Below are 144,179 nucleotides of genomic sequence, written 5' to 3' on the forward strand. Positions count from 1 at the left end.
TCTGAACAACTGTAAAAGATCCAGTAAGGCAGAAAGGAAGTGCAGCTATAATGTTTCTGTTTGAAACTCCAGAATCCTGTGTTCTGGGTTTCTACTTCATGATCTGACTCCAGAACATGTAGAAACAAACAGGTGATAGTGGGGACCAGCTGAGAACAGAGTAGGAGTTGCACAGTGAGGAAAGAATCTAGTTATAATCTTTGCTAGGAAGGAGTTTTTAAAAGTGTGTGTGTGTGTGTGACGCGCGTGTGTTTGGGGGCATGAGATCAGTTTCAACTTGTAAATAAAATCAGAATTCTGTCTTTGAAATCTTGATTGTTAAATGAATACTTTTATGCGGTGGACTGTTTTATTCTGATGAGATAAAAAGTTCCTAAGCAAAACCTTAGTGAGTTCATTTTCCCACTGGAAGTCAAGCCGGAGCACGAAGAGGTGAATATGAAATATGAATTATGAAATATGAAATGAATGAGACCATACAGAATGCATGGGGACTTGCGTCTAGAAAGACGAAGACAAATTTATTTTTTGAGCTGTGTAGCTTTTAAGGTTGAGGTTTGGAATGCAGGGTGTAATTTGACATCAAAGAGAGTGGGAGATAGTTAGGGAAACAGAATGAAAGACCATGGATAAAATTTGCACATTAAAGAACCGATACTGAAGTTGAAAAGAAGTTTTGTTTTGGGTTAGCTTTGTTTTGGGTAAGCAGGGGAAAACAGGTAATTTTCAGGCAAGTGGGAAGAGAGAGGAGTGTTTTAGAGTTTTTGGGGAAAACTGAAAATTGTTTTACTATGAGCTAAGTTTTGGAAAAAACATGATCTTGGCACCAAGGTAGCAAAGATCACAAGAGCTGGTTAGTGGGAGACTTTTGGTGGGATTTGTACTGTCCTCCTTTGTTAGAAAGAACTTACTAAGGCCTGATTTTTAATATTGGTTAAAAATAAAGAGAGAAATAGTTACAGCCACATATTAGAATTATGGCCAAACAATTCACGCAAAGGGTCAACTGATTTTGACTGCTCTAAGCGGGCCTTTTTGGCAAATAATTCTCTTTCAGGAGTGCAACACTTTTTTGATGTGTGCCCTTCCTGAGTGGGGTGCAACACTTTTAGTATTTCAGACTTACAAGGACAGTGGGAAAGCATTCACTGTCTTTAGAATTCTCAAGACAAAAAAAAAATCATACAGTATTCTTTTTACAGAATCTAAGTAATGTTAAAATTAACCTTGGGTTTTTATTTAATTTGAAATCTACACTCTACTTTTCTTTTTGTTCCTTGCCTATAATGATCCATTAAATAAATCCTACAAAAAGGTGAAGAGTTTATGTTATTTTCTTGCTTCTTTCAGTCATTGGATTTATTTTTATCTAAAACTGCATAACTCACTGACAAAGAATCTAGGATCGTAGCAGAAGGAGAGACAAACATGATATGGACAGCAGAGAAGTATGTTCAAGTTTTGTTGTGTTTATTTGGGGAGGGGGTTGGACCACACCCAGCAGGGCTCGGGTTACTTCTGGCTCTGCACTCAGAAATCACTCCTGGCAGGCTCTGGGGACAATATAGAATGTTGGGGACAGCTACCTACAAGGTAAATGCCCTACCCACTTGTGCTATCGCTCAGAGTATTCTTGTTTGCCTCACTCCCAAGGAGCAATAAGTTGTGTTCCTTGTGCAATAATGACATCACTGCTCAATGAATTGACGAACTTTTAGAAATGCTATAAATATAATATTTATATAGAAATAAAACTTTAAGGAAGCAGAATCTCTGCTTTGCTAACCTAGAGAGCTTTCTAAATTCACAAGCATTGGGGTGGAGAAAGAATTGAATGACTGAAGCACATGCTTGGCATGCCAGAGGCCTAGCATTGATTCTCCAATACTACATGGTCTCCCAGAAATGCAGGCGGTTCATATAAGCACAGAATGAGGAATAGCTCCAGAGCACTCTAAGGTATGCCTCCTTGCTGCAGACCCTTTATCCTAATGGAATAAAAAGTCCCTAAGCATAACCTTAGTGAGTTCATTTTCCCACTGAGAGTCAAGCGGGAGCACGAAGAGGTGAATATAAAATATGAATTATGAAATGTGAAATAAATGAGACCACACAGAATGCATGGGGACTTGCATCTAGAAAGACGAAGACAAATTTATTTTTTAAGCTGGGTAACTTTTAAGGGTTGAGCTCTGGAATGTGGGGTGTAATTTTGGAGATCAAAGAAAGTGGGAGATGGTCAGGGAAACAGAATGAAAGGCCATGGCTAAAATCTGCATATTAAAGAACCGATACTGAAGGTGAAAAGAAGTTTTGTTGTGGGTTTGCTTTGTTTTGGGTAAGCAGGAGAAACCAGGTAATTTTTAGGGAAGTGGGAAGAGAGAGAAATGTTTTAGAATTTTGGGGAAAACTGAAAATTGCTTTACTCCTGAGCTAAGTTTTGGAAAAAACATGATCTTGGCGCCAAGGTAGCAGAGATCACAGAGAACTGGTTAGTGGGAGACTTTTGGCGGGATTTTCACTGTCCTCCTTTGTTAGAATTACTGAGGCCTGATTTCTAATAATGGTCAAAAATAAAGAGAGAGATAGTTACAGCCACGTTTTAGAATTATGGCCAAACAATCCATGCAAAGGGTCAACTGATTTGACTGCTCTAAGTGGGCCTTTTTGGCAAATAATTCTTTTTTCAGGAGTGCAACAGTTCTGATGTGTGCCCTTCCTGAGTGGGGTGTAACACCTCCCAAACAAGTTATAGAATACATAAGGAGCTATCATCCATAGGGTTTCATAACTCTACGAAAATCTATAATATTTTCTATTAATATTTTTTTCACAACATGCTACAAAAGAAAAGATCATCTTTTAAGCCTTAATCTCTCTTGTATTCTGCAATATTAAAAGCAGATTAGAATTAGGATCATTATTTCCTACTGTTAGGTAACAAAACTTAAATAAAATTTGATTCCAATTTGGTGTGATTTTTTTTGGTATTTTAATGCAACTCTATTGGAATAACTCCTCATAATTTTAGGTTGTGTTTTATGTAATAGATATTTCTGCATTTCACATTATTCCTACTATGAGGGAAAAACAGCTATTAGGGATTGTTCGTTTTCATTTTCAAGGCAAAATTGCTAAGTGAAAAAATGGAAGAGTGAAAATGCAAGGAAATATAACTGAACATACAACTATATAATTATTTTATTTAATCATTAAAAAAATCCCACACTGAGTGCAAATACCAGTGTTCATATACCAGCAATACAGATGAAAATCGAGTAAATGCAGAACACTTTCCTAGGGAGGTTTAGAGTCTAGTGAGGTGAGAAAATACAGAAAATGGTAAATGAAATACAATAAGGACAATGGAGAAAGATGAAACTGGGAAGAAGGGATTGGATCTGAGATGCACTAGAGTCCTTGATGAGTGTCTCAGGATGCAGAGGCAGAAATCCTTAGACATACTGTAAGATACATAATGAAGGGATTTGCAGTAAAACCATTAGAACACAATGTCAATGTTCCCATTTTGTTAGAGATTTTGAAGGTAATCTAGGAGTTGTAAAAGTTTTCCCTAAAGTAACTTTATTTAGGGGAGTAAGATGCTTCCTAGTTGTGCCCAGGGAGCTCAAAGGCCACAAGCACTAATTTCTGACCAAATGGGTTGCCAGTTCCATGTGAGAATCTGAGCATTAGGATCAGGATTTAGGACTGCTGACCACTAGGGCCTCTCACTAATGCTTGGGGTCTTCCAGGGCTATACCTGACCATGAAGTAAGTGGTGTATGCAGTAGACACAACCCTTGTACTATCTCCTCAGCTCCTTTGAACTAGGTTTAGTGATCATTTGTCAAACTTACTTTCTCAGAGCTCTTTTCTAACTGTAATGTGAATTCTACTTGTAAAAATTAGAAGATACAACCTATTATTGCAAATCATGTGATTATTTTTGGATGCCAGTAAAAACAAAACAAAACAAAACAAAACAAAATGCTGAAGGCCAGAGAGATGCACAGTGGATTGAGAACTTCTGTACTCAGTCCACCTGGTTTCAATCTCTGATATTCATATTGTCATCTAAGAACTGCCAGGAGTGATTCCTGAGTGTAAAGCCAGGGGTAAGCCCTGAACTGTTTCGCCAAAACAAAAATAAAACAAAATTTTAACAATATGTCTTATATTAAAAATACATTAAATAGTGTTTGCCAGGTATAAACTTCAGAAGTTGTATTTCCTCCCATATACCAAAATTAAAATACATGTTCTAGAAATGAAATATAAAAAAACATTTCAAATGTGACCATTTTGTTCACTTTACTGATTTCAGTTGTGGCTAACAGATGATCACATATGTTTTCTAAGCCTAGAGGGAGCCTTTTGAGTTCTGAGTCGCAGCAGTGTGTTTAATTGCATGCTGCAGGCCAGAAAGCACATTTTTTAAAATCATCATTATAACTTCATACTTCACTGTGCCTGTGAGCAATCTGTGATCTTCTAAGCATAAATTCTAGACCTCCAGGCCTTACAGTGAGGAGAAGGCACTTTAAAGAAAACTTGCGCTGACAGGAACACACATGTATGCTCCCAATGACCCCAATATACCTCATTAAAGAAATGTTCCTTTAGTTCTCCTTGTGCTGTTTTCAAGAGTGAGTTCCCTACTAGCTTCTAACTACTCCTGAAGCTTTTTAACAGGTAGGAGTTTGTATCTTTAGTTTTCTGTATCTCCTACTGGCTCTGCTATTTTATAGGGCAGTAACACCCAAAGTAACATTTACAAATAAGAACGTATTTCCCACTGTAATAACTACCCAGTTATAAACTTCTCTCTTTGCCCAAATTCATATGATATTACCAAGGTAGTCAGCCAGATACCACCTTCAATTTCTTATTGGTATATATTTTGTTTGGGGGCCACATCTGGCGATGCTCAGGGGTTACACTTGGCTCTGCTCTTAGAAATCACTCCTGGCAGTGCGTGGGAAACCATATGGGATGCCGAGATTAAACTCTATTGGCTGTGTGCAAGTCAAGTGCCCTACCTGCTATATTATCACTCTGGCCCAGCTTACTTGTGAAGATGAAGATTGAATTGATGAATTTTTATTTAAATATTAGATCAAACAGGTGAATCCCAGAGATCAGTGGCAAAGGTTCCGGGGCACAGCTGTGCTCCATATGCCACATGAGCAGGGAAGTCCTACTGAGACTGCTTTTGGGGATCCTTGGTGCCTCAACAAAAGAGTCCATTTTCGGCGACCATATAATAACTGATCATTGCATCAGTGACAATGATCATGACAACACAGCAAATGCTACAGTAACAAGGGAATCAGAAGGGGAAACAAAGAAAAACACAATCCTACTTGTTTGTGCCACAAATCATATTAAAAATTAAGGTTTATAAATAAGGTATTTATAATAGAAACAAGAAAGTTATCTTTCAATTCTGTATAAACACTGAATTTTCAAATTACTTTAGGAAATATATTTATCTTATTACATTCAAAACATAATGGTTCTACTCTCCCCCCGAAAGATCTTTTGATCTTCTCTAAAGTCATACAGCATGGCAGTAATATGTAGTGTTACAGAGCTTGGTAATTCACAGGCCACAAAATTAATCTCTTTTGAGTGTGTAGAAAATAAAAATAAAAATTTTAAAGTCATTTATTTGCCTTTTCATAAAGAGGATTTTTTTCTGTAAAAATAAATTAGGTACTTTGTGCTGAAATGCCATTCTATGAAAGTCTTAGTCTTTAGAAAACAGCTACATTCATGTGTTGGCAATGTGCTCAAATATTCTTCTTTTGCCAATCCCTGATTCATGATGAAACAAGGTGGAAGTTCTTCACTCACATATGAGAGAAGAACAACTTGTTTTCTCAGAAAAGGAGATAAGAGGTGAATTGGAATTCATTTTCAAGCACCAAACCATCTCATGATAGAGACACAAAATGAACCTTATTGTTGTTTAAAGCGACTCATTCAAGCTTCCCAGGCCTTATTAGTGACCCAACCTTAGGTCAAACTAAACCCAAGTCCCTTTGTTCTCCCTCTGAGTCACCCCTCAAGGACATGTTTCTCCACAGAAGCTTGTGCCCCTAACGGGATTCAGAGCAGACGTACCCCATCAACTGAAGCACCACAGCAGGCCTTGTGGTCCAGAATAGAAAGAGATGACTGTTTTCCAGTTTCTAGTGACACATCATGAGGGAGTGGAATTGCTCTCCTGGAATGGCCACAATACAGGCAAAGAAGTGCTTTGCTCAAAGCAACTGAGTTGCCAGACCAAATCTGCTGAGTTAAAAAGAACACAGACAACTGAGCATCAGTAGAAGCATCACCAGACAGAATGAACCTTGGCCTAACCAGCCCCTCCTGCATGACAATCTGGAAAGAAACCTGCTCTAGGCCTCTGCTTTCTCGACTTGTTCTTCCTCTGCTTTTTCCCAGCTTTCTCATGTGCTTTCTTTTTCTTGGTTTCCTCTTTATACCACGGTCCCCACACACCCCCATTGAGCCGAGGGTTGCTCCTGGGGTCCGTGGGCGGGTACCTGACTGGCACTGCAGTTCTGTTGAACTGGGAGAGCCTTCGCAGCAGCTGCTTCACCACACCTGGGTACCTGGCTGACAGGTCCACCCTCTCATAAGGGTCTGCAGTGATGTTGAAGAGCCACACACTCTTGCCAGTAGCCATGGTGATCCGCTCGCTGTGCCACCGTTTGAGACCCAGGTTGCTGAAGGACTGAGGGGGAACCCAGTCACTATAGCCTGGGTTTCCTGTGAGCAGTTTCCAGTGCTGCACGCGGATGGCCGACTGGATGGCTGTGTTCCAGATGCCATAACCTGCGGCCAAGGAGCCGCTTTTGGCCTTGGTGTAAATGGGGTCAATGTTGTGCAGAATATCCACCCGGGGTGAGCGAAGGCCTTCACTGATGGTTTCCCAGATGTCATAGCCATCCAGCTGAGTGTCTTCATCAATCTGTCCTTCGGCCAGTGAGATCAGAGTAGGGTACCAGTCCGTGATGTGCACCAGCTCCTTACACACTGTGCCCTTGTTTCTCAGGAGCGGGCTATGCACAAAACCAACGGCCCGGATCCCCCCTTCCCAGTATGTTCCCTTGCTCCCCCGGAGAGGCCAGTTACTTCCTCCCGCTGTGGGCTGGCCACCGTTGTCCGAGGAGTAAATAAGAATGCTGTTGTTGTAGAACCCGTGTGTCTTGAGAGCCACAGTCACGTTGTGGATAGCCTCGTCTAAGCAGGACAACATGGCAGCATACCTGCGCCTGTTGGTGTTGATGATGGACCTATAGTGCTCAAAGTACCTTCCAGGAGCTTGCAGGGGTGAGTGCACCGCTTGATAGGCGATATATAAGAAAAGAGGCTTCCTGGGGTCATGGGAGGCCAAGATTTGCTGTACCCGCTGAGTATACATATGTGTGGAGTAGATGCCATGGTCCGAGTCCCATGCAGCTCTGTCGTTTTCATACAAGTCGTAGCCACACATGCCGGGACGGTCACATTTGTAATGTGTATAGTAATCACCACTTCCCAAGAGGGAGCCGAAAAAGGTGTCAAATCCTCTTCTGGTGGGCATGCATTCTTTTCTGTAGAAACCCAAATGCCACTTGCCAACCATGTGTGTGGAATAGCCAACCTCTTTCAGCTTCTGAGGTAGGGTTGTGTTGTCCAGAGGTATGCAGTTGGGTTGGGTAGGCCTTATGATAGAATGTTGGAGTCCTGTGTGTATTTGATACCTTGAAAGAAAGATCAAGATTTTTTTGTCAGCAGACATGAAAGAGATATTTGACTCAAAGCAATCATTCTTAACGAAATCATCTTTAATTAAGGTCTGTAATTAAAAGTCCTCAAACTAAAGACCTTTTTTATTTCTTATTTTCTTTTATTGGGGGGGTCCACACCCGGTGGCTCAGGGGTTACTCATGGCTATGCGCTCAGAAATCGCTCCTAGCTCGGGGGATCATATGGGATGCTGGGGATTGAACTCAGGTCTAACCTAGGTCAGCCATGTGCAAGGCAAACACCCTACTGCTGCGCCAATGCTCCAGCCCTTCATTTCTTACTTTCAATGAGTTATTTCAGTGATGACAAACTTTACCCTAAATAAAACAAGACTGTGTCAGTATTTATACATTGACTCAAAAGTCTTCCCCTTATTTCATGTCCAACATTGGAAACACATTGAATTCTAAATAATTACTACTGAATTTAAGATTTTACGATTTATCTGTTTTTAAAAGTTCATAGTAGAATTAATTAAAATAAAGCTTGTCTTTTAATTAGGTACATGGCACAGGAAATAAGATAAAGAAAATGATATATAATTCAGATCATTGTGACTCTTATCATCTTTAGTGAAAAGGTTTCATATTAACTTCTAAGTCATTTTCTAAGGATTTATTTCTTAGACCTGCAGTATCAAAATACATAAAAGTCATACTGAGGAAATAATATTTGATTATCAAACACTATCCTTATCCTCTTACATTTCTATAAAGAGAAAGAGATTATTTCTTATTTGCAATATATTGTTGGGTAAAAGCCATTGTAAATGTTTTATCAAGAGCTAAGGACTCCATTTTTCTCAATAAGAGCAGGAAATGAGTTCTCTACTTTTTCCAAAAGTATTTCCTTAAACTCCCCCCCCCACAAATAGTCACAATTAGATTAACCAACCCTTCTTAGACATTACAATTAAAGTAAATGTTCATTTTTGCATTATTCTTTTTCCAAAGGTATTATGTTATTATCTCATAATTATATGCATTTCCAATTAATTCAAAGTTCATAAAAATTTAAATGTGACTGATTTTCTAATTTTGTGTAAGGTTTGAAAGACTATTGAAATAAAAAAATTATAAAAATTTTGAGAAAATATACGTCGTTCTCTGTGTTAGTATAAATGGAAAATTACTTCTTGGAATCAAATTTCAAAGAGTAGTATTGAGATTCAAGTCTTTTTTTTTTTTTTTTTTTTGGGGCCACACCCAGTGACGCTCAGGGGTTACTCCTGGCTATGCGCTCAGAAGTTGCTCCTGGCTTGGGGGACCATATGGGACGCCGGGGGATCGAACCGTGGTCCATCCAAGGCTAGCGCAGGCAAGGCAGGCACTTTACCTCTAGCGCCACCGCCCGGCCCCGAGATTCAAGTCTTCTCCCCAACACACACACATTGATTTAACCTGGAAGGACAACATATCTTGTGTAAATAGTTCTGATACAATGGGAGTGGCCAAAGGGGGGAGCACTAGGTGAACTGGATAATTTGGTTCTTTTAAATATCACCCACCCGGGGGGCCGGGCGGTGGCGCTGGAGGTAAGGTGCCTGCCTTGCCTGCGCTAGCCTAGGACGGACCGCGGTTCGATCCCCCGGCGTCCCATATGGTCCCCCAAGAAGCCAGGAGCAACTTCTGAGTGCATAGCCAGAAGTAACCCCTGAGCATCACAGGGTGTGGCCCAAAAACAAAAAAAAAAAAAATCACCCACCCAAGAGGTAATCAAGATAAATAATTGGATGATGGGATGGGAGATAATAGCAAAAAGGAAGCTCCCAGAAACTTCCACATTCTAGCACTCTGCCTACCCAGATTCAATTCCCACCATCACATATGATCTCCAGAGCTGTCAGGAGTAATTTCTGAGTGCAGAGCCAGGAATAACCCCTGAGTGCTGCCAGATATGGCCCAAAAACAAACTAATAAATAAACAAATAAAATAGGAAGACTTTAATCTCTCTCTCTCTCTCTCTCTCTCTCTCTCTTTCATTTACCTATATCCATAAAGTGGCAAAATGAGGTAGATCTCATGTACCCAGATAGATAGTAGACTCAGGCAGGATTGATATATGCCAGACAAACTGTAGAATTAGGCAAGGCTGATATACCCAGACAGGCAACAGGACAGCAGGCATCTCATCCACATCATATGGACAGAGACTAAGGAAATGAAGGACATCAGGGACCTGCTGTTTAGTCATAGGGAGCCATAAAGAGACCCAGCTTCAAGATTCTGGACTAGGAGAGAGTACACTGGATAAAGAACAAAGACTAGACCATTATATGTTGGAGGTGAGCAGATGGCAAGAGACAGGACTTTGGTCATTTGTAGAACATTGGTCTGGGCTTATGGAGCAGGATGAGTGACATCTTACCTGGGTAAATGGAGAGGAACACTGAGAAGGGACCCAAATTAATCTACTTGAATTTGAATTGTACAATAAATTCTAATTTCTTAAGTTCTGAGTTTTATAAGCCAATAATTCATACAATTATCAAGAACCACCAGTGCAGAAAAAATCTTCCTTTGCATTAACAGTTTGATCTATATAAAAACTTTTCAATAAGAATTTAATACAACTCTGAGGTCTTCCAAAGTGCCAAGTGAACATACTTGTCAATGTTACTATAGATGATGTTATGATGTATGGTTACTATGATGTCAAATAGCATCATCCTGGGTCCTGTCCACTGTAAGAGTAATATCTAGCTGTCACTGTTTCCCAACAGTGTTTCCAATTTTTTCCCATTGTTGTGGCAAATTGAAACATTTTTAACTCCCAAAGAAATAAAGATTTGATTTGATTTGCAAATCAAAACAACAATGAGGTACCATCTCATGCTACAGAGACTGGCATACATAGAAAAGAACAAGAACAATAAGTACTGGCAAGGATGTTAAGAGAAAAGAACTCCCATTCACTGCTGGTGGGAGTGCCATCTAGTCTAGCCTTTATGGAAAACAATAAGGAGATTCCTCAAAAAAACTGGAAATTGGGCTCCCATATCATCCAGCTATAACATTCCTAGGGACATACCCTAGGAACATAAAAACACAATTCAAAATTACCTTTCTCACACCTATATTCATTGCAGCACTATTTGAAATAGTCATAATCTGGAAACAACCCAGATGCCTGACAACAGATGAATGGCTAGAGACATATACACAATGGAATATTATGTAGCCATCAGGAAAGTTGAAGGCATGAAATTTTCTTATACATGGATGAACATGGAAACTATTATGCTGAAAGAAATAAGCCAGAAGGGGAGAGATAGACACAGAATAGTCTCACTCATCTATGGGTTTTAAGAAAAACCAAAGACATTATTGTAATAATGCCCAGAGACAACAGAGATGAGGGCTGGAAGGACTGGCTCTTGATGTGAAACTCACCACAAAGAGTGGTGAGTGTAGTTAGAGAGATGACTACACTAACTATCATGACAATGTTAATGAGCTAGAGAAGTAGAATACCTGTCTCGAATATAGGCAGGGGGTGGGAAAGAAAAAAGACGAGGGTCACTGGAGATAGGAATGTTGCAGTGGTGAAGGGGGGTGTGCTTGTTATGACTGAAACCCAACTACAATCATGTATGTAATCATGGTGCTTAAAGAAAAATAAAAATAAAAATAAAAATAAATAAACATTTAAGGGGATCAGAGTCAGAAAGTGTGGTTACTTTCCTGAATAATTTTTGAACCTGTTCAAATGCAAAACATTCACTTGGGAAACAATTGATTTGGTATAAGAACTTGACAAATAGTAGTGTAGACAATGAGGACATTCGAAATATGAGAAAGCCATAGAGTTAAAAAATTTGGAAAGAGGGGCCGGAGTGGTAGCACAAACGTTAGGGCATTTGCCTTGCACGCAGTTAACCTAGTATGAACTGCTGTTGGGTCCCCTGGCATCCCATATGGTCCTCCAAGCCAGGAACGATTTCTGAGCACATAGCAAGAAATAACTTCTGAGGGTCACCAGTTGTGGCCCAAAAACCAAAAAAAAAAAAAAAAAAAAAAAAGAAAATGGAAAGAGACTCATGGGCCAGGCTATTAATTAATTAAGTCATTTGCTTATGCAGAACATGCATTTGGCCTTTGTTTCTATTCAATTCATTGCATGAACAAACAATTCCAGTTTTTCTAACTTAACTGTATATTTTTCATACCTAGTACGAAAGGCAAAGGGATAAAGGATTGACAAAGTGTGAAATTCTGGACATATTCACACAAGAGAAAGTAGGAGGCCCCTGCTTGTGTGAAAATGTCCAGAATTGGTCTTGATACACAAGAGTTCAGAACTACTAATAGCAATAGAATAGCTTCACATGTAAAATTTTAGTCAGCAGTAACTTACAACAGAAAAGCAATTTCTATGAGAGCAGCTCCTGTGTCAGAGTTTATACCAAACAGGAAGTAGCTCAGAATAGACGTGACCGATAAGGATTTATGTTTGGGGCTCAAATAGACTTGAGTCTTAATTTGCTGCTCTGAAACCAAACTATGTACCTTTGGGTAGTTCTTAAGCGCTTTGATCCCCCCCCCCCCACATACACACACAACATAGGGCCAATAACTCCCACTGGAAATGCTATTGCACTGCGAGAGAGCCATGTCTACTCAGGAAGAGACACCCAGCATCAGACAGTTTTTACTATCAGCTAGGAATTGATACTACTGATAACAAGCATGTTAAAAAGCTTTACAATTTATAAGCCTTCTTTGATACAATAAGACATAGAGTTCTCACTGTAGCAAAGAGAAGTTGAATTTCTTCTGTTTAGGAAGATGAAATAAAGGCTAAAGAAGATCCACATTACCCTTTTCTACCTCTCCAGGTGTCTTCTGGCAGTGATTGGGTGCTATTCCCAGTTTCTAGCACTGCTCCAAGGACAATGGAATGCTGGAGAAAGAATTAGGTATCTCACATATGCACTGGCACCGTGAGGCCTCTCCCTGACTGCTGAAACCAAGGGCTGAATGATAAGGGCTAAGTTTGATTCTCTATTATTGGTAAGAATTAACATCAGCACTTTGGGAAAGGTCAAGAAACAGAAAAAAATTACAGTCTTCAATTGTCAATCTGTTCTCACTTTCTACCAAACTTAAAAGGACTTGAAAGCCAAATAGGTTGCTATGGATCCCAGAAAAATTGGGTGACATTTTGGGGAAAGGTGAGTGGGGCGGACACAATTGTGCTTAGGGCTGATTTCTGGCTCTGTGCCCAGGGATCACTCCTAGTAGTGCTAGGGATTGAACCCAGGATGGCTGTGTGCAAGGCCAATTCCTCCCTCACTATATTCTCTGGTCCTGAAATATACATTATTCATGAAAAGAAAAAGAGGAGAGAGAATACTAATAAGAGCTTATGTTATTTAAAAGTATCTTGCAAATTCTGATAAGCAAATATCGGATGTGCTAACCAAAACCTATCTAGAATAGAATTTTCAATTAAGCAAATTTCCCCAGTAACTGTGCATTTATTTATAAAACATGCACATGCACAACTAGACTAATTTTTCTGCATATTATAAACATAAGAGAGGAATGAAATAAAAATAAACATAAGTAGAATTTCTGTTGTTTATCTTGCATCCTGATCATTCACTGTGGTCCTGTTGTCCTGGCTTGCATGTTTCCAGTTTGGAGACATCCCTGGCACTGAAAGAAGATTATAGATCTAGCTGTCAAGTAAAGCACAGTTGTCTTAGAAAACTGTAATGGTAGGATAGGTCAAAGATCATAGTGGCTTGGACTACCATCTAGTGGCAGTAGAAATGGAAACAAGTGGATGGACCAGAAGTATACATAGGACATCGATTGGGGAAAGAAAGATCAGAGAGAGAAGTGAGAAAGTGAGAATGGCTCTTTGATATGTGGCTTTCCTAATTTGGTGATTGGTGGATAGATCAATTGATATTTTTTTTTCATTTTAAATTACACAAATAAGACAAATGAGTAGCATTCTGAGGCGGCAGAGTTGAAGTCTTTACTTAATACTAAAAGATGAAAACATAAAAAATTCTGAAAAAGAAATATAAAGGAGAAAATTAGGAATGCTGGATGCTCATTTGACAGAGATTATGTTAAGGATATATATGAATTAAAGAAGCATTACAGGCTAGAGTGCTAGAACAGTAGGTAGGGTACTCATTTTGCATTCAGCCAATCCAGATTCTATCCCCAACATCCCATATTGTTCTCCAAGGCTTCCACTAGTGATTCTTGAGTGTAGAGTCAGTAGTAAGACCTGAGGATCATCAGGTGTGGCCAAAAAATAAAGAACTTTATGCAACCACAAAACAGTTTATAAAACCAAGTTTATAATATCATGTTCAGGTATTTGAGAGTTCCTATAATACATTGATATTTAGCTATCAATTTAAACTTAATTGACATGTAAACTTACTATGACTAATATATGTTTAAAATATAATCCAAATGCCTCAGTCCCACTGGTTGAAAATAAACTAATTTTTGGTTACCATCTGGCTACAATGAGATGATCATTTTATATGAACAATAGTTAAAATTTTATGCCAAATTTATGCTAATAAGTAGTCATCATTCTCACTTTCCTGCCAACTTTAAAACTTAAGTGTATCTTTCAGCTTGGCATTAAAGACTGTGAAGAGTTTTGCTACGTTTTAAAATATTTATTTAAACCAGTGGTGCTAGTAGTGAAGCTGTTTCTGAATTTCCTTTTGTCTAAGAATACCAAATGCAGTACGGTTACTTTAATCCAATTTTATATTTAATGCTCCCCTATAAATAAAACTATTAATAAAGGTGAAATGTGATTCCTATGAGTTTCATGCAGACTTTAAATTCCTGGATGGTTAGATAAAGAAAATCAGTGAATAACACAGCAAGCCTGATATTCTAAAGGGAACAGAGATAAGGGAGTGAAATTTATGAGTGATATCTTCAGCTATTTATTTATAATTTAAAAATATTCTTAATTTTCCATATTTTGAATGGTGCTACTTCTCCATTTTCTTCTCTAAGCCTTTTTGGGACTTTCTCTTGTAGTAAGTCCTGAATACCACTGGTGTAACTCCCCCCAAACAAAACAAAACAAAAGATAAATAAATCATGCATAAAGTACAGTCTGAAATTAATAAAATTAATACTGTGTTGCATATTTGAAAGAAACTAACACAGACTATAGAATAAACCCAAAGTCCCAGACTTAGTAGTCAAGTGAAAAGATTGTATTTTGCACAAATAAATTTAGGAAGATAATAGGTTTGATATATAGAAATATATATGTATATTATATATAGAATTATTTATAGAAATATAATAAAACCTGCTCTGTGTTTAATGTGGGTGAGGTGTAAAATAGACATCTAGAATAGTATAGGAGGAAGTCAAAGATTTAAACGTCACTAATGACATAAGACAGAAGGATAAATATAGGATATCATTTATGTGTGGTATTTAGAATAACAGAAGAAGGAATGCAATAGTTTAAATGGGGGTTGTTGAGAATACTTTTGGCCCCAGAGTACAGAGGAGAAGGAAAGAAATTGAATGGGGGAAGAGAAGATAAATGTAAAATAACAGTGGACAGGGGCCAAGAGAACTCAGGCACATAAGTGGTGTTAAAAAAGGACAGAACTAAATATTCAAGCCACAGAATCAAAAACAATAAAATCATAAGGGGCCGGAGAGATAGCATGGAGGTAAGGCGTTTGCCTTTCATGCAGGAGGTCATCGGTTCGAATCCCGGCGCCCCATATGGTCCCCTGTGCCTGCCAGGAGCAATTTCTGAGCCTGGAGCCAGGAATAACCCCTGAGCACTGCCAGGTGTGACCCAAAAACCAAATAAATAAATAAATAAATAAATAAAATCATAAGACCAAAACAAGGAATGGGATGGATTCTGGGAATATTAGTGGAGGGAAGTTGAATGTAGAGGCTCCATTTGCCCTAATCAAACCCTGGGAGAATGGTTTTGAAGCAGGGTCACTACAAGGATTAAGAAAAACAAGACAATACCTCCCATATTCCTTTCCCCAATAGCTTTAGCTATTCATGGTTGTTTATTGTTCCAAATGAATTTCAGAAGTGTTTGATCCACTTCTTTGAAAAATGTCATGGGTATCTTTAGAGGGATCGCATTAAATCTGTACAATGCTTTGGGGAGTATTGTCAGTTTAATGATATTAATTCTGCCAATCCAAGAGCAGGGTATGGATTTCCATTTTCGTGTGTCTTCTCTTATTTCTTGTAACAGGGTTTTATAGTTTTCTTTGTGTAGGTCCTTCACATCCTTAGTCAAGTAGACTCCAAGGTATTTGAGTTTATGTGAGACTAATGTGAATGGGGTTGTTTTCTTAATATCCATTTATTCCTTATCATTATTGGTGTATAAAAAGGCCATTAATTTCTTTTTCTCTCTCTCTTTTTTTTAATTTTTTGGATTTTGGTTTTTGGGCCACACCCAGCGGTGCTAAGGGGTTACTCCTGGCTACCTGCTCAGAAATCGCTCCTGGCAGGCATGGGGGACCATATGGGATGCTGCGATTTGAACCAACCACCTTAGGTCCTGGGTCGGCTGTTTGCAAGGCAAACACCGCTGTGCTATCTCTTCGGCCCCAAGGCCATTGATTTCTTTGTGTTAATTTTATAGCCTGCTACATTGCTATATGCATCTATTGTTTCTAAAAGTTTTTTATAGAATCTTTAGGGTTTTCTAAGTATAGTATCATGTCATCTGACAACAGTGAGAGCTTGACTTCTTCCTTTCCTATCTGGATTCCCTTGTTATCTTTTTCTTGCCTAATTGCTATAGCAAGTACTTCTAGTACTATGTTAAATAGGAGTGGTGAGAGGGGGTAACCTTGTCTTGTACCAGAGTTTAGAGGGAAGGCTTTCAGTTTCTCTCCATTGAGGATAATATTTGTCATTGGCTTGTGATAAATGGCCTTGACTAGATTGAGAATGGTTCCTTTCATTTCCATCTTGCTGAGAGTTTTTATCAAGAATGGGTGTTAATGGGGCCAGAGAGATAGCATGGAGGTAAGGCGTTTGCCTTTCATGCAGGAGGTCATCGGTTCAAATCCCGGTGCCCCATATGGTCCCCTGTGCCTGCCAGGAGCAATTTCTGAGCCTGGAGCCAGGAATAACCCCCTGAGCACTGCCGGGTGTGACCCAAAAACCACAAAAAAAAAAAAAAAAAAAAAAGAATGGGTGTTAAATCTTATTGAATGCTTTCTCTGTGTCTATTGATATGATCATGCGATTTTTATTTTTCTTCTTGTTTATATTGTGTATTATGTTGATGGATTTACGAATGTTAAACCATTCTTGCATTCCTGGGATGAAACCTACTTGATCATAGTGAATGCTCTTCTTGATAAGGCATTGAATTCTATTTGCCAGAATTTTATTGAGGTCTTTGCATCTGTATGCATCAAGGATATTGGTCTGTAATTTTCTTTTTTGGCTGTATCTCTGTCTGGTTTTATCAAGGTGATATTAGCTTCATAGAAGCTGTCTGGAAATGTTCCCGTTTTTTCAATTTCATGAAAGAGCCTGGATAGGATGGGTAGTAGTTCCTCTTGAAAAGTTTGAAAGAATTCATTAGTGAATCCATCTGGACCTGGGCTTTTCTTTTTGGGGAGACATTTGATTACTGCTTTAATTTCAATAGGAAACTTTAAATTGTATTACAAAGCAATAGTTATTAAAACAGCATGGTATTGGAATAAAGACAGACCCTCAGATCAGTAGAACAGGCTTGAGTACTCAGAGAATGTTCCCCAGCTATACCATCACCTAAATTTTGATAAAGGTGCAAGAAATCCTAAATGGAACAGGGAAGGCCTCTTCAATAAGTGGTGTTGGCACAACTGGCTAGCCACTTGTAAAAAAGCAAATTTAGACCTCCAGTTAACATCATGTACACAGGTAAAATTCAAATGGATTAAAGACCTAGATATCAGACTTGAAACCATAAAGTATATAGAACAACATGTAGGTCAAACACTCCATGACATTGAGACTAAAGGTATCTTTAAAGAGAAACCATACTCTCCAAACAAGTGAAAGCAGAAATAAATAAATGAAACTATATTAAGCTGAGAAGCTTTTGCACCTCAAAGAAAATAGTGCCCATAATACAAGAGCCACCCACTGAGTGGGAGAAACTATTCACCCAATACCCATCACATAAGGGGTTAATATCCAAAATATACAAGGCACTGGCATCTAACCCCATCAAAAAATGGGGAGAAGAAATAAACAGACACTTTAAAAAAAAAAAAGAATTACAAATGGCTAAATGGCACATGAAAAAATGCTCCACATCACTAATCGTCAGGGAGATGCAAATCAAAACAACTAGGAGGTACCATCTCATGCCACAGAGATTGGCACACATCAGGAAAAATGAGAACAAGCAGTGCTGGTGGGTATGTGGAGAAAAAGGAACTCTTATTTACTGCTGGTGGGAATGCCGCCTGGTCCAACCTTTGTGGAAAGCGATATGGAGTTATTTCCAAAAGCTGGAAGTTGAGCTCCTATATGATCCAGCTATAGCACTCCTACGGATATATCCTAGGAACACAAAATTACAATACAAAAATCCCTTTCTCACACCTATATTCATAGCAGCATTATTTACAATAGCCAGACTCTGAAAACAGCCTAGATGCCCCTCAATAGATAAATGGTTAAAGAAACTATGATACATATACACAATGGAATATTATGCAGCCATCAGAAAAGATAAAGTCATGAAATTTTCCTATAAATGGATGTATATGGAATCTATTATACTGAGTGAAATAAGTCAGAGGGAGAGAGATAAACACAGAATGGTCTCCCTCATCTATGGGTTTTGAGAAAAATGAAAAACATTTGTGTAATGATTCTCAGAGACAAAATAGAGGAGGACTGGAGGGTCCAGCTCCCAACATGAAGCTCACCACAGGGATTGTTTAGTGCAGTCACAGAAATAATTACACTGAGAACTATCATAACAAAATCTGATTGAATGGGGGAAGTAGAATGCCTGTCTAGAGTACAGGCTGGTGTGGGGTGAAGAGGAAGGACACGAGATATTGGTCATGGAATGTTGCACTGGTAAAGGATATTATATATATATATAAATTATCTTATATATATATAAATCAAAAAAAAAAAAAAAAAAGAAAAACAAGACAGGGGCCGGAGATATAGTATGGAGGTAAGGTGTTTGCCTTTCATGCAGAAGGTCATTGGTTCGAATCCTGGCATCCCATATGGTCCCTGAGCCTGCCAGGAGCGATTTCTGAGCACAGAGCCAGGAGTAACCTCTGAGTGCTGCCAGGTGTTACCAAAAATAACTCCCCCTACCCCCCAGAAAAGAAAAACAAGACAGAAAAAAACAAGGGAGAAAAGTGTGGGGTCAGGGGGCTTCCAGCCTCATGGACTGAGAAAGTCAATGTCCTCCCTATACAATCTTTTTTACTGACCAAACTCTATCCACTGGGGGAAAGGCCAATGTAGTTAATAGGCAAAATTACTTAGTGCTAATAAAGCCTAGGTTGGTCACTGATCAAGCCTAGATAGGTCTTTACATTTTCAAAAGGGATTGGTGAAGGGAGGAGGAAGCTAGGCCAAAGTCTCTGTTTTAGGGAAAGAAGGATGTGGGCTTTGTGCATATAACAATAGCTGATCCTGGTAGTAGGATTGATCTTAAAACACGTATGTCTGAATATCAACTATGAATAACTTTGTAAATCACAATGCTTTAAATAAAATTCATTTATAAACATTAACAATTCACTAGTATATATAGGCAATAGGTGAATTCTTGGAAGCAAATGATCCCAGGTAAAGATTGAGTAGAGACAGGAAGGTAGGAGTCCAGAAAATCGCCTTATCTGGTGTTTTTCAGCCTCTCCACCCCTGTGACCTGGCACTGTCTTTGGCACTGGTCCTTATAGAATCAAGAAGTTATAAGCAAGGTGATAAATTTGTGGCTTTTAGCATTTTTACACCTAGGTTTTAGCACTAATCTAGTAGAACCATGGATGAAGACCACAGATGTATAAGAAAAAAAGTAGTGTCATGAGGTGACATGAGTGGTTACGTGAGTCATTGCCAAGTAACAGTGGTTACATGAGTCATTGTCAAGTAAGAGAAATTAAAGAATGAAAAAATTAGCTAGACTCAGCAGCAAACCTGTGTGGCCTGATTAAATATATTTGAGTAAAACTGGGTGGGACACAGCCTGAACTTTCAGGAATGACGTTATGAATGGAGAGTGGAAAAGTTCAGACGCCCATCTCAAGATGTAAGTGCTTGTGTGTGTGTGTGTGTGTGTGTTGTACAGGTGTGTGTGGAGAGATAGTGAACCTTCTAAAACAATCCCTGATGCAGAGCAGCCAAAATGTCAACCATACACCCAATTGTCAGATATGATTCTTTAATTTCAAGTAGATTCACCTGCCTTGGGAGAAATAGCAGCTTTCACTTAATATTAATTTTGCATTAAATAAAATAATAATAAAATTAATTAATCATGCAATTAACAATTATATTAATAATTTTAATCCAATATTAATATAGTTCATAATTATTATGGTTATATACCATAAGAAACAATGATAAACATACTTGACTATATAATAATATAACATAGATTAATTTATCAAAAATTTAAATGACTATTCTTTATTAATATTTATTCCTAATTTAATAATGTCTTATTCTTTAATTTAATTCAATATAATAATAAATAAAATTAAAAGTCAAATGAATACAAATACTTCTGTATCTCATTTAAAAATGAATGTTTTGGGGCCGGAGAGATAGCATGGAGGTAAGGTGTTTGCCTTTCATGCAGAAGGTCATTGGTTCTAATCCTGGCATTCCATATGGTCCCCTAGCCTGCCAGGAGCAATTTCTGAGCATAGAGCCAGGAGTAACCCCTGAGCATTGCAGGGTGTGACCCAACCCCCCCCCCCCCAAATGAATGTTTTTCCTGAGACCAGAGAGTCTGTATACTATACAGGTCTAGGCAGGCCAGACCTAACACTTATTTCCCTCAGATAATCTACAGCCCATAAAAGAAAACAGCAAAACAATGAAGTAACTTGTAATACCTCTGCCATACTTTGACAAGTTCACTCAACTAGAAAAAATAAACTCAAAATCAAATATACCTCTAATCATCTCTAACACAGTAAGTTAAGCAGACCTCTTTATTAAGCAACTGAAAACTTCAACATTCTAAGCTAACAAATGCAAAGAAATATGGGTAAACTAAGGAAAACACTAGCAGCTGAGAATACAGAGAGAAATCCTAGCAAGTTTCCTGGTCCATTAAAATGCAAGAGCCAATAGATGTGGACCTAAAAGTGGCAATAAATGTAACAACAGAAATCAAGGAATCACTAGCCTTTGAAATTAAGAAATCCATCAATGAGCAATTAAACAAACTCAAAGAAGAAATTTTACAGAAGATGAGAGAATCCTTACAAGTGGATAAGAAAAATAAAAAGAATCTTAGCAAGCCATAATAGCAGAATTACATTGTTGGAGAATCACATAGAGAAACTTGATGAAAAACTACAAACTAACAATGACAAAGAAGTCAATAAAAACAAAAGGTAAAATATTGAAGAAAAATGTTAGGTTCTTAAGGAGCAAAGACAAAATAAATAATCTAGGGATTATAGGAATACCAGAAAGAGAAGAAAAAGGGAAAGGAGAAGAACAAGTAGTGTGGAAAATAATAGCAGAAATTTTCCCCACACCACTGGAAAGAGACACCAGTACAAAACTGAGAGGCCAAAAGGGTCCCTAATAAAAAAGGCCCTAATAAACCAACACTGAGACATATAGTAATCCAAATGGCAAAAACAAAGCAAAGCAAAGCAAAGCAAAACAAAACAAAACAAACAAACAAAAAAAAAACAAAGAGAAAGAGAAATTCCTTAAAGCAATAAGGGATAAAAAAAAAACCCTCAAGTACAAGGAAAGGAACATAAGAATCAAACCAGATTTTCCATTTGAAACCATTCAAGCAAGAAGACAGTGGAATAACATATTAAAACTATTGTTAAAGAAACTTCCAACGTTGAGTCCACTAAGAGGCAAAACTCTCATTCATATGGGAGGGAGAACTAAAAACATTCTCAGATAAAAAGAAGTTGTACTCTTTGTGCTAACCAAACCAACTCTAAATAAACTACTCAGAGATGAATTACACAATTCAAATACCCAATTGTAACAACAAACACCCTACACAATACAATAACACAACAACCTTCTATGTCAATAATCTCCTTAAATGTCATTGTACTAAACTCCCCCATTAAAAGACACATAGTAGAGGATTGGATCAGAAAACAAAAACCAAATATCTGATGCTTGCAAGAAACATACCTAAAAGAACAGCATAGACACAGCCTTAGAATAAAAAGATGGAAATAAATTATTCAAGCCAATGGAAAACAAAAAAAGCTGGGACAGTCATTCTTATAGCAGACCAAATTGCATGCAACCTCAAAAAAGTGCTCAGAGATAAAGTGGGTCACTTTACTGATCAGGGGAACACTAGATCAAGAAATACTAACTCTGACAAACATTTATAGACCAAATACAGAGCCAGAAAAATATGCAAGACATGTGCTTGCAAATCTGGAGAAACATAATGAAGTAAATGTGATAGTAATAGAAGACTTCAACACACCACTATCATCACTAGACAGATTCACCAGACAGAAGATTAGCAAAGACATAAGAGCCCTAAATGAGAAACTAGAATAACTAGGACAAATGAACCTGTACAGGGCCTTCCACCCCAGAAAGTAGAATACATATTCTTCTCAAGGGCACATGGAACTTTCTCTAGAATAGACAATGCCTTAGGATATAAATCTCACTTGCACAAAAGCACAAATATAAGGATTATTAGAAGCACCCTATCAAATCATTATGCAACAGAGTTCAAGATTGTTTGTGAAAAGAAGTTGTGGATAAAAAACCCAACACCTGGAGATTAAACAACATGCTGCTCAACAACAGCTATATCAAAGAGAAAATCAAGGAAGAAAAAAAAAAAAGATTCCGTGAGACGAATGATAATGAAGAAGCAAAACAAAAAATGATAATGAAGAAACAAATTTTCTAAATTTGTGGGATACAGCAAAAATTAGGGGGAAATTCATAGCAATGCAGGCATGAAAAAGGAAAATGACAAAATCATCAGTTTAAAGGGACACCTTAAGAATTTGGAACAATGGGGCCGGGAAGGTGGCGCTAGAGGTAAGGTGTCTGCCTTACAAGCGCTAGTGTAGGACGGACCGCGGTTCAATCCCCCGGCGTCCCATATGGTCTCCCCAAGCCAGGGGCGATTTCTGAGCTCATAGCCAGGAGTAACCCCTGAGCGTCAATCGGGTGTGGCCCAAAAACCAAAAAAAAAAAAAAAAAAAAAGAATTTGGAACAAAAGCAGCAAAGAAACCCAAACACAGTCAGAAGACAAGGAATAATGAAAGCCAGAGCAGAAATAAACAACATAGTAACAAAGAAAACAATACAAAATATTAATGAGAACAGGAATTGGTTTTTCGAAAGAATAAACAAGATAGACAAATGTCTGGCAAGACTCACCAAGAAAATAAGGGAAAACACCCAAATAAATAAGATCACTAATGAATGGAGCGAGATAACAACAAAACCACAAGAAAGCCAAGACATCATGAGGGCTTATTGTGAATAACTGTACTCTGTTAATTTAGAGAACCCAGAAGAATTTGATAGGTTTCTGGAAAAATATCATCTTCTGAGACGTAATAAGGAGGATGTAGAAAGCCTAAATAAGTCAATCACATCTAAAGAAATTGAAACAGTAATTAAGAAACTCCATGAACAGACATTAAGATCTAGATTTTTTGCGATTTTTTCTTAGTAATGCGATTTTTTATTGCGACTATTTGGTAAGTGAACTATTGCGAATACTTTGCGCCTAGCGTAGACATAATTTCCGCTGCTCCTTTGTGTGTGTGTGTGTGTGTGTGTGTGTGTGTGTGTGTGTGTGTGAAATCCCTTATGCGGCCCTGCCTCACCCTGACTTTGCCTCCTGCGGCTCCCAGGTAAAGTGAGTTTGAGACCCCTGCTCTAAACCTTAAAAAAAAAACCCACTTAGGGCCCGGAGAGATAGCACAGCGGTGTTTGCCTTGCAAGCAGTTGATCCAGAACCAAAGGTGGTTGGTTCGAATCCCGGTGTCCCATATGGTCCCCCATGTCTGCCAGGAGCTATTTCTGAGCAGACAGCCAGGAGTAACCCCTGAGCAAAGCTGGGTGTGGCCCAAAAACCAAAAAAAAAAACAAAAAAGAACAAAAAACAAAACAAAAAAAAACCCCACTTAAACTTTTGAGGTTAACTTAAACTAATATGCATATGCATGGAAATGTAAAAAAAAATACTATGCCTTCAAGTTTAAGGAGTTACATACATTTTATGGCTTTAGATTGCTTTGTGTACCACTAAGAAATGTTATAATGTGCTAAAATCTGGGGTCTTGAGGGACAAAGTAATCGTACATGGGGTCTGTTTTATTTTTCTTAATGTTCTTTGTAAGTTCAAAATGAATGTGTCAGCAGGGGGATTTCTTCTGAGAACTCTGTTTTTGGGTGATTGTCCTACTGTAACTTTACCTTGTCCTCTTTCTTTGCATCATTGTTCACATAATTGAAAAAAATTAAAAGCAAAAAAAAAAAATTCATATGGAACCACAAAAGATCCAGGTTAGCCAAATCCATCCTGAAAAACAAGAAGCTGCAGTCTGGGCAGAGGTGTCTTGTCTGGGTCCTTTTTTTCCTCAGACCTGAAGGCTCCTACTGAAGTTCCTGGGACTGCTGCTCATGAGTCCACATGCTCCGAAGACTGGGTGGGAAGTTACCAAAACTGAAAGTTCTGGAATAATTTTTTTTATAAAAGAACCATACCTTCTACATTCCATTTAAAAATAGTTATACTCCAAAAAGACTACCAAACATCTAAAAATAGACTCCTTATGTATACACATTATCCACAGAATAAAATTACAAAGGTATATTTAAAATTAGTTACATTTAAAAATTATTTGTTGGGGCCCGAGCAATGGCGCTAGAGGTAAGGCATCTGCCTTGCAAGTGTTAGCCTAGGACAGACCATGGTTCTTTTTTTTTTTTTTTTTTTTTAATGCATAATTTTTTTTATTTAAACACCTTGATTACATACATGATTGTGTTTGGGTTTCAGTCATAAAAGGAACACCACCCATCACCAGTGCAACATTCCCATCACCCAAGTCCCAAATCTCCCTCCTCCCCACCCAACCCCCGCCTGTACCCTAAACAGGCTCTACATTTCCCTCATACATTCTCAATATTAGGACAGTTCAAAATGTAGTTATTTCTCTAACTAAACTCATCACTCTTTGTGGTGAGCTTCCTGAGGTGAGCTGGAACTTCCAGCTCTTTTCTCTTTTGTGTCTGAAAATTATTATTACAAGGGTGTCTTTCATTTTTCTTAAAACCCATAGATGAGTGAGACCATTCTGCGTTTTTCTCTCTCTCTCTGACTTATTTCACTCAGCATAATAGATTCCATGTACATCCATGTATAGGAAAATTTCATGACTTCATCTCTCCTGACAGCTGCATAATATTCCATTGTGTATATGTACCACAGTTTCTTTAGCCATTCGTCTGTTGAAGGGCATCTTGGTTGTTTCCAGAGTCTTGCTATGGTAAATAGAGCTGCAATGAATATAGGTGTAAGGAAGGGGTTTTTGTATTGTATTTTTGTGTTCCTAGGGTATATTCCTAGGAGTGGTATAGCTGGATCGTATGGGAGCTCGATTTCCAGTTTTTGGAGGAATCTCCATATCGCTTTCCATAAAGGTTGAACTAGACAGCATTCCCACCAGCAGTGGATAAGAGTTCCTTTCTCTCCACATCCCCGCCAACACTGTTTATTCTCATTCTTTGTGATGTGTGCCATTCTCTGGGGTGTGAGGTGGTATCTCATCGTTGTTTTGATTTGCATCTCCCTGATGATTAGTGATGTGGAACATTTTTTCATGTGTCTTTTGGCCATGCGTATTTCTTCTTTGTCAAAGTGTCTGTTCATTTCTTCTCCCCATTTTTTGATGGGGTTAGATGTTTTTTTCTTGTAAAGTTCTGTCAGTGCCTTGTATATTTTGGAGATTAGCCCCTTATCTGATGGGTATTGGGTGAATAGTTTCTCCCACTCAGTGGGTGGCTCTTGTATCCTGGGCACTATTTCCTTTGAGGTGCAGAAGCTTCTCAGCTTAATATATTCCCATCTGTTAATCTCTGCTTTCACTTGCTTGGAGAGTGCAGTTTCCTCCTTGAAGATGCCTGTAATGTCCTGTAGTGTTTTGCCTATGTGCTGTTCTATATATCTTATGGTTTTGGGGCTGATATCGAGGTCTCTAATCCATTTGGATTTTACCTTTGTACATGATGTTAGCTGGGGGTCTAAGTTTAATTTTTTGCAAGTGGCTATCCAATTGTGCCAACACCACTTGTTGAAGAGGCTTTCCCTGCTCCATTTAGGATTTCCTGCTCCTTTATCAAAAATTAGATGGTTGTATCTCTGGGGAACATTTTCTGAGTATTCAAGCCTATTCCACTGATCTGAGGACCTATCCTTATTCCAATACCATGCTGTTTTGATAACTGTTGCTTTGTAGTACAGTTTAAAGTTGGGAAAAGTAATTCCTCCCATATTCTTTTTCCCAATGATTGCTTTAGCTATTCGAGGGTGTTTATTGTTCCAAATGAATTTCAAAAGTGTCTGATCCACTTCTTTGAAGAATGTCATGGGTATCTTTAGAGGGATGGCATTAAATCTGTATAATGCCTTGGGGAGTATTGACATTTTGATGATGTTAATCCTGCCAATCCATGAGCAGGGTATGTGTTTCCATTTCCGTGTGTCCTCTCTTATTTCTTGGAGCAGAGTTTTATAGTTTTCTTTGTATAGGTCCTTCACATATTTAGTCAAGTTGATTCCAAGATATTTGAGTTTGTGTGGTACTATTGTGAATGGGGTTGTTTTCTTAATGTCCATTTCATCCTTATTACTATTGGTATATAGAAAGGCCATTGATTTTTGTGTGTTAATTTTGTAGCCTGCCACCTTGCTATATGAGTCTATTGTTTCTAGAAGCTTTTTGATAGAGTCTTTAGGGTTTTCTAAGTAGAGTATCATGTCATCTGCAAACAGTGAGAGCTTGACTTCTTCCTTTCCTATCTGGATTCCCTTGATATCCTTTTCTTGCCTAATCGCTATAGCAAGTACTTCCAGTGCTATGTTGAATAGGAGTGGTGAGAGAGGACAGCCTTGTCTTGTGCCAGAATTTAGAGGGAAGGCTTTCAGTTTTTCTCCATTGAGGATAATATTTGCCACTGGCTTGTGGTAGATGGCCTTCACTATATTGAGAAAGGTTCCCTCCATTCCCATCTTGCTGAGAGTTTTGATCAAGAATGGGTGTTGGACCTTATCAAATGCTTTCTCTGCATCTATTGATATGATCATGTGGTTTTTATTTTTCTTGTTATTGATGTTGTGTATTATGTTGATAGATTTACGGATGTTAAACCAGCCTTGCATTCCTGGGATGAAACCTACTTGATCGTAGTGGATGATCTTCTTAACGAGGCATTGAATCCTATTTGCCAGGATTTTGTTGAGGATCTTTGCATCTGCATTCATCAGTGATATTGGTCTGTAATTTTCTTTTTTGGTAGCGTCTCTGTCTGGTTTAGGTATCAAGGTGATGTTGGCTTCATAAAAGCTATTTGGAAGTGTTTCTGTTTGTTCAATTTTATGAAAGAGTCTTGCCAAGATTGGCAGTAGTTCCTCTTGGAAAGTTTGATAGAATTCATTAGTGAATCCATCTGGACCTGGGCTTTTGTTTTTCGGCAGACATTTGATTACTGTTTTAATTTCATCAATGGTGATGGGGGTGTTTAGATATGCTACATCCTCTTCCTTCAACCGTGGAAGATTATAAGAGTCCAAGAATTTATCCATTTCTTCCAGGTTCTCATTTTTAGTGGCGTAGAGTTTTTCAAAGTAGTTTCTGATTACCCTTTGAATCTCTGTCATATCAGTAGTGATCTCTCCTTTTTCATTCCTGATACGAGTTATCAAGTTTCTCTCTCTCTCTTTCTTTGTTAGGTTTGCCAGTGGTCTATCAATCTTGTTTATTTTTTCAAAGAACCAACTTCTGCTTTCGTTGATCTTTCGGATTGTTTTTTGAGTTTCCACTTCGTTGATTTCTGCTCTCAGCTTTGTTATTTCCTTCTGTCTTCCTATTCTTGGGTCCTTTTGTTGAGCATTTTCTAGTTCTATTAGCTGTGTCATTAAGCTACTCAGGTAAGCTCCTTCTTCCTTCCTGATGTGTGCTTGCAAAGCTATAAATTTTCCTCTCAGTACTGCTTTTGCTGTGTCCCATAGGTTCTGAGAGTTTGTGTCTTTATTGTCATTTGTTTCCAGGAACCTTTTTATTTCCTCCTTGATTTCATCTCGGACCCACTGGTTATTGAGCATGAGGCTGTTTAACTTCCAGGTGTTAAAGTGTTTCTTCTGAGTCCCTTTGGAGTTCACAAATAATTTCAGAGCCTTGTGGTCAGCGAAGGTAGTCTGCAAAATTTCTATCCTCTTGATCTTATGGAGGTATGTTTTATGTGCCAGCATGTAGTCTATCCTGGAGAATGTCCCATGTACATTGGAGAAGAATGTGTATCCAGGTTTCTGGGGATGGAGTGTCCTATATATATCCACTAGGCCTCTTTCTTCCATTTCTCTCCTCAGGTCTAGTATATTCTTGTTGGGTTTCAGTCTGGTTGACCTGTCCAGTGTTGACAAAGCCGTGTTAAGGTCCCCCACAATTATTGTGTTGTTGTTGATATTATTTTTCAGATTTGTCAACAGTTGTATTAAATATTTTGCTGGCCCCTCATTCGGTGCATATATGTTTAGGAGAGTGAATTCTTCCTGCTCTACGTACCCCTTGATTAATATAAAATGTCCATCTTTGTCCCTTACAACCTTCCTGAGTATAAAGTTTGCATTATCTGATATTAGTATGGCCACTCCAGCTTTTTTATGGGTGTTGTTTGCTTGGATAACTTTTCTCCAGCCTTTTATTTTGAGTCTATGTTTGTTCTGACTATTCAGGTGCGTTTCTTGTAGGCAGCAGAAGGTTGGATTGAGTTTTTTGATCCATTTAGCCACTCTGTGTCTCTTAACTGGTGCATTTAGTCCATTGACATTGAGAGAAAGAATTGTCCTGGGATTTAACGCCATCTTTATTTCAAAATTTGGTGTGTCTTTTGGGTAGTCTTGTCTTAGATTAGGTTTTCAGTTTCTCTCTTAAGACTGGTTTTGTGTCTGTGAAGTTTCTGAGCTGTTTTTTGTCTGTGAAACCATGTATTCTTCCATCAAACCGGAAAGTGAGTTTTGCTGGGTATAGTATTCTGGGTGAAGCATTCATTTCATTCAGTCTTGTCACAATATCCCACCACTGCTTTCTGGCATTGAGCATTTCTGGTGACAGGTCTGCTGTAAATCTCAGGGAAGCTTGCTTGAACATGATTTCCCCTTTTGATCTTGCTGTTTTCAGAATTCTGTCTCTATCTGTGGGATTTGTCATTGTGACTAGGATGTGTCTTGGGGTGGTTTTTCTGGGGTCTCTTTTGGTTGGTACTCTTCGGGCATGCAGGATTTGATCACATATATTCTTTAGCTCTGGAAGTTTCTCTTTAATGATGTTCTTGACCATTGATTCTTCCTGGAAATTTTCTTCCTGGGTCTCTGGGACTCCAATGATTCTTAAGTTGTTTCTGTTGATCTTATCATAGACTTCTATTTTCGTCTGTTCCCATTCTTTGACTAATTTTTCCATTGTCTGCTCATTTGCTTTAAGTTTTTTGTCCAATCTCTCCTGCTGTATGGAATTGTTATGTATCTCATCTTCCACAGCACCAAGTCTATTCTCAGCTTCTGATACCCTGTCCCAGAGCTTATCCATTTTGTCATTCACTTCGTTTACTGACTTTTTCAGTCCTGTTAGTTGACATGTTATTTCAGTTTGGAGTTTTGTCATTTCTGCCTTCATATTTTCTTGGTTCTTATTAGTGTTCTGTTCAACTCGATCCATGGTTTCTTGGAGTCTGTTGAGCACCTTCCATATTGCTAGTCTAAAGTCCTTATCTGAGAGGTTGATTAGTTGTTCAGTCATTATCTGGTCCTCAGAATTGTCATCTTCATTCTCTATGTCTGATGCTGGCCTGCATTGTTTCCCCATTGTCACACTTGTATTGTGGGTTTTTCTACGTGTTGTGGTGGTATTCATTGTCTATATGATTTAGGCAGCACACTCCTCTGGCTCCTCCCTTTCTGGATGGGCTGACTTGCCTCTAAGGGAGGGGAGTCCTCCGTGGATGAAGCCTCACACTGGGTCAAATCTTAGGCCCGAGCATGCAACAGAGAAGACAGTCCAGAGAGAAATGTTTGCTTCTGTGATATAGCGCCGTTCTTAGTGTGATTTTTCCTTCTTGTTGCAATGGAGTTCTTTCCTTAGAAAGAGTGCACGGCCGCGTAGCGAAGCGGATTTTCCCCGCCTGGTGTCACACACAGGGAGCCAGCTTTTGCAAAGGTTAGCCGGTTTTTATGCTCTGAAGTCCCTCCCTGAAAATGGCGTCTGGGCGAGCGAGGTTTCTGGAGGCTCTTTTTGCCCCACTCGCAAGAGTTTCACGCAAGAGGACAGTAGACAGACATAGACAGGTCACACTCACAGTCTTTCACAGCTGAGCCCCACTGGGCCGGTGTACTTTCGCGGATTTTCCCCGCCTGGTGTCACACACAGGGAGCCAGCTTTTGCAAAGGTTAGCCGGTTTTTATGCTCTGAAGTCCCTCCCTCAGACCATGGTTCAATGTCCCAGCGTCCCATATGGTCCCCCAAGCCAGGAGTGATTTTTGAGAGCATAGCCAGGAGTAACTCCTGAGCATCAATGGGTTGTATCAATTGGTTGGTGCCCCCCCAAAAAGAAAACAAACAAAAAAAAACCAGAAAACAAAAACAAAAAATAAAGATTATTTGTGAGGAAATTAACATTGTAGAAAGCCGAATACTCCCATAAAATGAAAATAAAATTTCTAATTTTTCTCCTTGGCTCACTACTATTCTAGAGTGATACATTTCTTGTTTTAAAAAAAACTTTCAAGCTTTAAACTTTTCTATCCTAATTTTCTCTAAAATGCACTTGGAGGCCAAGTAGTTTAAATATTCAACTATATTTCATGTTACCGATTTTGCTCTAGAGTTAGGAAGCCTTAAGGAAATCACTTTTTAACAAGTATTCTATTGTTGCTAGTGAGAACTTTCAAAAAGAATATGATTCCTTAAGGAAAAATGTATAATCTTTCAATTATTTTTAAAATATGACCTTTCACTGTCCCATATATATGTGTTTATACTTGTCTCTCATTGTTTGTTTCTCCCTCCCTATAACTAGAACCTGTTATATTTCAAAAGTTCAAGATACTCTTTGTATTTTTGACTTTAAAATAAAGAAAACATGAAATCACGATATCTATGTGTACCAGGTGACTTCTTTAAGAGTTTATCCCCACAAAAAGGGGTCATATAATGTGCAACCTGATTCAGAATCACTTCTTCTTAGGAATTATCTTGCAAAAAAGCTGAGTAGAGCTGCAATGAGCTCACCCATGTTTTTCATGTAAAACTTTTGTGTGGTACACAGGAAACTTTTTTGTGGGTCACAGGAAAACTCATTTCTGCTCTAACTGATTTAAGAGAGGAAATGATGGCATTCTCCATAAAGATGCACAAATTCAACTTAAATTTTTTTTTTTTTTTTTTTTTTTTTGGTTTTTGGGCCACACCCGGCGATGCTCAGGGGTTACTTCTGGCTGTCTGCTCAGAAATAGCTCCTGACAGGCACGGGGGACTATATGGGATACCGGGATTCGAATCAATCACCTTTGGTCCTGGATTGGCTGCTTGCAGTGCAAACGCCTCTGTGCTATCTCTACGGGCCCCGCCGCCTCAACTTAATTTTAAAAAAATACGTAAATGGTGCTAGGAAGAGAACAAAAAGCTTAACGTATGTACTTTGAACATGTGAGAACATGTGAGAACAGTGCTGCAGACCCTCAGCACTGATTGATGGGTGCAGGACAAAGAAACAAAATCGAAAACTTACACTTATTAAGAACCTACTCTAATATTGGAACACCTAAGGGATAGTGAAAGTTTATTGCAAATAAATGTTGAATGTGGCTTAGTGATATACTTAGTAGAAACATTGAGAACAATTCTTTGGCTAAAGGAAAAGCCTAGAAAAAAATAGACTTGTTTCTTCCCCAAGACAACTCAGCTGGGTACATACACTTTCATTTAATTAGCTTTATTTTTAGATGTCGCTTAGAATCCAATATTATAAAGCATTCTCATCTAAGGATAATAAGAAATTATTGGGTAAAAACCTGCACTAATTGGTTAAGTTCTTCAGACTAAAACTATGCTTTCACATGCAGGTTTATTAGAAATGGAATATAGCACCTATTGCTAACACTATGACACTATTTCCCACTGACAAAAGGCAGATTCATGGCTCTGCCCATCTCTGGACATCTTTCCTAAATTCTAAGAGTGATAACTTTCTTTTGAAGATGGCAATTATACTCCTTTACACAATTTAGATTGATGACTGCAACGGTTTTAGTAAAAGTCATTACATACTGACCTAGGGAGGCAGGGAAATTGCTCTCAAACATTCTGGAGTGTTGAATTTGAGAGTGAGGGGAGTGAGGAAAATCAGTAAATTAAATGCCCATTCTCTTCATTTTAGATAAGAATTCTTTCTATTCAACTCTCTTCAATACACAAATTAATACCCAGATTATTTGTTATGCAATTTTCCAAATGTTTTTAGTACATTAGAAGTATTCTAGAACAGTAGAAAATAATTATGCAGAGCATTTTCAGAGGTTTCAAAACTGGAGAAGAAAAAAAAAAGAGAGAAAAATCAGCATCCCCTAAAGAATGCCCATAAATTTTATAGTTTTTCAATGTCCTGGGGAAGAAGTTCTCTGATATGGCCCCATCAGTAACCACCAGTGATGATGATCAGTAAGTAATGGGTCATAATCACCTTTAAGCCAAAAAACCTTCCATCTCTCCTGCAACAAAGAAAGTCCTTTCCACCTTCCTGTCTTCCCTGAGAGCAACAACAGCCAGTCAGCATTTTCTGTTAATAGAAATCATTTTCCCCCCAGAAAAATTATCCAAAAATCACTAGCGAAGTGCAAAAAAAAATCAGAAGGACAGATTCTTGTCCTCAGGAGAGGGCTCACTGCCTGTGTAGTCAAGGACACAGCTAGAGAGCAGGCAAGACTTATTTCTCCTACTCTTGGGCAACTCTCTGCTGCATTTTCTGCAAAAGATCTTGCCCTTGTGGCCCCATGGTTCAAGGAAGGCGACTTCCCTTTCTAGAGCTGTGTGTGAGGACTAGGATTTCTGTGTGTGAGAAACCAGAGAAGGATGGGTATATGTGAATACAAGGATGGATGGTATAGGATTTGGGGGGGATTTTCTTTCTGGATATTCTGCCTCACTATTTGCATTATATACGTCATCTGGTATGTATTGTGCTGAGAACAATCCAACCTTCCTGGTAGTATTGCGAAAAGCCCACGATTTTAGGAAACCACAACTGAGAAAAGCCCACAATTTTAGGAACCTGAATCTGGTTCCTGGTGCCCATGTAAACCCAGAACAAATGATTTTTTTTTTGACCCTCAGCTTCTACCAATGGAAAGAAAGAGATTATTCATTGCAGTGCAGCAACTCTGCAGGATGCTTTTTCATTGTCTGTGGAAATTCGAATGACAAGTCATAGAGACAAATTTTAATGTGTTGTTGCAGATGCTGCAATTCGGATTCATTAAGCCACAGTAAAGTATGAGCCACCGAGGGACTTGTAGGCATCTAGGGGTTCAACTGTGAATGGGGCCAGTTTCAGAAAATGGTGAGCTCAAATTTGCTTGAGCCCTTCGCACCCACGATTCTTGATTACCCATCTCCAACTACTCCACTATGTCTAAAGCAACCCAAACTAGCCAAGTCAAACTGGCTACTTTGCTTAGGAATTGTAAACCAATATTTTCCCTCTGTTCTTTTTCTCTCTCTCTTCCTCCATTTATCCCTCTTCCCCTCCTAACCTTGGCCTCTCTGTTTACTAAAGATGTGCTCTGTCATTGAGCCACATCTTTCCCTGACACTTCCTATTTTTACCCCCTACCCCCATATTCTTCTTGTAGTCAAATTGGAATTTCCAATTATTTAACTGAGGTTTCACTCCTGGAGTTCCTTTTCCTTCCCTTTTATTGGACTGATTTGTCAGTTCTTTTCCATGTCAATGAGGAATGCAAATGATTCATATCTGCACTACAGAGATACTGGTTTCTTGCCAATTACTCAGCTTGATTTTCACCACATAGATATTTCCAAGAGGAAACAGTTTGCAGAGATAAATTGAGGTGTTGGATCTATAAAAAGGGCTTACGTTAGGCTGGATTTGAATGATGTAAACAATACTTGATGTCTCAGAGGCCAGAAAGAGTCACACTTTCCAGTACTCATTTGCTAAATGCATCCACCCAGTAATGGACTGCAGAAGTGGAGACTGGCTTGTTCCTCCAAATTCTATTTAGAGTATTTTAATATTATTAAATAATGTTTGTTTCACCTACCATAGGGAAGATTTAATAGCTAAATCTTAATGAGATTTTCTATTAAGCTTTTGTCTAATTCTTTAAGTGCTCAATATATTTTATACATAGTGCATCAGTAACCCGGGGGGGGGGCATTCCATTATTCATAACAGGTTTTAAGTTGACTGTAACCTGGATTCCTCCCAAAAGTTCCAATAAATTTGTATTTAGCAGAAATGTATGTAGTTTTCAGATGCCATATACATAGGGGGTAGGGGGTATTACAATAGAAACAAGTTCAAAAGAAAATGTCATTTATGCCAATATAATTAGAAGCATAGTAAGAGAATAAGAAATTAGTTTTGACTTCCAAAGAAAGTTTTGTCCTTTGTCAAATTTTCCCCTATAGCTTTAGGGTGTATAATATGTCACATGCCTACAATAACTCAGAAACTCCATTCCTTTTCCTGGGCATTAAGGTCTATTTTACTTTTCATTTATTATCCTATAAAATAATTCAAGTGAGTACTAAAGCAGAAAATTCATTTCAGAGAATTTTTCTATCTCCCTTTCCTCATTCATACAAAATGAAGGTAAGAAGAGCCCTTTCTCTAGCTAAATAGGATCTAAATAACTTATTTGTTAAGAGTGATGTGCACAATACTGTGTCAGGCCCATAGATATATACTATAAAAAATACAGATTTCATTAGTATTCTTAGTATTCAGGAGGAATTAACATGCTCTCCATCCTTCTGCTCTCATTTAATGATAATAACCAGGAATCCTTGAGAAAATTTTATTTGCCAAATTCTGGTCTGGTATTAAGGAAAACTAAACATATCTAAAAACAGAGCTGAAATATACTTCTTTTCCATTAATATGCTTTATGGGGAATTTTATTTATATCCTTCAACAACAACATCTATAACAATGAAAAGCCAACTCTGCTACTAAGAAGCTTAGAAAATGAGCAAAATCAAAATAATCCTATTCTTCTGATCATTTTATATTGGATGATATTCTTATATTCACAAAATATTTATTCTTGGGGAAGGACTGACAGTACAGTGAGTAGGGCATTTGCCTTGATGCAGTCACCCCACATTTGATTCTGGCACCCCATATGGTCCCACAACCATGCCAGGAGTAAGCCCTGAGCACCACTATATGTGACCAAAAAATGAACAAAAAATGGCAAAGGGATTCTAAGACTAAATACTTTTTGAATCACTCAAGTGTTAATGTTTCCTAGTAGTCTTTATTTAATAGGGGCCATCTTGGTGTTATTGAGACCACCAGGGTTACCTCCAATAATGCCCATGGTGCAGAGGATCTGGTGCAGGCTAGTGTGCATATATCTACATATGTCTTCTACCATTTAAGTTTTCTTCCCAGTCATGCAATATTTCTAAATTCACTCTGATCAAATTTTTCTGAATGTATTAAATATGACCAAATCTAAATAACTAATAAATTATTAAAACTTTATAAAAGCACAAGTACCCCATAAAATAATAGTTGCCATTTTAATAACATATTCATTATTAACTCAGCAGCATAATAAAATATTATCATTATTACTGTATTTTCCAGTGTATAAGACGACTGGGCATATAAGATGACTCCCCTACTTTTCCAGTTAAAATATAGGGTTTGGGCTATATTCGCCTATCAGACTACCTCTCTTTTAATGCACACCAAATGGAAATTAGAAAACGTAAGAGAAAAAGAGTAGAACCCTCAAAGGTTAACAGTATATGTTTAATAAAGCTAGACTTTGGAGTGCCAACAATTATTTTACATATGTCATTTGTAGTGAGTGACTGTGATTTTTTAATTGTGATCTACATTGAGAGCAGGGAGAGGGGGCTCCTCCAAGAGCAGCTGGCTGGGATGCAGTGGTTAATAAGACAATGAGAGAGAAACAGAGTGCCTCCTTTGTCCCATAAAAGCTGAACAGAGGACTGAGCACTGGATAGGGCATACCAGCTATGAAACCCAGAGGCTGGATGGAATGCTGTCTTTATTTTTTATATGTTCAGGAGATGCACATGGTAATGTTAAGGGCTTACTCAGCTTACCCCAGGCTTTTTGCTCAGCTATTGCTGCTGGTGAGGTTCAGGGCCCATATGGATTCTGGGCATCAAACAAGACAGATGTCTTACCTCCTGTGCTCTCTCCCAGCTCCAGGAATGTGACTTTTTGTTTTGTTTTGTTTTTGTTTTTGGGTCACACCCTGCAGCGCTCAGGGGTTACTCCTGGCTCCATGCTCAGAAATCGCTCCTGACAGGCTCCGGGGATTCAAACCACCGTCCTTCTGCATGCAAGGCAAACGTCTTACCTCCATGCTATCTCTCCAGCCCCAGGAATGTAACTTTTAATGAAGTGGCTTGATTAAAACAAAACTTCTTCAAGCAACATGCTTCTCTTAACTAGCAATGAAGCCACCAGTTTAGTGAACTTCAACCTACATCTCTAGGAAGTTTCTGACCTGTTGGTGTTACTTAAATTTAACACAGGGCACAACTTTCTTTTATTATTACGATACAATACAGATGAGGGCATAGAGGGGAAGTCCATGGCAGGAAGCTTGCCACAATGGGTGGGGGAGTGCAGCTAGGGTAGAGAAGGGACCATTATGGCAATAAGAGTTGGGAATGCTCACTTTGCACAAGAACTGGGTGCTGAAAAGAGGGAAAGTGATAGGCACGATACCTTTCAGAAACAATATTGTAAACCCCAGTATTTATAATAATAATAATCCCTGGTGATGCTCAGGGATTATTCCTGGCTCTGTACACAGGAATCACTCCTCACAGTGCTTGAGGAACTAACTATATGGGATGCTGAGAATAGAACCCGGTTGGCAGCATGCAAGAGAGAGAGAGAGAGAGAGAGAGAGAGAGAGAGAGAGAGAGAGAGAGAGAGAGAGAGAGAGAATCTGTCACAGAGTCAGGCAGTGGGAAGAGTGAACTGAAACTGAGGACATCGGTGGTAGAAAATGTGCACTGGCGAAGGGTGTTGGACAGTGTATGACTAAAACTCAATCATAAACAACTCAGTAACTATGTATTTCATGATGATTCAATTAAATGATTTATTTAAAAAAAGAAAAAGAAACTGCAGTCAACTTAAATCCAGCTTTGTTGTTTGCATGCTACCAAGAATCACCATTACCTACATGGTTTTTAATCCAAAGACAACACAAACCCCCTGTCTCAGCCATGTTCAGTCTGATGAAACACAACAGCTGAAAATAGCAGGTGAGCACCGCCCTTAACCACACACCAAATCCAACCCTGTCCTCCATTTTAAGGAGCTTCCACCACTGAGTCTGCAATCATTGAAGAAATGTGATTTGACATATATTTTTCATATGTGAAATGTAAAAAAGGGTGATTATTAACATAATAATTCTATTACCTAATATTTAATTGTGGCACACGGAACACAGAAGCTTCCTGTCTATTTTTTTTATCATGATGCTGTTTGTTTAATCATTTGCTATACAAGATATGTTCTGCATATATAATGTAATGTGGTAGATATAATGCCTATAAATTACTGTTTTGGTTTTCTTGTAAGAAAAACAATATTTCAAGCAATCTTCATTTTCCTGCTCATGCATTATAGAAAAGCAGTATTTGAAAATACTGTATTTGCCAGCATATAAGATGACTGGGTGTATAAGACGACCCCCCTAATTTTGCAGTTAAAACATAGTTTTAGGCCTATATTCACTGTATCAGACAGAACGTTCCTGTGCTGCATGTGCTGCATGTGTTCCTGTGCTCATGTACCATAGTGAGCCAATCACAACAAGCAAATGTTCAAAGGTTATACTGTAATAGACTTCTTCTCTGACTCTGGCCAATCTGAGCAGGCTTTTTACAGTGTAGATTCGGGTCCAGAACATTGTCTAATTTGTATGCATAAAAAGCCTGCTTGGATTGGCTGAGTTAGAGAGGCGGTCCGAGCAGCCTTGCAGCGATTGGTGCAGGGTCGAGTTGATAAATTCGTTTTGTGGCAATAGTCAGACAATTTTTGTTTAGCGTCATAATGAAACATTTTTTGGGATATACTCGACGTATAAGATGACCCCCGATTTTTCTTTTTTTAAAATATATTTTTTATTTAAACACCTTGATTACATACATGATTGTGTTGTTTGGGTTTTAGTCATGTAAAGAACACCCCCCATCACCAGTGCAACATTCCCATCACCAATGTCCCAAATCTCCCTCCTCCCCACCCGACCCCCACCTGTACTCTAGACAGGCTTTCCATTTCCCTCATACATTCTCATTATTAGAACAGTTCAAAATGTAGTTATTTCTCTAACTAAACGCATCATTCTTTGTGGTGAGCTTCCTGAGGTGAGCTGTAACTTCCAGCTCTTTTCTCTTTTGTGTCTGAAAATTATTATTGCAAGAATGTCTTTCATTTTTCTTAAAACCCATAGATGAGTGAGACCATTCTGCGTTTTTCTCTCTCTCCCTGACTTATTTCACTCAGCATAATAGATTCCATGTAAATCCATGTATAGGAAAATTTCATGACTTCATCTCTCCTGACAGCTGCATAATATTCCATTGTGTATATGTTATACAGTTTCTTTAGCCATTCTTCTGTTGAAAGGGCATCTTGGTTGTTTCCAGAGTCTTGCTATGGTAAATAGTGTTGCAATGAATATAGGTGTAAGGAAGGGATTTTTTGTATTGTATTTTTGTGTTCCTAGGGTATATTCCTAGAAGTGGTATAGCTGGATCGTATGGGAGCTCAATTTCCAGTTTTTGGAGGAATCTCCATATTGCTTTTCATAAAGGTTGAACTAGACGGCATTCCCACCAGCAGTAGATAAGAGTTCCTTTCTCACCACATCCCCGCCAACACTGCTTGTTCTCATTCTTTGTGATGTGTGCCAATATCTGTGGTGTGAGGTGGTACCTCATAGTTGTTTTGATTTGCATCTCCCTGATGATTAGTGATGTGGAGCATTTTTTCATGTGCCTTTTGGTCATTTGTATTTCTTCTTTGTCAAAGTGTCTGTTCATTTCTTCTCCCCATTTTTTGATGGGATTAGATGTTTTTTTTTCTTGTAAAGTTCTGTCAGTGCCTTGTATATTTTGGAGATTAGCCCCTTATCTGATGGGTATTGGGTGAATAGTTTCTCCCACTCAGTGGGTGGCTCTGTATCCTGGGCACTATTTCCTTTGAAGAGCAGAAGCTTCTCAGCTTAATATATTCCCATCTGTTAATCTCTGCTTTCACTTGCTTATAGAGTGCAGTTTCCTCCTTGAAGATGCCTATAGTCTCAATGTCCTGGAGTGTTTTGCCTATGTGTTGTTCTATATATCTTATGGTTTTGGGTCTGATATAGAGGTCTTTAATCCATTTGGATTTTACCTTCTTACATGAGGTTAACTGGGGGTCTAAGTTCAATTTTTTTGCAAGTGGCCTGCCAGTTGTGCCAACACCACTTGTTAAAGAGGCTTTCTTTGCTCCATTTAGGATTTCTTGCTCCTTTATCAAAAATTAGGTGATTGTATGTCTGTGGAACATTCTCAGAGTATTCAAGCCTATTTCACTGATCTGAGGTCCTGTCTTTATTCCAATACCATGCTGTTTTGATAACTATCACTTTGTAGTAATGTTTAAAGTTGGGGAAAGTAATTCCTCCCATATTCTTTTCCCCAATGATTGCTTTAGCTATTCTAGGGTGTTTATTGTTCTAAATAAATTTCAAAAGTGCCTGATCCACTTCTTTGAAGAATGTTATGGGTATCTTTAGAGGGATCACATTAAATCTGTACAATGCTTTGGGACCCCCAATTTTTTGGTTGACTTTTTTTTTTTTTGTTTCAAAAGTCGTCTTATACGCCGGAAAATATGGTAACTGTGGGGCATTAAAGAGCTTTAGAAGACCATGAGACAACATTAAACTGTAATGTTCTATCTGGTGATTTATTACAAGTTTTGTTTGAGTATTTGAGAGTAATTTAGCCTAGTTTCTTTCCAGTGTACTCTATTGAATAATAATGTTTTATAATGCATATAGACACTGAATTACTAAGTGATATTTAATTATGGGGCTGGGGGGCTGGAGCTAAACCCAACATATTGTGAAGTTTCTCCTGGATATGTGTTAAGGTGTCACTCCTGTTAGTTGTAGGGGATTGTGTGAACTGACCCAGAGTAAGACATGTAAGACAAGTACCTTCACCCTGCACATACTTGCTCGCTCTCTCCCCTTTCTCTTTCTCTCTCTCCTTTAGGAAACATGTGATGATGAATTTTATATATGTCAACTTGGTGCAAACATTATTTCAGATGCTTCTGTGAAAATACTATTTTAGGGGCCGGGTGGTGGCGCTAAAGGTAAGGTGCCTGCCTTGCCTGCGCTAGCCTTGGATGAACCGTGGTTCAATCTCCCGGTGTCCCATATGGTCCCCCAAGCCAGGAGCAACTTCTGAGCACATAGCCAGGAGTAACCCTTGAGCATTACCGGGTGTGGCCCAAAAACAAAACAAAAAAAAGAAAATACTATTTTAGATGAGATAATCATTTATATCAGCTCACCAATGCATCAGATAACCTTTCAGAATGGGTGTGGGTGCATTGCAAACAGTGGAAGGTCTTAGTAGAAGATCTTCTTGAAGAAGAAGGAAATCTAGCAGATGATTTCAGACTTGCAATGTAGTTCTGATGCTTCTCTGTGTTTCTACATTGGTGGTCTACAGGAAGATTTTGGATCTGCCAAACTCCATGATCATGAATCACAGGATAGCCTCTCTCTCTCTCTCTCTCTCTCTCTCTCTCTCTCTCTCTCTCTCTCTCTCTCCCTTTATGTAAACTCACACATATGACACACGCATAGCATATACATACACAACCTACTATTGGTTCAATTTTTCTAAAAAAAAAAAAAAAGACAATAAAAAGAAACTGTAGGGCCCGGAGAGATAGCACAGCGGTGTTTGCCTGGCAAGCAGCCAATCCAGGACCAAAGGTGGTTGGTTTGAATCCCGGTGTCCCATATGGTCCCCCGTGCCTGCCAGGAGCTATTTCTGAGCAGACAGCCAGGAGTAACCCCTGAGCACTGCCGGGTGTGGCCAAAAAAGCAAAAAAAAAAAGAAACTGTAACTTGGAATAATGCAAGATATATTTAAATGAATCTTAGAACCATATTTTCTTGAATGGTACTGGTATTTCTTAAAATATGATTGAATGACAGTAATATAAACACTAAATTTTAGATAAAGTATATCTCAGATCTTCAATCTTCTGTTGATTTATGTAAATAGTATTTGACTTTTTTAATGAAAATATATGAATACAAACTCAGAGTTAGAAAATTTCATTTTAGAATGAAAACTATAAACAAGATGATTTCATTCATGCTAAGTTCTCTCTACTGTTTAATAAAGAACAAAGACATTTTTGTGTTTGGGTTTTTTTGTTATTGTTTTGTTGTTCATTTTGGGACCACTCTTGGCCATGCTCAGAGCTTATTCTGAAAGGGAATCTTATTCACTACTGATGGGAGGACTGACTAGTTCAGTCTTTTTGGAATACAATATGGATATTTCTCAAAAAAATAGAAATCGAGTCCCCAAATTATCTAGCATAATCACTCCTAGGAATATAACCTAGGAATACAAAAAACATCCTGCAGAATTTCTGTATTTCTATGTTCATCACAGCACTATTTACAATAGCCAAATCTGGAAACAATCCAAATGCCTGAGATCAGATGAGTGGTTAAATAAACTGTGACACATGTACACAATGAAATACTATGCAGCCATTAGGAAAAATGAAATTTTCTTATACATGGAAATTATTATGCTGAGTGAAATGAGTCAGAGGAAGAGACAGAATAATCTCAGTTGAGAGAGAGAGAGTGGGGGGGAGGCAAAATGTCTGTTCTAGAGGCAGGCAGGAGTGAGGTGGGGGATGGAAGGAAAACTGAGGACACTGGTGAAGGGTGGTATACATTTTATGACATAAACTTAATCACGACCAATTGTGTAATCACAGTGCTTAAATAATGTAATTTAATTATATGTATATTTGTTTTTGAGCCACACCCAGTGACACTCAGGGGTTACACCTGATTATGTGCTCAGAAATCACTCCTGGCTTGGGGGACAATGTGGGACTTGGGGGGATCAAAATGCAGTTTGTCCTAGGCTAGCACACACAAGGTGGAAGCCTTATGCCCTGCACCACTGCTCTGGCCCCTAAATATTGTAATTTAAAGAGAAAAAGATTATGTCTATCTAGTTTGCAGAGCAAATAGCATCTAAAAAGTATGGTATAGAATCCTATCATCCTAAACATTTGCTCATGTGGTTCCTACTTAAAAGCAGGAGAGGTCCACGCAGGCACCCCTGGTCTGCCCCCGCCAACTTCCTTCTGCCTCCCACAGGTAGGGAAACCCCGCCCAACCACGCAGCCCACTCGAGCACCCCTGGCCCGCCCTCGCCAGCTTCCACTTCTGCCTCCCACAGGTAGGGAAACCCCGCCCAACCACGCCGCCCGCGTGAATATAGCTTAACACAACTTAAAGGTATAGCCAGCTCAGACCTAACACCGAAATTTCTTAAATAATCAAGAGCCCATAAAATTGGAAACAAAAGGTGAGCACTCGGAGACCTCCGCACCCACCAGTCTTCATGCCTCTCCCTAGAGTGAGTGCAGTGCCCAGAGGCCGATCCACCGGGGTCATAGGACCCCCGTGTCCACGACCCCCCCCCCCGCGCCAGTGCCCAGGGTGAGTGCATTCCCCTGGGACCCTTCCACTTGGGTGCTCGGAGACCTTCACACACGCCAGCCTGCATGCACAGAGACCCCATTACCCGACACCTCACTTTCCGGGCCCCAGAGATCACCCCACCTGACCCGAGCTTAGACAGAGGAGGGCAGTTCCCTAGTACTTAGCCGGCCAGAGTCACCTGCGCCACTGGGACAGGCTGGGACCAATAGACTGGGTGAGCTTGGGCCTGTCACCTGGACCTGTGGGTAACCTAGAGCAACCTAGTCCCCTGAGCCCCAGAGTGGACTAGAGACCCCCCAAGGGCTGAGGGCAGCTACCGAGTGGGTTTGACTGGGGGAATTCCTTCTGCAAAAACTCAGAGGGGGCGGAACTTCGTTGACTCCCAGAGAGGGGAGGGAACAAAGAGCTAGGGTCAACAGCGCCCGCAACCATCGTGGCCAGGAGCAGAACTGCACCGGCTGACAAGAATAAAGAGAAGGAAATTGACCAGACCCACTGAAGGAAGGCTGAATTCCAGGTAGTAGAGGGGGGGAGAAAGAGCTAGACTCAACAGCGCCCTCCACCATTGTGATCAGAAGAGGACCAGAACTAGCTGACAACAAAAGGGCAAAGCAACGAATCAGGCCATCTAAAAGCACAGGAGGAGCCAAACCTCAGCAAGCTCACCCAAAGTCCACCCTAGAACCACCCTTAGGGAAGGGACCCATTCCCACATCACAGGTGATAAAAACAGGCTGAAATTAGGAGGCACAGCGCTAAAAGCACACCAATAAATGCAAAGAAATATGGGTAAATCAAGGAGAACCCTAACATCTGAAGATACGGAGACAAACTCTAACAAGTTTCCAAGTCCGCCAAAATGCACAGATCCGTGGGAAGGTGACCTAAAAGCAGCATTGAGGATGGAAATGCAACAATTGATAAAAAGAAATGAAAGAAACATTAGCTACCGAGTACAAGAAATCTATGGATGAAAGAATCAGCCTAATTAAAGAAGAAATGTTAAAGAACATGAGAGATTCCATACAAAAAGAAATGAAGGAATTAAAAGACAAAGTAACAAGCCTTACAAGCAGAAACACAGAGTTGGAGAAACACATTGAAGAACTCGAAGGAAAACTGCAAACAAAACAAAAAATGATCAAGAAACCAACAAAGAAATAAAAGGCAAATCACTGGAAAGAAAAGTCCAGTATCTAATGAACAAGGACAAAAGAAACAATCTAAGAATTGTGGGTATACCAGAAGGGGAGGAAATAGGGGAAGGGGAAGAATAAGTAGTCAGAGAGATAATAGCAGAGAACTTCCCAACCCTCTGGAAAGAAACTTCAATGCTAATCCAGGAAGTGAAAAGAGTCCCTAATAAAATAGACCCTAATAAACCAACACCAAGACATATAGCAATCCAAATGGCAAAAAACGAAGAGAAAGAGGAACTCCTTAAAGCAATAAGAGAGAAAAAAACCCTCAAGTACAAAGGTAGGGACATAAGAATCAAACCAGATCTCCCATTCGAAATAATTCAAGCAAGAAGACAGTGGAATGACATATTTAAAAGACTGAATGAAAGAAATTTCCAACGTAGGGTCCAATACCCAGCAAAACTATCATTCATATGGGAGGACAGACTAAAACAAGAATGAACTTGAACTATTTGTGCAAACAAAACCAATCCTAAAAGACCTGCTCAGAGATGAATTACACATTCTAAACCCCTGATTGTAACAAAAACCACCCTTATACAACACAACTGCACAACAGTCCTCTCTCTCTCAATAATCTCCCTAAATATTAACGGACTAAACTCTCCAATTAAAAGACACATAGTAGAGAACTGGATTAGGAAAAATAAACCGGACTTCTGCTGTCTGCAAGAAACACACCTACAACTACAGGATAAGCACAGGCTTAGAATAAAAGGATGGAAAGTAATTATTCAGGCCAATGAAAAACAAAAAGGAGCAGGGACAGCCATTCTTATATCAGACCAAATTGCATTCAACCTCAAGAAAGTGATCAGAGACAAAGAGGGTCACTACTTACTGATCAGGGGAACATTAGATCAAGAAACACTAACCCTGGTCAATATCTATGCACCTATTGTAGAGTCAGCAAAATATGTGAGGCAAATGCTCGTAAACCTGGAGAAACGCAGGAAGGGAAATGTGATAATAGTAGGGGACCTCAATACTCCATTATCACCACTGGACAGATCCACCAAACAGAAAAATAACAAAGAAATAAGAGCTCTAAATGAAAAATTAGAAGATTTGGGGCTAATAGACTTATATAGAGCCCTCCATACCCAGAAAGCAGAATACACATTCTTCTCAAACCCACATGGAACCTTCTCCAGAATAGACCGTGTCTTAGGATACAAAGCCAACCTATATAAGACCACAAAGGTAAGGATCATTAGAAGTACCCTTTCAGATCCCTATGCAACAGAGTTCAAAATCGACGTCAAGAAGAAGCAATGGAGAAAAACTAATACCTGGAGATTAAACAACATGCTGCTCAACAACAGCTGGATCAAAGAACAACTCAAGGAAGAAATAAAAAGATTCCTTGAGACAAATGACAATGAAGAGACAACATGTCAAAATTTGTGGGACACCACAAAAGCAGTAATTAGGGGGAAACTCATAGCAATACAGGCCTATGTCAAGAAACAGGAAAATAACAAAACAAACAGTTTAAAAGATCACCTCAAAGAATTGGAACAACAGCAACAGAGAAATCCAACCACAACCAGAAGGCAAGAAATAATAAAAACCAGAGCAGAAATAAACAACATAGAAACTAAGAGAACAATGCAAAAAATCAATGAGACCAGGAGTTGGTTTTTCGGAAAAATAAACAAGATAGACAAACCGCTGACAAAACTCACCAAAAAAAAAAAAAAAAAAAAAAAAAAAGAGGGAAAACAACCAAATCAGTAGGATCACAAATGAAAGGGGAGAGATTACAACAGAATCCCAAGAAATACAACATATCATGAGATCATATTATGAACATCTATACTCAGCTAGGCTAGAGAACCCAGAAGAAATCGACAGATTCTTGGAAAAACATCAAGACTGGAAAAGGAAGATCTAGAAAGCCTAAACAGACCAATCACCTCAGAGGAAATTGAAGATGTAATTAAAAAACTCCCTAAGAACGAAAGCCCAGGCCCAGATGGATTTACAGGTGAATTCAAGCATTCTAAGAAGACTTACTACCACTTTTCCATAGGCTCTTCCAAACCATAGACAAAACAGGAATCCTCCCTAACTCCTTTTATGAGGCAAATATCACACTCATTCCCAAAGATGGCAAAGACACCACCAAGAAAGAAAACTAGAGACCAATATCACTAATGAACATAGATGCAAAGATACTCAACAAAAACTTAGCAAACTGAATACAGCACTTTATCAAAAAGATCATACATCATGACCAGGTGGGATTTATACCAGGAATGCAAGGTTGGTTCAACATACTCAAATCAATCAACATTATACATCACATCAACAAGAAAGACAAAAACCACATGATCATATCAATCGATGCAGAGAAGGTGTTTGACAAAATCCAACACCATTTCATGTTAAAGACACTCAGCAAAATAGGCTTAGAAGGATCCTTCCTCAAGATAGTTACAGCTATCTATGAAAAGCCTACAGCCAACATTATACTTAATGGTGAGAAACTAGAAGCATTCCCACTAAGGTCAGGAACTAGGCAAGGCTGTCCACTCTCTCCACTCTTATTCAATATAACCTTAGAAGTCCTAGCAATAGCAATCCGACAAGAGAAGGGAATCAAAGGAATCCAAATTGGGAAAGAGGAACACAAACTATCTCTATTTGCAGACGATATGCTGATATACATCGAAAACCCTAAAGAGTCCACAGTAAAACTCCTAGAAACAATTAACCGATACAGCAAAGTGGCTGATACAAATTCAATACACAAAAGACAGTAGCGTTTCTATATACAAACAATGAAGTCAAGGAGAGAGAGATTAAAAATACAATTCCATTTAAAATAGTATCAAAAAAGATCAGGTACCTAGGAATCAACCTTACAAGGGAAGTGAAAGACCTATACCAGGGAAACTTCAAAACACTTCAGAAAGAAATTGAAGACGATCTAAAGAAATGGAAGAATATCCCATGCTCATGGATAGGTAGAATTAACATAGTCAAAATGACTATCCTACCCAAACTACTATATAGATTTAATGCAATCCCTATCCAAATCCAGACACCATTCTTTAAAGAAATAGAACAATCAATCACAAAATTCATCTGGAACCACAAAATACCCAGGATATCCAAACACATACTGAAAAACAAGAAGCTGGGTGGCATCTCCTTATCTAACTTGAAACTATACTATAAAGCCATAGTAATCAAAACAGTATGGTACTGGAACAGAGACAGGACCTCAGACCAGTGGGTCAGAACAGAATTCCAAGACATAAACCCCAAGATATACAGCCAACTAATATTTGATAAAAGAGGCAAGAACCTAAAATGGAACAAAGAAAGCCTATTCAAAAAATGGTGTTGGTACAACTGGAAAACCACATGTATGAAAGTAAAGATTGACCCATACCTCACTCCTTATACAAAAGTCAACTCAAAATGGATCAAAGACCTTGAAATCAGACCCGAATCTATAAAGTTTATCGATAATAAAATAGGCAGAACACTCAAAGACCTATATATCAAAAAGGTCTTCGAGAATGGAGCACCAATGGCAAGAACTTTAGCATCAAACATAAAGAAATGGGACTAAATCAAACTAAAAAGCTTCTGCATGGCGAAAGAAACCCTACTTAATGCAAGAAGACAGTTAACAGAATGGGAAAAAATCTTTTCACTCGACATATCAGATAAAGGGCTGATATCTAGAACATACAAAGCACTCAGCAGGCTGAGCCCCCCAAAACCAATAAAGTCATAAAAAAATGGGGAGATGAAATGAATAGACACTTCTCTGAGGAAGACAAAAGGATGGCCAACAAACACATGAAAACATGCTCACCTTCACTCATCATCAGAGAGATCCAAATCAAGACAACAATGAGATACCACCTTACACCAGTGAGGATGGCTCACATCAAAAATAATGGGAACAATTTTTGTTGGCGGGTATGTGGTATGAAAGGAACTCTCATCCACTGCTGGTGGGAATGCCTCCTAGTCCAACACCTATGGAGAACAGTCTGGAGAGTGCTCAAAGAAATCAGAATTGAGCTGCCATTTGACCCAGCAATTGCTCTCCTAGGTATTTCCCCCAAGTGGGAAGGACATTCATTCCAAAATATGTGTGCACCCCACTATTTATCACAGCACTCAGTATAATAGCCAAATCTTGGAACAAACCTCGATGTCCAACAACAGATGAATGGATCATTAAGATGTGGTATCTATACACAATGGAATATTACATGGCAGTCAGAAATGATACAATCACAGACTTTGCAGCAACATGGATGGACCTAGATCATATTATAATAAACGAAGTAAGTCAGAAGACAAAAGATAAACACAGAATGGTAGCACTATTCTGAAGCAACCAGAACATACATCTTATACACAACTAATACTTAACAATCAAATAACAGGGTTTAACAGTGTAGAAACTCCAAACACTGCAATAGTCAACATATACTTGAGAGCAGTGCCCAAAATACTTGAAAAAGGAACAACGCAAACTCTTGACTACACATTATACCACAAAGAAAACAGCAACACCAGAAACAGCAGCATAGAGAGAACAGATATGTAATCAGCCTTCCACAACAAAGGCCCACAATAATCTCTTAGAGATCGTATACAGGAACACAGGTAAAGAACACTACGGGAAATTCACTGCCTCCAATGGAAACATCCCATAAAACTATGTTTTAATGCCTTTATCTTACTATATTTAAAATAACGTCTCAGCTTTTATGTCCACAGGCATCCTTGGATACAAATGGCGGACAAACTAAGATGGCAGCTCGGGATACCACATGAGATACCATATCTAGCTTGCACTACGAGATGGCCCCAAGAAAACTCTTTAACATACACTTTATCTCTAGGTTATACCTTCTTTTAGGAATTGAAGCACGTGACCAGTCACACCACCGAAGCAGTAACTGCGACGTACAGACTTAAACTACAGGCTCTATTCTTCGAACACATTCAAGCAAACTAGCATTCCCTTGCTATTCTCTCCTCTCTTCTCACTACTTTCTTTTTTATTTTTTTCTTTTCTATTCTTCTCTTTACTTTTTTCCTTTTATCTTCTCCCTTTCTTTCTAATGTATTTTCTCTTTTCTCAAAGAAAAGTCTTCATACCCTTTCCATATACCTTCTCCTTCCCCCCTTTGGAAATCCAACTATCCCTTCACCCCTCAATCCCATCCAGACCTCCCACCATATTAAAACTCTCCACCCTCAGTCCTTAATCTATTAGGCATCAAGATTGACCTCCTACCCCAACGAACCAGTACCCAGCACCCAGGCGAGGGGACACCCAGTCAAACCCACACCTCGTCTTCTGCAAGAAAAGGCAGCCAACTCCCCTGCAGATTCATGCTGCACGACCCTCCCTACCAACTCCCCCTAACGTGGACTGTTACTTGAAACCGGACTTAGGTCCAAAAGTATCCCCAATGCAAGAAATCTTCCAAGACCTCCCTGCCACAAATCTTTTGCCAATCTGAAGATGATCAGGGGATGTAATGGAAAGATGCCTGGGAACCCACACACCACAAGAAAAACCCAAAAGACAATGGGAAAACCTGTACTTGCAACATAAGCATAAGACCTGTATTACACCACCTCTTTACCTGCTTTTCCCCAAATGTAAGATAGTCTTTAGCATCACTTTGATTCTTTATATACTTTGCTAACATTTTTTTTAAATGTCTGTCCTTTTTTATTCCCTATTTTTCTCTTTTTTTTTTCTTTTTTCTTCTTTTATTATTTTATTTTTTTTTATCTTTTTTGGGTATGTAATCTGCTTCTGTTTTCCCCTTCGACCACCCCCAAATGTATCGACAATATAATGTAGCACCATTTCCCCCTGCAATGGCACACTAAATAAGGGGAAATCTTACATATAAAAAAGAGCTCTTTTTTAAAAAAAAAAAAAAAAAAGCAATACAATCCAACTATTACTTTTGTTTCTTTCTTTCTTTCTTTCTGTTTCTTTCTTTCTTTTTTCTTTGTCTTTTTCTTTCTTTTTCTTTCTTTCTTTCTTTTCTTTCTTTCTTTCTTCTTCTTTCTTTCTTTCTTTCTTTCTTTCTTTTTTCTTTCTTTCTTTCTTTTCTTTTCTCTTTCTTTCTTCTTTCTTTCTTTCTTTCTTTCTTTCTTTTAACACCACCCATCACCAGTGCAACATTCCCATCACCAATGTCCCAAGTCTCCCTCCTCCCCACCCGACCCCCGCCTGTAATCTAAACAGGTTCTCAATTTCCCTCATACATTCTCATTATTAGGACAGTTCAAAATGTAGTTATTTATCCAACTAAACTCATCACTCTTTGTGATGAGCTTCCTTAGGTGAGCTGGAACTTCCAGCTCATTTCTCTTTTGTGTCTGAAAGTTATTATTGCAAGAATGTCTTTCATTTTTTATTAAAACCCATAAATGTGTGAGACCAATCTGCGTTTTTCTCTCTCTCTCTGAACTTATTTCACTCAGCATAATAGATTCCGTGTACATCCATGTAAAGGAAAATTTCATGACTTCATCTCTCCTGACAGCTGCATAATATTCCATTGTGTATATGTACCACAGTTTCTTTAGCCATTCGTCTGTTGAAGGGCATCATGGTTGTTTCCAGAGTCTTGCTATGGTAAATAGTGATGCAATGAATATAGGTGTAAGGAAGGTGTTTTTGTATTGTATTTTTGTGTTCCTAGGGTATATTCCTAGGAGTGGTATAGCTGGATCGTATGGGAGCTCGATTTCCAGTTTTTGGAGGAATCTCCATATCGCTTTCCATAAAGGTTGAACTAGACGGCATTCCCACCAGCAGTGGATAAGAGTTCCTTTCTCCCCACATCCCCTCCAACACTGTTTATTCTCATTCTTTGTGATGTGTGCCATTCTCTGTGGTGTGAGGTGGTATCTCATCGTTGTTTTGATTTGCATCTCCCTGATGATTAGTGATGTGGAGCACCTTTTCATGTGTCTTTTGGCCATCTGTATTTCTTCTTCTTTGTCAAAGTGTCTGTTCATTTCTTCTCCCCATTTTTTTGATGGATTAGATGTTTTTTTCTTGTAAAGTTCTGTCAGTGCCTTGTATATTTTGGAGATTAGCCCCTTATCTGATGGGTATTGGGTGAATAGTTTCTCCCACTCAGTGGGTGGCTCTTGTATCTTGGGCACTATTTCCTTTGAGGTGCAGAAGCTTCTCAGCTTAATATATTCCCATCTGTTAATTTCTGCTTTCACTTGCTTGGAGAGTGCAGTTTCTTCCTTGAAGATGCATTTAGCCTCAATGTCCTGGAGTGTTTTACCTACGTATTGTCTATATATCTTATGTTTTTGGGGCTGATATCGAGGTCTTTAATCCATTTGGATTTTACCTTCGTACATGATGTTAGCTGGGGGTCTAAGTTCAATTTTTTGCAAGTGGCTACCCAGTTGTGCCAACACCACTTGTTGAAGAGGCTTTTTTTGTTCCATTTAGGATTTTTTGCTCCTTTATCAAAAATTAGGTGATTGTATGTCTGGGGAACATTCTTTGAGTATTCAAGCTTATTCCACTGATCTGAGGGCCTGTCCTTATTCCAATACCATGCTGTTTTGATAACTATTGCTTTGTAGTAAAGTTTAAAGTTGGGGAAAGTAATTCCTCCCATATTCTTTTTCCCAATGATTGCTTTAGCTATTCGAGGGTGTTTATTTTTCCAAATAAATTTCAAAAGTGCCTGGTCCACTTCTTTGAAGAATGTCATGGGTATCTTTAGGGGGATCGCATTAAATCTGTACAGTGCTTTGGGGAGTATTGCCATTTTAATGATATTAATCCTGCCAATCCATGAGCAGGGTATGTGCTTCCATTTCCACGTGTCCTCTCTTATTTCTTGGAGCAGAGTTTTATAGTTTTCCTTGTATAGGTCCTTCACATTTTTAGTCAAGTTGATTCCAAGATATTTGAGTTTGTGTGACACTATAGTGAATGGAGTTGTTTTCTTAATTTCTCGTATTAGGAATGAAAAAGGAGAGATCACTACTGATATGGTAGAGATTCAAAGGGTAATCAGAAACTACTTTGAGAAACTCTATGCCACTAAAAATGAAAACCTGGAAGAAATGGATAAATTTTTGGAATCTTATAATCTTCCACGATTGAATGAAGAGGATGTAGCATATCTAAACACACCCATTACTATTGAGGAAATTAAGAAAGTAATCAAATGTCTGCCCCAAAACAAAAGCCCAGGCCCAGATGGATTTACTAATGAATTCTTTCAAACCTTTCAAGAGGAACTACTACCAATCCTGGCAAGACTCTTTCATGAAATTGAAAAAACAGGAAAACTTCCAAATAGCTTTTATGAAGCCAACATTACCTTGATACCTAAACCAGACAGAGATGCTACGAAAAAAGAAAATTACAGACCAATATTGCTGATGAATGCAGATGCAAAGATCTTCAACAAAATCCTGGCAAATAGGATTCAATGCCTCATTAAGAAGATCATCCACTACGATCAAGTAGGTTTCATTCCAGGAATGCAAGGCTGGTTTAACATCCGTAAATCTATCAACATAATACACAACATCAACAGCAAGAAAAATAAAAATCACATGATCATATCAATCGATGCAGAGAAAGCATTTGACAAGGTCCAACACCCATTCTTGATCAAAACTCTCAGCAAGATGGGAATGGAAGGAACCTTACTCAATATAGTTAAGGCCATCTACCACAAGCCAGAGGCAAATATTGTCCTCAATGGAGAAAAACTGAAAGCCTTTCCTCTAAATTCTGGCACAAGACAAGGCTGTCCTCTCTCACCACTCCTATTCAACATAGCACTAGAAGTACTTGCTATAGCGATTAGGCAAGAAAAGGATATCAAGGGAATCCAGATAGGAAAGGAAGAAGTCAAGCTCTCACTGTTTGCAGATGACATGATACTCTACTTAGAAAACCCCAAAGACTCTACCAAAAAGCTTCTAGAAACAATAGACTCATATAGCAAGGTGGCAGGCTACAAAATTAACACACAAAAATCAATGGCCTTTCTATACACTAATACTAATAAGGAAGAAATGGACATTAAGAAAAAGAGCTCTTATCTACTAGAGATAGGAACTCATAGTTGTTTACAATACAGGGATATCTCCTACCTTGAAAATACATCATGTGGAATCAACTTAGACCTCAGGTGATTAGATACCATCCGTCTAGCCTTGAACCGTGGATCCCAGACATAGAAATGGCACAGTTCTTCACAACTGCTGCAGGAAACAAATCCCTTCCGGGACAGCCTTAATACTGCGGGGTCACCAACAAGTGCCAGCTCTAATATGATATCCTGACAACGAGGAAAATGGGAACAACTTGACCTAAGTACAGGTTATCCTACCTTACCAGCTAACGACAAGACAAAACCAGAAGACTTGTCACCCTTTGGTAGGCGAGTTACAGATGACTGGCTGCTAGAACCATGACCAGTCTGTATACAGCCTGGGACCAATAAAAAAGCCCTAGTCTAGGGTTTGAAGTTCGACCTGCACAATAAACATGATCCCCAGTTCCAAAGGTCTGGCAGAGACCATTGTAACGGAATGGGGCTTCTGGAAGCACAAAGAAAGACGCTATCCTAGGTGCCATCCTAGGTTCAGTGCAAAGACCAAGATCACCAACCACAGAAGATGGATTAAAATGACACTGAGTGAACAGAACTTCTAGAACCACAAAGACTGACTTCATCATAAGTCCCACCCCTGGATCTGTGCAGATACTGAGATCCCTAGACACAGAGGCCTGATTGTATCACCTAGGACAGAGCAGAAGTCTTCCAAACACCACAAAAGCACCACCGGGAGAGTTAATGATCCTGAACAGAGTCTATAATTAATCCCATGACAATACACTCTAAGGACGGAGAAACCCCATATCTCTTAGGCCAAGTAAATTCCTTTACAAATGACCCCAATATTTACTGTGCCAGGACAGGAGGGAAAAAACAAAAAGCACAAAACATTGTTTATTTTTTATATATTATTTTATCTTCATTTATTATTATTATTTTTATTTACCTATCTATCTTTGGTCGATTTCTCTATTTGAGTGTGATTATTGAAGTTGAAGTTGTTGTCCCCAGTTATACTTATCATTTCTCTTCCTTTCTGTTCTTTCTTTATGTGCTATGCCATGTTTCTTATATCAAGACCATGGCGTTTTTTTTTTGTTTTTGTTTTTTTTTTTTGTGGTGCTTATCATTATTGTTGGAGTCCTCACTGGATATTTGACACTTCTTTTTGTACTGGTGGAGTGTTTCACCTTCTTTCTCTCCTTCGTCTCTCAAACCGATGATGAGAGCCTCTAGAAGAATTCCGCTTATTTTACTCCAGTTTATTACTTTTCTCTTCTTCAAACAAAATCATGTAACTTGAACTGGCTAGTCCTGCCCCCCAGTTAGAGAGGGAAATAAGGGAGGCACCAGGACCAAACAGGTGCAAGACTACTAAGTATTAGGCTAGATACAGAGGGAACAACATATTCTGGCAGCCCTAAGGGTGAGGGAAGAGCATATGGGAGGCAGGACATGGGGGTGAGGGAAGAGGATATGGGAGGTAGGACAAAAATGGAGGTGTAGGGAGGATAATTTGGTGATGGGAATCCCCCCTGATTTTATGTAAATATATACCTAAAATATTATTGTCAACAATATGTAAGCCACTATGATCAAAATAAAAATTATATTAAAAAACACTTTTTGAAAAATAAAAAAATATAAAAGCAGGAGAGATAATAGAATACAGTGATTTGAATTTGGCCCAACCTGTATAACCATGGTCCTCATCAGTCATGTACAGCTGTCTTTTATTTATTATTCTTGAATGAAAATTCAGCTACTTGGCTATTTTAATCATTTTTTAAGTTTAAAAAAAAACTATAGATCATTAGTGCTATCACAGTGGGTAAAGAACAAAGAGAACATTTTTTATCATTGAATAGAGTTCTATTAAGCTTCACTTCTATACAGTCATATTAGATTTAAATTTTGCCCACAGGATTTGTTATCAATGTGAACTTGACCACTCTGTGCATTTTGTTTCTTTATCTGCAAAGATCATAGTAAGTGGAATTTAGCACCTAGGGTTCTTTTGAAAATTAAGGCCACAATGTAGAAGAAGTATTTGGCATATTGTAAATATTCAATAATTTTTGAATCTTAGTATTAATAATAATATTAATAATACCATATAATATAAAATCATCAATCTCTAATTCTAAAATGGACATTTTTCATAACTTAAATAATCTAAAATTAGAAGCATTTTACAACTACCTTATATATTTTACATGTTTTATACAATATATTGGGTTCTCTACTATTGGCATCTTATAATCAATAAAATATAAAATATATTCCCAAAGCATTCCTGATTGTAAAATTTGAATATCAAAGTTATAAAATTCTAAAAGCAGTATAAGAAGCAAATTATGTGGAATGTTGAGATGAACTGCTTGGTACAATAAGAATTTATTTTCAGTTCATATCATAGCTATAAAATTTTGATTTTGATTTCCTTACCCTTTATCTGAGGAAGGATTTCCAACAAATATTTATTTTTGTCTGTTTAAAGATGCACAACTCTTATGTTTTAGATTAGCTTTCTCTGTTACATCCCATCTAAGGAAAGCTCGCACCAGACGTGGTCTTTTCCTTCCCTGGTGCAGGGCTTTCCTTTTCTAAAAGAATTATTTGCCAAAAGGCCCACTTAGCAAAGTCAATCATTTGACCCTTTGCATGGATCATTGGCGGTAATTCCAACATGGCTGTAACATTACATCCTTCTCTATTTGGTCACTATAGAAATCCAGCCTCAGCTCTCCTACAGACAAAGAAATGTCAGTACCAAAGCCCACCAAAAGTCTCCTGCTGAGCTCTTTTGTGATCTCTCTCTCTCTCTCCCATTTCCTTAAAGGTATCTTGTTTCTCTTTACCTGTCTCTTCATATGCTAATTCTAGCTCTGTTCTCATTGGTTCATCCGCTTTTCTTTTCTCCCTGGCTACGCCCCAAAAATCCGTCTATATAAGGCACGATTCAAGAAATAAGCTCTCTGGCCTCCCCCTCACCGCTTGTTTTCACCATGTAATTCTGTGTGGTTTCATTTATTTCATATTTCATAATTCATATTTCATATTCATCTGCTTGTGCATACGCTTGATTCCCAGTGGAAAAATAAACCCACTAAGGTTTGCTTCAGGGACTTTTATCTAATTATGATAAAAGTCTGCAGCATTTCTCCTTCCTTCTCTGCTCTCTCTCTGCTTCACCCACACTCTTATCAAGAAATTTATAGCCAAATAGCAAAAAGGTAAGGTAAATTTCCAAGTAAATTCCATTCAGCATGAAAAATGCTCAAATTAAGCAGAAGTCTGATATAAGATATCAGATGACTTCAGGAAGTTCAGGAAAATTGTCCCTGCTGATGCACTTAAATTAAGTCCCAAATGTAGAATAAAGACAGGAGAAAAAACTTAAAAGAAAAGGCTAAATGACATTGACTGTAGTTTAATATGGCGCACAAGAGGCAATATTAAGAACTAGAGGAAGTAACAGTAAAGTGTTTAGGCAATAAGATTTCTTCAGTGGAGGGCCCGGAGAGATAGCACAGTGGCGTTTGCCTTGCAAGCAGCCGATCCAGGACCAAAGGTGGTTGGTTCGAAACCCGGTGTCCCATATGGTCCCCCGTGCCTGCCAGGAGCTATTTCTGAGCAGACAGCCAGGAGTAACCCCTGAGCAATGCCGGGTGTGGCCCAAAAACCAAAAAAAAAAAAAAAAAAAAAAAAAAAAAAGATTTCTTCAGTGGAAATCTATAGCTTTCAAATTCCAGGAGAGATTCTATCCAAGAGATTCTTGGTCTACCAGTGGGGATGCTCCAAATAGGAGTCATGAATTACAGGTGAAATAAGGTAACAACTGGGATTTTAGATGCCTCACTTCTGACATTGCCTGGTCAGTTGGAAAACATTCCATTTAATGAGAACTGGCTTCATTAGAAACATTACAACATGGGGCTAGAGTGGTAGCACAGTGGTAAGGTGTTTGCCTTGCATGCGGCTGACCCAGGACAGTCGTGGGTTCAATCTCTGGCATCTCATATGGTTCCCCCAACTAGGAGCGATTTCTGAGCACAGAGCTAAGAGTAACCCCTGAGCTCTGCTAGGTATGCCCCCCCCCAAAAAAAAAACAAATAAAAAAATAAACATTACAACAGTGTGGGCTATAGTCAAGGGGTGCATTAGAGCAGCATCCTCACAAGCTCAGAAGAAAAAGGAAGATGTGACCCTGGACAATGAAACTAGAAGAATTAAGATAGAGGTCATAGTAGTTAGTGGCATGAGTACCTGCATAACAAATAAGGTGCAGCTTACAATGTGCTTCAGGGATCTGCAAGACTTCAGGAAAAAAAGAATTCAGAGAATTAACACATCTTTTCTTTTTGTGTTTCTCAGCCTACTCTGTCATCTGAGAGCCTCAATTATTGAACTTTTCCATCTTCCTGAGTTCCACTGGCAGCTTTATCTTGACAGCAAAGTTGAAAACACATGGTTAGTGTTTCCCACACTGGATGTGTCAGCTTCAGGGAAAGTTCAAAATCAAAAATCAACTATGTGTTTTAATATTCTTAGAAAATTCCCATATGAAAAAGTCACCCTTTCTTATAATACTTATTAAATATTATATATGATACATGAAGGAAAAAGTACAGATAGGTATAAAAACAGTATAAACAGCTCAGCTTTCTTAGCTCCACTTTAAACATTGTGAACAAGAGGAAAATAATAAGAATGAACCATTTCTTTTATTTATTTATTTTGGCTTATCGGCTACACCTGTTTGATGCTCAGGGGTTACTCCTGGCTAAGAGCTCAGAAATTGCCCCTGGCTTGGGGGGACCATATGGGACGCTGGGGGATAGAACTACAGTCCTTCCTTGGCTAGCGCTTACAAGGCAGACCACCTTACCTCTAGTGCCACCTCGCCGGCCCCACCATTTCTTTGATTTACTACAGTTCTTTTATCTTGGACCTGTCATAATCTAAGCTTAGCTGAAAAGCAGAGGAAAAGGATGTAATGAAACAAATTAAGAGCAAAAAAGCTAGAAACATGTCCTGCAATGCAAAGTAACATGTGATTAAAACATAATGCTCTAACACAGGAAAAAATTTGATATCACTTGAGTAACAGGTCTCAGTCTGACCTTTACCTTATATAATAAACATGGATTATGCAATCTCTGTGAGTAAGGTACAGTTTTTAATATCATGAAAAATGTTAAGACAAATAAAAAAGGGATATGTAAGGAGATAAGATATAATATAGAAATACATGCAAGAAGTAAAATTCTTTTGATAATCTGAAGTAGAGGGGTTGATTCAGAACTGGTTGAACATAAAGATACAAGGGGAGTTTAGATGTCTATGATCAATATTTACTGAATTATAAAACACTTGAGTTTTTGAGGTTATTTTTTAACAGAGAACAGATCATTCAACTTGTTCTGCAAATCTAGGAACAATGGAAATCCTCTTTAACATGTCTAGATGTAAGAGAGATGCATAGTGCAATGTTGGGAACTGACTTGTTTGAGGACATTTTGCGGTTCTTTCTGCCATAGCCCAGCTTTTCACCTAAAAGCAATATGCAGTCTTGCTGCAAATTTTTGAGCTAAGAGAAAAGAATGTGCAGCTGCAGGACATAATTTAGCTCTAAGCCCGGAGGAGAGTAAAAACTGCCTGGTACAGTTATCAGAAACTAGGCCCCATTCCTTAAGACCACATTCCGGAGTGAATTAGGCTGTTTTCAATAAGTATATGCTACATTGTCTGTTCAAGATCACTGAGACAAGCACATCTTGCACCATTTCCTGATAGTCAAGCAATTAGGAATGCAGCTAGAAGGACACTAAAAGTTTCCATTGAAACAGCACGTTCAGCATAGCTTGAAGGTCATCCAGCCCCCTAGCCCACTGTCCATTTCGCGCCAAAAGTATGATTGACAGCACCTTTGTACTGCCCCCTTCTCCTTCACTATAAAAGAAGGAGTTGTATTTCAATAAACGCCTTTGAGCAGTGAGATATTGCCTTAGGTCTTTATTATTAACCTCTCTCAGATTTTTTACAGGTGTGGTTGTTCTTCTACTCAGCAAAATAGGAGTGCGGTTGTCTGAGAAGCCTTCCCAGCTAATTCCTGCTGGCCGGGCCCCCCTGGGGGGCTTCTGGACCCTGCATTTTGGCGCCCAACGCTGGGCTCGAAGACCACCGCCACACCCCGAACGACTATAGGTCGGCGAGTCCGGAGCTGTTTCATAAATCGCAGGAAATACCTCATCAGGGTAAGCGTTGAAACGAGTTAGCCTTAATCAAAAATTTAAACTGCAGTTTTTTCAGTCGTTCTGATCGCCGCCCCTGATTGGCTTTTGGGGCTTCACCCATAGGATACGCTACCATGGGTGTTTTCGTTGAGTACTGAACTTAAATTCATTAAATATATACAGTCTGAGTTGAAAGCCAGACATATAGAGGTTACCAAAAAAGATATTTGTAATTTTTTAATGTTTGTTCATGATGTTTGCCAGAAATCTAGTGTTCCTGGGCTCCCTCTCGCTCTGACTCTGTCTCTCAGTTTCCTTCCTCTTCTGACCCTTCATCTTTACTTCTGCCGCTGCACCCTCTGTGCAAAATCCTAAACAGCCCTTCACTTCCCTAGTCTCAGCTCCGTCCCTGTTCCACCAAAACCTTTACTCCCCTCACCACCCTCCCCTCCTTAGCCAGCAATTGCAACAATACAAAGCCTTTAATTAAAAAAGCCACACAGCTGTTTCAAGCCGTGTGACCCCAGCCCCTTACACGCTCTCCTGCTTGAAATCTATTGGGGGCGGCGCTGTCTCCCCCGCTGAAAAGCTGAACTCTTGCAAAGTTAACTTTTTCTCCGCAGTAAAATTTTTCCTTCCAGCAAGCAAGCACACATTCTAATCTCTGAGCTCATCGCTGGCTTCACCTTAAAGGGACAGCGCCCATTTTCCAAATCCCAGCTTAAACCCGGTTCCACACGTGGCAACAAACTTTTGCTACTCCCCCCCCCCTCTTGGCCATGCGGCAGCTTCAGCAAAATTCAGCGAGCAGGGCGAAAACCTCCCATCCCTTACTATACAAATGCCTATCTTCCCTCAGGCTTTTATAATTGTCTCTCTGGTGCTACAAATGTTCCTTTTTCCTGAGTTGGGATGCCTAAGTTGAAATGTTTTTCTAAAGATAAAGGCCACAGTTGGTAAAATTAAAAAGTCTTAAATGTGTTACAAAATGTCATAAAAAGTTCTTTAACCTATGCAAAGGTCACGTATGTGTGGCAATACTTTGTACCTGTTTTTAAAACTGTAAGTTTCTCTGTACCTAAGTGCAAAACATAAAAAAAAAAAAAAAAAAAAAAAAAAAAAAATCTTAAACCAAATAGTCTAAACCTTAAAGGCAATTAAATAGTTCAAACAGTGGCATAAAAGCCATTTTAAAAACAAAAACAGTGTAATAACTAACTAAATAAATCTGTTCATAAATTAATGTTCATAAAATTAAACCTTAAGTAGCTTTGTCCTTTTTCTTAATTTCAAGCCTAATTTTAAACTCAAAGGTAAGTAAAAATAATTTTGCATTTTCCAAGTTTAATCTTAAGTTGTCTCTGTTCATGTTGTGCTTAGCCCTTTTTAAAATAATATTGTTAATTAGTATCATAAAAGTAACTAAATTTTATAAGCAAATTAACAAGTATTAAAAATAATTTTGGTCTTAAGCTCTAGGTGTGTAAATGCATCAAATGTCTTTAACTATATTTTATAATGTCTAAACATTTTGTTAATTTGGTATCTAATATTTTTTACAAATTATTCACTTTAAGTTTTCAAAGTAAAAACAGTTGTTTTTTAAAGTCAGTTTTTTATACCTTTAATAATCATAGTTCATGCTCTTGTGTTTAATCATAAAAATTTTAACACTTTATTACAGCTGTTTTACTATTCTACTGTAAAACCAATTTATAACAAACCTGTTCCTTTACAGCAAATGATATCATACTTCAAAGTAAAAACTCCTTCTACAGCGCTCATTTTTTAACTGCTAACATTTTCCTTCATGATTTAAACTTCAAATTAAAATTGTTTTAAAAATGTTTTGTGTTAAAGCTAAACCTTAAAATTTATTTTCAGCAGTTCCACTCCAGCTACGTTAACAATTTTTTACAAACATGCCGGCTAAATATTTAAAAGCGCTTGTCAATTTTTCCAATGCAAATTTTGAATAAGTCCTCTTGTCTGTTCATGTGTGTGTGTGTTATGCGTGAAAGTGGCCACAATGTTGTGTTTCGTGTTTGTTCTGTCTGTCTATTTGTTATTTTTGCATTTCATATAAATACAATTTTTAAAGCCTTATCCATTTTTAAAATTTCAATTAATTTTTTTACCTGGCTTAGTCTCGTCATCTATAAACTGTGAAATCCTGCCAAAAATCCTGTGCTCAGCTAGCTTTGTTCTATCAGCATGGCAAAAAAGGTAGGGGATGGTAAACCCCAAAAATTTCTCAAATGGCCATCAGGAATAACTTTTTCCTGGAGAATTTCTGGACTTTGCAATCCCCAGTTTTTCTGCTGTGTGTAGTTAAGGCCAATACTATAAGGCCAAATGTGGCTAGAAAAAGAAGCATCTAGCTTTAAAATAATAACTAAGAAGTTTAAAAGAAATCATTTAAGTTCAGTTTAAAGGTTTCAAAATGCATTCCTGTGGCATTCAATCATTTTACCTCCTGCCAAGTTGTTTTCTTATAGACCTCCTACAGCTTCCTGCAGTCCTATCTTCACCCACTTCAAAACAGCCTGTCACCCCCTGCTAGCCCACCATTCCTGCCGGACCTGTTTCTAACTGACTCTGCCTAAAGAAAATGCTGAAATTGGTACTCTGCCTGGCTGTCCTTGATGCCCACTGCCACCAACCACCCCCTTCGCACCAAGGCTTCATTAATTTGTTTGCTCCACTTCACTCTCCCTTGCAAGACGATGACAACACCTCTGGTTCCTTCTCTTCACCCTTTGCTGCCCATGCTGTCCTCCGGACCCCCCTCCTCTTCTCAGCTCATCCTTGTCATGATCAACGCTTCCGCCCTCTGTCCAAACGCAGACGCCTTCGGTACCTGCTATTCACCCACCTCGAACCTCATCTTGCAGATGGCCAACGCCTCCACCATCACTGACCCTGCCTATCTGCTATTCATCTCAACCGCCCTTCTGCTTTGGTAACCCCCTGCCTGTCTCTGACCCCTTCGCTCTGCAATCCAGCCCCAAGCCTCACTTCAGCATCACCTTCAAACAGGTGGTGAAACTTGAACTTTGCCTTTTGGTACCCAATATAATTCCCCCTATTGAAAATTGTAATCAAATTCTTGTCATTAATTCCTCCTTTCAGTTCATAATTGCCCCCAATTTAACGTTTCTTGCCTGTTTCACTGGTTTATCTCCCCCATTGTTTCACATTTGTTTTTTCAGTCCTAAAACTACTGTGTTTTCATTGTTTTAATGCCTAACTTACCTGTCAAACCTGCTCTCACCCTAGCCTTAATCATAGGCCTGGGTGCTACCGCTGTAAGCACAATAATTTATTCATTGGTTCATACTCTAAAATCTGTCAATGCCTTAAGTATAACTGTTGTTAATAATGTTTACAAACTTAAACTAAGTTTACAACACTTAAAGCACATTGTTAAATCCCTAGCAAAGATAGTGCAGCAAAACCACCATGCTTTAATTTGGTTTCCTTTTTTTTGAAGAAAGGGGGAGTCTGTGTAGCCCTTAAGGAACAATGTTGTATTTTTAAAGACAAAACAGGTTTAGTTAGAGATAGCGTTCAACATATTGGTGATGGTATAAAAGATTTTGAAAAACATTTCGATGAAGAACAGGTTGGTACCAGGATTGGTATTTCTCTTCCCCTTGGTTCCACACAATCTTGTCCACCGTTGTGGGCCCTCTTATTAGCCTCATGCTGCTCTTTTCTCTTGGCCCATGGATTTTCCGCAAAATTACTGCCTTTATTAAAAACCAGGTAGATGAAAAGGCAAAAACCTCTATTCAGGTTAACTACCAGCGTCTAACCCCGCGTGACTCCTGTGAAAACTTGGCTTTAGTCACCAAGCCGCCTTTCCAGCCACTAAGTTTCCAGGAGATAGAGCGCATAGCTAACAGACGGAGCTCGCTCCGGCACTTGTGCTCTCGGCTGTGGAGACACCTACGACGGGATTAGCAAGGTCCCAGTTAGGGCACGGCCCTAAAAGGCTACAACGCATAATTCGGATCTCTGCGCACACCCACGGCGTTTGTAGCCACCTTTTAAATGCGGCTTTGGCCGTGTCCGACCTGGTCAAACCTTGTATGCCTAAGACACGGTTCTTCCACCCGCTCACGACTTTCCTTCTTTTATTAGAAGAGAAAGGGGGAGATGTTGGGAACTGACTTGTTTGAGGACATTTTGCGGTTCTTTCTGCCATAGCCCAGCTTTTCACCTAAAAGCAATATGCAGTCTTGCTGCAAATTTTTGAGCTAAGAGAAAAGAATGTGCAGCTGCAGGACATAATTTAGCTCTAAGCCCGGAGGAGAGTAAAAACTGCCTGGTACAGTTATCAGAAACTAGGCCCCATTCCTTAAGACCACATTCCGGAGTGAATTAGGCTGTTTTCAATAAGTATATGCTACATTGTCTGTTCAAGATCACTGAGACAAGCACATCTTGCACCATTTCCTGATAGTCAAGCAATTAGGAATGCAGCTAGAAGGACACTAAAAGTTTCCATTGAAACAGCACGTTCAGCATAGCTTGAAGGTCATCCAGCCCCCTAGCCCACTGTCCATTTCGCGCCAAAAGTATGATTGACAGCACCTTTGTACTGCCCCCTTCTCCTTCACTATAAAAGAAGGAGTTGTATTTCAATAAACGCCTTTGAGCAGTGAGATATTGCCTTAGGTCTTTATTATTAACCTCTCTCAGATTTTTTACAGGTGTGGTTGTTCTTCTACTCAGCAAAATAGGAGTGCGGTTGTCTGAGAAGCCTTCCCAGCTAATTCCTGCTGGCCGGGCCCCCCTGGGGGGCTTCTGGACCCTGCAGTGCAACATGGCAAAAAAGAAGTGGGATAAATTTAAAAGATACTCCATTTAAGAGAAGAAAATACTTACATTGGATAAAGGGTTAATGTTCAAGATATAAGGAACTCACAAAGATCAACAACAAACCCAATAGATCCATAAGAAATGGGAAAAAAGAATGAACAGAGAGGAGCTTCTTGGAAGGAATCACACAGATGGCCTGGAGGCATAGAAGTATTCCTTGTGTCACTTATTATCAGTTGAATCCAATTTAGATGACAATGAGACAGCATCTCACATATGTGAGAATGGCACAGATCAGAGAGCACCAGAACAATGTTAGTAGAATGTGTTGTAAAAGGAATTCTCAGGGACCACTGGTGGGAATGTAATCTAGTTCAGCCTCAATAAAAATAAATATGGTGATTCCTCAAAAACACTAAGAACAGAGCTGTCCAATGACCCAGGCAGATATTCCACTTTTTGGTACCTTTCCCCAAGACACAAAAGCATCCATTTGAAAAAAAAAAGATACATGTACACTTATGTTCACTGCAGCACTAAGAATAATAGTGAGGATGTGGGAACAACCTAGGTGTTTATTGATAGAAGAGTGGATAATGACATGTGTGTACACACTATGTTTACACAAGGGTGAAAAGTATTTGCAATTCACTACAACTTGATTGGAACTGGAGGATTTTCGTTAAGTGAGTTAAGTCAAAAAGACAAAGATAAATACCAGACATTCTCATCATTAATCATGGTGTACAGAATAACATGCCCTGCGTCTGTAAGATAACCAAGGTGGACCAAACATTGGCTCTAGATAATAGAAGGAAATTATTAGGGAAGTAGAGAAATTGAGGAAAGAATAAGAAGAGGTGGTCTGGAATTTACATGAAGAAAGATACAAGATTTGGGCTTCAGTACAGACAGGTCTCTGTATTACCTAACTCATGAGACCTAATACTACTGTAAACATGACACTCACACTACAATAATTCAACCTAAACATGGATCAAGAAGACAGGTTGGGGGTTAGAATGTAACCTGGGGGGACATAATCACTGGTGATATGATTGAAACTGGGAACAAATGCTTCCTGCCCATGACAATGCAGGTGAATTTTGTCTAATAGAGGTATCACTAGTTTTTGTCCTATAAAAATGTTATTTCCCTTTAAATATTAGGCAGCTTTTCTCTCACTAAAATATTCCTTTCAGCATTCACAACTGATATATATTATTTTTAAAATTCTTACTTGAATCAATATTGGCATCTTAATGGTTCTCTCCTAAAATGGTGAGCTTAATAGAATTGTTGACATATTTAATTCTATATATAACATGTTCATTTTATATACAACACTAAAATTGTTACTCTTTGGAGGTACTTGCTAACAAGAATAACAATATTGCAGTAAAATGTTAAAGGACAATTTTGAAATTTGAACAGAAATTAATTTGCTGGTAATAAGCTTTTTTGGTGGCTTTTAAGAAGTTTATTTTGAACATGAAGTAGAAATAGTAAATAAGGACAGAAATAAGTAAACTTGAATAGTTGAGACTAAAATCATTCTATAGAGATAGATGGTAATCATTACTGAATACATAAGGAATTTTTAGGCATTAATGAATCCTAGTTTGGTCTTCTTTAAGAAACTTATGAGCAACTATGAGAACCAGTTTTGTGATTATTATAAACACCATCACTCTATTTTCATACTAAAAATCTTAATGTATATATGTTTATGTATCTGACATTTATATAACTATGTAACAGAACAATCTTTATTTAGAAGATCCCAGTATATTTGCATTTTTTTGTTCTTTGACTTCTTACTCTCTTTTGATAAAAAAGAAAAAGAATCCTCTTAAGTAGTTATCAAATACCTTTTCTGATTTGAGCTAACAATTTTGGTTGCAGGCAGAGAATTGTGGGGGCTTAAGAAACTCTTTGTTTGTAGTTGCTCATAAGATGATCTGGGAAAGCAATTTCTCATAGCCTTAAATTTTTCTTTGAGAAATTTCCATGAGTCCCTTTCACTCTTTGGCATAATAAAAGGCTTGCCACTGAGATGATTAACTTAAAATAAAAAAGATGTGTTTATTGCTTTCATTTTTGCAGGTTGATATAAAGAACCAAAAGTATACAGAATTGACTCCTCCAATCTCCCAGAGTTTTTCATTGTTTCCATATCTGTCTTTTTTATGTTTGTTTTTAAAGTAGAAAGAATAGGGGCTGAGCTTACTCCCCAAATTCAAATTTACAAGATGGTCCTCAGAGCAACTACTATATTTTAATGACCAGCAAATCTCTCTCCATAAATGCAATGATGCATGCATGAGTCAAGAGAAATTTTACAGAGACAACTCCTCTACATATCAAGTAGATCGCTAAAAGAATTACAAACGTATTTGTAAGAAAAATTGATGATAAAGATAATTTTAAAATGTCATGTTTTAGAATGGATCAGCATTGTACATTTTGTCTCTCCTTGGAAATTTTTAAAATTAAAAAATTCAATGAAAAAAGCTGATGGCAGGGGCTGGAATCTATATTGATTTTAAGCTGATGGGTCTGAGAAACTGGTGGAGTCCAGGCAGGACTGTCAACAGGTTCCCAATTGGACTAAATGAAGGAAAACAAACTCAATGCCTAAAGGCTTCCTCTGTTTCAGAAAGAAGAGAGACATCCTGAACTCCAGAAGGTCATTAAGGGCAGAAATTGGCAACATCAACAAAATTTCTTATACTTCACCATTCACTGTACTGTTGTCTCGGTAGTTCTGTGTTAATCCAGTATTTTTCAGATCAAAAGAACTAAAGCTCCTTGCTTTAATTATTTTCTGAAGGGCTCTATATATTTAGAAACAGAAATTCAAGTAATGTGTATTTCTTTTGTTTAACCTGTCAAATCAGTTTCATTCTCAGGTTCAAACCAGAGGTACAAAGGAGGTTGAGGAGCTGTTTCTCTTCTCTACAGAAGCAAAAAGATGTTGAATTATCTGCCTTTCTACTCTCAGTTTTACTGATTTGATCTGAGTAGGAAACTGCTGAGATAAATTCCTTAGTGCTTTAACTCAGTTCAGCCAAAAGGTTTACAATCAAAAGAAATTTTGAAACAGAAGGACTTTAAATTTTTTTTTCTCTTCAGAACCTCTTTATAAAAAATTTGAAAGTTCCATGAAACCTTTAAGTCACGTGAAATGTCACTTTTCATTATATCCAGGTAGTTTTTGATTTTAAAATCAAGTTTCCATTGTATTATATCTTGCTAATGACTGCAAGCAGTAATTTGTGTTCTATAATTCTTCCTGAAAATATTGTTATTCTTTATATATTTTTGGGTTTATTTCATGCCTCTAATTTTATCTCTGCATAGATAATCATATTTCATTTTTGATTTATTTTGGTTTTTGGACCACACTCAACCTGGTTCATAACTTATCCTGATTTCATGCTGAAGGATCACTCCTGGTGGTGTTTTGGAAGGTCATATGTAGTGTCAGATACTGAACCTGGGTTGTCTTCATACAAGACATGAGCCCTTGGTATTATCACTTCTGTTTGGTACTCATGTTTTAGAACTGTGTTCCACAGCACAGACTTTGAAATATAACTACTATTGCAGAGGTGGAAAGAATAGCAAATATCTGGGTACTGCAGAGAAATTGGCTGTGGATTCCCTCCACATATTCTTCCAGATTTCGTGAATAGCATTTAATTCCATCCCATATTTTCATTCTTTCTTCATGGCACCAGATTCCAGCCAATTTAGTAAACTCTACATTTAAGAAGTGTGCTCCATCTTCCCAGGCACTTTATATATGACTAAAATGGAAGGCACAGAGACCACCTGTTCCCTTTCCGCTTCACTCCCCACCAATGAAGAGGTGGGAACCAGATTCAGGATGAAAGCTGAGTGAATGCGCATAAAAATGTGCCATTTCTGAACCAAGCTTAGATTTCTGTGGGGAGCCTAGCTGATGAAACCTGGGACATAGGACACCTCAGTAATTCCTAATCTGGTCACCCACGTGACCAAAAGGCCCATGCCTTGAGAACAAAGGAAATAGACAAAAATAAAGTAATTTCAGAGCAGCCCAATATATCCAGCCAGAAAGAAAAATACTAGAGTTTGCACTTTGTGTTAGCAAACAATTATTAAGAACTCTGTTTGAATCCTTATGCTTTTTAGTTAAACGTGCTCAGGCTCTTTGCCCTCCTCCCTACTACCTGCCCCAGTTTATGCTAATGAATGCTTGTAACTGTGATTGGTTGTAAATTTTGTAACACCCCCTGATGTGTTTCAGCCCTTAAAAGCTGATCCCCCAACAATAAACTTCCCTTTTTGAACAGCATGCGTTGTCTTGAAGGCTTCTTTTACTAATTTCTCTAGTTCTTCTTTACAGGTCGGTTCTGCTCGAGTGAACCCACTAATAACTAGCAACTTTCATTTCCACACCCCCGCGGGTCGGGGGACTCCCACGAAAGTTGCAGATTTCAAAGAAAACTAATATTCAATGCCATCCCACCCCATTCTCATTTGCAAGGAATTAGTCAGTGGATCGCTTAAAGTTCAACTTAAAAGGATGGGAGTCATGCTAAGAATCAAATGTTAGGCAGCCTTTATACTGTTCTTGCACTAAAGGTTTTACTTCCTTCCTTTTGAGCCAACAATACCACAGTGAGTTAGATATTAGGGTCATTTTAAACAAGAAAAACCAAGGCATCTTTACTCCATCTAGGTCTGATTACTCCTTTGTGTTTCTCGATACCCCTGGGAAGCCAAAATGGATCATTATGATGGTTCACCATGTCTCCTCCACTTGACCTTGAGGGAGGGGAAAAATAAAAAGCCTGTGTTGTGGTGTGTGTGTGTGTGTGTGTGTGTGTGTGTGTGTGTGTGTGTGTGTGTGTGAAGGGGTTGCTTCTGGACTCTAGGTTTTCCTTCATTTTAATCTGTAACATGGAGTCAGATACTATCACATGGCAATTTCTTCCCCACAGAGGAAAGTCACATGGTTTCTTGGGCAACCAACAGACTTCAGAATAAAATGAACTGAGAAGTGATTACATGGGACAAGGAGAAAGAAACCTACTTCAAGGACAGTATTTTCTGCCCTCTGATGTCATTTGTCTGGAGCCAGGCTGAAGGACATCATCATAGAGTAAAAATGAATAGTATTTCTATTCTGTCCCCACTCCAATCATTTTATTTTCCTGCTCTCACCTGCCTCCTCCTATACCCACATGGCTGCTGCCCTGCCAGGTGGTGTAGGAAAAGCTATTCCTGGCCTACAGATGGAGGAAGCCACGCCAGATGCTCTCAGGACCTGGCAATAGGTTTTGTTTGGGGATTGCTAAGCAAGAGACAGCTCAAGAGACGCACAGGCTCAGAAGCATGTAAGTCATTCTGTAGAATAAGATAAACCCCCTAAAGAAAGTAGACACAAAGGGAAAAGGAGGAAGTGGAAGGAAGAAGAGAGGGCTTGCAAATGATTTTGCTTTTAATTCTAAAGATAAATTTAAATGCTTCTGTGAAATGTATAAGTAACCTTATATGCAAGTGTCCAGGATCTGAATATATTTTTTTTTTGGTGGCAGCACTCAGGGGTTACTTCTGTCTCTGCACTCAGAAATTATTCCTGGCAGGTCTGGGGACCATAAAGGATGCCAGAAATTGAACACAAGCTGGTTGCAAGCAAAGCAAATGCTATTACTGTGTGCTATTGCTCTGGCAATGGTCTGGATATTTTTATAGGTAGATATTATCAAGTCTGGCATATGAAGAGACTGTGTTTGCTGGTGAGATCAACCATGGGCCTCAGAATGCAAGTGGTGTTTCCTTGGAGTCTATCCTGAGTAAAGCATTCTGCATACAGGTGAGGCTCTGAAATATGTCTGTGACTGTCATATCCTGTAATTCTTTTCAGAGCATTTCCTTGCTCAAGTCTGTAAATGTTTTGGAGGAAGGATTGGGGCTGAAGATAAGATCTCTGACAGTTTTAACATTTGAAGATAAAGCTCTTGAGGGCCCTGTTAGATGCTGAGCATTAGTGCTGGTTCTGGAATGTTTCCAGGTATGGGATATTCCATTTCTCAATAGGCAGCTCATTTGGTTTCTCAACACTTTACTAATGGAAAGGCTGTTATTTGGAAGGCTCCAGGCTTTGTCTGGAATCTTAAGAAAATGTTCCATCTCTTCTAGATGACAGCTCTTCAAAGATGTGAAGATAGCTGCCTTGCTTCAGAGCTGTCCTGGCCAGCATTCATTCTCCAAGGTGCCAGATCACCTCCATGGTGCACTTCTTTGGTCCATGTGCTACTTAGATTCTGTCACTTGGAAGGCAACCTGATACTCCAGATTTGGTCTGAGTAGGGTCAGGCTCAGTGAGACCTTCCAGACTTTTCGGTCTACATTTTCCTGGGATTTCCATTAGCTTAGAAGACAACTCATAACATTGTTTTGGGAGTTTGTAGGCGGCTCAAACACTGCATTGTTATTATTATTATTGTTGTTGTTATTAGTTTGGGGGCCACTCTGAGTGATGCTCAGGGACTACTCCTGATTCTGTGCTCAGGAATTATTTCTGGTGGCATTCATGGGGCAATTTGAGATGCTCAGGATAGAACTTAGGTTGATTACATACAAGGCAAGTGGCTATCTGCTATAGTATCTCTCTGGCCCAGATTATTTTTTATAAGCACATTTCTTTCTTTTTCCCCACTTTTGTTTTGTGTTGTTGGCATTTCTTAGAGATAATTCCTAGCTCTAGGGAGTGTACCTGAGAATACTCAAAGAATCCTCTGAGTGCTGGGCATGGAAATCAGCCATGTGCAAGCAATCACTTTATTTGCTTTACTATTGCTCTCGACCCTATAAGAACTTTTCTCTAAGTCAGTCTTCCTGTGTTATCTAAGGAAATCATTTGCTTTGGGAATTTGCACAGTTTTCCATTTCTTGACGTATCTCTTTCCTTGCCTTAATAAATACATGAAAGATACTGCTTTCTGTCATCCAATTAAGTATGTTAGTTATTTCTCTCATTATTAACATGAATGTTTCATTGGAATTGTGAAGGACCTTGAGTGGTCAGCACAAACTCAGAGCAACATGTTCTAGAATGTTACTAGTCAATTTTCCCAAAGAAACTTTGATTTATAACTCTGTTCACTTTCGATGGCTCATCCAACATTTTTACTTACCAATTAGGCCTTTTTTAATTTAAAATAATACTCTTTTCCTAAACTTTGTTGAAAGTCAGCTATAATACACGCATAACTTTCCCCTAGATATTGCCAAACTCCCCCAAATGAAACATAGATATTTTATATAACCTCTCAGAGAATTAAAGGCGGCTTCAAAAGCTTATTTAGTTTACGAGTTACAACTTATTGCCTAATTAAGTATTTATTGTTAGAAAACCAAGGCATCATAAGTAATGAACCATTCTTGTTTTTATAATCCATGCATGTTAGATATTCAAGTATCATTTATCTTTCATGAGTTTTTGAGGGACTACCTCTAAATTTTTTAACCCATTTATTAATGCTCAATATCATATGGCATGTATTTCATTCACTATGACTATGACTTGTATTCGAGACAAGCTTTCTACTTCCCTCACTCATTGACATTGTTATGATAGTTCTCGGTGTAGTTCTTTCTCTGCACTCACCAATCTTTGTGGTGAGCTTCATATCATGTGTCAGTCCTTTTGGCCCTCATCTCTGGGAATTATTTCAACGATGTATAACATGATTCTTAATCTAATTACCTGTTCTTATAATCGCTGGACCCAAGTAACCAAACATTTCAGTACAAGGACAAACCCCCTAAAACGAGTTAGTGTCCAAAGTAGTCACTAGAGGGCAATAGAAAGCTGAGAAACCTGTATTGGACAGCTGGATGGAAGGACAAGAAACCCACAGGCTAGATATGGGTAGAAACAGCTGTCCTAAACTTGTCAAATTCCAGTTTTGATATGGTTCACAGAAGGACCAAGCCAGAACAACCAAGATGGAGCTGCCAGTCCGCACTCAAGGCACAGCTAAGGAAGACTTGACATAAGAATAAAACACCTGGGTGGGATAGCACAGTGGGGAGTATGTTTGTCTTGCAAGATGTTGACCTGATTTCATGGTCTTCCAAGCACTGCCAGAAATGATACTTGGGTACAGAGCCAGTAGTAAGCCCTGAGAACCTCCAGGTAAGGCCTCAAATCCCAAGTAAATAAGAAATCTGTCAGAAAACAGCTTTGACACCAGGAGTCTTGGGCAGGATTGAGATCTGTACTTAATGCTCAGCTCAACACGGACTCTTCTGGTGGTGGGATGGCACAGAATAACAGAAGTGGTGGGAGTAATAACAATGCTATAGTAAAACCATATTATATATAGTAAAATTGTATTATCACTCCAGACCAGGTTTCTTATTGTCATGTCAGACTTGTCGTGTATTGTCTGAAAGTCTATTGATTGTAAACCAATGATGAGGCAATGAAAACAAAAATGCCAAAAAATACAATGCAAAGCTCAAAATGGTGTCATGTCAGGAATAATAATTACAAATGGTAGAGTATCCACTATATATCTAGCAATAACCAATGTTATCTTCCATTCTTGGCACAATCCAATTTTATAAAATGATCATTGAGATTATATAAATTAAGTGACAGGCCTGGATCAAAGAGTATTGAGCATCCCAAAATATGCTTTCTTTGTTCTAAGATAAATAGTATATATATATATATATACACACATATATATATACACACACACACACATATATATATACATATGTAGTATAGTATCCCCTGAGTCAATAACTAGAACTCCAGGCAGTAAGCATGGTAAAACATTGTCATACTCTATTTCAAAGACCCAGTCTTTTCTCTTGAATTGCATGGAGAATGAATAAATCTTCATTTCTTGTGTCTCCTTTACAGTTGGAAATACATTGTCTTTTAAGATGGGTATAAAATACATTTCCTAAATTGTTCTCATCAAAGTTTTGTAAGTATAATACATAACTTGCTTTTTTTTCTCTTTTTTAGTTCCATGAATTTAATACCAACTCGGTGTAATAGAAGTCATCAGTAATAATTTAAACTAAATAGAAGTAGTACCTTTGCCCCTAAATCTTACCATATAAATTTGACACCAGATCAACCTAGTGAAAATGTACACTATTTAATTAAGGGTAAAACTACTAAAAGGGGAAACAATAAGATGTTCCATTTTGGTATCTGTAAAATCAGTATTAGGTGAATAGTTATATGAAATGTGCAGTGAACTACTCAGTGGGAAGAAAATAAAAAATTTACAAGGTTGAATGTTAAGTAATTTAGGAAATCAAGACAAAGCATTCAGAGAAAAGAAAGATTCAAAAGTAATGACATGATTCTGGAGGTTGGAGAAATGTGACATGTTTGAATAAAAATGTTCCAAGAAATGTGAGACTCAGAAGGCAATATTTCTAAATCTATTGTGTGCATTCAAGAACAAGCTGTCAAGATAGGTAAATGAACATGGTTCTTTATCTAGCTTTATTGCTCTGGATTTTTTTTTCTTCTTGTGCCACACCTGGTGATGCTCAGGGGTTACTCTTGGCCGTGTGCTCAGAAATTGCTCCTAGCTTGGGGAACACATGGGACACCGGGGGATTGAACTTTGGTCTGTCCTAGGCTATCGCATGCAAGGCAGATGTCCTATGGCTTGTGCCACCTCTCCACCTCCTTCTCTGGATTTTTAATAGCTTTCTTGACAAAGGTATTAAAATAATATATTACCAGCTAATCTATTTTAGGATTTCTTTTTTCTTTTTTTATAATGTTTTAAATAATATCTTTATTTAAACACCATGATTACAAACATGATTGTAGTTGGGTTTCAATCATACAAAGAACACCCCTCTTCACCAGTGCAACATTCTTTGGGCTACACTCTGCAGGACTCAGGACTTACTCCTGACTTTGTATTTAGGGGATCACTCTTGATAGGGATTGGGGGACCATATGGGATGGCAGAGTGTGGCAGGGATGTAACCCAGGTCAGCTGTGTGCAAAACAAGAGCCTTAGTGGCCGGTGGATGCTTTGTCAGCACTCCACAGTGACTTCCACATACAGCGACACTGACTTCACCAGCAACTTCTACATTGTGGGAATCTAACCTTATTGGCTTTATTTACAAATGCAGAGAGGACTTTGAAAGTCACTAGGCTCTTTAACTCCCTCTGCCCAAACCACCCCACAGACACTGATTTCCATGGCTAATATTGTCAGTTTTTGATGTCTACTTGTAACCAGAAGGTGGGTATTTATCTCAGTAGGCCTTTCAATTGGGACTGCTTCTAGAATAATCCAGGATCTCCAACACCCAAATCCCAGGGACCAGATGTCTGGACCCTTTTAGAATTATTTTCCACCTTGTCTTTATTGGTAAATCATCCCTTTCATTATTCTCTGCATAGTTTTGCTTGTCTTAGGAACCATCTTCATTCCTACAAACAGCTATGTCTCTCATGATCTCTGTATCTCAATTTCTGGTCTGTTTCTTTTAGTAGATGTGGGCACATGAGATGCTCATAAGCTTTCTGCCATATTCATGTAATGAATTATTAGAGAACTCCAGGGAAAGAAAGATGAAAACTCTGTACATCCTTATCTGCAGGAGATAAGGATGTGCAAAAAGGAAATGGCAACCAGGGCTTCTCAGAAGTTGAAAAAAAAAAAGCTAAATTTGGAATTCTGCCAGATCCACAGAAGTAAATCTAGTTTGAAATAATTCCTTGTGCAGTTATGGCAGATATAATACAACTCCCTCCCCTCACCCCATGTGCATACAAACTATCAACAATAAGTTGACAAGGCTGAGTGGGGTAGGTAATATGTACCTAGACTAAAATCTATTGTCATGAAGACCTAGAGTATGCAACAGAAACTTAGCAGGATCAAACCATTACTGGAAATTCTTAGAAGCTCCAATTCCATATCTTTGGGCAGGTGGCACACAGTGATGATTTTTATCTTAATAGAAGTTCCTTGGATGAGATACCTCCCTTGCTGGCATCTGATCCACAAGGGCGTGGCTCATAAAAACCTTGAAGAGAAGGATGAGGAATACCTGAAAAGAGAGTTCCTGTCTACTCATTGCTTCCTTTAGCCTACACAACTATTATAAGCCACATTTACAAATGAGGAGGCTTAGGGAGAAGGGGTGCAAAATGAATTCCTTCAAACCATACAATAAAAGACCAGGCTTGAATACAGTATCCCCAGATGAGGCTTTCTGATTGGAAATCTAGTGGGATTTCTGCTGTCTCTTATTCAAGAGAAAAACCTTCTCTGTCCTAACTGAACAGAATGTTGAGGTTCTACTTCTTTGTGTGTTTTAGAAAGTATGGTCCTTCAGAATTGTCCAACAAGGGAGGCTGGGGTGGACTATTTTACAAAGGGGCTATTTCAGAGCTCATTGCAACCTGGAAATAGGCCCTTTATTAAATGAAAAATTTGAAAATGTTCTTGAAATTGACTGAAATACATTTCTTTGCTTCCTTTGTGCCAACAATGATGTTTGCTCTGTACATTAAAATATGCCATTTTTATCCAAGGCATCATGAGATACCACCTCACAGCAGCTTTATTTTTCTTCAAAATATTGCCACTGCTTGGGCTGGAGAGGTGGCACAAGTGGTAGGGAGTTTGCCTTCCACATGCTAACCTAGGATGGACCACGGTTCGATCCTCCGGTTCAATCCTCCCATATGGTCCCCCAAGCCAGGAGCGATGGCTGAGCACATAGCCAGGAGTAACCCCTGAGTGTCACCGGGTGTGGCCCAAAAAGAAAAAAAAAAGAATATTGCCACTGCTTGACTTTGGATCATCTTTTAATGATTAGGTACAAAAATGCCCAATTTTTATAAGTGAAAAATACCTCACATATTAGGAACTTAAATTTTATCCCTTGGTAGATATGTACAAAATCAATTTATAATTATATTTTTCTCTATGTCAAGCAATTTTATGTAAATCCACTTTCAGTAGAAAGAATGCAATGTTTTGGGAATTCTCCTGTTTCAATGGACAGACCCTGTTTGTTTTACAAATCAGGAGAACAAATATTATCATAATTTTTACATTAAAATATGCATTTCTCTAATAAAACCATAATATAAATATCTATTCAAACTTTTATAAAATATCAAAAGTTAATGTGCTTCACTGACATTATTTCACATGGAATCCTTAGTTATATGTCATCCAATCATGATGACCCAGCAAAGCAGCCCACAAGAAAAGAGTTTAGGAAATAAAAGCTAAGAAAGGAATTAAATCATTATACATTTTGAAAATGATAGCCTATGGTAAGCATGTTAATCCTGCCAAACATGATGAAAGAAGTTGTCTAGCTGAAAACTGAAATTTAAAATAGGTTATAAAGGAAAATTTTCCTGCTTATAAGGCTATTTTTTTTTATATTTCTTTTCTAGTGTTTTTTTTTTATTTAAATGAAAATTACAGTCTTTAGTTGCAGTCTTTAGTCAATGGAACATAAGCTAATGGGCTATGTCTAATGTTATAACAGGAGGAAAAATAACTCATTCCCTAATTGTACTAGTATATAATAAATATCTGACTTCTGAGAAACCTGTAATTATTGTATCCTGATTTTAATCAGAAATTTAATATATTAAGGACTTGTGACAAAAATGTCTTCCCACTTACAATAAATAAAATTAATGGGCTTTATTCAGTCAGGACAAAACTATCTTACAATTTTAAAAAGATTTGGTTAGAAATTTATAGCAGTGGAACTAAAGCAATAGCACATCAGGTAGAGCATCGGCCTTGCATGCAGCTGACCTGGGTTCGATCCCAGCATCCCATAAGGTTCCCCAAGCCTGCCAGGACTAATTTCTGAGTGCAGAGCCAGGAGTAATTTCTGAGCACCACTATATGTGGCCCAAAAGTAAAAATAAATAAAATAAATTTACAATAGAGATATAGGGAAAATTTCCCCAATATATTAATTGGGGGATATATTAATGATAAAAATATATTAAAGATAAAGTTCAATTTACTATAAGTATCTGGAATGTGCACAGTATATCTTGATGCTTCTTTACAAATTATTTTGAAGTAATAATTACTTGGTTTATTATCTGATAATTTTTGCTCCCCTTTTCTCTTCCTTGTCATCATTATTTCCCACTGTTTTTTGTTTGTTTGTTTGTTTTGTTTTTGTTTTTGAGGGGGGTTTGGGTGCTCAGGAATTACGGCTCTGCACTCAGAAATCGCTCCTGGCAGCCTCAGGGGATCACATGGAATGACATGATTTGAACCACTGTCCTTCTGCATGAAAGGCAAACGCCCTACCTCCATTCTATCTCTCCCGCCCCCCACTGGTTTTTCTTAAGCTGGTCTTTTATTAGCTGAGCAGGATAGAATTTAAATGATAACTAAGGAAACTCTTAACCAGGACTAGCAGCAGCTGAGATTCAAGTTATATTTCTAAGCTAAATTTTTTTTTGAAATTTCATCTATTATTTCATTTTTTTTTTTTTGAGGGTGGCACTCCGGGTGGTACTCAGGGGTTAGTCCTAGTTCTATGCTCAGGAATTATGCCTGGTGGATTTCATATGGGATGGTAGGGATCAAATCCAGGTTGGTTGCATGCAAGGCATGCAAGGCCCTACCCACTGCACTGGTCCCTCATCCATTGTTTGTTCATCTAAAATAAAGACAAGCATAATATTGGAGAGGACAGAACTTGTGGTAACTTTGACAGTAGGTGAAGTCTAGACTAGTCTATGGGAACATATACTTCAGATTAAAAAGATAAGATTCAATCATTCATATGAGAGGAGTTCTATCCTTTTACAGGGCATAGTTAACATATTGGCCCCTTAGGATACAAGGACTTGGGGGTCTCAGAAATAGTACAGAGCTTAAGGTGCCTGCTTGGCATGTGGCAAACCTTAGTTTGCTTCCTAGCACTACATGGTCCCTGAAATTCACTGAGTGAAGTCCTCGATTTGGCCTGGATAATTCCTAGTATCTCACACTGAACCACTTCCTCTCACTGAAACTACCAGCCTGGCTGACTAATAATTATAGGTTGTGGCCCTCAGCGCCACTTTTGGAGGCTCCAAAACAACCATTAGCATAAAGACCTGGTGAATAATCACTTCCTAACTTCAGGTAAAGAAGGGCAGAGACATGGTCCAGCGTGTAATGAGTTTGCCTTGAATGAAGCACCAGAGCAGAGCCTGAAGTAGCCCCTGAGCACCGTATTGTCTACCCCACTAAAAAGCTTCATAGAAAAGAATAGGAAATGCTAAAAATCAGTGAGACACAAATTCACTTTATAAGCATAATCACTTTTGATTTTTCAGGGCCATATTCAGCAGTGCTCAGGACCCCATATGCTGTACTGGGGGCTGAACATGCAAGGCAAATGTCTTAACCGCTGCTCTCTCTCTCTCTCTCTCTCTCTCTCTCTCTCTCTCTCTCTCTCTCTCTCTCTCTCTCTCTCTCTCTTGCTCTCTCTCTCTCTCTCGCTCTCTCTCTCTCTCTCTCTTTCCCTCTCCCTTTAAGTATTAATTTTTATGCCCTGTAATGCCAGAGAAATGAAAAGCTGACATTGATAAAGCAAGGCCAATGCCTGTGAAGGGCTGCAAGTCAAATGGAGAATCTACTAATGTGAATTAGAATCCACTTATGTGTAAATAAGAAAAAGTGTGACAACAAAAAACAAAACTCATCCATGGGAATAAGCAAAGGAAGTAAAATTTTATTTGCATTATGAAGGATAAATGTCCTAAACACAGAATGAGAAAGGGGTGGAAGGCACTTCTAAAGGAATACCCTGCAAAAGAAGGTGTGTGTGTGTGGGGGGGCAAAACAGGCAAAGACAAATTCCCCTTCATTGCCTAAATCTATGTTATTGCTGGACTAAGTAGTGAGAAAAGCCTGTTCTGATAGCGAAGGGCTGACTTATAACTGAGGGGATATCTGCAAGGATATAATGCTCTTTACTGCTAGGAGAACAACAAAATCCTACCAGGCATGAATTCAGAAAGACAATTCAAGGGGCTTGATTGGGGAAAGATGGTGGAAGGAAGAGACGAGTCCAGGGCGCATGCTCTAGGATGGTGCAATGAGACAGATAAACGCTCACGAATAGGGCTGTCATCACGGATCAGAAAGCTCAATTTTCTTTAGACGAGTTCATATTTTAATAATTACAGGCAGCTCCTGTTTATGAAATGTTTTTAGTCAAGGCTAGGTTTAAAGGGAAAGGTCTTCAGGTTCATTACAAAGCTACTAGTAATGAAGAGTTCTCAGTAATGCCTGATGGCCATGGGACTGCTGAGTTTCTTTGCTAGTCAGCTTTTCAGACTGTACTATCACTATTTTATTGACATGTCTTTTTATGACACACTTAAATCCTGGGTTCCTTCTCCTCTTAAAGAAGCTAGGGGCTGGGGAGCTAGTACAGGAGATAAGGCATGCCACAGACCAAGATTTCATCCCCAGCATCCTATATTCCCTACCAGGAGTAATTTCTGAGTGAACACAGAGCCAGGAGTTAAATTTGAGTATCATTAGTGTGGCCCAAAAGAAGTTAACTGCAGGATGTAACTTAGAAAAAGCAAATTTAAAAAAAAAAAAAAAAACATCCTTTGGGGGCTGGAGAGATAGCAAAGCAGGGAGGGAGTTTGACTTGCACAGGGTTGACCCAGGTTCAATCCCCAAAACCCCATATAGTCCCCCAAGCCTGCCAGCAGTGATTTTTGCATGCAGAGCCAGGACTAACTCCTGAGCATCTCTGAGTGTGCCCTTCCCACCAAACAATTTCCCAATAAAAGTTAATAAGTAATAAATTTATTGGAACAGTGGTTAGCTATTCCTATTAGAAAGGCAATAATAGCTCTGAAAACTTCAACAGATGAAATCTTGAATTTTGTTACTAGGACAAATTTAAATCATTCTTCCCAGGACAGAAAACTAAAACATAATACTTAGTAGTTCCCAGCCCTTTCCTGTGGAACACAAAACTAGAATCACAAATGCACAGCCTCACAGCCTGTCTCCCTGAATTCAAAACCACTTGTTTGTTTACAAATTGAACATAATGGTTTGCTTCTATCCTAGTGTAAAGAAAAAAAGCAACATTATCTTGCCAAAAAAAAAAAAAAAGACCCAAAATTGCCTATGAGACGAAAATTCAAAGTCAGACAGACTTTCATCTACAAGACTTTAATGTGTCTTTTATGACAGAAGGGCCATCGAAAGACTTTTATGGATGACTAACATTTTGGAGCTCTCATCTCCATAAAATACTTTCTAACTTAGGGCTCAGTAATGTGTCCATGTATGTTCTGGGCTCAGGTGTTCCAGAAAAACAAGAGCTGACTAAAAGATATATTAGCAGTGCAACAAATCTTTGAAAATGTGCATGTTGTGTGGGAACATTAAAACTAATGGTAAGTCAAAACACAGAGGGTTCATAATGTGGTCTGTGAGTCCTCTTGGAGTTAAGATGCCTTGCAGCTCTGCTCTGCCTGTTTCTTCTATTACCTTTTTCCTGTCTTCTGTTTCAAACCTACTACACCAGCAATTGTCCCAAGGACAACTGAAACCAAGGGAGTTGGCTTTGTTCTTAACCAAAAGAAGATGGGGAAAATAATCAGCTACCTTACTACATGTTTCTGTACATGAAGCATTGAATTAGGAGAATCCACACTAACTAGGGAGAATTATATGAGACAATTTATTTAAAAATTAAAAAACATTCATAATCTGAATAATGTGCTAGGACTAGTGACGGAACGTGGCCTGAAGTTTCCCTATGTAGAGAGAAATGAAAAAAAATTCAATTATCATTTTTCTGTCTTTACTAGGTTTCCCAAATCAGTCACCTATAAAAATCAAAGACAATTAAGCCTAATAGATTTGATAGATGCCAAACCTAAATCAAAGATCTGATATCTTTTCCCTCTATAGATATTAACCTGAATTTTTTTGTTTGTGTTGCTTTATTTTTGTTTGGGGTCACTCCTGGCAGTTCTCAGGAATTACTCTTGACTCTTATTACTCAGGAATTACTCCTAATGGGGCTCAAGAATCATATGAGGTGCTAGGGATTGAAACCAGGTCAGCAGCATGCAAGGCAAATACCTTACCCATTGTACTATCTGTCCAGTTTCATAAATGCTTTTATGTAAACAGTTATATATAAACATACAAAAAATAGAATTGAAGTCATAGAGGATTTGGAAATAAGACATTGAACTGGATGAATGTTCAAGGATTAATGAAATTTTGGAAAAGGAGAGAATCAAAGAATTGAGGTACCAATCTCCCCATCCTATTGCCTCTAATTGTCCTGTGTTTTTCTGCTGTCCCTTCATCCACTTATCTCCAAGCATAAGTCCATCCTGAGAACACCCTCTCTTTAAACTTGCTCTCCTTTTGAAATGACCTCAATATTTCTTTCTTGCTTTCATTTCAAACCCTCACCCCAATCTCTCCATTTCCACTCTCCACCTCCAACCACTCCCAGACACTGAAATCACCTCTGAACAATCAAAGCCATTTGTATTTTGAAAGTGGGGGTATAAAAACGATGCCTTTTTTCTTAAAATAGCACCTTAAAAGCACTATAAAAATTATAAGAATAACACAAGCAGTTAAAAAGAACATTTTCTTTTCAGGCAAATTAAGGAATCTGTCAGAATTCTTTCATCCATTGTTCTGAGGAACTTCAGAAACACATAAATCCACAAGCCCACAGCCCACAGTACAAAAAAGCAATTGGTGTTTACCTTCAGGACAGTGTTCTGATGCAGAGTAACAGCTTTACCCTTAAAATGCAAGTTTTCTCCCTAACAACAACAAAAGACCAACAAGAATAGATGACTTCTGCTTAACATTTAAAAAGCACAGGCTACTTTTGACACAGTAAATTAGTTCCTTAAGATTGAATCATTCTGGACAAATGTGAGTCAAAGAACAAGGGCTGATTGATTGCAGGAACTTAGGAACATAGTTGGGCACAAGAAAGACTGTGTGACTTTGAGCAGAGGCCTGTGGAGAGAAGCAGCCCTCATTTCCACTCTCCCATTCTGTCTCAATCTCAGCTGCTAAGAAGCAGAACGTCAAGTTGCTATGATTCACACACACACACACACACACACACACACACACACACACACACACACACACACACACAATTTTGTTTGTTTGTTTTTGAACCACACCCACCAGTGCCCAGGGGTTAGTTCTGGCTCTGCTCAGGAATCACTGCTGGTGGGGTGCTCGGGAGACCAGTGTTTCTTCATCTCACATCCACTATGACCTCCCTTCCTATCTTGCATCCGGTGCTTCCCCTCTAATTCCTTCTACTCTCCCAGTAACTGGTCCTCTATTCTTATACTGTGATTTTCTTTTTCATCTGGACTACCCCTGAGATCATATGGCCTCAGGTTAAGAAATGTGGTTTCTGGCTACTCCAATCAACAGGAGATGCTTAATCAGAATGTGTTTATATTGCTGCCTCTGATGACAGGAAGTTTCATATCTAAAAAAATAGGATGCAAAGGTCAAACCTAATAGCACAATTTATCTTTTAGATCTGGAGGCCATACTCCGTAGTTCTGGGGACGTTCACTCTTGGAGGTGTTTGGGGAATTGAATCCCAGTTTCCTTGATGCAAAGCATGTGTTCAAGCCTGTTGAGTTGCCCCTCTGGTCCCAATTTACATAATTTATAAATTAAAAAATGGGTCTGGATTTTGATTCAAGAGTTAGAGGACATGGTTGGCCTTTGTGAGGCCTGATTTAATCCTCAGAGCCCTCTGGCCCCAGAGCACCACCAAGTGCCCAATACCCCTTCTCCACAAAAATTGGGCAGAACCTACCCTACTTTAGCTTAGATTTATGTCTATTTTGGTTCCCCTTTCTATACTCTACTCATTGCACAGAAAAACCTTCTATAAAATCTCCTACTTCACTGCATTGTACTTTAATGTCCATCTATCACTGATCTGCCTTTTGAATATCTGTTCCCTTTTCCCATTTATCCTGGTGTTATCCCTTCTTGGCATGTGTTTCTAATTTGAACTGCTTCCTGTCAGTGGGCCTGCTGCTGAGATGAAAATAATAACCTAGCCAAGGCATTAGAGGGGACAATTGATCGTACATGTACATACAGATGAAGAAAAACTGCAAGTGTAGTTCCTAATCATTGTTGGTTGACATATTTAACTATACCTTAATTATGAAATAATTGTTTGCCTGTCCTCTTTCCCTCCACTGAAATACTGAAATGGTACTTACAAACATGTGAAAAATCCAAAGGTCTGATATTGTCTGAAGAATTTTCATCATTCATAGCTATTTCCATGTTATTTTTTTTCACTCCTTCAAGTCCTCTTGTTTGCATATTCAAGTCTTCCACCATTTTTTTCACTACAGCTTTACAAATACAATAGGCCAAGGTTTCCAACAAACTGTTTCAATCTGCTCTATCAACTCTTGAAATGCAGCAAAATGAAAATCCTTAGCAGACGAGACATTTCAGGGCATACACTGAACCTGGTCTCAGTCTCTGGCATTACTGGGTGTAGACCTGATAGTTCCCAGCCCCACAGTGTCCAAACAGCACCAAGTCTTGAGCCTTCACATTGACCCATTTGGCAACTCTGCCAAGGGTCAACTTCCATTCTCCCAGTGCATTTGGGATTAAAGATATTCGCTCCAATTTAAAACTGAGAAAGAACGGGTCCTAAGCTGATGACTAGAGACCCTTTATTCTTTTTTCAACAATTCTTTTATAGGACTAAAGGGTACCTAAAGAGTATCTGGACTTAGAAGAGGACTAGTCTGGTGGTAGGTGAAGCACCAGGAGAAGATAAACATGCTTATGAGCAACAGTATTGATAAGTATATCTCCTTTAACTGGAGCTCTCTGTGAGGGAGGAGGGAAGGCCCAGAGTAAAGCCTCATTAATTCTGATGACTGAGTATTGCAGGGAGAGGTACTGCGGGCACTCTGAGCACAGACTGGGGGACCTCTCCCCCACGAAGAATTATTGTTTACATTTAAATTTAAAAAGTTAAGCCAAGCATTTTCTTTTGAAAGATGTGTATTTGGTCTTGCTCACTTTTTGTTATTACTGCTGCATAGTTTATTTTTTCTCTTGGCTTTTCTATGTTAAAATGGAATGATCTTGGTGCTAACAGGTTTCTGATCTGCAGCATCATTAAGGAAGGCTTCTCCCCTGCTCTGCTAGGAAAAGTGCTCCTAGAAGGGATTCAGTGGGTGAGAGCCTTAACTCAGATAGTGACCTGGGCAATGGAGGGTGGCCCAGAGCCCTAGACCCATCTTAGGGGTGGGGTACAAGATGATGCTAGAGTTTTCCAGAGCAGCTCCTCTGTTCACTGAGATTTGCCCACCACATTGGAATTAAAAGCTCCACAGTCCAAGAAGGGTTGTTCCCATCACAGGACATGCTTCAAGTCCAACAAAGAAATAATAATATGATTGGCTGATGTCTGATGAGAGCGCTGGTCTTTTTCCCAAGGTCCAGTTAAGTCTCGGGAGAATGAGATGCCAGTGCTTTTTCTTTGTTGTCTGTCTACAAAAGTGACACGTAATACGAAAATCTGCTTCAGAGACCTGAAGCTGGTATACTCCCCCACCCTCACTCCGCCTCCTCTTCCCATAGTTTAACCAAAGGTTCACACAAAGATTTAAAATGAAGAAAAAAAAAAAAAAAAAGGCTGGGGATGTAACTCAGTGTGGGAACACGTGCCTTTATTTGTAAGACTCTGAAACATTTAATTCAATCTCTAGTATTACCAAGATTCAGCATTATAAAGGGGAGGATTCTCTGGGGATTCTCTGCCCAACATGGTGGAGTCAATATTTAGACATAGCAATGGTAGAGTTTATTAGGGTCATCCTGGTGGTGTCCAACAGTGCTTAGGGGTTCACATACGCATGGAACTGGGGACTGACTTATTTATGCAAAGCACATGCTCTGAGCCTTTGAGTCATCTCCCAGCATCAAGGTTCAGCACTTTTAAAACTTTATTTTATTTTTCATAAAAAAAGATTATTTTTAAACAAGTATTGTCCCTAAAAAGAAACTTGGGTCTCAACTCACTTATGGACCAGAGGGAAGCTCAACACTTGGAAGCTAACTAAGGGAAAATGCCTTGGAACAAGTATTTGCTTCACTCCATCTTTCCCAGTCTGCAAAACTGTTAACTCTGGCCCACAGTCAGCAGACATACAACTTACTCAGGACGGCTGGTCCTCTGTTGTGGCAGACTCTGCTAACTTAGATGACCAAAAGAAGAGATTCCAATATGGAAAAAGTTGTAATAATCGCCCTTTTTAAAAAAAATGACAGCAAAGCTTCAAGTTTTCAGTATTTGCAACGGTGAAAAAAAATGTCTTTCAAATCAAACTCAAACACAAATCCTGAAAATTCAAGTCTGCAAACACAAATATAGTGCCAACTCCCAAGTACTGGCTGGCCCAGACCCTTTGGCCTTGACATGCATGGCAGAGAAAGGGAGAAATGTCTGTGTGTGCGGGGTTGGGGGATGAAGGGGATTATGTGTATGTGTGAGTGTATATAAACTTGGATGCTTCATGTGTCTGAATTTGTATTTTCATGTGATTGGAACTAATGAGAATTCTGAGTTCATCGGCTATTTCCCTCAGTTTTCTTTTTTCCATTTGGGCCATTCTAGAAATGCTAATTCTGCACTAGACTTAGCAGAAAAACTAAGGGATGACAATGAGGTCCAGTGCATGCCCTAGTGCCAACCTGTTCTTTCACATTCACTCCTAGTTTTCTCCTCCTTTTAAAGTAGTATGAGTCTAAGCCAGAGCTCATTCATACTCTTTTCCCTTCAGAGTCAATTGATAGAAAACTTAGTTATGACTGCAATCCCTCAAATATTAAAACCTCAGGAAGGAGTTTGTTATTTATTGTCAAGCTTTGAAGTGTAAAATCTAAGTGGCTAAGTTCCTGTAATTCCTGGTCATTAGTAATTTTTTCAGAGTGAGCAGTCATTTATTTTCCTCACTAGGAACAGAACCTTCAGTCCTTGGGGACACCTCATTTTCTTCCCAACCCATGTGTAGATCATGAAAGGGGTGAGTAAAATTAGCTCAAAATCTACCCTTCTACCTCATGTGTCTCCTAATCCCATTCATTCTATGTGTCACCTGTTCTCCAGCTCATACCTGTTGAATTAAATATTAATTATAGAGTCCTTGGTGCTGCTTGGAGTGGACTTGGCACCTCCAGCCCCTTTAACCAAGTGGGTCTGAGGGTTCAGTACAATGGCGAGGAAATGGCCCACAGCCAATCAGTAGATTTCAGGAGACAAACAGCTTTATTATATGGCTCTACCCACCATGAGTGCTTCTAAGGTAAACAACCTCTCTGCACCCAACTGTCTCTCATATCTCCATCCAGTGTCATCCTGTGGATGACCTTTCCCCCAGGCAACCTTTTAAATCACCTGCCAGACCCCTCCCAGCTGTGGGCTGATCTGACCATCAGTTAAGATTAGCATTTAGCCTTGGGGAGGGGTGACACATACCTGTCCTCCTAAAAGGGGCTGTGGAGGCAGGAGGGAGGGAGGGAAAGAGGGAGGGAGTGAGGGACAAGGAGAGGGAGAGGGAGAGGGAGAGGGAGGGAGTGGGAGAGAGAGGGAGGGAGAGGGAGAGAGAGAGAGAGAGAGAGAGAGAGAGAGAGAGAGAGAGAGAGAGAGAGAGAGAGAGAGAGAGAGAGAGAGAGAGAGAGAGAGCGCTCAAACTTTCCTCTTAGCCCCCCTTTCTGTAGCTCTGTGCCTCAGCAGATGGCTCTGACAACACATATCTCTTTTCCTCTCTTCCCTGAGTATCTTCACTGGATGGTATCCGGCCACCTCAGGGCTGACCTTCTCCCAAGGCCTGTGTATTTGCCCTTCTTGCTGCCTTCAATAGCAACCAAGTAGCCAATCAGCTCATTCCTTTCCTAGTGAGGGTTTCTCTGACCTATATAACACCCTTTTATGATGCTATCTCATTCTTCTTTACTTCACCGAGCACATTATTTTCTGATGTACTAGAGATCTCACTTCTATCTGCTTTCACTAGAATAAATTGTGAGAAGAAAAAGGATTTTGTAGCTGTTTGTCACCTAATACATTTTCCAGTGCCTAATACCAGACCAAGCCAAGTGGTGACATGAGATATTGAATAAATAATGAATGAGAGAATTTCAGGAAAATAAAGACCAAAACCAAAATCAAATCAAGGGTCATTCCTACATGTGCCATAAACTGCTAATGGAAAACTTCTTGAAGGTCAATGTGTGTGTCTGATAATTAAGTCACTGCTATTTTCCTCCCAATAGATCTTCTGAGATTCTACTTTAAAACTTAGGAGCACCATTTCCAAGAAATCACATTTGCCTCTTTCATAGGTTTGTGAAAAAGATTTCAAAGACAAGAGTGAGTGCCCCCCCCCCCAATACCTCTTATTCTAAATGACCTGTATGCTTTGTTTTGTAATTTTGACATGAGAGCCACATCAGAAAAAGACATTCTAAGATCTTAATAGTTGGACTTGTCCCTTCAAAATATTCAAGCAAATCTCAGACTGGTGGGTTAACCAGTTTTCAGCCTATTCAGGATATGCTTGTTACTCATTGGACAGAAGCACATTTGGATGGAATTAACATTTGGATTGGTTTCTCATTGTTAATCATTGGACAGAAGCGAAAAGGAAGCATCCTCTGTATAGGTTTCTTACCCTACCTGTTCTCCACACCCAGGATGTGGTCTTGTGCTTCCCAATGGGTCTCAGGGAAAAATTACTTGCAGTTTCAGTTTTCTACTACTGAGCTATGTCCTGGTTGGTTTTCGTACTAGAAGCTGAAGGCTTGTGTGTGGAAATTCTTGAACCTGTTTTATCCCCTTAATTGTGTGTAGATTATTTTCTGTGTCAGTGTTTGCTTTCAGACCTGAGTTCCCCCCCACCTCCAGTGCCCTGGGATTGGGACATGAGGCTTCCCTTACACTTGGTGCCCTTAGGGATTTATTTTACATCAGTCTATTGACCCAAATGACTCCCTTTTCTTTGAAAGGCCAAAAACGACAATGAATTTCCCAGCAAAATTTAGACTAATTACAACATGCTGGAAAATGAGAACAGGCACGAACTCATCCCAAAATCAATGCAAATGAGATTAATTTCATACTTTATTGGTTTAATCAAGGTCCCCAAATAGAAGTTCATTTCCTTCCAGTTAGCTTTGTGTACAAAAGAGGAGTGGGATTGAAAGTTTTTATCTCACACCACCTTTCATTTTGGGATTGAGTTATCAAAAACTCAGTGCCATTTGATGTTCACAAGTCATCTTCTTCATGCTAAAGAATAATAACTTTCTTATTGATGTTATTATTTATTTTATCAGCTCCTTAACAGAGATTCTGTCTTTACCCAGGTGCACATCTATATGACATGGGTCAAATTTTCGATTTAGGGAGAAAATAAGAGAAAAAAAAAAGACCCAACATAATACAATATGCTTATTGAAACAAAAAACCAGGGTCATACTTCAGGTGTTAAGTAAATAGAAAATACAGAGATAAAAGTGGTAATAGGTAGTTTTAGAGCCTTATAAAGCACAACTGAATTACTTCTCAGTAATTACTTCTCAGGGTAGAACCTAGAGCAGTCAATTTATCTTTTACCAGGTAGTGTCGACCAAATTCCGAATCTTACACCCTTCTAGAGCTTTCTAAACAAAATTTCTAAAGTGGGGCTCAGAGAAATGAAAGTTTTCTACAAAGAAGCCCCAGCCAGTGCATGAAGATAATAATGAAACTAATACTGAATGTCTAATTGTTGGAGTTGCAATCGTTGTTGCAGGGGAATGGAAAGACTGTATAGGGAGCACTTGCTTGACAGAATGTGACTCCAGTGAACCTGGGATGAATCTCCCCACCACAAATGATGGTCCCTGAGCCCTGCAAGGAATGACTCCTGAGCACAAAGCCTGAAACACCCTCTCAGCACCACTGGGTAGGGCCTAACCCCACCCTTCCCCCAAAGTTGGCAGGTTCTATAATAAGCATAAATAAAAAAACACTTCAAAATCACTTTAAGTCAAACATAAACATGTTACAGAAACTAGTTGTTATTTTAAAATAAAAATAATTCAAAGTTATAATGAAATATGTTATTAAAACTACTTGTTATTCTCAAAAACAAAACTTCAGTTAACCTATATCTCCTCATGAAGTGACTTAAGTTCTTCATTTTCAACATGCCAAACTGTAATTTGTTAAATCATTTAAGAGTTTTGACAATTTCTGAAAGGTAAACGAAAGCTGTCACTTTCATTTATAATTGAAATGAATGAAAGGCAACTGTTCCATGTCTCCAATTATATGAGAAAGTCACTTTTGAAGTGATTTTAGACGTCTCTTAAGCCTGATATTGCTTTATTTGGATAAAATAGTAGTTATTAAATTTCTATTCAACAGACCTTCCATTAAAATATACTGAATTGCCAGCCACCTGCATAATGTAGACAAAAAAAAAAAAATCAAAGTGTTGGGTTGGAATTCTACCCTCATTTCTACTTTTGATTTTGTACCACATCTGATAGTGTTTAGAGCTTATTCCTATCTTTGCGCTTGTAATCTCTACTGGTTGCTTGGGAGACCATGTCGGGTGCTGGGGATCTAACCCAAGCCATGTGCAAAATAATTGCTCTTCCTTCTGTACTATCTCTCTGCCCTGGCCCAATCATTTCTTATTTAGGTATCTTGGCCAAGGGACTTTACATAATTCTGGAATATAATGTGTATGATATAAATAATAATAATTACATCTGAATTCTAAAACCTAAAGTATATGTGTATATGTAAAGTCTATATATAGTTTTTCAGGGTATATATACCCTGAAAGACAGGTATGTATGTATATAGATAGAAAATATGTTAAAGGATAATATATGTATATGTACATGTGTATATATAGAAAATGTATTTAATAATTGTTTATTAAGTATCACACATAACTTACAGCTCTAATTCAAATATTCATTCTTCAACTAAACCTTTTTATTTGTTTTTGGGTCACATTTGGCACCACTCAAGGGTTACTCCTGGCTCTGTACTCAGAAATCGCCCCTTCAGGCATGGGGAATCATGTGGGATGCCAGGATTCAAATCACCATCTGTCTTGGGTTGACTGTGTGCAAGAATAATGCCCTACCGCTATGCTATCTCTCCTGCTCCTCAACTAAATCTTTTAACTAAAAAAAAAAAGATGACTCAGTCAGAATTCACTGCACTTCAAAGAAACCAAAGGTTAGTGTCAAAGTGGAAAAAAGTTAAAAAAAAAAAGCTTATTTCAAGCATCTGAGCTTCCATTTTTAAGTTTGCTAAAAATAAATCTCTAACTTAAGCTTTACATTAATGAATCAGAACCATTCAGAATCTTACATGAATTACAGTCTTCTTTTGTGCAAGAATCTGCTATAACACTCTACTTTGTTATAAAGCATCTTCATATCCAAGTCCAAAAATAATGTTTGCAATACAAGCACTATAAAAATCAGTGTATTCTCCAGATTCAGAATCTCTTCTTTTTAAATATTTTCTCATTTAAATGCTTTCACTAAGACAATTACCGAATAAATATTTATTTAGTCTATTTATAAACAAATATTCACTACTTATGGTTTTTTGTTTCTGGGCTACACTCAGCAGTGCTCAGGAGTTACTCTTGGCTCTGCATTAAGAAATCACTCCTGTAAAGCTCAGGGGACTGTATGGGATGCCAGGGATCTAATCAGCATCTGCCACATCAAGGCAAATGCCCTACCCACTGTGTTATTACCCTAGCCCTAGAAATCATTACTAACTAACATAATCAAGGCTATATCGACCTGTGCATGTGGCGAGATCTAAATGCTTTACAATCCCTCTTGATCCTCATAGTAAACCTCATGATGTAAATACTATAATCATCACAATCATTTTCCCTAAGGGGAAAAAAAAATCTAAAGTTAGATGATGTGACACAGAAAACTTAACTCTTTGTCACTATGATATTTATTTACATTTCTTAGATGAGATTCTGCTGGAAGATGTGTACTACTTGGACTGTCAGGATTAAAAAACGTATAAATAAATAATGACAATACATCCGCAAATGTCTGGAGGACAAAAAAGGACAGAGAAGGCTATCACCATGGAAGAGAGAGTGAGAGAGAGAGAGAAAGAGAGAGAGAGAGAGAGAGAGAGAGAGAGAGAGAGAGAAAGAGAGAGAGAAAGAGAAAGAGAGAGAGAGTATTTGAAATGGTTAGAGAAGGCAGAACAGAGCTTTGGACAAGTGAAAATGGCCTAGATGGCTTTTCTTGAAGCAGATGAAGATTTTAACAAAGAAAATCCTGCTTGGAAGAAATGGGTGCTGGAGGCAGTAGGTGGGGCGAGAGGTTAAGGGGCAGAGCCCTGTGGCATTGGCATAGCCTCCTGGCATTGACAATACAGAGGACATCAATAAGAAGATGTTGGAAGATCATACCAGAGCCGTTACCCAAGGTCACATATTGAAGGTTCTTATCTCTAGTCATGCCTAGATATTCATCCTAAGTACACACAAAAAAGATGATTTTGAAAAACTCTGTTACATACCTATTTACAAGATCCAGCATTTGGAAGTGACCTAGATACCTAACAATAGAAGCATTGCCAAGGTTATATAGAAAGAAAGAGCAGGTGGACCAATCTTCACTAAGAAGCTCATCATTGGAGTGGCTGAAGGAAGGGAGTACTAGGGCCATCATGGGGGAAATGGACACATGGGAGGTTAGGGGGCTGAAAGGAGATAAAAAAGATGTGCAAGATACTTCACTAATAACAGTATTATAAACCACAATGCCTTCCCTCTCCCCCCCAAAATAAAAACAAGGAAAAGGAAAAAGTGCCATCATAGAGGCTGGCCAGAAATGGAAGGAGACTAGGGACAATGGTGGAGGGAAGAGGGCACCAATGAAAAAAATTGATGTTGGAGCATTGTATGCCTCACATTCAATCAAGAATAATTATAACCTTGTCATTTACAGTGATTCAACCAAAATTTTAAATTAAAATGAAGATAGGCACAAAATACTACCCAGCTATAAGATGAAAGCTTGATTTTTACTGATGGGGGGAGGGTTATGCTAAGAGAAATAAATCAGAAGGAGAAAAACAAATATCAGATGCTTCATTCATGGGGCATATAAACAAATAAAGCCAAGGAGAAAAAGTCGAACAAACAAATCCAAAGGAAAAAATCCTTAGACTCTGAAGACAGAACTAAGGTGAACAAAAGACTGAGGGCTAGAACGATATTGGCCACCCCAAGGACAGGGGTGAAAGGATATTGACACTTGGTTGGTATGCAATGACACTGTGCATAAATATCAAAACTATGATTCCAGTGCCATTCCAGTCACATCAATGTAAAAGTTGTTGGCTTGTTTTAATTATAAAATAAAGAGTTGGGCTCTAGCAAACAGCTAATGGAGTTATAGATGACATTTGTACGAATAAAATTGAATGCAGAGTCACAGAGGGGATTGTTGAAATTGGAGTTGTAAAGCGAGGCAAGGGCAAAATCCATGATGCCTCAGATGCTGTCTTAACTCCAAACAATTGACTAGAATACTGAGTTATTATCACTGGGGTGTGATCTGGTAGTCCAAGTTTATAACTTAATAATGTACAATACAAAATACAAATAGAAATGTCTGTGTGACCTTGGTTGCGCCCTGACCTGTTCATGTCACAGTACCAAGGGCCCAAGAAACATGGCAGCCACAGACCCAGGCATTGAACTATCTGGCTGGTCTGACTGAGTACCAGTGAGAATAGTCCTTGAGCTTTCTGAGCACTGCTTAGGAGCACCCACCCTCCAAACTTTGACAATGATCATTGTATCATGCAGTTTGGTGTCGTCACTGGTCAAACGTCACCTTCTTCCATTCTCTTTTAGCTCTGTGATCCATCTGTCACCATCTCAGAACACATTGCTTCCACCTGTCACAGGCTTAGCAGGGTTCCCCAATTCTGCCAGGTGCAAAAAAGCAATAGCCAGTCTCTCTCTCTCTCTTTCTCTCTCCTCTCTCTCTCTCTCACTCTCTCTCTTTCTCTCTCCTCTCTCTCTCTCTCACTCTCTCTCTCACTCACCCACCCACCCACACTCACACACACAATCCCCAAGTGCAAAAACTCAAGGGGGGAGGAGATCTCCAATCACCTTTTAAACTTCTCAGAACTACCAAGATTATGTGAAAATCTTAGCAGAGAACATATATTAAAGGTATGTATTTGATAGCACCAGCTAGTTGCAAAAATTAAAATTGGTAAGAGCAATGGATATATTTGTGGAGCACTTATATGACAAATAGTTGACTCTTGGTATGTTGGCATTGCTGGAGGCTGACCCCAGGACCTCACACATGCAAGGCAAGTGTTCTTGTTGAGTCAGAGCTAGATCCTGGATCACCCATAGGTCATTCTTTTAAAAGTTGTTTATGACTGAAGATTACATGACTGTAACTCAAAATTTAAAAGACTTTTCTCTTAAAATCTGTACAGTACTTAAAACTTTGCCAAATATTTTCATATTCTTTAATTGATCACTGGAATAACCTTTAAGCTGGGAAGATAAATAATATTATTATTCTGATTCCACAGATGAGAACAGCTAATCTCAGAGAGATTAATCAATTTATAAAAGGTTACAGTTAGAAATTTGTTGAAATAGCACTGTAATTCAGATTTCTTCACCATAAATCCTAGGCTATTGGTATGCTAGTCTATTGCTTGCCAGAGACAAATGATTTACCATTTTTCTCTAGTCATTCATTCATTCTTCACAGATATACTTAGTGCCTAAATGGACATCCTGTTGGGCTGAGTAATGTGAGATTTATGGAGATTATAAATCAGAGTCTCACTGTTCATGGGCCAGAGAGCAAGGGAAGAAGTTCTAGCATAACTGTGAACGTAATGGAAAATCATGTGTAATAAGGCAGAAATAGAGAGCATTATGAAAGGTCACTGGGCTACATTATTCTGGCTGAGGAATCACGGAAGTAGAAGGGAAAGTAGCATTTTCATGGAATCTTTATTAGTTGTTAGTATTTGAATGCAGAGAGATATAGTTGAGTTCAAAGGATAGGTGTTGGCTTTGTACAGGTTGACCCAGGGTTAGATCCCTGGCACCACACAGAGTCTTCAGAGCCTTCTCAGGAATGATCCCTGAACAAGAGTCAGAAATAAGTTTTAAGTACTACTGTGTTGTCCAAAAATGAGAGAGAGAGAGAGAGAGAGAGAGAGAGAGAGACAGACAGAAAGAGAAAGAGAGAGAGAAGAGAGGGGGAAAGAGAGAAAAAAAGGGAGAGAGAGAGGGAGAGAGAATTCAGGGAGTACAGATGCTATGTTATAGAAAGTCAAGTTAAATTCAGGATGTGTGGGGGCCGGGCGGTGGCGCTGGAGGTAAGGTGCCTGCCTTGCCTGCGCTAGCCTAGGACGGACCGCGGTTCGATCCCCCGGCGTCCCATATGGTCCCCCAAGAAGCCAGGAGCAACTTCTGAGCGCATAGCCAGGAGTAACCCCTGAGCGTCACAGGGTGTGGCCCAAAAACCAAAAAAAAAAAAAAAAAAAAAAAAAAAAAAAATTCAGGATGTGTGGAGAAATGGCTCATTGCCTTCTCTCTGGAGAGAAAGAAGGTTGAGAGGGGGAGAAAAGCTAAACACTGTATGGAAGGCTTCTTTCAGGTGCTCAATATTTCCATAATCAGGTAGAATGAAGATGATGAAAACTGCAATGGTTTAATGGAACTCACACAGGTCTAGGCTCAAATATGGGCTTTATTGCTTAGGGTGTGACTGTGGCCAATTTTTAAAACTTTCCTATATCACCCAGAAAGGAAATCATTTGTAAAATATTTCATAAATATTTTTTCAGAATAATATAAATATTTTAGCTTCAGGGTGGGTGGAAAGATCAAATGACAAAATGCTTGCAAAAACAACTGGCACAAGCAAGTCTCAGTAAAAATTAATTTCTTTTCCTGCTCTAGGGTAGTCAGAAAGGAAGGAGGGAGAGTGTTTGCTGAGGGTGGTGATGTAATGAGAGTCATGTTTGAGTGCTGCCAATGTTTTATGAATTAGAAAAGAGAGAAAAGGGTTTGTGATAGAGCACAGCAGAAAAATGACTGTCTCAACAAGGGAATAAGACTGACATTGTTACCTAGAATAATAATAAAAACAGTGCAACAATTTTAGTGAAGTAAAATGCAGGATGTGGGGAGATGGCATGAAAATTGATCCCAGCATATTGCAAGAGAAAAAGAAAAAGTAAATGAAATCAAGTTTTGGGATCAAAGATGCTTCCCTGTGGAACTCCCATTAGAGCAGTAGCTGTGGATCACTTTATCTCTCTGGATCTCTGGAAGAGTATTGTTAATGAAACAAAATGATTCTTAACTCTGACATTTGGGTCCATCCCTGCCACTGGATAGGTGTTCACAAAACACACTATTGCCAAAAGAGGGAGTAGTGACTTCTTAAAAAGACATTAAAAATACTTTTTTAATTAAGAACTTGTCTGATACAGGTATGTTAACAGTGCTCTCAGAGGATCCATCTATGAGGAAGAAAGAGGCAGTTACAGACCAGTGATTCCCTCTGGGCAGGGCCTTTCTTTTGGAAATGAGGTCTTAAAACAACCCTTTACCCAGTCCCTTTTTTATTGTTTCCTAAGTCAAAGCAAGGTTTGGGGGAAAAAACAACAACAAAAACTTCTGACTTCTATACCTCTAAACATAAACATTGTCTCAGTATTAGTTAGCCTTTGTTAGACTTTGTAGGAATGCACCAAGTGAACTCAGCAACTGATATTTCTTTTTTTTTTTTTTTTTTTTTTTTTGGTTTTTGGGTCACACCCGGCGGTGCTCAGGGGTTATTCCTGGCTCCATGCTCAGAAATTGCTCCTGGCAGGCACGGGGGACCATATGGGACGCCGGGATTTGAACTGATGACCTTCTGCATGAAAGGCAAACGCCTTACCTCCATGCTATCTCTCCGGCCCACAACTGATATTTCTTGAGCACAGAACACCCCACCCAGATCAGAACTTTCCTTATAACTGGAACCTGGATCAGAGAAGTGAACAGTGGAAAATGTGCCGAAGTACCCACATGCCTGTAAAATGAATACATCCAGCCCTCTTCTTCTCCCATGTGAATGGCTGGAAGGATTCAATTACCATTAAGTTCTCACTGAAAGTCACTGTTGATAGGTTCTTGGACAGTGCTATGTGAAGAGGAAGGTCCTTTCCTCTTTTTGAAGTTTTTGGAGTGTCCTCCAAAAACCTCCTTTTGTTCCAGGTCACTGAGGGATTTTTTTTCTCTCTCATTCACCACATTTAAATGAAGTGATAATGGATGAAACACAATAATTCAAAGACCCATAGGACATTTTCAGGTATTTCAACATGAGGGGCTGTGCTCATTTGGAACTCTTCTCTTAAGAGCAATCAATTCTTTAAACTGCTAAAGGACATGCACCCTAACTCTACAGACCCTGAGCAGGGTGAGCAGCCAGAGATAGTGTCTTCATACCTACATTCCCAGGAAGGATCTCAACTATAGTAAGTCCTGGTTGGGGAGTCAATACATCAATTTCTTGGCAAACAGAAAGAAAGAAATCAAAAAGCAGCCACTGTATCTGTGCTTGCCATATTGTAAGAGAAATTTGTTATTTATTGTGATTTTTTTGTGCCCAATTTCAAGGTTGAAATTTCAGACTGAGATAGCAGGGAGTAACTGGCACTTTGCCTGATAGCCCACTGAGCCAAGTTGGAATCTTCCTGGTACCACAAGCACCTAATCACAAGCATATAAGCACAGAGCCAGGAACAGCCCAGCTGTAGCCCCAGAGGTAAAAATAAAATGTTTTGATATATAAAAAAATATATTAACCCTTTATCATTTTTTAAATAATTTTTAAAAGAGCAGAACTTCTGGGGGGATGGTAATAGTACAGAGGTAATTTATTTGTCAACCCAGGTTCAATCCCTGGCATTCCTTGCGGTCCCCTAAACTCCACAGGAGTGATCCCTGAGCTGAAAGCCAAGCATAAGCCCTGAACACTGCTGGGTGTGGTCTCAAAACAAAAACTAAATCCAACAAAAGCAACACTTCTGATTTATTTCCTAAAAGATCATCCTCCAGAGAATGAACCATTACATCATTTGGCCTGATGCACTGGTATCTCTACTGTCACCCCAAATTTCCCAGCTTCTCAGCTCTGCAGAGGCATACCCCACTTTTCCAAAGTTCTTGTCAACCACTTCATGTTGCGGCGAACTTTATTTCTGCTTCCACAACAAAGTCAGAGGGTGGCTGGATCCTTAGGGCTGGGACAGGCTGGCCCAGAGGTAGCAGGTGGGTATATAGTGACTTTATCTAGCTTTTTACCATTTCCTTTCCACTTTTACTAACTGTGAGAGTGAGAGACTTCAGGGTCTCTGTTCTTTTATTATATTTGGCAGATTTGGGTGTCTGGGGACACTAATTCTACCCCTAATGAATGACCACTGCTTCTTGCTTCTCTGTTTTATGCCATTTTGTGCAAGGCAAGTTTCCTCCTGCTGTACTTTCTGGCTTCACCAAATCAGCACATTTGTTTTTGTTTTGGGACCACACCCAGTGATGCTCAGGGGTTACTTCTGGCTATGTGCTAGAAAATTACTCCTGGCTTGGGGGACCAAATGGGACATCAGGGGATCGAACTGCAGTCCATCCTAGGTTAGCACATACAAGGAAGACGCCCTACCACTTGCGCTACCACTCCAGCCCCAAATCAACACATTTTAAAAGGATATACACCCTTTATATTCTTCCTTCCCCCTCCCTCCAGTAAATCTAGAGTTGATGATCCTACTCCTGGCATTTTTTTTTTTTTTTGGTTTTTGGGTCACACCCAGTGGCACTCAGGGGTTGCTCCTGGCTCTACGCTCCTGCGTTCATATGGGATGCCGGGATTAGAACCACCATCCTCTGCATGCAAGGCAAATGCACTACCTGCATGCTATCTCTTTGGCCCCTACTCTGGCATTTGTAAAAGCCTCAAATCTAGTTTAATCCAACCCCTCAGTGATGATTCTTCTGCATACAAGTTCACTCTAATACATGGAGTGAAGCAAAAACAGGTGAAGGTTACTGTTTAAATTCATGACAGTGACCTCAGGGGGACTCTCGTAGTGTGCAGCATTGGGATACCAGTTCCCTTTTCCACTGCTTTCTCATTCTCCAAGAAAAGTATTTTCCATGTCTGTTTTCACATCTCTCCACTCCTTCCTCCTCAGATCATGGCTTCAGTTGTTATTTGCTGAGTAGGTAAGGGGTCATGGAGGAATAGGAAGTGGTAGAGTAAGTGGTAGAGTATTGCACAGGGTTACTTGGCACTGCCCTGTATACCCAGTCTTCAGAAAAGTCCTAGTTTACAAACTTTGAACTTATTTATACCTATTAATATACCTGGTTCATGGTCTCCTTTATTCATATTATAATGTATGAGCTAGTCAAGAATGGCTTAAACAGTTTTCAGGAAGAACCAAGAAAAGGTTTTATAGTCAAGATATCATATATATATATATATATAAATATATTATCATAAAGTAAAATGAGTTGAGAGACTTGTGCTGGCACAAGAGAAGACAAAGAGATCAATGGGGCAGAACAGTTTAGACACAGATGTATTCAGACCTGACTTATAAAAAAGTGACTGTGTAGAGAAAGGATGGTATATATATATATATTTGTTGTTTGTTTGTTTGTTTGTTTTTTGGGCCATCCCCGGTGATGCTCAGGGATTATTCCTGGCTATGCACTCAGAAATCACTCCTGGCGTGGGGGGCCATATCAAAACCGAGGTCTGTCCTGGGTCAGCCATGTGCAAGGCAAACGCCTTATCACTGTGCTATTGCTCTGGCCACAGGGATGGTATTTTTAAATGTGGGTCATTTATTAAATAAAGGTGGGTCTCAATGGATATACACACAAAATTAACAATATTTTCTTTTTTTTTACAATATTTTCAAATGTATTTATAACATGCTAGAAAACTAATTGCAGATGAAAATAAATCTAATTAGAAATAAAGCTGAGGGGCCGGAGAGATAGCATGGAGGTAAGGCATTTGCCTTTCATGCAGGAGGTCATCGGTTCGAATCCCGGCACCCCATATGGACCCCCGTGCCTGCCAGGAGCAATTTCTGAGCCTGGAGCCAGGAATAACCCCTGAGCACTGCCGGGTGGGACCCAAAAACCACAAAAAAAAAAAAAAAAGAAATAAAGCTGAGAGGGGGAAAAAGACCACTGTCATGGTTTTGATTTAGTAAAAAATCATAAATAGGTCATAAAATATTACAAATATAATAACAAGAAAATTAATATCTGGTCCTCATTAAACACTATTAAAAGAGGCCTGAGATATACAGGATTTACGTCATTTACCTTTTATGAGACCAACCCTGTTTCAATTCCTGGAAGCCTGGGCCCCATCAGGAGTAAGAAGTCCCTGAGCATTCCATTGTGGGTTGGGGGGAGAAAGAGAGTGTTTTATGAAAAAAGAAGTTTACAGAGTTGGAGAAGAAATACCTAACTCACAAACCTAAGAAAGGAAAGGAATCTGTAAACAATTACTCCAAGGCAACAGAAGCAAGAAGCAATCACCTACTAGAAAAACAGGCAAGTATTATATATTTCATTAAAGTGACTATCAAAATATTATTAAAATACACAAAGTGTGCAATTTTGTTAACCATCAGTGCTAGAGTTTGGCCTCAGGTTCCAAAGCCAGGGCACTAGAGAGTCGAGGGTCAGAAAGCAAATGTAGAAAATAATACACAACACACACACACACACACACACACACACACACACACACACACACACACACACACACACACACGAGAAACAGGTTCAGGAAGACATAAGTCTTCAGCTGAAGACGTCATAAGTCTTCAGCTCCTAGAGAAGCAGGAAACTCAGTGGGAAGTTCAAACAAGCAAGAGAACGTTTTCCTGAGACCAGAGGTATTTTTTTGGAAGGTATTTATTAGGTATTTATTATTTATTTCCAGAGGTGGAATTAGGTGGTCTAAACACCAATCTAGGGTATTACATTCAAAGATGTTTCCAACCAATGAGTAACAAGGCATATTTGATTAATCCTATGCATCAGGGAAATTGCTCCCTGAACAGTCCATGACAACCAGAATGACTAAAGCCAAAAAGACAACTCCAAAAGTTGGCAAAGATGTAAAGTAAACAACCCTTTCTACATTGTTAGTGTGAACTGGTAACATTTCTTTGGAAAATTGTTGGCAGTAATGAAAAAATATTAATCTATTCATCCCTTAATTGAGTAATCACACTTCTTGATAGATAAACAAGGAAAATGTAGGCATTTGCTTACCAGTAAACATATACATGTATTTATGGTAGCACTACTAGTAAAGTACTACAAGCAAACAAACCAAACACCCATCAAGAACAGAATAAATAAGTAAGCGGTACAATAAAAAGAGCACTACTGTATGTATTATATGTAAAGGCAGCAATATATAAAAACAATTTCTCAGGTGAAATTGTAAGAAAGAGTCAGGCATTAAAGAATACTCTCAGAGAGAAAGAAAGAAAAAGTCTGTTATAGAGGTAAGCAGAGGAGAGGACAACAGGGAGGATGGGTGGGAAACTGGAGACATTGGTGGCAGAAAATGGCACCTGTGAAAAATGTTGGACATTGTATGACTGAAACTCAATCTCAAACAACTTTGTAGATGTGTATCTAGCAGTATTCAATTAAAGAATATTAAAATATTCTCTATAATTTTATTAAGGTATAAAGTAAAAAACAATTTATATTAATCTGAGTAGTAACAACTTGGGAAAGGTAAATAAAATTAATTGATCTGTTCATTGCTGTTACAAGTATACATTCTTTGAGTAACCTTTGCAAATGTTAAGAAATGATCAGTGTTTATAGAGTAATAGAGCAATTATTAATAGAGTAACTGTTCACACAGTAATTGTTAAGAGTGCTCGAAGTGCTCACAGAGTAATAGTAAAAACAAAATTATTGCCAAAGATATAAATTTAGTTCAGATAACGAAAACCTTCCCTATTCTAAAGTTTGCCTATAATGCATTATCTAATTTTGTCAAATGCTTGAAGCTTTTGTGCATTACTTTTCTAGAAGAATGCATTCCTGTCTCCATCTCTTTGAAAATTAATTTTTCAGAGAATGAGAAGGTTACTTTGAAGGAAATCAAATATAGTGATTGATTTCTCAATCAACCTTACTTTTTGATTCCTGAAATGACATGATTATTACATTAGTATTAATGTTTATGCCTTTCATATAAACCACACCTCCACCACTAGGCTGCCCAAGACTCTCCACCACTGTCCTTATGTCGCTTCTAGGTTTTTTGGATTAAGTGCTGTTCCTCAGAGCTTTTGCATCACCTCTTTCTCTTAGAATCTGTGGCCACATTTGTATGAAATGATGATAATAACAATGATTTGAAAGAGTTGTAAAGATAAATGCAGCAAAAATACAATATTTCAGAAAACCATAAAGAAGCATAAATACACGTGTGGTCAATAAGACAGACAAATATAGTATCTGGGTTTGTAATATTAATCAAAATCAAGTAATATAGTATTAGGCCCAGAACTAACATCAAAAGCTACCTTTATTTCTTATATTTAGTTTAAGGACAGACCTGGTGGTTTGATTAAAAAGAGTAAACTGTCACCTATTTAATTCAACTCAAAACTTAATTTAAATTACAGCAACCATTTAAACTTTTCTCCATATAACAGTTGTACAATGATGAAAAGGGGAATCCAAGATATTATACCTGTACAGATTAATGTTTTGGAACGTAGTGTCCTTGTTGGGTGAAAGTCCTTTGGTTTATTGTGAAAAACAAATTCATAAATTCATACTTCAATTACCATTCGCTATCTGAATAAACCTAAATGATATGTTATATACATCATATAATTTGAAGATTGAGGCACTTTATTTAGTGAGCTCCTATGGCACATTCTTTTCTCTTTTTTCTTTTTTTTTTTTTTTTGGTTTTTGGGCCACACCCGGTGACGCTCAGGGGTTACTCCTGGCTATGCGCTCAGAAGTCGCTCCTGGCTTGGGGGACCATATGGGACGCCGGGGGATCGAACCGCGGTCCGTCTCCTAGGCTAGCGCAGGTAAGGCTTACCTTACCTCCAGCGCCACCGCCCGGCCCCACATTCTTTTCTTAAGCCAAACAACAGTAGTTGGGATTTGACAGGAAAACTTGACCAGATAAATTTATTAATTTTCTCCCATCAATCTTGTCTCTTAGAAACATCAAATGTGCTTGACTTTCTGACCTCACTCTTCTGACCTCACTCTTCATCTTTAGAATAATTCTGAAGGACAATGGAAAGAAAGAGGGTTTGTTGTTGTTGTTGTTTAATTTTATTTTCTTTTCTGGCACTTATGCTGGGTTCTAAGCAATGAAACTCCTTCTGTAAGCAACTGGCTCTGCAGGACAGAGATTCCTACAAAATTGTCTTTCTTTTGGGCCGGAGTGGTGGCGCAAGTGGTAAGGCATCTATCTGCTTGCCCGTGCTAGCCTAAGACGGACCATGGTTCGATCCCCGGCATCCCATATGGTCCCCCAAGCCAGGAGCGATTTCTGAAAGCATAGCCAGGAGTAACCCCTGAGCGTCACCGGGTGTGGCCCAAAAAACAAACAAACAAAAAATGTCTTTCTTTTTCTAGTGTATTCTGCCTCCTCATGTAGGACCCAATTCCGAGAACAACTCCAAATGAGACACAAGTTCTATGAAACTGAATCACAAAATTTCTACGAGATGTCAGGAAAGTTTCTCTGTCCATTCAATGCCCCCACCCCAACCACTGGCAGCTTGACTGCTGGACACTAATTTATTTCCACCCCACAGATGACTATGCACATCCAAATCAGTCCAAAATGACCTATATACACTCTTAATGCGTGGGGAGAGAGGGAAATGTGAGAACATGGTCATGTATGAGATTGGCTACTTAGCAAAATCAATATCAAAAACCTGGCAGCAGCCCCACATTCTTTGAGTTTTCTCAAAATTATTCAGGAAGTTCCCAGACCCATGAAAAGCAGTTCGAGAACCTGAAATGAACTTTGGAGCATTTGGCATTGAACTTCTGGCCTTTGAGGACCGCTCTGGTAAAGGGCACACGTCCTTTATGATTCTATGAGATTTTAAAATGAACCCTCAGGAATCCCAAGTCAAAACAACACTGGTCATAGTGTTTTTTGAGGGGTATATCCCATAATGCTCAGGTCTGACACATTTTCCCATCTGCTGTTTTGGTCTCCCCTCTTCTCTCTGCGATAACCTGAAGCTGTGATAAGTTCTGACTTTACATTTAAGAACATTTGTCACTGAAAATGCCTGTGTGCATTCCTTAGAAGTGAAGGTGGAGTGAATTTTAGTTTGACACTTTAAACAAAAATTTGGTCTGTCCAACTTTGCAGGATCATTAAGACATTTCCCTTTTTAACATTTTCACTCAATGCTATATTCCATCCACCCACCCACCCATCTGTCTGTCCGTCCATCCATCCATCCATTCATCCACCCATCCGTCCATCCACCCACCCATCCATCCATCCATCCATCCGTCCGTCCATCCATCCATCCTTCCATCCATTCACCCATCCACCCATCCACCCATCCGTCCACCCACCCACCCACCCACCCACCCACCCACCCACCCATCCATCCATCCATCCATCCATCCATCCATCCATCCATCCATCCATCCATCCATCCATCCATCCATCCATCCATCCATCCATCCATCCATCCATCCATCCATCCATCCATCCATCCATCCATTCATCCTCCCTATCCTTTCTATTTCCCCATTAAATTACAAGTTCACTCTTAAATTATTAAAACTCAAGACTCCTTCAAGGAAGTAAAGAGAAAAAACAGCGACTCTTACTTTCCAGTAATAAACTGACTTCTGGACGGTGTGCAAATGGGCTGGACATAGTAGTTCTCCAGTTTGACCCCTTCCGCAGCGAGCCTGTCCAGAGTGGGCGTCCTGATCTCGGACCCGTGGTAGCCCACGTCTCGGAAGCCCTGATCATCCGCGAGAATGAAGATGAGATGGGGCTGGGAGGAGGCACCCTCCGTGGGTGCGGGCAGGTCTCCAGCTCTGGCCTCCTGGGCTCCCTGCTCTTTCTGGCTCAGGCCCTGGCCCCAGGTCAAGTAGCCATAGGCGGCGATGCTGAGGGTCCAGAAGCCGGCCAGCGCCCCCATGGCCAGCGCCTTCCCCTGCCCGATCCGCGGAGGCAGAGGAGGCCCCTCGCAGCTCCGGGGGGCCATGCACTCCGCTCCCCGCAGAGGCGCCCCTGGCCCTGGCGCGTGCCCCGGCGTCCCGCGCTCTTGCAGCCGCCGGCGCACACATGCACGCGGGAAGGGGCGGCCCACGCCCGGGGCTCCTCCACCCGGCGCCCCGCTGAGCCCCGCTGCTGGAAACTGCGGTCTCACGGGCTACGAGACGGGCTGTCTGGGAAGACCAGGGGCCCGTGGCAATTCTCCATCCAAAGTCACTTGTTCTTCTCCTCCCGGATCCCCAGGTTGTCCCTGGATCTCCGGTGTTGTCCTCCCAAAGTTAATGCCTCTTCCCCAAAGTTCTGCGGAGCGGTGGGGTTGGGGAGAGAGGAACTGAGTCACTTGGGGCGGGAACCGCGGGTGGTCAGCGCTCTCTCGGGGACCAGAGGTGCCCTCGCCTGGAGAGCGCTGGGACTGGAGCGCAGAGAGCAGTCGGGGGACCTCCCCACCCTTTCCTACTTTCTCTAGGTCCTCCCGGCCCGGGAGCTGAGCAAGGAGTGAGGAGGAGGGGAGACACAGGCAGCTCCTTTACCCTTGCTCTGGGCTCTGCTGCTGACAGCGGGAGCGGGGCTGAGGGTGGGCTATGTGTCCCAGCAGGTCTCGGAGTTTTGGGGAACTTGCTAAATGTCCGCACCGGCCGACTCACCCTCACCCCGCCTTCTCTGGCTGCTTGAGTCCCCCTCCTCCCCCCCCAGGAAGAGGCGGGAGGAGGGGATGGGAGTGACAGCCAGCTCGGAGGTTCGATCTCTCCCTTTGCCTTTCCGGGAGGAGGAGCGTGGAGGGGCTGGGGGCAGGAAGGCAAGGAGGCCTGGATCTTGTCCTGGATCCTGCACCCCCTGGAGACAGCTGGAAGAGAGGCCCATCCTCTGCGTTGCGTCTGCAAACTTTTTGGAGCTTCTAGAGGGCGAGCGAGATTAGCAGAAGAGAACGAATTAGATGGCCAGTTCCTTACCTCCCTTCTCTTCAGGATTTCCCTTTTCCCTGCACCCCAATTTTCCATTACTTTTATCCCCGCCTCCTTCTCCCTCTCCCTTAAAAAAAAAACTGAGCGCAGAAAACTTTTGTGGAGGACTTCTTTGCTCCTTTGCCGTCCCCCTTCTACTTCCACCCCCCAAATTTGGCAGCTGGAGATTTTAGGGTGGAAGAGTTCTATTAACCAGGCACCTCAGAAATCAGAGTTTTAGAGGCCCCGATGATGGCAAAGCCACTAACAGACTTTCCTTACTCCAATTCAATCAACAGTTTCTTGTAGAAGTATCCAAGAACAGATGACAGCATGGAGGAACTATGGTGTGTCGCCACTGTGGAATACTACTGGGCTACTAGGAATGATGAGATCATGCAATTAAATTTGCTGCTCTATGGACTGATCTGGAAAGTATCAGGCAGAGTGAAGTTAGAAGATCAACAGACAGGATTATTTCTCTCATATGTGGGATAGAAACTAGATGTACAACAAATTGCTCAAAGGCAAGAGATAGAGAACTGATCTTCAGTAGTAGGACACTTACCATAGGGCAAAGAAGAGAACAGAGTAGGGAACCCCTGGGAAAATGATGGAGGGAAGCGGCCATTCTGGTTGGGTGTGTGGTGCTCTGTAGGAAGCTATGAACAACAGTGTACATCATGGTGTCTAAAACACATTGAAAAAATAATAACTAAATACTCAAAAAGAGATTTTTTTTTTTTTTTTTTTTTTGGTTTTTGGGTCACACTCGGCAGCTCTCTGGGGATATCTTAGCTCTGTGCTCAGAAATCACTCCTGGCAGTCTTGGGGAACCATATGGGATGCCGGGATTTGAACCACCTTCCTTCTGCATGCAAGGCTAACGCTCTACCTCCATGCTATCTCTTAGGTCCCTCATAAAGAGATTTTTGTTCAACACCAACTATGGCCAGGGCACAAGAATCACAGGTTGTTCCTTTTATATAAGCATAAATATAGTCATTCATGATTTTTTTATTCTGGGATATCTTTTTCTTCTGTGCATCCTCCTCTTAAAGCTAAGAAAGTCTTTATTTCAGTATGGAACCATTTTCTTGCAGCAGAACTTCCTAACGAGGGATGAAAGTGATTCTGTGGTGCATTTTTGGGAGCTTTTAGGTTATGCTCCATGGAAAAAGCCTTCAGTTTGTCATGACTCTGCATTCTGCAGCTTGTGCTCCCCAAATGCCAGGTTATTTCTCAGGCCACCTACCCTATATCCAGCCCCACTGTTTGAGCTGCCTACTGACTGCATCATTGTAACCACAGAATAGCACACACACCTTCAGATGCTTTGGGTTGGATTTTGTTTGTCTTTGGTTTGGGGTCCACACCCTATGTTGTTCAGGGTTTAGTCCTTGCTCTATGCTCAGGAATCACTCCTTACAGTTCTGCTGGCCATATGTCAGGGGTGGCGAACAAGTTCGACACAAAGAGCCAAAATTTTAAACTGTGAGAGTCAGAGAGCCACACCACGCAGTGATCTGCCAAAACAGACAAACACTCACACAAAAGCATATAATTTTAACAGTAATCTATTCAACACATATTGCATTTTGCCATTTTGAGTGAGGGTAAAAATCCTGCAGTGATGGTGAGGGTGTGCTGCGTCTTTCACACTAAGAACTAATGGCAAGATTTGACACAACATGTGACACACGGCTCCCCACCCCCCCACCCCCCGCTGGCCCATGCAGTTGTTTCCGAGGGATGGGACACGGGATGACGCAGCCTGGGATTCCGTGCTCGGAGATCTCTCCTCAGAGGAGCCACAGTATCCAAAATAATGATAAGAGGCAAAGAGCCGCATTCATTTTGGCCGGGAGCCGAGTGCAGCTCAAGAGCTCGAGTTCGCCACCCCTGCCGTATGTGGTACTAGAAGAGAACACAGGTTGGCTTTAGACCAGGGGTCTCAAACTCAATTTACCTGGGGGCCTCAGGAGGCAAAGTCAGGGTGAGGCAGGGCCGCATAAGGGATTTCACCAAAAAAAGTCCTCAAACATCATTATTAACAGTTTTAATTATTATTTCTTCTGAACACCAATAAAACACTAAGTGAAGATCATGAACAGTTCTTCTGAACATGGCATCTTTTGCCTATTCCTTGCTGCCAGAGACTTGACAGCACTTCTTCTCACAAATCTGAACCACATTTGGCTTTAGAGAGGAAGCAGTTGAGACCCTCAGTATGGCTTGAAGATGATCATCATTAAGTCTAGACCTGTACTTTGACTTATTGAAGTTCAATGTGGAAAATAACTTTTCACACAAATATGTGCTCCCAAAAAGGCACATGGTGCGCTTGAACACTAGAGAAAGCTCAGGGAAGCTGGGGGGCAATTCTCTCAAAAATTGCCCATGAATGTCTGCTTTTCCACTAATCTCCCTGAACTTGGCTTTGAGATCAGAGTTGCATTGCAGGTCAATGAGCTCCATTTGAAGCACAGGAGGGGCATCTTGCACATCAAAGGAAAAGGGGTCCACAAAAATTTGGAAAGTGGCTCTGTGCTTTTTCAAGTCTGCAAATCTGTGATCAAATTCCTTCTCTAGCTTAAAAATAGCATCAACATATTTCTCACCACTGAATGGTATGCCTGCATCCACAAGCTCCTTGCATGCTGGGAAATGGCAAAGGTTTGTCTGAGAGAGCTGGGATTTCCATAACTCAAGTTTTGTGGAGAATGCTCTCACGTTGTCATAGGCAGCACTGATACGCTGCCCCGGGCTTTGTAACATCTTGTTTAGTACATTCAGCTTACGTGTGATGTCAACAAGAAAAGCTAAGTCATTGAGCCATTTGTGATCACTCAACTCAGAAACAGCATTCCCATCCTTCTCCATGAAGGCTTTCACTTCTTCTCTCAACTCAAAAAATCTTTTCAGGACCCTGCTGAGCCAACATACATTGGTAAAATAGAGCACATCTCCATATTCTGACTCCATTTCTTCTAAACAAGCATGGAACCTCCTGTGCTTTAAGCCCCTGGATCTGATTTGGTTGATGCATTTCACAACAACAGACATCATATTGTCACATGGCAGGCATTTACTGCAAAGGGCCTACTGATGGATAATACAGTGAAGAGCAATGGCCTTCTCTACACCCTCCTCTTCACGTTTTATTTTTTTTGAACAAGTGCCACCAGTCCATTTTTCCTCCCTGTCATCAATGGCGCTCCATCAGTTATTATTCCAACAAACCTCTTCCATGGCAAACCTGCATTCTCAATGGCACCACACAGATGCCGAAATATCTCATTAGCGGTGGTCTGGCCATGCATTGGAATTATTGTGAGCAGCTCCTCTGTCAACTCAAAATTGCAACCAACATCACAGATATAAATTGTGATCTGTGCAGTGTCTGTTTTATCTGTGCCCTCGTCAAGAGCAACTGAGTATGCATCAAAACATTTGGCTTTCTCACACAGTTGATGATAAATGTCACTTGACATGTCAGAAATGCGCTCTGCCACAGTGTTGGCAAAAAGGCTGATTTTGCTAAACTGACCTTTTTTTTCCAGACAGATAATACTTCCAGCCTGTAACATGCATTTTTTTTTTAACAAACTCTCCTTCTGTGAATGGTTTCCCTGCCTTAGCAATCATCTCAGTAACCATGTAACTAGTTCAACTGATGCAACATTCTCTTTGGTTGCTTTCTTGAAGAAATCTTGTTGCCTCATTCGACATGCTTTAAGACTGGCAACCCGCTTGGCTCTCTCATTTCCTTGATATTTGCACATTCCTCAGCATGTTTAGTTGAATAATGGTGTTTCAAGTTGTATTCCTTGTGCACTGCAACTTTCTCTGAACAAATAAGACATGTGGGGATGCCCCTGTGCTCAACAAAGAAATACTGTGTCTCCCACTTTTCCTGAAATTGTCTGTCTTTCTCTTCACTTTCTCTTCATTGCAATCTTTCTCTTCACTGCAGGCTTTGATGAAGCCATGATGAAGGTATGACAAAATCTAATTCTGTAATAAACTTCTCTCCCTTCTCTCCCTTAGGCCTCCAATAATGCAAGGGACAACGGGCAGGAGCAGCGGAAATGATGTCTGCGCTAGGCGCAAAGTATTCGCAATTATTCGCTTATTGAATATTCGTAATAAAAAATCACATTAGTAAGAAAAAAAATCACAAAATATCGCATTAAACATTTGCATACCCCGAACGGAACTGCCTGTGGTATGTGAATGTTTAACGCAATTTTTTTCTTACTAATGTGATTATTCAGTAAGCGAATAATTGCGAATACTGCGATATTAGCAGGCCATCCATGGGCCACAAAATGTTGTACAGAGGGCCGCAAATGGCCTGCGGGCCGCGAGTTTGAGACCCCTGCTTTAAGGGATTCCTGGGAAATGATGGGGATGAAAATAAAGAAGAAAAAGATTGGATTGGAAACCAAACTAACTGGGTTCAGTATTACCAGCAGTCTGCATCCTGAAATTTCTTCAGCTTTTAATAATAATTAAAAATTAAATTAAATAAAAAAGGAAGATAGAAATTCTGCATGACCCAACCACTCCTCCACTCCTTTAGCATTAAGTTAAAAATTATATATGTTAATTTCAATTCTACTTAAAACTGTTGAGATATGGATATAACACAAGCAGCCAACAACATGAGTGGATAAGGAAATTGTGGCATAAAATACTATATATGTGTAATGCCGTATATGTTTCTCAGATATAATAAAAAATAAAATCTTAAAAATAATAGGCATAAGTAGAACATGTTTAAGCACTGATCTTGAGAGCAAGAAACCTTCATGGTTAATTCAGAGTAGAGAGAACTGCACACATGTCCTACCTCACACACCTTTGACCTCAAGTCAAGATGGAGTCAGGCAGGGGATTCTGGGATTCTCACCTGGAATTTCACTTTGTACTTGATAAGGATCTGGGTACTCACCAGTGTAGTTTGTGTCTGTGTCTGGGCAGAAGAGGCTATAGCATGCTGAACTTCTCTGGGAATCCACGTTCTCTGTCATGCTCTGATGAGCTGCCCTAACTTTGGCTATAAGAAGGGGGTGCCTTGGTCTCCCTTCCTGTGACCACTCCTCTCTGGGAAGTCTACAGAAAGGAGAAGATGGAAAGATGTGATCTCTCTCTGTGTCTGGGGTGCTCAGACTTTCCTACTAGAATGAGTGCTTAGATTTATCCTCATTTGCTTCTTTAACAGTCTGTCACTTCTCTCATCCAGGCATTGCCTGAGACAAATGCCATTTTTGCAATGCCCTAGTTCTCTTAGAAGAGTTTGTCATCCTTTGAATTTTCTGAAATGGACTAAGTTGAGTATTCAGCTTGAAGAGAGTGAAGTGACATTGGTTCTATATGACTTTGTCATGTCTTAACATTGCCCTATGCAGAGTTTCACCTCTAAGTGGAAGTGTGTCTACTTTTTCAAAGGACACTATTGAGATGTCTAGGAAAAGCAATGCTTATTTTACATAGTCCTCTTAGACTTTTCCATTCTTCACTATCTAGGAGTCATTGTTTATTACCTCAAAGCAAAGGAAGATGATAGTAACTCAGGGTGTGTTTGGTGACTTGATTTATAGATTCCTAATTTTTTTAAATATAGAGGGCTGGCAGGCAATCACCATCAGGCAAGGAAACATGGAACTGATCCATAAATTCAAGTCTCTCCTTCTCAGAAGAAGTAACTAAGCATTCTGTAAACATTCATGGCTTACTGCAGGCAAAATGAGTTAATAAGGGAGATAAAACTTACTCATAAGCCAAATTGTCATGTTTGCACTAGAGTTAATTGAGAAATCTAGTTTGGTGTTACCTATCTGTTCTGGTGGTCTACCTAAAATACTATTTTAAAATATTACTATTCTACTGCTGCTTAAAATATTACCTCAAAATTTGGTGTCTTAATTTATCTAATAATTTATTTTCTCAGCATTCCTGTAAAGAATTTAGGCTGGCTTATCTGGCTGCCTCCAGGTCAAACTCTCTCTGGGAGTTCCCATCTTCAAAGGCAAGAGTATTTTGTGAAGACTCACCCAGGAATGAGAATCAGGATAGAGATCAGTGGCTCGGGCAAAGCTTACCTTGGGACCAATAAGGAAAACCCTACCCTAGACTGTAGCCCAGGACTCTTACAAAAATCAAGATTTCCTAGTACAGAGGCACAACTTTGACAACAGAGACTGAGCAGAACCTTTGGAACCAAGGGAGTACAAGATACAGAAGACTGAACACAACAACAAAGATGGAACAGAACCTCTAGAACCATAAAGACTCTATCCTAGACCTTGTTCTATGACCTACGCAATTACCAAGATTGCTAGCTACAGTGGCCTGATTTTCACATCCACACTGAGAGAAAAGTTTCCTGATACCACCACCAAGAAAAACAAAAACAAACAAACAAACAAAAACCTTGGGATATGGTAATGAGTATATATGGAGCCAGTGGTTGTTTACATGAAAGTATGCTTCAAGAGGGGAGAAACCCTGAATTTCTTAGGCCACGGGAATTCCCTTTCTTCCCCAATACTTACTGTGCCTATGCAAAAAAAAAAAAAAAAGTGAGGGTAATACCAAACCCTGCCACTCCAGCACTCCTTTTTTCTTGTTTTGTTTCGTGTTTTTTTGTGTTTTGTTTTGGTTTTGGTTTTGGTTTTGGTTTTTTGGGCCACACCCAGTGTTGCTCAGGGTTTACTCCTGGCTATCTGCTCAGAAATAGCTCCTGGCAGGCACGGGGTCCATATGGGACAACGGGATTCAAACCAACTACCTTTGGTCCTGGATCAGCTGCTTGCAAGGCAAACACCGCTGTGCTATCTCTCCCGGCTCTGTTTCGTCTGTTTTTAATATTATTTTTCTTCTCTTTTTTTCTTCCACTTTTTTCTTTCTTTTTCACTCGTGTGAATATTATTTGGTGAATTTTTTTTTTGCTGGGTGCATTTTTCTTTTCTTTCTTTTTTTCTTTTTTTGGTAGTTGCTACCAATTTTTTTCTTCTCTTTTCTTATCCCTTTATCGCCAAAAGAATCACATAACTTGAATCATTCAGCCTCATAAATTGAGGGGGGAAAATTATGATACCAGGACAAGTCATATGAACATGTAGTGAAAATAAAAAATGATCAGACTTGAACACCAAACCCAAAGTCAATGACAACAGAATAGATACCCAATCTACAACAAGCTGTAAAGTGGAGACCAGTTACACTAGTATTCTGGGGGGTAAAGTAGGGAGAGATGGGATACATTCTGGGAACAGGGGTGGAGGAGGACAATACTGGTGGTGGAAATGCCCTTCATTCATTGTCACTATGTACCGTAAATAGTCTTTCTGTGAAAGACTTGTAATACACTTCGATCACAATAAAAATTTATTAAAAATAAAAAGAACTGGGTGCTGAAAGGAGATAAAGTGATATGCATGCTGTCCCTTCATTAACAATAGTGCAAACCATAGTGCCAAAAAGGAAATAGTTAAGTAAAATGTTTACTCAAGAGGCAGGCAAGGAGTGAGGGTGGGGTGTAAGGGAAACTGGGAGCATTGGTGGCATGAAATGTGCACTGCTGAAGGATGATGTACATTGTGTGACTGAAATCCTATTATGAACAGTTTTGTAACTATGATACTTAAATAATTACTTTAAAAATGTCTGAGAAAAAAATGTCTGAGAACCACTGACTGAAGAACTAAATAAGGACTTTAATACTATGTTCAGTTTAAGGCCTTAAACAATAAACTGGAATTATTTGGATGCTAAAGACTTTCCTTAAAACTACAGGTTATACTGTTCAATAAGGAATATTGGTGAGAGTCCCTCAGTTTAATGCTTATGTTTGAACCAGGGGGAGTGTTGGGCTTGTTCTTGTGGCCCCCTTATGCGCTGATAATGCCAGGTGGCATTATTCCTTGTTTGCATGGGCACATTAAAATGGAAAATACTATACATACAAATAAGTTCTTATCTAATAGAGATAGGAACACACAAATCTAATGGTGCAAAAGAACCTTACATCCTAAACATTGACATGATGACCTGGCACAGGCCTCAGAGGTTTGGGCATTTTTCCAGTCACCCCTGAATCAGGGAAGCCATCTACGAAACATCCAAAGTTGTCTATGTCATCACCTGGAAGCAGTTCTCTACCAGGGAAGACCCTACTGCTGCTCTGACATTGATTTACTCAAAAGAGTCTTCCCTTAACACTGAGAAGATTTAAACAACAAAAACGACCTGCGTACTGGACAGGGCTTTCTGCATTGCCCTTTAATACTGAGTTGAAATTAGACGCTGCTCCGCACCATCCTGATTTCAATGTAGGATATACAGATTCCAGGACCTTCAATACAGAAACAGGATACCAACAACAGAGACTGTGAAAAATATAACTGTATGGGCACTACAGACAATGACCAGGAGTGGACAAACTAGTTTGCCTGGAGCCTAGAAATGGTCTTATGTCAGGAAACTTCAGGGGTAAGGTCTCCTTGTATTTAGGCCAAAGGTTTTTCCTTTCTATGACCCCCATAAATTGGTGGGCCCATGCAAACAATAATTGCCACTCTAACATTGTTTATACAGTGCTCCTTTGACTCTAAACCTTTAAGAAACCACTAGTAAAAATATATGGAACTGAAAAAAAAAAAACAAAGGTTTACATTAGTGTTAACATATATGCTTTTAGTTACACTAGCATTCTGGGGGACAAAGGAGGGAGAAAGGGATATATGTTTGGGAACAGGGACGAAGGGAGGACAACATTGGTGGTGATGGATATTCTCCTGATTCAATGTTAATATGTACCTAAAATACTACTGTGAAAGATATGTAAGTCATTATGATAAAAAATTGTGTTTTATTCAGAAATGTTCTTTGACTTACATGTATTATTATATTATATTAATTATATGTTATGTTATGTTATTATATTATGTTATGTCAGTTTACCTCAATATGTTAATCAATTTTGTCTCTTGAATAAATTCTTACAATAAAAAAACTAAACAAACAAAAAAACTACAGGTTATAAAGTCTCTTCTAACTCTAAAATTTCCTGGTTATAATCAAGAGACTTGATTATCCCACTTCTCCCATATATCAGACTTACAGACTTACAGAAGAAATAACATTCCTCAAAAAACTGAAAGTTGAGTTCCCATATGATCGAACTATACCACTCATAGGGATATACATTAGAAACACAAAAACAAAAAACACAATACAAAAATGCTTTCTGCACACCTATATTCATTGCTGCACTATTTACAATAGCCAGAATCTGGAAACAACCCAGTTGCCTGCCAAGAGATGAGTGGCTAAAGCAACTGTGGTACATTATATACAATGGAATACTATGCAGCTGCCAGGAAAAATGAAGTCATGAAATTTTCTTATACATAGATGGACATGGTAACTATTATGCCTTTTTTTTTTCTTGTCCAAAAAGTAATTCTTTGACTTTGACTTGGAAATAAAAAAGGATAATAATTTTTAAACTCACAGCAAAGTTTTCAAATGTGAGGTGAATCATAAATGGAAAAAAAGGGTGATCAAAAGTTTCTAATGGAATGGTGTGAAAAGAGAAGCACACACAGATCTTAATGCTAAAAATATGCAAGGGAAGATGAAAGATTTTTCAGCCTTTGTCATGATAAAGGGGAAACAGAGATTGTTTATCTATTTATTTTATTTATTTATTATTTATTCTCAAATGGTCCAGGGAGAAAAGTCAGTCAGGATGCAAGGGCAGAAAAAGGACTTCATCAGACTTCCACTGCTGGCAGATCTGAAGAGACAGTGAATGCAATGAATTAATCTTCTGTCTTCTTGTTGTTTTTCTTTTCTTCTTCATATTATTATTATTATTATTATTATTATTATTATTTTAACTTTAAGTTACTTTATTGAAAGAGTATGTATCACATCATTGACCTAGTTTATCATATTACATTTGTTCCAGGTAAGTAGGAGTGAAATTACTTAAAAAGAGGATGGAAGGAAGAAAGGAAGGAAGAAAGGAAGGAAGGAAGGAAGGAAGGAAGGGAGGAAGGAAGGAAGGAAAAATAGAGAACAGTGATTAGCTTCTAATAAGAGAGAAGTATTCCAATGACCAACTCAACCAATTCATCATCTGTTAGTCACCGATAGCCTCCCTGTAATTCATACTGGACCCTGAGTATATGTCCTAAAATTCTTGGCATCAGCCTTTTTTTTTTTTTTTTTTTTTTTTTTTTTTTGGTTTTTGGGCCACACCCTGTGACGCTCAGGGGTTACTCCTGGCTATGCGCTCAGAAGTTGCTCCTGGCTTCTTGGGGGACCATATGGGATGCCGGGGGATCGAACCGCGGTCCGTCCTAGGCTAGCGCAGGCAAGGCAGGCACCTTACCTCCAGCGCCACCGCCCGGCCCCTTCAGCCTTTTAAAAATAAACTACATTTTAATGAGAAGAGCTGCCTTTAAAGTGAATGGAGATGTTTTAGGATACTGTTTTCCTCTGAAAAAAATGGGCCCAAACCACTACAACCCCAGGGAAAACATGGCTTCTAGCCCACCTCAGGAAGTGGACCAGACAATATTGGCACAATTATATGTGTCCTTGCTCACATCTCCCTTCTCTGATGCTAAGAATCATTTTATTATTTCAGTACGGTAAAGATGATGAGTCTGTTTGCTGGTTCATAAACTTTTGTTTCTAAGTATAACAAAGTAGTTACAAAGTAGTGATTTCATGATCTGTAAAATAATTGGTAAGAATCTTGAAATATCTTGTGCGATGTTCAAAAATTAATAATGTAAGTCTTATTTTAAAATAATCTATCAAGTGTTTCTGCATTAAGGGCAACTCGAAGGCATGTACAAAATTTTTAATTAGTCTTTTTCTCTTTTTTTAATTTCTATTTTTGGGGGATCACACTCTGTGCTCAGGGATCACTCCTGGCTGGGCTCAGATATCATATGGGGTGTGAGGGCTGGAATCTGGGTCAGGCACATGCAAGTTAAGTGTCCTAACTTCTGTATTCTCTGACCCCATTCTTTATTTTAATTGTGAGATTTGTATCTAATAGCTTGCTGTTATAAATGCTGCTATGAATTGAAACCAATGAACTTCTTGTTTCTTTTTAATTCAATTTACTATATATCAAGGTTGTGATTAAAGCTAACATGTGGAGTTTCCAGTGCCCAATTCTATCCTGTTTTGTCCAGAGTAAAAATCAAATATTAGTTGAGTAAATGTGAATATGAAGGAATGGTTGTCAGAAATTCAAAATGAGCTTAATGCCAAATTTCCATATTAGAAATAATTTTTCTGTATATCAAGACCTTGAGATCTTACCCTTAGCCTGTACTTCGGAAATCATAGGGCAGTATTTAAAATATATAATTTCTCTATTAAAAGAAAATAAATCATTTGACATGACAGTTCTGCATTTCATTCTCTGGCACCACTGAAAGTGACCCACCATTACTACTATGTATGGCAAAAAAATCAAAAAGAGGGAAAGTAGGGCAGGGAATTAGAGGGAAGGGGAATGGAGGGAAAAGAAGAGAAATAAAGTGAAGGGAATTGAAGGGAAGGGGAGGGAACTGAATGGAAAGGAAGGGAGGGAATGGTAGGAGAGGGAAGGGAAGTGATGTGTGGAAATTTGAAAGGAGGGGTACTAAACAGAAAGGAAGGAAAGGGAGGAGAAGGAATGGGAAGGGGAAGGAGAGAAGGGAAGGGAAGGAAAGAAAGTAAGAGGAGAGGGGAAGGTCAAACATAGAAGGTAAAGGGCTTTTGGGGGGGGCAATTACCCCGCCTAGCATATTATTTGTAAGTTATAAATAAACAACAAAAATCCACTGAGGCAGATGAAAACTTTCACTCATCTGGCCTAATGGCATTTTCTAACACTGGGAACAGCTTCTGTTTTTCTGCTCTGTCCTCTTGATGTAAATATTGGTGCCTCCTGTCACTCACAACCATTCTGATTCATTTCCTGGCTTTCCAAACCCTGTCCTGGAAAAATGCCCTCTTTGGTCACTGTCTCAGAAATGGGTCCTTCTTTCCTTGTACTTAGTCCAAAATTAAGTATACTCAATGCAAAACGCTTCTGTGACCTTGCCACAGCCCTGACTCTATCACACTGCTCTTTACTCTGCAAGATCACCGGAAAAAGCAAGTATGTCCTAAGAAATCGATCACTTTGAACTTCAAATAAAAGGTTTTAAAAAATCACTTTATGGACTTGTAAGAAAGGGATGCTTGGGGGAGCGGGAAAAAAAAAGAAAGAAGGGGATGCTTGACATTCATCTGCAGGAGGACATGAAAAGGCCCAGCCAGCCTGATTTCAGCATGGCTCTCTGGAGTTGCAGTCCTTGGTCATGTATTTCTTTCTGTCTCTCTGTATCTCTGTCTCTTTCTCTGTGTCTCTCTCTGTTTCTCTCTGTCTCTTTCTTGCATTACAGCTTTAAATGAGTCAGAGATTTACTGGATATCTCCACAATAAACATGGAAAATATTTCAATCACTAACATGCTGAGCACATACCTTTCTGAATGACATTTCTCTTTTTCTTTTCTGAAATCAGTCTGAATATTCTTCTCCTGAAATTTTCTGAATAATTAAGTGTAACATTTGATATGAAGAATAAAAGATGGGAAGGGGAGTGAGCTTGTAGCTACCCTATGTAGACTCAAGTTGTGTTTCTAACAATAAAATAAATGAAATACTTGATTTCAAGGTACTTGTTTGACATGTTGCTGACACAGGTTTGCTGGGCTTGATCTTCAGCACCCCATATAGTCTCCCAAATGATCTGAGTTCAGAGCCAGGAGTAAGCCTTGATTCTGCAGGGCGTACTTTCCAAACACTATATGTGTGTGTGGTTGTGTATTTTATATATAATATAATATATAGTATATTTATATTATATAATATAAAATATATACATATATATAGACATATATATATACATGCATATGTAACAGATCTAAAAAACACGGTAGCTCAACTGAAAACTCCGTGGACAGCCTCTCCAGCAGGGTAACAACAGCCATGAACAGAATCAGTGAACTGGAAGATCAAATGCAGAACAACTCCATACAGCAGAAGAGATTGGAAAAGAACCTTAAGGCAAATGATTATACAATGAAAAAAATACTCAAAGAATGTGAACAGGTGAAAATAGAAGTCTTTGATAAACTCAACAGAAACAACGTAAGAATCATTGGAGTCCCAGAGGCCCAGGAAGGGGATCCCAGGAAGAATCAATTGTCAAAGACAGCATCACAGAGAAACTCCCAGAGCTAAGGACTGTATGCAATCAAATCCTGCATGCCTGAAGAGTCCCAGCTAAAAGAGACCCAAAGAAAAACACCCCAAGACACATTCTAGTCACAATGATGAATCCTACAGATAGAGATAGAATACTCAAAGCAACAAGATCAAAAAGAGAAATTACATTCAAAGGAGCATTCATAAGATTTATAGCAGACATGTCACAAGAAACTCTCAAGGCCAGAAGACAGTGGTGGGATATTGTGACAAGACTGAATGAAATTGAGGCTTTGGCTAGAATACTACACCCAGCCCAACTCATGTTCAAGTTTGAAGAAAGGATACATTGCTTCATGGATAAGTAAAAGCTCAGAAACTTTACAGACTCAAAACCAGCCTTAAAGGAAATACTGAAAAGTCTACTTTAAGACAAGACAGACAAACAGACACGCCAAACTTATACACAAAGATGGCATTAAATCACATGATAAACATCTTCCTCAATGTCAATGGACTAAATGCACCAGTTAAAAGACACAGAGTGACTAAATGGATCAAAAAGATGAATCCAACTTTCTGTTGCTTATAAGAAACACACCCACTAGTCAGAACAAACATAGACTCAAAGTCAAAGGCTGGAGGAAAATCATTTAAGCAAACAACACCCTTAAAAGAGCTGGTTGGCCATTTAATATCTGATGACACAAACTTTAGATTCAGAAAAGTTGTAAGGGACAAAGATGGACACTTCGTACTAATCAAGGAATATGTGCAACAGGAAGAAATCACACTACTAAACATATACGCACCCAATGAGAGACCAGCAAATTATATAATACAATTATTGACAAATTTGAAAGAGGACATCAATAATAACACAATAATTGTGGGAGACCTCAACATGGCCCTGTCAACACTTGATAGATGAACCAGACTGAAACCCAACAAAAATATACTAGCCCTGGAAAGAGAAATGGAAGAAAGAGGCCTACTAGATATGTATAGGACACTCCATCCCCAGAAACCTGGATACACAGTCTTCTACAATGTACATGTGTTATTCTCCAGGATAGACCACATGCTGACACATAAAGCATACCTCCAGAAAATCAAGAGGACAGAAATTTTGCGGGCTACCTTCACTGACCACAAGGCTCTGAAATTAGATGTGAACTACAAAGAAATACAAAAGAAGAACGTTAACAACTGGAAATTAAACAGCCTGCTACTGAACAACCAGTGGATCCAAGATGAAATCAAATAGGAAATCAAAGCTTTCCAAAACAAATGCCAATAAAAACACAAACTATCAAAAACTATGGGACATAGCAAAAGCATTACTAAGAGGAGAATTTATGGGGCCGGGCGGTGGCGCTGGAGGTAAGGTGCCTGCCTTACAAGCGCTAGCCAAGGAACGGACAGCGGTTCGATCCCCCGGCGTCCCATATGGTTCCCCCAAGCCAGGGGCGATTTCTGAGCACATAGCCAGGAGTAACCCCTGAGCGTCAAACGGGTGTGGCCCAAAAACAAAAAAAACAAAAAAAACAAAAAAAAAAAAAAAAAAGAGGAGAATTTATAGCTCTGCAAGCACACATTAGGAAGGAAGAAGAGGCATACCTCAATAGCCTAATAATGAAGCTCATAAAATAAGAAAATGACCAACAAAAGAAACCAAAAATAGGGAGACAGAAGGAAGTAACAAAGCTTTTACTTCTCTATACTTCCCCTTCTGAAATTTTCTTAGGAGCAGGCCAAGAGACTGAAGAACTAGGCCTAGGTATAGGATGGACTAGGTCTAAGTCTACGATCAACTTTATTTTCCTGCAAAGAGCAAGGCCCACAGTCCTAGAGGTTCTCAGGCATTTCTGGGGTGTCTTGGCTGCCACCTCTCTCCCCTACTTCACAGAAGTCACTCAGGAACATCCACTGGCATCAAGAAAAGCACAATTATCAATTTAAAAACTGTTCCACCCACTTCTACTGCCATGGTGCATCCCAGCTAGTCACAAAATGTGCCATTCTTGGGTTTTGTTACCTTTTATGTAGCTTCTTGAAAAGATTTTTGCAAAAGTTCAGGTTTCCTTCCAAGTCTCTTTTCTCCCCCAGATCAGTCCAGTAACCTCCCAGCTCTTTAAGAGTTTATACAAAAATTGTTCTACCAAATTCTAATGAAAAGGGGGTGGGGGAATGGACAATCCCTATACTTTGTTTTTATGCTATAGTGAAGTTCCTAGGGTGGTGCCAACTGGCAGACATCGGGACTATGCTACCAATAAATTGTGCAATTGATGCTGATTTCCTATGTTTCGACTACCAAAGAGAATTGTAAAAGGTTAGCACACATGAATTTCTGTAATAAAACTCACCTCTCAAAGTTGACATCTTTGCAATGCATTATTGGGTTTGATGTCAGCCTTGAAATCAATATGAGGGAAGATATAGCAAAAGAACACTGACCATTTTGTGGCACCACTAACAAAAATCTACTTCAAATTAATTGGTTCCTTTGCTAGGTATTTTCTAGTTTGAAGAAAATCTATACACATAATAAAACAGAACATATATACTTTTTATGTCAGATCTAAACTCTTTGGCTTTTTTTCCCTTTAGACTGATGAATTTGTTCTGTAAAAATCACTGGTGCTAGAAAGCCTTGGGGCCCCTTCTGTGTGGGGAAACTTGGTGTTGTAACTTCAGTGGAGGTGTGAAAACAAACTAGCTTGCAGGAAAAAGCCAGGGCACCACTCCTTTCCTGATGCCAGGCCAACTCGGAAAGTTGCCTAAGGTAACAATAGCATTCTTTGTTTTCAGATCAACTAAAAGGACAGCTTCTAAAATGGAAAAATGGAAGAGGTTGTAATCAAGATGTTTAAATAAAGATATATATTTATAAAAAAAAAAAGAAAAATGAAAGAGGTTAAAAAAAAAGCACTTCAAAAATAAATATCTTTAACCATGGTTATATATTGAAAATTACTTTTTCAATTCCATTATTGGGGGAAATATTTAGGAGTCCTGGGGTCTCTTACAACAATTTGAATATTGTCAGATTGTCAGTTCAATGAAAAGGTGGTGTTGATGGAGAAACCAGGGCCAACTCAAGCAAAGCATTAACTGAGTCCTTGACTGAGTCCTTGCTCTCTGTCTCTGTCTCTCTCTCCCTCTCTCCCCCTCTCTCTGTCTCTGTCTCTCTCTGTCTCTGTCTCTCTCTCTCTCTTTCTGTCTCTGTCTCTCTCTCTCCCCACCAGCCCCTGAAATATAATTTGTTAGTTCTGTAATTTATTTATTTTTGTTCGGTGGGAGAACACCTGGTAGTGGGCTTAATTCAAGCTCTGCACTCAGGGATTACTCCTGGTGGACATGGGGACTATATGGGATCCTGGGAATTAACCCTAGGTCAGCTGCGTTACAATTTATCTTCAGTCCCTGCAATTTATTTTTAATGTTCTTTTAAGTGAAAATCATGTTACTGATAAAATAACTTAGCCAAAATATCAAGAAGCAATTAAATATATCTAATTTGGCAAAACATAAAAACAAACCAAAGATTCTCAAACCAAAGATACAGGCCAGGGAGAAAAAAAATGATTGAAAATGTTATTATTTTTATTATGTGGTTTAGGAAAGAATAATTTAAAACATTTAGCAGGTTTTACAAAGAAAATGTGATAAAAAAACAAGCAGACCCATCTCACCAGCTTAAATTATGAGTGAGAATTTTCTGTCTTTATTCTCGACAGTGATATAAGAAAGAAAATTACAGAGGATGAGATATTCTATTTCTTCCTTCCTTCCTTCCTTCCTTCCTTCCTTCCTTCCTTCCTTCCTTCCTTCCTTCCTTCCCTTCTTCCTTTCTTCCTTCTCTTCTTCCTTCCTTCCTTCCTTCCTTCCTTCCTTCCTTCCTTCCTTCCTTCCTTCCTTCCTTCCTTCCTTCCTTCCTTCCTTCTTCCTTCCTTCCTTTCTTTCTTCTTTCTTTCTTTTCTTTCTTTCTTTCTTTCTTTCTTTCTTTCTTTCTTTCTTTCTCTTTCTTTCTTTCTTTCTTTCTTTCTTTCTTTCTTTCTTCTTTTCTTTCTTTCTTTCTTTCTTCTTTCTTCTTTCTTTCTTTCTTTCTTTTCTTTCTTTCTTTCTTTCTTCTTTCTTTTCTTTCTTTCTTTCTTTCTTTCTTTCTTTCTTTCTTCTTTTCTTTCTTTCTTTCTTTCTTTCTTTCTTTCTTTCTTTCTCTTCTTTCTCTTCTTTCTTTCTTTCTTTCTTTCTTCTTTCTTTTTTCTTTCTTTCTTTCTTTCTTTCTTTCTTTTCTTTTCTTTCTTTCTTTCTTTCTTTCTTTCTTTCTTTCTTTCTTTCTTCCTTCCTTCCTTCCTTCCTCCATTTCTTCCTTCCTTCTTCTTTTTCTTTCTTTCTTTCTTTCTTTCTATCTTTCTTTCTTTCTTTCTTTCTTCCTCCATTTCTTCCTTCCTTCTTTTCTTTCTTTCTTTCTTTTCTTTCTTTCTTTCTTTCTTCTTTTCTTTCTTTCTTTCTTTCTTTCTTCTTTCTTTCTTTCTTTCTTTCTTTTCTTTCTTTTTCTTTCTTTTCTTCTTTTTCTTTCTTTTTCTTTCTTTCTTTCTTCTTCTTTCTTTCTTTCTTTCTTCTTTCTTTTCTTTCTTTTTCTTTCTTTCTTTCTTTCTTTCTTTCTTTCTTTCTTTCTTTCTTTCTTCTTTCTTTCTTTTTCTTTTTTTCATTCTTTCTTTCTTTTTCTTTCTTCTTTCTTTCATCTATGATCTATATATGTCTTTTATCTGTCTAATTAATCTACCCATAATTACCAAAAACAAGAAGAAAAGTGAGTCTAATGAGTTTGCTTTTTTTTGCAAGTGGCTAACCAGTTAGGCCACTTGTATGTCTGGGGAACATTCTCTGAGTACTCAAGCCTATTCCACTGATCTGAGGCTCTCTATTTCAATACCATGCTGTTTTGATAACTATTGCTTTGTAATAGTTTAATGTTGGGGAAAGTAATGCCCCCTATATTCTTTTCCCCAAGGATTGCTTCATATATTAGATGGTGTTAATTGTTCCAAATGAATTTCAGAAGTGTTTGATCCAGTTTTTTGAAGAATGTCATAGGCATATTTTGAGAAATCTCATTAAATCTATACAATACTTTGGGGAGTATTGCCATTTTAATGATTTAATCCTGCCAATCCGTGAGCTGGGTATGTGTTTCCATTTCCTAGTGTCCTCTCTTATTTCTTGAAGCAGTGTTTAATAGCTTTCTTTGTATATGTCTTTCACGTCTTTAGTCAAGTTGATTCCAAGATATTTGAGTTTGTGTGGCAGTAATGTAAATGAGGTTATTTTCTTAATGTCCATTTTTTTCCCTATCATTATTGGTGTATGAAAAGGCCATTGATTTTTGTGTCTTAATTTTGTAGCCTGCCACCTTGCTATATGAATGACTTGTTTTTAGAAGCTTTTTGGTAAAGTCTTTAGGGTTTTCTAAGTAGAGTATTATGTCACCTGCATACAGTCAGAACTTGACTTCCTCCTTTCCTATCTCGATTCCCTTGATATTATTTTCTTGCCTAATCTCTACAGCAAGTACTTCCAGCACTATGTTGAATAGCAGTGGTGTGAGGACAGTCCTGTCTTATACCAGAATTTAGAGGGAAGGATTTTAGTTTTTCTCCATTGAGGATGATATTTGCCATTGGCTTGTGGTAGGTAGCCTTAACTATATTGAGAAATGTTCCTTTCATTCCTATCTTGGTGGGAGTTTTTTTTTTTTTATCAAAAATAGGTGTTGGACCATATCAAATGGTTTCTCTGCATCTATTGATATGATCATGTGATTTTTATTTTCCTGCTGTTAATGTGTATAATGTTGATAGATTTATGGATGTTAAATCATCCTTGCATTTTTGGGATGAAACCTACTTGATCATAGCAAATGATCTTCTTGATGAGGCATTGGATCCTATTTGCCAGGATTTTATTGAGGATCTTTGCATCAATGTTCATCAGGGATATTTCCCTTTTTGGCAGCATTTCTGTCTGGTTATGGTATCAAGGTAATGTTGGCTTCATAAGAGCTATTTGAAAGTGTACCAAAGCTATTTGGAAGTTTTTTCAATTTCATGAAAGAGCCTGGCCAGGATTGGTAGTAGTTCCTCTAGAAAGGTTTGAGATAATTCATTAGTGAATCCATCTGAGCCTGGGCTTTTGTTTTTGGGCAGACATTTGATTACCGTTTTAATTTCCTCAATGTTGATGGGGATGTTTAGATATGCTACGTCTTCCTTATTCAACCACAGAAGGTGATAGGAGTCCAAGAATTTATCCATTATTTTTCAAGATTTTCATATTTGGTGGCATAGAGTTCTCAAAAGTCTTTGATTACCCTTTGAATCTCTGCAATATTTGTCGTGATATGCCCTTTTTATTTCTTATACAGGATATCAAAATTATTTCTCTTTCTCTCTCTCTGAGTTTTGCTTATGTTCTATCAATCTTGTTTATTTTTTTTTTTTTTAAAAAACCAACTTCTGCTTTCGTTGGTCTTTCGGATTGATTTTAGGTTTCCACTTCATTGATTTCTGCTCTAAACTTTGTTATTTACTTCTGTCTCTCCTTTTTTGGTTCCTTTTGCTGATAATTTTCTAATTTTATGAGCTTCATTATTAGGTTATTGAGGGATGTCCCTTCTTCCTATTGTGTGCTTGCAAAGCTATAAATTTTCCTCTTAGTACTGTTTTTGATGTATCCCATAGATTCTGATAATTTGTGTCTTCATTGCCATTTGTTTCCAGGAAAGTTTTGATTTCCTCTTTGATTTCAACTCAAACCCACCGGTTGTTCAGTAGTAGGCTGTTTAATTTCCAGTTGTTAACGTTCTTCTTCTGTGTCCCTTTGTAGTTCACATTTAATTTCAGAGCCTTGTGGTCAGCAAAGGTAACCTGCAAAATTTCTATCCTCTTGATTTTATGGAGGTATATTTTATGTGCCAGCATGTGGTCTATCCTGGAGAATGACCCATGTACACTGGAGAAGATTTTGTATCCTGGGGATGAAGCATCCTATTTATATCTACTAGGCCTCTTTCTTCCATTTCTCTTTTCAGAGCTAGTATAGTTTTGTTGGGTTTCAGACTCGTTCACCTATCAAGTGTTGACAGAGCCGTGTTGAAGTCTCCCACAATTATTGTGTTATCATTGATGTCCCTTTTCAAATTTGTCAATAATTGTATTATATAATTTGCTGGTCTCTCATTGGGTGCGTATATGTTTAGTAGTGTGATTTCTTCCTGTTGCACATATTCCTTGATTAGTACGAAGTGTCCATCTTTGTCCCATACAACTTTTCCGAGTCTAAAGTCTGTGCCATCAGATATTAATATGGCCACCCCAGCCATATTAAGGATGTTGTTTGCTTGGATGATTTTCCTCCAGCCTTTGACTTTGAGTCTATGTTTGTTCTGACTATTCATGTGTGTTTCTTATAGGCAGCCGAATGTTGGATTAATCTTTTTGATCCATTTAGTCACTCTGTGTCTCTTAACTGGTGCATTTAGTCCATTGACATTGAGGGAGATGATTGTCATGAGATTTAATGTCATTTTTGTGTATAAGTTTGGCATGTCTTTGTGCTGTCTTGTCTTAAAGTAGACCTTTCAATTTTTCCTTTAAGGCTGGTTTTGCATCTTTAAAGTTTTTGAGCTGTTGTTTATACATTAAGCTATATATCATTCCTTCAAACCTGAATGTGAGTCAGGCTGGGTGTAGTATTCTAGGTGATGCCTCAATTTCATTCGGTCTTATCACAATATCCTACTGCTGTTTTCTACGACTGTATTCATTCTCTCTTTGTAGGATTTGTCATTGTGACTAGGATGTGTCTTGGGGTGCTTTTCTTTGGGTCCCTTCTAGCTGGTAGGTAATCTTTGGGCATGCAGGATTTGATTGCATACAGTCTTTAGCTTTGGGATTTTTTCTGTGATGATGTCTTTGACTGCTGATTCTTCTTGTGGATACCCTTCCTGGACCTCTGGGACTCCAATGATTCTTATGTTGTTTCTGTTGAGTTTATAAAAGACTTCTATTTTCATCTGTTCACATTCTTTGAGTACTTTTTCATTGTATGATAGTTTGCCTTAAGGTTCTTTTCCAATCTCTTCTGCTTTATGGAGTTGTTCTGCATTTGATCTTCCAGTTCATTGATTCTGTCCTCGGTTGCTGTTACCCTGCTGGAGAGGCTTTCCATTGAGTTTTTCAGTTGAGCTACCGTGTTTTTCAAATCTGTTGTTTCAGTTTGAGATTTTCTTGTGGTGTGTGGGTTCCCGGGTGCCTTTTATCTCCCAACCTAACCTTCTTAAGATTGGCAAAGAATTTGCAGCAGGGAGGACTTGGGAAGAGTTCATGCACTGGGGGATACTTGTAGAGCTAAGTCCGGTTTCAAGTAACAGTCCATGTTAGGAAGGATTGGTAAGGAGGACCACACAGCATGAGTCAGCAGGGGAGTTGGTTGCCTTTTCTTGTAGGGGGCGAGGTGTGGGTTTGACTGGTTATCCCTTCGCTTTGGTGCTGGGTATTGGTTCGCTGTGGTAGGAGGTCATTCTTGATGCCTAATGGATTAGGAACTGAGGGTGAAGAGTTTTAATAAGGTGGGGAATCTGGATGGGATTGAGGGGTGAAGGGACAGTCGGATTTTCAAAGGGGGGAAAGGGGAAAGTATATGGAAGGGGCAAGAAAGAAAAGAGAAAATAAATTAAAAAGAAAAGGAGAGAAAAAAAGAAAAAGAAAAAAAAACAGTATTGAGAAGAGTAGAGAAAAGAGCAAGGGAATGCTAGTTTGTTTGAATGTGTTCGTTGAGTAGGGCCTGTAGTATAAGTCTGTAGGTCACAGTTGCTGCTTTGGTGGTCTGGGTGCTTCAAGTCCTAAATGAAGGTATAGCCTAGAGATAAAGGGTATGTTAAAGGGTATGTTAAAGAGTTTTATTGGGACATTCTCATTTTCGTAGTGCAACCTGGGTATGGTATCTCATGTGATTGAGCCCCGAGATGTATCCAAGAATGCCTGTGGACAGAAAAGCTGAGAGGTTATTTTAAGTATAGAAAGATTAAGGCATTAAAACATATTATTATGGAATGCTTCCATTGGAGTAAGTGGTTTCCCATGCTATCCTTTACCTGGCAACTTGGGCCCTGGGGAGCAGGCAGAGGAGGGAAACCCCTTTCTTATGTATATTCGACCCCCTGTGTTGTTTCCTAGTAATACTATGTACTTTTTAAGCATTATCCAAAAACGTTCCTGATACTAGACTGTTCCTAGGAATAGAATCAGGATGCCCAAGATTCTGATAAAACACTCAAATTGACCTTTAATGTCTAGTCTTATGTATTGCCTCTCCCCTCACCCCTTTGTCTCTCCTACCTCCTCATACGCAAAACCCTGAACCATTATCTTCCCCTTATTCAACCCTCCTTATCCTCAGTTTCTGATTGGGTAGACACCAAGACTGACCTTCTGCTCCAACACCACCATCCAGCTCCTCATTGAATGACACCCTCTCGGTCCTCAGCTCATGCCTATACAAAGAACTACCTGGTGACCCATGCTTGGTGGCCCCTCATGCCCCCATCAAACTATGGACTGTTGCATAATACTGGAATCAGCTTCAGCATAACCCCTAGTTCAAGGACAATATAGGGTTCTGTAATGCTGCAAAACATGTCTCAAACTCAACTATCACCTGTTGTCTTCAAATACCCTTGTTTTCTTTCTTTTTTTCTTTTTAAAACATAAAAGGGTCACATGCATCTCTTTTGTATATCTCAGATGTATTCCCTTACATCTACAACTCTTTTCAAATATCCTCATATAGTGACAATTTTGCCCACTAGATTAGTTATTTGATTGTTTGATTTTCCCACTGTGAGATTTGTTTTATAAGCAATACTGGTAGAAGAGTAACTCTGTATAGATTTCACGTTTATACCAAGTTACGGGAAATGTTGGACTTTATTCGTTGGCCCCCAGATGCACCAACAATATCTGTGGCATTGCTTACTTTTGCATAGGCACATTAAAATGGGAAAATAATACATATGCAAACAAGTTTTTATCTAATAGAAATGGGAACACAAATTTGGTAATGTAATTAGGCCTTTTACCCTGAACATTGGCATAATGATTTGGCTCAGGTCTCAGAAGAATGGGCATCGCCCACACATACCTGAACTATGGAAACAACCACAATTGTCTTTAACATTACCAGGATCCAAGCCTCTACCAGAGAAGACCTACCACTGCTTTGGCATTGACTTGCTCCAAAGAGTACTCCCAACACCCAGGCGACTCAGCAACAGTCTGCATGCAGGGCAGATCGCTCTGCATTTAATGATATGCTGAAACTAGAGGATGCTCCATATCAGCCTGACATCGACGAAAGAAAAGTCTGATACCAACTATAGCTAAAGTGTGCAAAAGTTTCACCGGGACCTTGAGAATGACTGGAGTTGGATAGACTGGTATGCCTAGAACCCAGAGCCTGTCTTATTCTAATAAACTTCTGGGGTGAGGCCTTTTTGTAATCAGGTTAAGGACTTTTTTTCCCCATTTTCTCCATTTTTCTGGACCTATGCAAACATTGGCGATTGCCACTATCACACCTTTACTATATATTTTTTACTCTTATCCTTTAATAAAAAAAATACAATATACTGAACTTAAAATAAAATTCCTGAAGTAGAATGCCTATCTCAAATACAGGTAGGGGATGGATAGGGGGGAGAGGGTAATGGTGCACTGGTGAAGGGGGGTGTTCTGGTTATGACTGTAACCCAAATATGATCATACTACTTAAATAAAAAATATATTTAATAAAAAAAATACACCAAAAAAAACTTCTTTGCCTCAAAGGAACCATAATTTTGAGGAAATTGGTCAGGAAATGCAAAGAAAAACATTATGGGAAAACAGACTTTAATGAATCAGTTATTAATTTTCTGTTTTTAAACTCTTTGTTATTATGACCATAGCTATATTTTCAATATTCAAGTGTTATACTATTTTATAGTAACTGGATCTCTACAGAGTTTTTACTTTTATTTTATATTATTTTTAGTTTTTGACACTGTGACTTACAAGGCTATTCAAAATACAGCTGTTTTTTGTCACAGTTACAAAGTTGTTTATGATTGAGTTTCTGTCATATCATGTACAACTTTCACCAGTGCACATTTCTCACCATTTTTCTCCCATCCTTCCCCCTGCCTGTTTCTAGAGCAGAAATTTTCTTCTTCCTTTCTCGAGTCTTTCTTCTTTCTTTCTTCTTTTCCTCTCTTTCTTCTTTTCCTCTCTTTCTTTCTTTCTTTCTTTCTTTCTTTCTTTTTTTCTTTCTTTCTTTCTTTCTTTCTTTCTATCTTTCTCTTACTTTCTTTCTTTCCTCTTTCTTTTCTCTTTCTTTCTTTTTTGTTTTTTTCTTTCTTTCTTCCTTCCTTCTGTTTCTTTCTTTCTTTCTTTCTTTTTTCCTTCATTCTTTCTTCTTCCTTTTCTATCTTTCTTGCTTTCTTTCTTCTTTCTTTCTTTTTTCTTTCTCTCTTTCTTTCTTTCTTTCTTTCTTTCTTTCTCTCTTCTTTCTTTCTCTCTCTTCTCTCTCTTTCTCTTTCATCTTTCTTTTCTCTTTCTTTCTTTCTTTCTTTTCTTTCTTTCTTTCTTTCTTTCTTTCTTTCTTTCTTTCTTTCTTTCTTTCTTTCTTTCTTTCTTTCTTTCTTTCTTTCTTTCTTTCTTTCTCTTTCTTTCTTTCTTTCTTTCTTTCTTTCTTTCTTTCTTTTCTTTCTTTCTTCTTTCTTCTTCTTTCCTTCCTTCCTTCCTCCTTCCTTCCTTCCTTCCTTCCTTCCTCCTTTCCTTCCTTCCTTCCTCCTTCCTTCCTTCCTTCCTTCCTTCCTTCTTCCTCCTTCCTTCCTTCTTCCTTCCTTCTTCTTCTTTTCTTTCTTTCTTTCTTTCTTTCTTCTTTTTTCTTTCTTTCTTTCTTTTTTTTTCTTTCTTTCTTTCTTTCTTTCTTTCTTTCTTTCTTTTCTTTCTTTCTTTCTTTCTTTCTTTCTTTCTTTCTTTCTTTCTTTCTTTCTTTCTTTCTTTCTTCTTTCTTTCTTTCTTCTTTTCCTTCCTTCCTTCCTTCCTCCTTCCTTCCTTCCTTCCTTCCTTCCTTCCTTCCTTCCTTTCTTCCTTCCTTCCTTCCTTCCTTCCTTCCTTTCTTCTTTCTTTTTTCTTCTTCTTTCTTTCTTTCTTTCTTTCTTTCTTTCTTTCTTTCTTTTCTTTCTTTCTTTCTTTCTTTCTTTCTTTCTTTCTTTCTTTCTTTCTTTCTTTCTTTCTTTCTTTCTTTTCTTTCTTTCTTTCTTTCTTCTTTCTTTCTTTCTTTCTTTCTTTCTTTCTTTCTTTCTTTCTTTCTTTTTTTTCTCTTTCTTTCTTTCTTTCTTTTCTTTCTTTCTTTCTTTCTTTCTTCTTTCTTTTCTTTCTTTCTTCTTTCTTCTTTCTTCTTTCTTTCTTTCTTTCTTTCTTCTTTCTTTCTTTCTTTCTTTCTTTCTTTCTTCTTTCCTTCCTTTCTTCCTTCCTTCCTTTCTCCTTCCTTTCTTCCTTCCCTCCTTCCTTCCTTCCTTCCTTCCTTCCTTCCTTCCCTTCCTTCCTTCCTCCCTCCCTCCCTCCCTCCTTCCTTCCTTCCTTCCTTTCTTCCTTCCTTCCTTCCTTCCTTCCTTCCTTCCTTCCTTCCTTCTTCCTTCCTTCCTTCCTTCCTTCCTTCCTTCCTTCCTTCCTTCCTTCCTTCCTTCCTTCCTTCTTCCTTTCTTCACCTTGATTACAAACATAATTACAGTTAGGTTTCAGTCATAAAAAGAATACCCCCCCCCATTCACCAGGGCAATATTCCCATCATCAAAATCCCCCAGTCTCCCTCACTCTCACACCCTGCCCATAATCCAGACAAGATTCTATTTCTCTCACTCATTAACATTGTCACCATAGTTGTCAGTGTAGTAATTTCTCTAACTGAACTCACCACTCTTTGTAGTGATCATCACGTCATGAGGCAGTCTTTACTGCCCTTATCTCTGTTGTCACTGGGCAATATTACAATAATGTCTTGTATTTTTTTTGAAATTCATAGATGAGTGAGACTAGATTCTATTTACGTCCATGTATAGGAAAATTTCATAAGTTCATCTCTCCTGATGGCTGCATAATATTCCATTATGTATATATACTACAATAGCTATTTGTTAAAGTTGTGACTATAGTTAATGTAACACATAAGAAAAACGATACTTTTCATAATTTGTAGGTACCAAAAATGATCAAAAGATTAGTGCAGGAGCCAGAGAGAAAGCACAGTGATTGGGCGTTTACCTTGCATGCAGCTGACCAGGATGTATGGCATCCTATATGGTCCCTGGGTCTGCCAGGAGTGGTTTAGCATAGAGCCAGGGGTAACTCCTGAGTGCCACAGGGTGTGTTCCCAAAACCAAGAAAAACGAGGGGGGTGAGTGCTCATTTCACAAAGACAGAAAAAGACCTACACAGCAAGTCCAAAGAAAGAATAAAGTGAAATAATCTGAACATAGAGCAAATATCAATTTGCTTCAACCTAATGGACATAAAACTAATAACATTGAATGATATCAAGTGCTGGCAAAAGTATTAGCAAGAGGAACCTTGACCTGCCAAGATTGTCATGAGAAAGAATTAAAATGATTTTAAAGGTCCTCTGTCAGAGACACAGCAAAGAAGTGTCTTTCTACCTTTGGCAGTTGCCATTTTCATTTTGCAAGTGAAAAACTAGAAGCTTGCAAAGGGCCACACTGAGAATGTGCAAGAATGGCACAGCTTCATTGTTGAGACACAGAAAGAGAATGACTTGTGTCGCACAATTGTCTATATTGTTCAAGCTGTACCTTTGAAATGTATAAAATATATATATCTTGCATGTATGCATACATATGAAAATAATTTCAAAAGAAAACATTAATAAATATCTACACAGTGGATTAGAGAATGTGTTATTTGAGAAACAGGCAAAAGTTCTACAACAAAGGGACTCAGATGGACACATCATTCATTCAAGGATTATTTCTTAAAAGAAACACAATGGCGAGTACATTCTGGCTGCGGGGATCGCTCTGCCATGCTGTGCCTTTGTTCACTCTGAGGACTTTAGGGGAAACTTCTACGTCTGTCTGCCTGTGCCTGTGCTTCTGAATCCCCAAAGGTTTCCTCAGAGAACTAGGGAGCGCACCCCCAAAAAACTGCATTTTGAAGCAGCTGAGTGAGTACATTCTGGCTGCGGGGGTCACTGTCCAATAAGCTGAGGTCTCTGGCCTGTGGAGGCTCTGCCCTGCTGTGCCTTTGTTTACTATGAGGACTGTCAACTAGAGGCAGCAGAAGAGCATGGCCACTTAGCTTCGCAGCCGCTCACTCTTTCTAACCAATGAACCCCACCACAACACGCAGGAAAAAACACACTACAAGAGTGACAATGGGGGAAACCTCGCAGGCAAACACCATCCACAGAGAATGAAGATGAAAGCTCGGATGACCTAATAAATTCCAACCACCTGATTAAACTTTCAGATAAGGAGTTTAGAATAGAAATATGGAATATGTTCGTAGAACTCAAAAAAAGCATAGATTGATCTGAAGAGAACACAAAGACAGAAATCAGAAAACCCCAAACTGAAATAACAGATCTGAAAAACACGGTTGCTCAACTGAAAACCTCAATGGATAGCCTCGTCAACAGGATATCAGCAGCTGAGGAGAGAATCAGAGTACTGGAAGATGTAATGCAGAAAAACTCAACACAACAGAAGCAATTGGAAAAGAACTTTAAGACAAACGAACAGGCAATGGAAAAAGTACTCAAGGCATGCGAACAGATGAAAATAGAAGTCTTTGATAAACTCAACAGAAACAACATAAGAATTATTGGAGTCCCAGACCCAGTAAGGATATCTCCAGGAAAAATAAACTGTCAAAGACATCATCAAAGAGATACTCCCAGAGTTAAAGACTACATGCAATCAAATCCTGCATGCCTGAGGAGTACCAGCTAAAAGAGACCTGAAGAAAAACACCCCAAGACATATCCTCGTTACAATGACAAATCCCATAGATATAGAATACTGAAAGTAGCAAGATCAAAAAGGGAAATTACATTCAAAGGAGCATCCTAAGACTTACAGCAGACATGTCACAAGAAACTCTCAAAGCCAGAAGACAGTGGTGGGATATTGTGACAAGACTCAATGAAATGAATGCCTCACCAAGAATACTGCACCCAGCCCAACTCATGTTCAGGTTTGAAGGAAGAATACAGAGCTTCATGGATAAACAACAGCTCAGAAACTTCACAGATGATAAACCAGCCTTAAAGGAAAAACTGACAGGTCTACTCTAAGACAAGAGAGACCAACAAACACAGCAAACTTATCTACAAAGATGACATTAAATCCTATGACAATCATCTCCCTCAATGTCAATGGACTAAATTCACCAATTAAAAGACACAGAGTGGCAAAATGAGTCAAAAAGATGAATCCAACCTTCGGCTGCCTACAAGAAACACATCTGAATAGTCAGAACAAACATAGACTCAAAATCAAAGGCTGGAGGAAAATCATCCAAGCAAACAACGCCCTTAAAAAAGCTGGGATGGCCATATTAATATCTGATGACACCAACTTTATACTCAGAAGAGTGGTAAGGGACAAAGATTAACACTATGTACTAATCAAGGGATATGTGCAACAGGAAGAAATCAGACTATTAAACATATATGCATCCAATGAGAGACCAGAAAATTATCTAATACAATTACTGACAAATCTGAAAGAAGAAATCAATAATAACACAATCATTGTGGGAGAATTCAACACAGCCCTATCAACACTTGATAGGTCAACCAGACTGAAACCCAACAAAAACATACTAGCCCTGAAAAGAGTTATGGAAGAAAGAGGACTAGTAGATAATTACAGGACACTCCATCCCAAAAAACCTGGATACACATTCTTTTCCAATGTACATGGGTCATTCTCCAGAATAGTCTACATGCTGACACATAAAACATATCTCCATAAAATCAAGAGGATAGAAATCTTGCAGGCTACCTTTGCTGACCACAAGGTTCTGAAATTAGATGTGAACTACAAAGGCACACAGAAGAGAAACTTTAACAATTGGAAGTTAAACACCCTGCTACTGAATAACCAGTGGGTCCGAGATGAAATAAAAAGGGAAATCAAAACTTTCCTGAAAACAAATGATAATGAAGACACAAACTACCAGAATCTATGGGACACAGCAAAAGCGGTCGTGAGAGGAAAATTTATAGCTCTACAAGCACACATCAGAAAGGAAGAAGGAGCATACCTAAATAACTTAATGACGCAGCTCAAAAAATTAGAAAATGACCAACAAAAGGACCCAAAAATAGGGAGACAGAAGGAAATAACAAAGCTGAAAGCAGAACTCAATGAAGTGGAAAACCAAAAAGCAATTCGAAAGATCAAGGAAAGCAGAAGCTGGTTTTTTGAAAAAAATAAACAAGATTGTTAGACCATTGGCAAAACTCACAAAGATAGAGAGAGAGAGAAATCTGATAACCCATATTAGAAATGAAAAGGGGGAGATCACTACATAAATTGCAGAGATCCAAAGGGTAATCAGAGACTACTTTGAGAAACTTTATGCTACAAAACATGAGAACCTAGAAGAAATGGAAAAATTCTTGGACACTTATAACCTTCACATTTAAGTAAGGAGGATGTAGCATATCTAAACACCCCCATCAATACTGAGGAAATTGATACTGTAATCAAACATCTGCCCAAAAAGAAAAGTCCAGGCACAGATGGTTTTCCTAATGAATTTTTTCAAATCTTTCAAGAGGAGGTACTACCAATTCTAGCCTAGCTCTTTCATGAAATTGAAAAAACGGGAACACTCCCAAACAGCTTTTATGAAGCCAACATCACCTTGATACCAAAACCAGACAGAGACACTGCCAAAAAAGAAAATTACAGACCAATATCCCTGATGATTGCTGATGCAAAGATCTTCAACAAAATCCTGGCAAATAGGATCCAATGCATCATCAAGAAGATCGTACACTACGACCAAGTAGGTTTCATCCCAGGAATGCAAGGATGGTTTAACATCCGTAAATCAATTAACATCATGCACAACATCAACAACAAAAAAATAAAAATCACATAATCATATTAATAGATGCAGAGAAAGCATTTGATAAGGTCCAACACCCATTCTTGATCAAAACTCTCAGCAAGATGGGAATGGAAGGAACCTTTCTCAATCTAGTTGAAGCCATCTACCACAAGCCAATGGCAAATATTATCCTCAATGGAGAAAAACTAAAAGCCTTTCCTCTAAATTCTGGTACAAGACAAGGCTGTCCTCTCTCACCACTCCTCTTCAACATAGTACGGAAAGTTCTTGCTATAGCAATCAGGAAGAAAAAGATATCAAGGGAATCCAGATAGGAAAGGAAGAAGTCAAGCTCTCATTGTTTGCAGACGACATGATGCTCTACTTAGAAAACCCTAAAGACTTTACCAAAAAGCTTCTAGAAACAATAGATTTATATAGCAAGGTGACAGGCTACAAAATCAACCTACAGAAATCAATGGCCTTTTTATACACCAATAATGATAGGGAAGAGATGGAAGTCAGAAGGCAATCCCATTCACAATAGTGCCACACAAACTCAAACATCTTGGAATCAACTTGACCAATGATGTGAAGGACTTATACAAAGAAAACTGGTTAAAGAAATAAGAGAGGACACACGGAAATGGAAACACATACCCTGCTCATGGATTGGCAGAATTAACATTAAAATGGCAATACTCCCGAAGGCATTATACAGATTTAATGCTATCCCTCTAAAATACCCATGACATTCTTCAAAGAAGTGGACCAAACACTTATGAAGTTCATCTGGAACAATAAACACCCTTGAATAGCTAAAGCACTCCTAGGGAAAAGGAAAATGGGAGGCATTACTTTCCCCTACTTTAAAATGTACTACAAAGCAATAGTTATCAAAACAGCATGGTATTGGAATAAAGACAGACCCTTAGAGCAGTGGAATAGGCTTGAGTTCTCAGAGAACATTCCCCAGGCATACAATTACCTAATTTTTGACAAAGGAGCAAGAAATCCTAAGTGGAGCAGGGAAAATCTCTTCAACAAGTGGTGCTGGCAGAACTGGTTAGCGACTTGCAAAAAAGCGAACATAGACCCCCAGTTAACATCATGTATGAAGGTAAAATCCAAATGGATTAAAGAACTTGATATCAGACCGGATACCATAAGGTATATAGAACAACACATCGGTAAAACACTCCATGACATTGAGACTAAAGGCATCTTCAAGGAGGAAACTGCACTTTCCAAACAAGTGGAAGCAGAGATCAACAGATGGGAATACATTAAACTGAGAAGCTTCTGCACCTCAAAAGAAAATGTGCTCAGGATACAAGAGTCACCCACCAAGTTGGAGAAACTTTTCACCCAACTCCCTTCAGATAAGGGGCTAATATCCAAAATATACAGGGCACTGACAGAACTTTACAAGAAAAAAAATCTAATCCCATCAAAAAATGGGGAGAAGAAATGAACAGACACTTCGATAAAAAAGAAATACAAATGGCCAAAAGGCACATGAAAAAATGCTCCTCATCACTAATAATCAGGGAGATGCAAATCAAAACAACGATGAGATACCACCTCATATCACAGAGATTGGCGCACATCACAAAGAATGAGAACACTTAGTGCTGGTGGGGATGTGGAGAGAAAGAAACTCTTATCCACTGCTGGTGAGAATGCTGCCTAGTACAGCCTCTATGGAAAGCGATATGGAGATTCTTTCAAAATCTGGAAAGTGAGCTCCCATTCGACCCAACTATTCCACTCCTAGGAATATACCCTAAGAACACAAGAATACAATACAAAAACCCCTTCCTCACACCTATATTTATTGCAGCACTATTCACAATAGCCAGGCTATGGAAACAACCAAGATGCCCTTCAACAGACGAATGGCTAAAGAAGATGTGGTACATATACACAATGGAATATTATGCAGCCATCAGGAGAGATGAAGTCATAAAATTTTCCTATACATGGATGTATATGGAATCTATCATGCTGAGTGAAATAAGTCAGAGGGAGAGAAAGAGACGCAGAATAGTCTCACTCATCCAATGGTTTTAAGAAATATAAAAGTCATTTTTGTAACAATCCTCAGAGACAATGAGAGGAGGCCTAGAACACCAACTCACTCCATGAAGCTCACCACAAAGAGTGGTGAGTACAGCTATAGAAATAACTACACAGAGAACTACCATAATCAAGTGAATGAATGATGGAACTGGAAAGCCTGTCTGGAGTACAGGTGGGGGTGCGGTGGGATGGAGGGAGATTGGGGACATTGGTGGTTGGAATGTTGCACTGGTGAAGTGGGTGTTCTTTACATGACTGAACCTAATCACAATCATTTATGTAATCAAGATGTTCAAATAAAGAAAAAAAAACAAAGAAAGGAGTTCACACATCTAGAGAGCCAACTTGGCCTTTATTTCTATCTACCTAGATCCAAGTTCAAACTTGCTTGAGCTTGCATTTCCTGCGATTTACCTTTCTGCTGCCACTGCTGAAATAAATACACTTCCTACTAAAAAAAAAAAAAGAAGGAAACACAATGGCCCAGGAGGTACAAGGGTGGAATAATCAGACCCCTGATGGGAAAGAGAGTGAGTGTTTTTTCAACCAGCCAGCACAGGGAGCAAGTCTTCAGGAGATGGTAGGTATCAGGGATGAGCTACTATAATCCCCTTTTGCAAATTGAGACACAGCACAGCCAATCTCAGGCAAGTGGGAACGAGTGTCTAAATATCTCGGTAGAAGGGACTGAGGCCACAGAAGGAGCTGTAATAAAGGATAGTATTCTATCCTTTATCCAGTGTTCTTTAGGCTGGTCTGTTTAGCCTTTGCCATGTGTGACAGGTCTTACCATCCAGAAAGATGGGAGAATGAGGATAGTATTTGGAGATCCCCTTACTGCCAGGGATCGAAGACAGACCAAATAGGCAGTGCAAGATAGACTGGAATGAAAATGTTAGGTAGTTCTGTGGTGTCAGAGAGAGAGTTCTGGAGTTAAGGTGCCTGATGGTTAAGTAGCAGTCCCAGTACTATTACTGACACTCCCAGGAATGATGCTTGTGCAGGGAGCCAGGATTAAACCCTGATCACCACTATGCTGATCCCTGAGCACAGAGACAAGAATAAGCTGTGAGCACTACCAGGCATGGCTCCAAAATCAAATAAATAAAATCATGTTGGTTCCTTGAATTGCCATCATACAAATTTAAGATTAACCAAACAGAACCTTCCAGTTTAGAGTCTGATAATATATAAGGCATTATGATACCAAAGGCTTATAGTTGCTACATAATTATTCCATGAATACTTATAAACATTAATTTCCTCATTCTAATGGGGACAGTTACTTCCAAAGATCCTTTCCTTTTTATTTTTTCTTTCTTTCTTCTCTTTCTCCATCCCTCCATTCCTTCTTTCCTCCCTCCTTCCTCCTTCCTTCCTTCCTTCCTTCCTTCCTTCCTTCCTTCCTTCCTTCCTTCCTTCCTTCCTTCCTTCCTTCCTTCCTTCCTTCCTTCCTTCCTTCCTTCCTTCCATCCTTCCTCCTTCCTTCCTTTGTTTCTTCCTTTATCTAGCTCTATACAAATTAATTATAGTTTGATCTTCACAAGGCTATAATTTTGAGTCCATTTATATGTTCTGGAAGAGTCTTATTTACTGCTTGCCAGAAGTCATTTATCCCTGATAAAATGCTTCTTTTAAACGTTTATCTCTAGTTTATTATGTCTCCTAATTTGCAATAGGCAAGGAATCCGGATAATCAATTTTTACTACTAGTTTTCCATCAGAAATAACTCAGCTGAACTGATCACTGATCAGAATCCAGGAACCTGTTCATCTAAGATCAGTGATGTAGCTTTCCTATAACTCTGCAGGGAAAATATCTCTTAGCTGCAATTAGCCATCATAGAAATAATCTCTTATATTTTGTTTGTAGGCTTGTCTCTCTCGGGCTTCTACCTAGTTTTCATTAATATTTACACCAAAGATATCCTTTGATATATATTATTATAATTTGATTCATGCCTTGACATAGTTTGGAATTGCTTTTGGGAGAAAGGGTGATTAATCTAAAGATAGATTTCTTCCCTCAGGGAAATCTCAATGTGTTTAACATCTAGACTAGTACTAAATTCATTACTTCATTGATTTATTTTTACAAGTTTTACATGTCTACTAATCTAAAAGGGATGAATGCTACCATAAAATTTGAACAAATGACACAAATATCTCAAAAATCTTTAATTTGTTGCTCACCTCTTGTAAGTATTTATGTTTCAGTCAAAAGAGAAACAAATAAAAATAACATGAAGAAGGATGACTAGTAGAAATGGAAATGTTAGCATATGTAAGTGTGAAATTAAGCTTTGTACTGTATCATTTTATTTGCTCTCCCTTTTCCTCCAGTTTCTTAGTTGTGTTGTCTATATTGCCCTGGTCATCTACTTTACATTTCTTAAAATAATTTTTAAAAATCCCCTAAATTCTCTGCATACTTTCTTTCAAACAATGCATTTCTTTTAAATGCATTTTGTAATATTATTGTATTCAATTTTTACCACTTTTTATGTTTTATAGGAGTCACTTTTTGATATCTTTTAGAAAAATTATGCCAAGGACAACATAGAAATGAAACTCAGCAGTAATTCAAAGCTGGAAAATAATATATTAAAACTGCTAGCCTCAAGCTGATCTTTTACATCAATATCTCATGCAACCTTACCTCAAAGTCAGCCAACTGGGCAATTTGCCTGCATAAGGGAAGCAGAAATTAGGAGGATGGGAAGCATTGGGAATATTTTTCATCTTCAGGCTTGGCTTCTGTTCTAATAGCCCAGGACTAGAATAGGACAGAGTGGATGTGAGACCATTAAGAACTGACTGGTGACTAGAATCATTGGACTTCTATGTGTGCTTGACTACATTTCACAATCAACATCGGATTACAGGTGCACTAACTCCTGTCAGTATTTTTGTAAGCAGCCTTAGAAGATTACCACACCTAAGTTCTATTTTGTGGGTGAGAAAGGACCAAAGTGCTCTAGTACCAAAGGGGGTGAAAAAATCACTGTTAATTTGGGTTGGAGAAAATTTTAGGTGATTACAATGTGCCTTCAACAGCATTTTCCTAATTCCTTCACTAGGAACCATCTCAGACTTTTTACAAAATGAAGACTCATATATGCAGCTGAAGAAGATGTCAGCGGCAATGGGGTAATTCTTCTCCTACCACTTCTCCCTTTAATCCTGGACAGGGCCCAGTGTCCTGTTCTCACAGCTCCTATGACCACTTGAAAATACAAAAGAAGGTGCTGCAGGGGATGAAGTCACATTTGCAAAAACACACATGAGATAGCAATAATGCTCTTCTTTTCCCCCTGGGTTTAGAAACCTGATTTTAGAAGTATTCTTTCCTTTCATTCCCTCCTCTATCTTCTCCTCCTCTTGTCTCCCTTCCCCACCCTCTCTTCTTCTCCACCTCCTTTCCTTTCCCCTCCCTTCCCTTCCCATCCCTACCTTTCCCTTTCCTTTTTCTTCCTTCCTTCCTTCCTTCCTTCCTTCCTTCCTTCCTTCCTTCCTTCCTTCCTTCCTTCCTTCCTTCCTTCCTTCCTTCCTTCCTTCCTTCCATTACCTTTTTTTCTTATAAATAAATTCTTCAACTGAATCACTGAGTTGGACAAATAAAAACTGGTTCACAATTGAGTTTCAGTTGTACAATGTCTGACACTTTTCATCAGTGTACCTGTCCTGCCACCAAACTTCCAGTTTCCTTTCCATCTTCTTTTCTACTCTCCCCTGCTTGTTTCTGGCAAACATTTTCATCTCTCTCTTTATCTCTTCATATATTTCCTTTTAGACACTGTAGTTTGCAGTGTTGTTATTAAAGAAGCATCTTGCATACTACTTTTATCTCTTTTCATCACACAATTCTAACCCAGAAGGATCATTCCCAATTACACAATGGAGTCCTATATAATGATAAGAAAAAGGAAGTCATAAAATGCACATCTACATTGATTGAAATGGAGAGTATTATGTTGAGTGAAATAAGGGAGAGGCATAGACAGAGAACGGTCAAACTCATATGTGGATATAAAAAGATGGTAGTATGGTAATGATATCCAAAAGACAATACAGATGAGAACCAGGAGAACCGTCCATAGTAGTAAACTTGCCACAGAAAGGAGAGTGCAGTTAGTGCAGAAAAGAAACTACTGAGACAATTATAGTCAGAATGTTCCTTTTTCTTTTATATATATATATATTTTATTTAAACACCTTGATTACATACATGATTGTGTTTGGGTTTCAGTCATGTAAAGAACACCACCCATCACCATTGCAACATTCCCATCACCAATGTCCCAAATCTCCCTCCTCCCCGCCTGTACTCTAGACAGGCTTTCCATTTCCCTCATACATTCTCATTATTAGGACAGTTCAAAATGTAGTTATTTCTCTAACTAAACTCATTACTCTTTGTGGTGAGCTTCCTGAGGTGAGCTGTAACTTCCAGCTCTTTTCTTTTTTGTGTCTGAAAATTATTATCCAGCATGCTTTATTAAATGGAGAAATAAAAGAATTGAGTATTTAAATATAAAGCATTATTATGTAAAAAGGACCATAAGTATTTAAATACATACATGCATATATAGATATATATTTGGATACAGTGCTCTATAAGACTGATAATGACAGGTTTGTGCATATAACACCATACACTCTACCGGATGCCTACTTCCATTGTCAGGGATCCAACACAGCCAACAACTCTGCTGTCATAAGCTCATTTCTGTAAACCAGTTCTCAATCTCTTGTTTTTGACCTTTTTATTCCTACACAGTATTTTCTTATATATCATATTAGAAAAATGTCATTCTCTACTTGTCTCTCTTTTTTTGAATATTATTTTTAATTTTATTTTATTTAAACACCTTGATTAGATACATGATTGTGTTTGGGTTTTACTCATGTAAAGAACACCACCCATCACCAGTGCAACATTCCCATCACCAATGTTCCAAATCTTCCTCCTCCCCACCCAACCCCCGCCTGTACTCTAAACAGGCTCTACATTTCCCTCATACATTCTCATTATTAGAACAGTTCAAAATGTAGTTATTTCTCTAACTAAACTCATCACTCTTTGTGGTGAGCTTCCTGAGGTGAGCTGTAACTTCAAGCTCTTTTCTCTTTTGTGTCTGAAAATTATTATTGCAAGAATGTCTTTCATTTTTCTTAAAACCCATAGATGAGTGAGACAATTTTGCATTTTTCTCTCTCTCTCTCTGACTTATTTCACTCAGCATAATAGATTCCGTGTACATCCATGTATAGGAAAATTTCATGACTTCATCTCTCCTGACAGCTGCATAATATTCCATTGTGTATATGTACCACAGTTTCTTTAGCCATTCGTCTGTTGAAGGGCATCTTCGTTGTTTCCATAGTCTCGCTATGGTAATTAGTGCTGCAATGAAT

The 144,179-nt window shown here is 38.9% G+C and overlaps 1 protein-coding gene across 1 annotated transcript; it reads right to left on the bottom strand.

Moving 5' to 3' along the window:
- Positions 1–6,367: 6,367 nt before the first annotated feature.
- Positions 6,368–105,218, bottom strand: ARSJ (arylsulfatase family member J). The gene is made up of 2 exons (XM_049786555.1): positions 104,881–105,218; positions 6,368–7,760 (listed from the first exon to the last, which is right to left on the bottom strand). The coding sequence occupies exons 1-2, from the start codon at positions 105,198–105,200 to the stop codon at positions 6,368–6,370; spliced, it is 1,713 nt and encodes a 570-aa protein (XP_049642512.1). The 5' UTR covers positions 105,201–105,218.
- Between the last annotated feature and the right edge of the window lie 38,961 nt (positions 105,219–144,179).

The sequence above is a fragment of the Suncus etruscus genome, chromosome 14, assembly GCF_024139225.1.
Source record: "Suncus etruscus isolate mSunEtr1 chromosome 14, mSunEtr1.pri.cur, whole genome shotgun sequence".
Classification (NCBI taxonomy): domain Eukaryota; kingdom Metazoa; phylum Chordata; class Mammalia; order Eulipotyphla; family Soricidae; genus Suncus; species Suncus etruscus.

Coding starts and splice junctions, on each gene's coding strand:
- ARSJ (XM_049786555.1), bottom strand. CDS start 105,200: ATGGGGGCGCTGGCCGGCTTCTGGACCCTCAGCATCGCCGCCTATGGC. Junction 7,761..104,880: donor AGTCAGTTTATTACTGGAAA/GTAAGAGTCGCT, acceptor CTTTCTTTCAAG/GTATCAAATACACACAGGAC.